Source organism: Patagioenas fasciata, chromosome 1 (assembly GCF_037038585.1).
Source record: "Patagioenas fasciata isolate bPatFas1 chromosome 1, bPatFas1.hap1, whole genome shotgun sequence".
Taxonomy (NCBI): domain Eukaryota; kingdom Metazoa; phylum Chordata; class Aves; order Columbiformes; family Columbidae; genus Patagioenas; species Patagioenas fasciata.
In genome coordinates this window covers 9,085,077-9,227,588 of record NC_092520.1, presented here as the reverse complement: position 1 = coordinate 9,227,588, position 142,512 = coordinate 9,085,077, and the positions used below count along the sequence as shown (strand labels likewise).

General features: G+C 44.3%; 3 protein-coding genes and 1 long non-coding RNA gene across 10 annotated transcripts; 2 read left to right on the top strand and 2 right to left on the bottom strand.

Annotated features, from left to right (window-relative positions):
• Positions 1-12,980: 12,980 nt before the first annotated feature.
• PRCP (prolylcarboxypeptidase) lies at positions 12,981-45,176 on the bottom strand. 4 transcript variants are annotated; one of them, XM_071801814.1, is made up of 10 exons: positions 44,921-45,176; positions 28,645-28,785; positions 27,458-27,559; positions 26,971-27,152; positions 26,084-26,241; positions 24,591-24,763; positions 22,263-22,427; positions 21,428-21,615; positions 14,777-14,861; positions 12,981-14,174 (listed from the first exon to the last, which is right to left on the bottom strand). In XM_071801814.1, the coding sequence occupies exons 1-10, from the start codon at positions 45,041-45,043 to the stop codon at positions 14,142-14,144; spliced, it is 1,350 nt and encodes a 449-aa protein (XP_071657915.1). In that variant the 5' UTR covers positions 45,044-45,176; the 3' UTR covers positions 12,981-14,141. The 4 variants fall into 4 exon arrangements, with proteins under 4 accessions (XP_071657915.1, XP_071657956.1, XP_065688838.1 ...); XM_071801855.1 differs by having other exon boundaries at positions 12,984-13,901; XM_065832766.2 differs by lacking the exons at positions 12,981-14,174; positions 14,777-14,861 and adding an exon at positions 15,347-16,567 and having other exon boundaries at positions 44,921-45,174.
• A 191-nt stretch (positions 45,177-45,367) lies between these two features.
• Positions 45,368-55,052, top strand: DDIAS (DNA damage induced apoptosis suppressor). Of its 2 annotated transcripts, XM_071801714.1 has the most exons (6): positions 45,368-45,586; positions 46,169-46,323; positions 47,908-48,036; positions 49,029-49,190; positions 50,354-50,471; positions 52,254-55,052. In XM_071801714.1, exons 3-6 carry the CDS (start codon positions 47,924-47,926, stop codon positions 54,813-54,815), a joined length of 2,955 nt encoding a protein of 984 aa, XP_071657815.1. In that variant the 5' UTR covers positions 45,368-45,586; positions 46,169-46,323; positions 47,908-47,923; the 3' UTR covers positions 54,816-55,052. The 2 variants fall into 2 exon arrangements, with proteins under 2 accessions (XP_071657815.1, XP_065688859.2); XM_065832787.2 differs by lacking the exon at positions 46,169-46,323.
• Positions 55,053-65,120: 10,068 nt separating this feature from the next.
• Positions 65,121-115,180, bottom strand: RAB30 (RAB30, member RAS oncogene family). 2 transcript variants are annotated; one of them, XM_065832801.2, is made up of 5 exons: positions 114,556-115,180; positions 77,961-78,061; positions 76,363-76,446; positions 71,002-71,185; positions 65,121-68,480 (listed from the first exon to the last, which is right to left on the bottom strand). In XM_065832801.2, exons 2-5 carry the CDS (start codon positions 78,051-78,053, stop codon positions 68,230-68,232), a joined length of 612 nt encoding a protein of 203 aa, XP_065688873.1. In that variant the 5' UTR covers positions 78,054-78,061; positions 114,556-115,180; the 3' UTR covers positions 65,121-68,229. The 2 variants fall into 2 exon arrangements, with proteins under 2 accessions (XP_065688873.1, XP_071657743.1); XM_071801642.1 differs by lacking the exon at positions 114,556-115,180 and adding an exon at positions 111,746-111,853.
• Positions 115,181-115,805: 625 nt separating this feature from the next.
• LOC136098982 (uncharacterized) lies at positions 115,806-136,370 on the top strand. 2 transcript variants are annotated; one of them, XR_011736254.1, is made up of 2 exons: positions 115,806-128,146; positions 130,300-136,370. It is a non-coding gene; the product is annotated as an uncharacterized lncRNA (long non-coding RNA). The 2 variants fall into 2 exon arrangements; XR_011736265.1 differs by lacking the exon at positions 130,300-136,370 and adding an exon at positions 128,228-128,795.
• The last annotated feature ends 6,142 nt before the right edge of the window (positions 136,371-142,512 follow it).

The following is a 142,512-nucleotide window of genomic DNA, read 5'->3' as shown; positions in this document are numbered from 1 at the left end:
CAAGAAATTTCCTCCTTCCCAGTAGGACAATTAACTGCTTCATTTCTGGGTCCGCCAGGACCAAACCTCCCCACTGGCCGTGCGAAACTCAGTCGCTTCCTGCCAAAACACGGCTCTGCTTCGGAAACAAGATGTACTATGGAGATGCTATTGTCCCATTTAAAGCTAACCAGTGCGCCAGGATTGGGGTTTGGGTTTCTTTTTTTGTTTGGTTGGTTGTTTTTTTTTCTTTCAGGGAAATAAAAGCCCATCAGGGAAAATACCTGGTAGGCACTTAGCTTAGGAACATCAGACTGTGTATTCAGAGTGATTTGAAATGGGGTTTCAAACTAGCAATTAGCAATGGGAAAAGAGCAACAGTTTAAAATTATCTCTTCCGGATGGATTTGGAAGGTTACTTCAGGCTAAATAAGAGCAGCAGGAAAGAAGATGAAAGAAAATAACAAAACAAAAAACCCCAAAGAAACCCACACAAATGAATTGAGGGCAGAACCAGCTGCTCAGTGTCAGCACCGGAGAGACGGGAGATGGCACCAGAGCGATGCGGGTGATGGATCGGGCCCCACGAGTCTCCCACCCAAATCCGGTCACTCCCAGCAGATCAGTAGATGGCTCAGGCCACCTCATGGAGAAAAGGAGGCTGAGGGGAGACCTTCTTGTTGTCTACAATGACCTGAAAGGAAGTTGTAGCATGGAGGGGGTTGGTCTCTTGTTCCAAGTAACAAGTGATAGGATGCAAGGAGATGGCCTCAAGTTGTGCCAGGGGAGATTTATATTGGATATTGGGAACAATTTCTTCCTGGAAAGGATTGTCAGGCATTGGAACAGGCTGCCCAGGGCAGTGGTGGAGTCACCATCCCTGGAGGCGTTTAAAAGATGAGTAGATGAGGTTCTTGGGGACATGGTTTAGTGCTAGAGTTAAGTTAATGGTTGGACTCGATAATCTTGAGTGTCTCTTCCAAACAAAACGATTCTGTGATTCTATGACACGCAGCCAGGCCCAGGGGTTCAGCAGGTTCATGGGACCTTGAGCCCCTTGGTGGACCCAAGCAGGGAAGGAAATGGCGCCACTCACCCCAGCGTGGACTTCACCAGCCCATCGCTTTGGGCTTTAGGACATCCTTAACACCAAGCCCATTGCAAGAACATTTCAGTAAGCAGGAGTTGCTCACGCATTCAAAGTTAAACCCATATTTAAGTACTTGGTTAATCTGAAACCCATGAGAGGAAGAGATGGAACCTGAACAAACTAGTGGCTGTGCCTGGCAGTGATGCTCACTCAGCCTGGGCTCACAGGACCAGCGGGCTGCCTTTTGCTGGATTGCTGGTACTGAATTTTGATGTTGATGTCTCATTTTTAACTCCCCCTTGCAGTAATCCTGTGCACATTTGACACAACTTGCAGATCTGTTCAGTTGTAGCTTTCAATACAATTAAAAATAACTTATTTTAGAAAAGTCAAGAGACCTGAGAGCAGAGAGTCTGCATCAGTCTGATATGTGGGCACAGAAGAAAACGTGCCAGCTCCAGAAGAAGAAATGGGAGGCATGGGTTTAACCCAGCAGCCTAGTCTGCTGACTGTACTTTAAAAACACAGTGCATGATTTTTTAGGTGAGTAAACACCTGTTTTGGTCTAAGGGTTTAGACCACCACGTCCTCTCACCAGCCTTGCTGGTTAAAATCCCACTTGTTCAAATCCCACTTGTCGGGGATTTAGGGGTCCCTCATTTAGGTATTTTATTACCTAAAAAGCATTGACCTATTTAAAGTGATGGGAAAGTTCAGAGTCACCTTCTTCCCTCTCATCCGGACTCCCTGCATCCATGATCTTCCACTTGCTGTTACCCAAGAGATGAACCCTGTGGCAGCAAAGCAGGAACATAAAGCACCCAGATGTTCTCATCTGGGCCCAGTGTGGCCCACTCAACCAGCATTTCAGGGAATTTGAGTGAGTCCTGGTTTATTTTTAGCCCTTCAGCTCTTTCTGCTCAAGGGGTTAATAAACAAACAGGTTTTAAACAAGTCGGGCAACAGGAGGAGGAGGAGGAGGGCAGAGGTGTGGGAATGGAGCAGGTCTCTGACCCTCCTGAGGACCTCGCTTAGGACACATCGACTAAAGGAAAATGAGGAAAAGAAACAAGTGAGAACAGACCCGCCAAGTGATGCCGAGCAGCCAGGAAAAAAACCCAAACCAACATTTACCACGCGGAGCTGATTTGCATTTGTATTGGGCACTCGGGGAATACGGATAAAACACTCTTTATTTTTCAGGGGAATTCAGGGAATATCAGCAGCAACATCCATGCACAAGCACAAAAGGGAAAACAGAAGTATTTTGGTGATCCTGTTCTTAGGCAGTGACAGTGATAACAGCAGCATAACACATCTCTCATCCCTTTTTCGTGGGTCCCACCAAGAAAAGCAGCACAGGCACAAAATTACAGTTACTTTTGGCAGTTGCACATGTGGGAGAAATCAAGGAGGGAGGTTGCATGGGGGTGGATGTCAGTAGCAATTTATTGCTCAACTGTGAGCAAGAGGAAGGGCTCAGAGTCTACAACTAACGTCAGAGCGCCCCATACCTTCTGCCAGCAATGCCCGTGGTGCTCTGTGCCCCTACTCTCTGCCTGCTGGGCTCTGGGAGCATAAAAACAAAGCAAAACCAAAAATTGGAAAAGAACACTGGCCCAACATTGAAAAAGGCCACAGAAAGAGGAGTCATTTGTGGCCACTGAAACCTTTCCTATGGTTGAGTTCCTCCAACCTCAGGCTGCAGCTGCGCACTGTGGATGTAGGACACACTCGTCAATCCTGGATCCCCCTGGTTCCCAGCTGGAGATCCCATCTGCGTGTGTTTCATAGAATCAGAGAATGGTTTGGGTCAGAAGGGACCATTAAAGGTCATCTAGTCCAACCCCCTGCCACGTGCAGGAACATCTTCCACTAGGTAAGGCTGCTCAAAACCTTCTCCAACCTGACCCTGAACACTTCCAGTGATGGGGTATCCACCCAGTTTCAGCACAGTCTATCACTGTATTTGCCTTCTTGCTGGACTTCTGGGGGTCTCTGCTCTGGTGGCTTTGCAGGTTCAGGGTCACCTCCCCTGGGCAGATGGACATCTATCAGCTGCTGGACCTCTGCTCTAACTCTGGTGTAGTTAAACAGCTGTCTGAATTCTACCTCAGCTGTGCAAAAGCAGTGAATTGGCCCTGCACGCTTTGTTTTCTGATAGGAAATGTGAGGACGAGCCACAGGCATTGCTCCTCTCCATCTCCACCAGGGAGGTGACAGCCTTCCAGACTGTGCTCTCGTAGCTCTTCATCCAGTAACACCATTATAATTTGATCAACACCAGAGCCAGCAACTCCTGGTACAGCCATAAGGGCTTTCATAGACCCAGAGAGCTCTGCAGATACACCCATGTTCCCTCCTCGCATACCAGGCACACCCAGGGGAGGATGAACTGACCCACCAGTGTGCTGGTCCAGGGCATTGCCTATCACTGGGCAGCTCCACATGGCCAGTTTCTTTTTGCTGCACAATTTTGTGGAGAGTTAGTAATTTTGTGCTTTTAGGGACCAGAGAGAATGACTGAGTAAATCTCATGCCAAAGTGTTGATGCTGCTACTCCCATAACAACCTCAGCCTGGAACCAGAGTGATGCTCCAGGAGGGCTCCATGCAGAGCAGGGCACCCCAGTACAACAGTCTCTTCCCCGTCAGTGGTGGTGACCTATCTGCCTCCCACACACTTGGATCAAATGAGGACATGGCTCTACCGCCTCAGGTAGTGCCTGAGGCAACAGCCCAGCCCTATTACCACATTACGGGAACAGCTCTGAGGCAAAATCTCTTTTGCTATAAACCAACATCTGCTATTTATCCCTGAGATAGGCCAGGAAGCCTCCTCAGATCTTTTAAATGCCCTTGAGGAACATTTACCCCCATGTTTCATAGAATCATAGAACAGTTTGGGTTGGAAGGGACCTTCAAAGCTCATCCAGTGCAACCCCTGCCATGAGCAGGGACATCTTCACCAGATCAGGTTGCTCAGAGCCCCATCCAGCCAGGCCTGGGATGTCTCCAGGGATGGTTCATCCACCACCTCTCTGGGCAACCACCCTCTTCTTAAAAAAATTTCTTCCTCATGTCTGGCTTGAATCTCCCCTCCTTCAGTGTAAAACCATCACCCTTTGTCCTGTCTCAACAGGCCCTGCTAAAAAGTCTGTCCTCATCTTTCTTACGGCCCGTTTTAAGCACTGAAAGGCCACAATAAGTTCTCCCCAGAGGTTCTCTTCCCCAGGCTGAACAACCCCAACTCTCCCAGCCTGTCCTCCCAGCAGAGCTGTTCCAGCCTTTGATCATTTCTGTGGCTCCTCTGGCCCCTCTCCAACAGGTCCATGTCTTTCCTGCACTGAGGGCTCTTCATGAGGAAGAGTCAAAACCAGGGAGGTTTTGCTTATCTGTTTGTTACCAGTAAGTATCAGACCAAAGCAACGTAGTTAGTAGCCCTCTGCTGTCATCTCCCAGCTGGGAAACAATCACAGGTTACATCAGGCTTGATTCACTTGAGGCTTTGCCCATGTAATTCCTTATTGCACCTTTGCAGCAACGCTTAGGCCATGTAGAGCTTCAGTTGTGTGAGGAAGGGTCACAAACCCCAAAGCGGTGATGTCAAATGTGTTAAAATTGCAGCTGTGGCAACACCAGCCTGTTGACACTTGCATCTCCTGGTACCCATGTGCCAAGGTCACACATTGCAAAAGACATTGCCCTCTCCACCCGCTCTCAGGTTTTATACACGTACTCTTCACCCAAGAAGTCTCCATTCATAAAAAGAAGTTTCCAAAGGGAATTTGCTGCCATTTCTAGATGTTTTGGAGGAGAGGAGATGGGAGGAGGAGAGAGGGACTGAGACAGCAGAGGTCTTGCCCCAGGCTTACTCCGCTGATCAAACCCCGGGCTGTGGTGTTACCTTCCTTTGCAGCTGACCCACATCGAGCGCTGTGACTGCCCATTCCCACGCCACGTCAAAGAGAAGGTTTACATTGTTCACTGGATATTAATTTAAATTATTCTGGGGCGCTTGGAAACCACCTCCCCCCCTCCCATTCAGTCTCCATGGGGACTATCGCAGAGGCTGGGAGATATCAATGGGCAGCCACGGACACACCAATCGTCCTCCTCTTCGGCTGCAAACTGCCACGAGCAATTTTCCCTGTCAAAGGGGACACATTCATATTTCACTGAACGACTTGCTAGGACAAGACAGGCAGATTTTTTTTTATTCATTAGAGACCAGTAAAATATCCTATTAATACCATTTTCCATTTGCTCCTTAGGTTCACACGCTGGTGTTGTGGTTCTTTTCTTCGCACCAACATCCTGCTGCTTGTTGATAGTATTAATAATACACCCAGCGGGAGGCTGTGCCCCCCGGGGCCCCGGCTGTCTGAATAATTATTGAATGACATTGGGGTTGTTCTGTAAATTACTTTGTGACCTGGGAATTCAGCAGGTTACTGCTATAACTCAGGCTCCCGCACTTGATTGCACTCACCTCCTGCTGCCCCAACACTATTATTAGTCTAGTTTAAGTAGCAAGTACTGACTTCATCTGTTGGGAGGGAAGGTGGGAGCCGCCGTGCTCCTCCAGTGTGACCTGGGAGGGCTTGGCCTCTTTTAGTGGCACCGCTCATGGTGACTGAGAACAAGGGACAGGTCTTTGCAAGGAAATAACATCCTTCGCTTCTTCTCCTGTCCTCTCTAGCACAAGGTGAGATGTGAAGGGGCAGCTTTGCAGGGCTGGACACATCAGCAGGCTGCTAGCAGGGAGGAGAAGGTCACTCCTTTCTTTCTGGAGGAGGAACATCATTTTTTTCCTCATGTATGCTCACACATACATACACATTTCATGGGGAGGGGATCACCGTTCTCCTCTTGGACCAAAGGAATGGGGCTCCTGATCACCAGAGACAGCCTCAGCCAGGAGGCTAACGGCAGGCAGATGATCTGTGAGATCACCAACAACGCATTAAGGACAGTAAGCTATTGAGCTGCTTCCTATCAAACCAAAGCACATGCAGGTCTGGAGGCAGAGCTCTGGGTGCGTGGGGAAGCACTGTGTTGGAGATAGTGGACTGTGCCACTGGACCGTGCCTGCTGTCACTCCTGAAACCCCACCAGCATCTGCGCAGATGTACTGGAGAACTTCCCTGGGAGTGGTGGGCAGCCCTGGAGCACTGCTGAAGATTAGGACAGTGATATCACATTAAAAGGTTTATACTCCTCCTGAATAAAAACAGTCAAGAACCCTCTGGTCTTATTCTGCTCCAAATTCCTCACTTCTGAAATTGTGATAAAATGCCTGTGATACAGTAACGGTGATCCAATGCGTAGTTCTCTCAGACACATTTTTGTCAGGCATTGGAACAGGCTGCCCAGGGAAGTGGTTGAGTCACCATCCCTGGAGGTGTTTAAAATATGAGGTTCTTGGGGACATGGTTTAGTGCCAGTGTTAGGTTAATGGCTGGACTCAATCTTGAGTGTCTCTTCCAAACAGAATGATTCTGTGGTTCTATGACACGCAGCCAGGCCCAGGGGTTCAGCAGGTTCATGGGACCTTGAGCCCCTTGGTGGACCCAAGCAGGGAAGGAAATGGTGCCACTCACCTCTGCGTGGGCTTCACCAGCCCATCGCTTTGGGTTTTAGGACATCCTTAACACCAAGCCCATTGCAAGAACATTTCAGTAAGCAGGAGTTGCTCACGCACTCAAAGTTAAACCCATATTTAAGTACTTGGTTAATCTGAAACCCACGGGAGGAAGAGATGGAATCTGAACAAACTAGTGGCAGTGATGCTCAGCCTGAGCTCACAGGATTCTATGATTTGATCATATGAACCACTCTCCAAAATAAATCCTGTGCTGCTTTCCAGGAGGCAACCCAGGCAGCTCCTCTTCCCCCACCCCAGTTGTCTGGACAGCGTGTAACAGCTGAAGCTGCTCCACAGTCCCTCGCAGAAAGGACTGGGTGCTGTTTGCATTGCAGCACGGAGGCTGCGATGACTGAACGTCACTTCCAAAGCTCATCCACGTGACAGCAGGTGCTGCAGCAAGGCACAACTACAACGCGGCTGTAGGGCAGGGTTCTGAGGGGCAGAGCGGTGAGGGGTCTTCCTCCCTTGTCCTGGCAGCTGGTCAGATCTCAGCTGCAGAACCCACAGTAGAATTGATGTGGGGATGCAGACAGCAAGAAGGTGGTCAGGAAAGGTGTAATCCTTTCAATGTTGCAAGCACCTTAGAGATCAAGTGCTTTCAAAACTAGTCCAAGCATATCTTCTACACAGATATAAAAAATAAAATGTTCTCAGGTTTCAAGTTCTTTGACATTTCTTACCCTTGCAGATGACATCAAGGTGGAGGGAAGAGTGAACATACTCAAGGAAAGATGGCCATTCAGACAGACTTGCTGAAGGAAACAAGAACCTCATGAAATTCAACGAGAGCAAGCACAAAGTCCTGCCCCTTTGGGAAGGAAGGAGTCATTGCAGCAATGCACAGTGGGCATGGACAGCCTGGGGAACAGCTCCATGGAAAAGGTCCTGGTGGACACCAAGCGAGGCATGAGCCAGCTGTGTGTCCTGGCAGCAGAGACCAACAGCCTCCTGGGCTGTTCTCATCAACAGCTCCAACAGGAGCAGCTCCAACAGGAGCAGAGCCAGGAGATCCAGGGAAGGGATCATCCCCCTCTTGTTGGTGCTTGGTGACCACAAATCAACTGCTGCATCCAATTTTGGGTCTCCCAGCTGAAAACATTGATCAACTGGAGCAAGTCCAGGGGAGGACCGCTGGGATGGTTGGGGCTGGAGCACTTTGCCTGTGAGGAGAGGATCGGGGAGCTGGACTTGTTCGGCCTGGAAAACGGACAACTTTGGGGGCATCTAACAGCAGCTTTGAGTGCCTACAGGGCTCATCAAGAAGGCAAAGTAGCACTTTCATGATGGTGCATGGTTGGAAGACAGAAGACAACACCCATTAACTGAATCAAGAGGTTCACACTAGATGCAAAACTTCTAGGCAATGCAGACAGTAGAGCACATTGCCCAGAGGGGCTGTGCAGGCTCCATCCCTGGAGGTTTCAGGGCGCAACTGGAAACATCACTGAGCATCCTGGTCTGACCCTGCAGGTGACCCAGCTGTGAGCAGGAGGTTGGACCAAAGACCTCCTGAGGTCCCTTCAACCTAAATCATTCTGCATTACTGATCGCCCAGCAGTGTGCTGGGCAGATGCTGTGAGAGTCAGTCTGAAGATGGAGCAGTATTTTCCTGAAGATCGCCATCAGGAACTGAGAGAAGTGAGGCCCTGACAGAAAGAACACATGGACAATGACTTGGAGAGAGGCCTGAGGAGAAGCATGGTGTTGTACTGGTTTCTCTGATACAGGGGGTCTGCTGCTTACAATGGCCGCTGTATGGACTTCACTTGCTGCTTCAGCCAAACCAGCCCACGCCTCCTGAAAGTAATTGTTATGAGGGTCTCTTCGACCCAGGGACAATAGCTGCCATCCACAAACTGTGTTCTTACCTGTAGCCTCAGTTACACGTGTCCCCCACTTGCTCCCCCAAACAATGGCCAATGAAATGAGCATGCCCAGAAGCTCACCAAGGGTACTGAGGTCACCCAATGGACCAGAGAAAGGTCCCTGAATGCTGGACACGTAAGCGTTGGCAAAAGAAAGCATGAATCTTTTGAGCCTGCACAGTACGAGCTTGGGTTGTGAAATCAAGGCGCAGACTGGCCTAAAACAATGGGAGCAAGAGGGGGGTGAAGAAGCATAAGAGATGACTCCAGAATGGACACCGTTGAAGATCTTCCCACCAGAGGATCCCGAACCACGACGGAGGACCGGCCGGACTCTATGGGACCGGAGACCAGAGGGACGCCTCTGAAGCTCTGCTGGTGGTAAATGCAACCTCACTTCCCATCTTTACTTTTACTCTCCCTGCTTCTTTCCCCTTTTCTTTTTCTTACTCTCTCTATCGCGTGCCGCTTTATGGGCAAATTAATAAAGTAACACTGTTTGATTTAATCATAACCCCTTGGCTTTTTGGTTGCCTTAATGTTGCGCTCTGAGATCAAGGTAAACGAACCATCACGAGCCCATCACCGAGTGGACCGTGACAGATGCCAAGGCCTCGTCTGCACAAACTGCTCTCCCTCCATACAGAAAATTCAGAGTTGGATACAACTTGGGGCTGGTTTTCAGGTTGTGCACCAAGTCCTTGAATACCGTCTCTCTCCACAGCAGAGAACCCAGCGCCAACTCCACAGCCTGGGCAGCCAGACGAGCGTGCAGGGCTGGAGCTCCATGCTTGTCCCTGAGAAGAGGATGCACCAATGTTCAGGTACCTGCTGTCCCCGTGCCATTCTGCTGGGCACTGAGGGGAGACTGAAACTGGAAAAGAAAGCGGCTTAAAATCCTTTTCCTCTTTATGTGCTATACCTGTCTGCCTCTGCTATAAAGCCAAATCCACATGCTAAAGAGCCTCAGAGCCAACACTCGCTTTGATAAATACTTGGTCAAGGTGAAGGGTTCTACCTATCTTGCTAACTTTTATGGACATTAAAATTTCCTAATGTTTCTAAGATGTGTGTGTCCAGATAGACATGGGGAAAACAACAATTCCCAAGCACAGATCTATTAGCAGTGAAGGAGTTGAGCAACGCCAGGTTGGTACCAGGCAAGGTTCAGGACCTTCAGAAAAGTCTCCAAAGCCATGGATCCACGTGGAAAGGCCTGTTCAGCCAACACACAAAACCAGGCAGGGTCCTGCCATCCCTGAGACCAAGAGCAGCTTCCACGCAGGCTCAGAAAGGAGAAAGCGCTTCTGTATTTCACGTTGTGGGGACTGTGGTTTTGCAGAAGGGCAAAAGGAGGAGGACCCGCTATTCAGGTCGCAGTCAAAGGGAGCAGAGAGCGCTCGGCCGCCTGCCGGAATTGGCCCCGTATTGGTTACACCCCCAGCTATTTGAGGAAAAACTTGGCCTCTCAAAGCTCTCTGCCTCTCTCCTGCGCCTTTGTATTCTCTAGAAGGTGAAGCGTACGGGTATAAAAAGCTGCAAACAAGTTCCTACCTCTGGAGACTAGGCATTTACTCTAAGAAAGAAAGACCAATTGCTTCCCAGAGCATTGTCCACCCACATTAGAGAAAGGATTAAGCAGATACATTCAGCTATTCTAACAGATTTTCTTTAAACCTTGAATACGCCTCTCACACTCGGTAAGATAATCACATTAGTTTTGTCATTAAAAGATCCCTTTTATAGAAAGTACCTAAACCGCTTAAACCACCCAGAGAGGTCTCATACATTAGAAAACAACAAGACAAACGGAAGGGATTTGCTATTCCCGGTCCCAGTGTTTCGCTGCCCCTACTTTCTAAACTGGGGGATTGAACTAAAAGACTTTGCAAATCACCAGCGGAGAGGAAAGCCCCTGAGAGCTGGGCAGCAGACCTCGCTCCCCACCGTGGAAACACTCGCATATAGCGCTGATACCTTATAGAAAACACAATCTCCAGTATGGAGATGCTCTCATGTTAAATCCAAAGCACCCTGACAGGCAGCTGATTTTCCTGGGCTGAATATCTGGCACCCAAATGCAAGATAAGCAATGGGTGTTGTACCTTATTACTGCCCTGGGGGGCACAAATATATGCGGTAGCCACGCTAAAGGAGCACGTTGATCTTTGCTGCTGTGGGCACTTGCTGTCCCTGCATGTAACTCATGCTATAAAGCAATTTCTTCATTAGGCTTGTATTATTGAAAAGACGCATAGAAGGAAACCGCCCTAAAGCATGTGGATCAATTAGTTTCAGATTTGCTGGTGAAAAGGAATTGGGCTGGAGGGGGGAAAAAAGGCTTCAACTTGGTGCTCCAGGTCTCATCACCTGGAGGCAGTGCTAAAAATCAAGGAATCAAAATAATACAGGAGCACAAGTCTATTCATACCAGTGGGAGCTGCAAGTGGATGCCCAGCATCTCTAAATTCAGAAAAATCAGGATTTATATATTTTTTAACAGTAGAAGAGGAAATTTGACAAGTGCTTAAACACTGTAAATTCATCCCAGATACCATCCTCAGTTCAGCTATTTTGCCATTGCTTCACTGCTCAGGTAACATGAGGTAACGCACATTCTCTGCTAAGCTGCACTGCCCAAACTGACCATTTTAGTTTTTCAACAGCAACAGTCTTAAACAAACTGGATTCATAAAGTCATTTTTGTAAGACCAAGGCTTTGTTTTAAAAACACACAGAGGCAAGATTATAAACAAAATCTAAAGGCTCCAGGAGTCACACCTAAACATCAACACCAATGATACTATCCTAGCAAATGACAGAGATAGAAGCGTAATGGGATTCAAATGGACCCCTCCAAAGGATCGTTTATGAGTTGTTCATATATATATATATATATATATCACATGCACAGTTTCAACTACAGAAAGATCTCTACTTTAAGGAGCAGTAGCATATTTGGGAACAATCAGACAAATGTCTAATTGTCTAAGTAGCTATGTTGCTGTTCCAAGAGCACAAATCTGTCCCCATGGTGGTGTTTTAGAACATTCCTTCAAGCTGGTTAGGGCTCTGAGTGCAAGTAGCATCGGGTCACAAGTCTGAGTAGTTTCAGACATGTTCAACTCAAACTACCATTAAAATCTTTCATTTTTTTCCTCTAAATGGTTTCATGAATGCATATCCCAGTTACAGCACGGCAACGACATTCTGAATTGACAGGGCAAAGCAAAAAATATAGGTTTGGAGTATATGATCCCTTCTGCTCTTTCAACCCCATGTTTGTGGGTTTCAGAGCATCCTCCTGACTGTCAGAAAAACACACAACAATTCCACCATAATCCTAGAAGAAACTAAAATATCTGACTGTCAATGTGCAAAGCCTTTAACATACAGAAAGGTCTTTAGGTCATTCATGATTCTTTCCCACTCCCTAGAGATTCGATTCACAACAGATAAACACCCTTTTTAAGAGTAGAAGTAGAAAAGAAATATCCCCTTATTTAAAGCGTATTGACTTTTGCCTAAAACATATTTGGTGAGCAGACAGTATGGGAGACAAAACTTGATTTTCACTTTGCATACACTTTAGAAACCACATTGCAGGTTCCTGGAGAGGCTTTCATTTCTATAGTCTATATGTATACATAGTCTATATACAATATTTTATGATCTTCAAAGTTAAAATCACCTACAAACACAGGAAGTTACAGAAGCTATTTAGGTCCCTTCCAAGACTCTACAGCCTTAGATTAACTCTTTGGGCTACACAGCCCAGTTAAACCTCCCTTGGCCACATCAGAATGCTATGGATCCATCCACAGAACCTTCATCATCACGGACATGTAAGAAGTGCATGTTTGCTTGGGACTGGAATAAGCCTCCAAAAACAAAATGGATTTTTTGTTCCCCATTAAAACTAGCTTGATTGTATTCAACGTGGTCACCTATGGAGAACCACCAGTTCTTACACGGGCTCATCACCACACAGATAAATCTCTGAAGTGAGAAGCTACCAAACAAGCACAGAGCTCACCCTGTGACCTCTGGACTGCTGTGGGTAACTGAACACGCCGTCTGCACCATCACGAGTTTACCTTCCACCCCAGAGTCAAGCGCAAACAAGACGTTATTTGCAGAACTCCGAATCTGCCAAGGGATAAAAATTTTGTCCTTGCAAAATCCAGTTCTAGAAACTCACACTTCATTATTTTAATGCATTTTCATTGATACAAACTGCAGTTTCACCAGTAAGATTCATGCTTTGGGGAAATCATTGTTTTTGTATTTCCCTCAATGAGTAGGAAACATACATTTTAAAATTCCAATCATTCACGACTGTCACGGAGGCACCCCGAAGTTAGTTTAGGCAGACAACAGGGTCCAAAACAAACTTTTATTTGGTAAAGAAAGTGCAGCAGATTAACCGGTGGAAAACGGGGTTTTAGCTCTCCAATAGTGACATAAATACAGGTTCGAGTATCAGTCGAGGTTATTATTGAGGTGCAGCAAATAATAACAATGGAGATACACAGCGTGCATACACGTGGCTCACCAAAAACAATGCCAGAGCCGTCCCTGACTCTGGGAAAAGTATACACTTACCTGAATCTGGCAAGGAATTATTAAAGAAAATGCACGTGCTTATATTTAAGCACGGAATAAGCACCCCCCCCCAAGTGGCAAGGAATTATTTCGCTCACCTACATGTGGAGATGAGGCAAACAGTGTCCCAGTCCCGGGAGGGCTCTCAGCAGCAGCACTTGACCCACACTCCGAAAGGTCCACACAATGGGCAGCCAAAACATTGGCGAGGGTCCCGTTTATATAGCCTTGTCAGATCTGAGTGTGGGAATTCCAGAAGCTTCTCTGCACCCCCACTCTGGCTGTGGGGTGCCCTGAAGCTTCTAAGCACCCCCACTCTGGCTGTGGGCACCCTCTCCTCCTCCTCTCTCTTAACAATCCTGGCCAATGGGCTCTGCAGTCAAACAAAAGAAGCTGTTACCCAAATTGTTGGAAAGCCTGGGGATGTGTCTGCACCTTCCATATCAAAGGAAGTGTGGGGGGGAAGAGGGGTGTGTGCATCTGCCACAACAACCCATGCCAAGGACACACACAAGCCTGAGATGAAGTATGGCCCATCACCATACACCTGGAAAGAGAAATCAGCCATTGTGTAGATGATGTTCTTCAGGACATGGTTCAGAGGTGGACTCAGCAGTTCTAGGGTAACAGCTGGACTTGATGATCTTAAAGGTCTTTTCCAACCAAAATGAGTTTATGATTTTATGATTTCCCGTGGCCCATTTTGTTCACACCTGCATGAAACACGCAGGAGAACCAACATTCAGACGAGGTAGTCAAAAACCACAGACAGGTCCTTGCTAGTGTACAAAGATGTGTACACAGAGATTTTAAGATGAAGTCTGAATACTAAAGGTGAATAAGATCTGAAGTTTCAACTACTCACGTTGAGGAGGAAAAAAAGTAATCAGAAGTAACAGAAAGTCAGTAACACAAGTTGGTCCAAGCAGTAAGAATTTGATCCAAAATGCACTTCAATCAGTCTCACAGGCAGAAACTGAATGGAACTGTAAGATTATTTAAAAATATAAATTAAAAAACCAAACCAAAACACATGAACAAAACCACACTGAACGATTTTTGGGTTTAAATGTTATTTCTCAAAATTTGAAATTGAAAACTGCATGAGTTTTTTTAAGTTTTATTAAAAGCAATTTTTTTCTGCTTATGAAAGGAGTGGAAAAAGAAAGAAGAGAGGAATGAAAGTTTAAATTACTTATGCTGATTGAAGCTAAAAAGTGTTTTCCGAATGACAAAGAAGCCGCTGTTTCCTGAGACAGTAAGTTAGCTAGCAGGGGAGAGAGGAGGAGACACTATTGGATTAGCAATATACAGTAGCTGGTCATCTGGATCATTTTCAGCCCAACGCATGAATTCCCCCATGTCTTGCTCCATACAACATGGCAACGGTTACCCCAGAATTTGCACTTGGAGCAGCACCCCAAGAAATCAGTGGGAATAGCAGGACCAGGCTCTTGCTTGCTCAGTAAAAACTATTTGTGATCCCCAAAATTTATAGTTATTCTTGCAGATTCCATACCTTGCCCTGCAGTAAACCAGGGCTTTACCAGACATCAATTAACACATAAGAAGTCTCTTAAGTAATTACCTTGCTCAAGAGTGTGAGAGGTCCAGATTGCAGGGTCTGAACGTAAACGCCATGTTTAACACAAGACAAGGGAATGCCAGGGAATCTGTTGGAAAGGAGATGTACAGGAGCATTTTAAAAGATAACGTTTTAGTGCCGGGTTCGCTTTGTTTGCAGAGTATGGGAGGAGACTGGAAACAGAAAAGGCCACCTAGTGTCTTAGAAAAATACTCAACTATCAGGCATATCATCAAAGCTGAGACAACTTTTCAACAGAATTGGGATTTTAGGAGTCTGGGGACAAGAAGCCTTGCCCGAGTCTTTCTGAAATGCAGTTGTCCTTTAAACTGCAAAGAATTCTTTCTGAAGAAGGGCTGCAGTGTGAATGAAGCCAAAGCTGGAAAACGAGGGGACTGCCCCAGCCATTTATTAATGTCAAATATGCTGTCTCATGAATCAGGGCAGTTTCTCTGTGTTGGAAGCCTTACAGAAAGCCCTGTGCACCTGGCTTGTTGAGCTCAGCATCAGGCTTTAGGCTGATCCAAGAGGATAGCTGCATTCTGTGTTTTGAATAGTTCGTCCTGCAAACCATTTTTTTAAAAAAAGGGCTTTTATTGAAGAGCCATCAGCAAACAGATCATGCAGAATTGGAACAATACACAGAATGGGGGAGAGGGAGGAACCCACACAAGGCACAGCCCCAATTATTTGTCACTTCATAAGATCTAGCCAGCACAAGTGTCACATTTGCTCTTCAAGAGAATAGCTTCGAAAGCTTCCTGGTTTGGAAAAGTTAAGTGTTTGTGGGGGACACACATGTATACACACACACAAAACACACCCAGAGTTTTCTTTGGCAACCATCGCAGCGGCAAACATTTCAGAATTAGGACAACCAGCAGAGGAAGAAACAAAACCCTGATGCAGACTGTGCGCGCTCAGCCAGCTACCAGCAGAGTAAGTCTGGGCCCAGCCCTGACCATTCAGTGCAGTGCAGAATGGAAAAGCCACCTGAGGCAGCTTTGATTAATAACCTGCCGGAAAACCATGGAAAAAAAATTTAAAAAAGAGTTCATTCCAAAGGGTAAGGGCTGTTTAGTTTCTTTACAAATGGCACAGCCAGTTTCCCCACCAAACATCACAGTGAGATGTGATTTCTGTCCCCCGTTATTTCCACGTCCCGGCCATGGCAGTCTGCACCAGCTGAGGGTGTCTGAAACTCAGTCCCACTGAAGGCAGCAGGAGTTTCATCATCAACAGCACTGCCATTTAATCCACTGTATATATAACACATACTAGCAGCCAGGACAACCAGCAAGCGCAGTGAGGAAGAAATCAAGCCCAGAACAGCTCTTCATGGGGAAGGACAGCATCTGAGAAGAGGAAAGCAAACCAGAAGAGGTAGCTCAAGCCATGCACTTCAACTAAAGTTTATTATCAGAGAACGCTCTCCATCCCTCTGTGTCTCTCACAGGCACAAGCGCTGGTTAGCACTGCAGCACAGGGGAGGAAACAGGAGTGAAATGCTCAGACAACCGTGCAATAAGGCCTGGCCCCACTGCCAGCAAAGCCAATGGGGGCACAATGGCCACAGCTGTTGCAGCACCACTTCAGTGGCGCCTGGCCATTTTAATCCACTGCTTCATGTAGCAGAGCTCCAAATCTCGAGCTTGCTGCACAGATTTGGGGTCCGAAGGGTTGCGGCCACGTAGGTCCAGGTGATGGGCTCCCTCAGGGATCATGATGGCCACGAGGGAATGGCTGATGTTCCGGGTCACCCCACCTGCAGACCACGGGTCCAAGCCACCGTTGCTGTAAGAAACAGATATCTCATTAGGGTCTGCCTGCCCAGCAGTTGGCAGGGGGCATGCAGCTTATGTCAACATCTCCACCTTGACTTTCAACTGGTTTTGCACATGTGCTGACAGAAACAGACCTCAGCCCTGTCCCAGTGCCTTGTGTCCACCCCTCTGCTGAGACAAGCCTCCTTGACAGACGTATGGAGCTCTTAGTAGCTTAAGGCTATGCTACTGTCATTAATTATCTACTAATTCAGGTAATAACCTATAACAGTGCCACAGCCTCTGGAGATAGATCTGCTGCCACTTGCCATTGTCATAAAAGGTTCAGGCTCCCCTGTATCAAGACAAGTCCAAATTACCAAATTAGAGCACTGTGCCTTCCTTCTTTACTGTGTCCAGTTCTAAGCTCCCCAGTTTAACAAGGACAAGGAATTACTGGAGGAAGATGATGAGGGGTCTGGAGCACCTTTCTTATGAGGAGAGACTGAGAGAGCTGGGTCTGTTCAGCCTGGAGAAGAGAAGCTGAGAGGGGATCTCATAAATGTTTATAAATATCTCAAGGGTGGGTGCCAAGAGGATGGACCAGACTCCTTTCAGTGGTGTTGAATGATAGGATGAGGGGCAATGGGCACAGATTGAAACACAGGAGGTTCCATCTGAATATGAGGAGAAACTTCTTTACTTCAAGGTGCCAGAGCCCTGGACCAGGCTGCCCAGAGAGGCTGTGGAGTCTCCTTCTCTGGAGACATTCAAACCCACCTGGACACATTCCTGTGTGATCTGTCCCTTCCAACCCCAACCATTCTGTGATTCTTCAGTCTGCCATAAACTAATAACAAACTGGACCCTTTAGATCTGAATTCCCAGGAAGTTCTACCTTTTCTTGTTTCAGCTGGGTGCCAACTGGTTTTGTAAAATAAAGCTTTTATCTCTCAAACTGTCTACAATGACTCTTCCTCTGGGACAGGACAATTTAATGCAATTTACTCCCCCTCCTCTCTCACCCCAAGTCAATGAAACGATGCCTTGCACTGTAGATCTGGCTACAAATAACGCCTGGTCCATGGAGCACGCCAACAGCTGAACAGGGATGAGAGTTTTGCATCTCCCACTCCCAGGTTTGGACATGACCCAGAAATCCCTACTACAGCTTATTTTCCATTACTTCAACATGCTTCTGCAAAAAGAAAGCAACTCCCATATACTTATAGAACTACACAAACATGGATCTGTTCCTGACTTACAACACCGGACCTACCCACAAAAGGAAACATTAGAGAAGGACTGCTGTATCTCAGTGTAAATTTCTAGAAGGATCTAAGAAATTAAAACAATCTCGGACATTAAGAGATATGCGGCTAGAAAAAAATATCACAATGGCAGCACCAGAAAACAACAGAAAGAAATAATGAGTGAAAAGGAGTTTTGTAGAAATAACTAAGAATAAAAACCTGATGAGGTCTGAACACTTTTTTTTTTTTTTAAATGAGGAAACAAAGTATCTTGAATCTCTGTAGTTATTCATTTTCAGTGATTCTAAATATGACTTAGGAAAAGAGATATATTTTGTATCCGCCAAACAAAAAGCACACAGAGCTGACCAATAAGCAAAAAGCATCTGGTTTAAAAGGTCACCTGAATCAGCACAGCATTTTGGCAACAGAGGGACGAGTTGCTGAGAGACCCAAGATGCACATGAACTTGCATCTTGTGGTCCCAGTCATGTGGAAACTAAGTGTGCCACAAGAAAATAACCCTGTCTCTGGCTTTTCTGGGAGCTGCTGGCTGCGTCCTCTGTGTCTCCTGCCAAACGATGGCACTGACGTAGTTTGGGAAGCGATGCTTGCTGAGAGGAGGGCTCACTGCAAAATAATCCTAAGTCTTAACAGTTTTACAGAATAAGATAATTCGGTATGAACTGGAATGGATTATTTAAGTGTTAAAACTGAGCATGCATGTAAGTACTCAGTTGCCCATCTTACAGGACAGGACTTCCCAATGCAAACAGAAAGAGGGAAAAAAGGAGGGAGGGAAAAGAGGAAAAAAAGAAGTCAGCCATTCCTTTCCAACAGTGGCCAGGTGAGTATGGCTTCAGAAAAACACCTAATGCAAAATATCAGCACACTAGTCCCATTTTCAATTCATCATATTTCCTTGACAGCATAAAGAGGGATCTGCCTATGCCACAGCAAACAGTTCCTGTCCCTCTCATGTCTTCAGAGTCTGCTTAGCTCCAGCCAGAACAAGGAGGTTTTTCACTCTTAGCAACAGTCTGTGCATCCTTTTTTAACATGCCCACTCTCCACAACTGCCAATTTCCTTTTATTAACTTTTTTCTCTCACCTGTTCTCTTCAGCCAGACATTGTCTCATCTTTTCCACCATTCCCTTATTTTATGCTAACAATCCCCCCTTCTGCACAAGGCTCCAGTATCTCTCAAAACAGCCTGCACCTTCTACCTCTCCCATGCCAGTGCACAACTGGATAGGTGGGTGCCCCATCCAGACTGAAAAATATCAGTTTTCAGACTGTGCACACCAAATTTCATACTGTCTGGCATAACCGGGACTGATTTTCACTACCATAGTGTGTTGATGACAAGACACTACCAACTGCTACAAGTTCTCTGCCACCACAAGCATGAACAGAGTTAAAATGCCACTTCCAGCGCTGTGCAGCACTTCCACACCAAGTTCCAGTAAGAGTACTGGGAGCAGGAATTGCTGGAAGAGAAAAGCAAACAGGGTTCTGGAAACCCCAGGTTCCTCAAAATAGTGTTTTAATAAAGACTTCTTGCCCAGGACAGGCAAGTAAATCTGCCTACAGCCTGAGTAACCACTCACATATTACATGGGAAGACGTAAGGAAGGAATTTCTTATAATGAGGGTGGTGAAACATTGGAACACATTTCTCAGAGAGATGCCCCATCCCTGGAGACATCCCAGGCCAGGCCGGATGGGGCTCTGAGCAACCTGATCTGGGTGAAGATGTCCCTGCTCATGGCTGGGGTGGCACTGGATGAGCTTTGAAGGCCCCTTCCAACCCAAACTGTTCTGTGATTCTACACAACTCCAAGAAGGTACTGAAGAGGCAATGGACATTCTTGGGTCAGTCCCACACAACACATACAGCACAGCAGGGATCTGCTTGCAGAAGGAGATGCAGCAACATCAGTTTAAGCATCCTGGCCAAATCCCACTGCGGCTGGATAAATCCACCCTACAGCAGTTCTCTTTAGATGAACTATCTTCCCTTCCTGCGCTAAACTGTTGTGCAAATTGCCTGACACTTGAAACACGGTGCTTTTCACCCCACAGGGAGCTGTATCCTTTGGTAAACACAGGGATATTTTTGTAAAGCACTCTGCAGTGTTCAAGGATAAAAGGTTCTTATATACATGTACAGTGCTGACAATTTGTTTGAAGAGAAACAACTCAGCTTGAGATCCAAAGCTTTGTATGTACAGCACTACTCCACTCATTTGGTTGCTTTCAAGCTTTTCTCATTTCAAGCTCCTTCAGCTGGCATAAATTCTAGAGCATTTATTTAGATTTGTTTGCTTGTCTCTTGCTTACAAAGCACATTTCTACTGTACAGAGCTGTGAAGCCTTGGAAATAAGCAACACTGCAGAAATTAAGTTAAACCAACAAATGCTATTTTATTAAAATGTTTTCCAAAAAAGAGCGGAATTTCTCACTCTAGAGCAGATATCTTTGGGACACAAACAGCAAGAGACAAACAAGAGGAAAGCAACAGGCCTTTGGAGCTGAACAGACCAGCACTAACAGCCGAAATCCGGAGAGTAATCCCCAATTCAAGTGAGGACTTCCTGCTTTTAAAATACAAACCTATTTACCAAGTCCAACAGACTAATTCTGAGTTTTGTTTAAAGAAGTGATTTTTTTTTAAAGGCCTTGCACAACTTGAACCAGAGCACAGAGGGAAATATCCAAGAGCTGCCTGCAATGGGCAATCAGTATAGCAGGTCAGGATTCTTGAGGGCACAAGCTTCAATGGGTTTATTAAACGCCTATCACATAACAACCTGATGAACAACCAGTACTTAGCTGCTCAAAATATTGTATCACCTCACAACAGAAATACAGCTACATGAACCCCCCTTTAAAGAAAGCAGAGTTTAACCTTCAAAATAAGGAAAGTGAAGGCCCAGAGCAATCAGCACACACTGGTTTTTGCACCAGACTGAAACACTCTCTCACTGTTTGACCACATACAAAGGTGTTTCAGACAAACTTCTGTTGTATTATAGAAGGTATGCCTTGCTAGAATGGGAACATCTCATTGTATTTAGATCTTACATAAGTTTGTTGAAACTTTTCTAATTACCACTAAAAGAAAAAGGCAATTGGCAGCAATAGGAAAGCTTCCCCAAGCTACTTCCCTCTCTTTCCGGTATCAAAGGGGAAAAGGAATGTCACGCCAGCCCCTCCACAAGGCTATCACCCAGAGCAACAAATGTTAGTGACCGAGGCTCTAAGCTTGTTTAGACTTTCCTTTTATGTGGAAGGGACAGTGCTTTGGCTTCAGAAAAGCTAGATGGATTTACCAGTATGGGAAAGCTGGACTTTGGCCACAAGGTAAGAAGGAATCCACATGGGAAGAAAATTACATTTGGCAGAATCCCAACCCCAATTCTTCTTTTAGAGTCACACAGACAGTGACAGAACACTTGGCTGCTTTGGCCACCGCAGATTGACCATTTTACTCTCAAGAGCAACACAAAGCATGTTCATCATGTATTCAGCTGGAGTGTTTGAGACAGATCTTTTGCTACTTAGGGCAGGCTCTCTGCATTGACAACCCAAACTGGTGGAAGGTTCCACTCTAGAAGCTGAAACAAGGCTCACCTGAAGATGATGTTGCTGTGTGAATGGATGTTTTTCCCTCCGTACATAGAAATAATCCAAGAGGGGCGAGGCCTCACTCCCCACAGCTTGTAACACTCTTCTGAACGTGCCTTCAAGTCCCATTTCTGAGGCTCAAACATGTCATTGACACCATCTGTGCACAATGGCATCACCATCTCAGTGCAAGTCTGAAAGAAAGAGCATGGCAACAAGATGCAATCGCAGGAGATTGTTCAACAGCTGATAGTGCAGTATTTAAATAAAAAAAGCTCCAAAAGCATTTGATCAGTAATTACTGTCAAACTATCACAGAATCATTTAGGTTGGAAAAGGCATTTAAGATCATCAAGTCCAACCATTAACCTAACACTGCCAAGTCCAGCACTAAACCACGTCCCTAAGAACCCTGTGCATCTTTTAAACCCCTCCATGGATGGTGACTCCACCACTGCCCTGGGCAGCCTGTTCCAACCCTTTTACACAAATAAATTTTTCCTAATATAAATATAAAACAGCTTTAGCTGAAAGAAATAAGTGTCAACCTATTTGCATGCACAATTGGGATGGATGGCTGGGATGGGGGGATTAGAAGACCAAGATGCTGCTGTTGTACATCATTTTCCAGTCTATATGAAGAGTTGAAACAACTGGCTAATGAAGACACAGTCTAAACCTCCTGGGGAAGCTGTCATACTTTCTTCATGATTACATTTGGCACCAGTACATCAATTACACCTGGCGCAATATACTGACAGCTAAGTGACTTGACAGTTCTTATCAGTTCTTGCTCAAGAAACCTCACCGAGCTGCAACTTAGAATGGACAGAGCACATACCTGATAGTTCCAACCCAAGTGGCCCAGACTCTTTGTTGCAGTCTCAGCCATGTCGAAACATAGGATTTGTCCTGAATAATTGTAGTAAATATTTATTGCCTGGAAAACATTCTGCAGCAGCAATCTGTCGGAGAGACTGGGATCCTTCAAGAACTTGCAGACTTCCTGCAACAAATAAATAAGGAGGACTCTAAATGTATAATAAGTAAAGATGAATTCATGCTGCCTGATAGATATCAATTTCTTTTCAAAGAACAGTCAGATCATTCCCAGAAAGCATCTTTCTACGCAAAGATATACCCTGAGCATTATAATAAAAAGGAGCATTCCATTTGCATAGTGCATGCTGTGAGGAATCTGAAACTTTACATTTCCTGATTAAAACTTTAAAAGCTGTGCAACCTTAATATTTCATTCATCAGGCCTTTCAATCCATTTGCCATTCTTAAAATACATAATACTTAATAAAGAGTATTTAGCTCCTCTGTAATGAAAGATAACATATGCAAATATATAACAAAGAAGATCCAGAAAACCACGCAGGTCTCCTGGCTCCCTTCTTTGACTTCCCAAGTGTCAGGATGCTCCGATCTTATGCCCGGTAGAAACAGTCCCTGAACACTAACCAGCTATCTTGGGTCCCTTAACCTTCAAGCAGCCTTGCCCATGGGATTTCCCCTAGCAATTGCTTGAAAAGGCCAAAGTTTGCCCTGCTGAAGTCCAGGGCTGCGATTCTGCTTGCTATTCTGTTCCTGCCACACAAGATCCTGAACTCCACCATTCCATTTCATGGTCTCTGCAACCAAGGCAGCCCTCAACCTTCACTGCTTCAACCAGACCCTCCTTGTTAGTGAGGATGAGGTCCAGCAGTGCACCTCTCCTAGTTGGCTCCTCCACCATTTGCATCAGAAAGTTATTGTCAAGGCACTGGAGGAACCTCCTGGACTGTGGCTGGCTGGCTGAATGGTCCTTCCAGCAAACACCAGGGAAGTTAAAATACCCCACCACAACCAGGGCCTGGGACTGTGAGGCCACTCTCAGCTGCCTGTAGAGGCCTCATCAACTTCCTCACCCTGATCTGGCGGCCTACAATAGACACCCAGTTCCAAGCAGTTTTTACGGTTTGGCCAGCTCAGCCATCAGTTCCTAACTCCGCAGTTAGAGGTTTGGAAAGCTCACTAATTCACGCAGATACACACTGGAGACAGGGCAGAACAGACGGCTGCAGACAGCCCGGGATCTGAAATTCAGATTGTGTGGGAGAGACAAGAGTTTGATACTCCTGAGGAAGCACTGACAGCCCACAACAGGGAACAAGTTAAGCGATACACATATATCCAGCTACTCAAACATACTTCCCCCCTCTCTTTCTCACCCTGACTCAGATTCGAGCTTCTGTGTCAGAAAAAAAGCATCTGAATGCCTTAATTAACTCAGATTTCATACATCAGCACTGTTCAGACAAGCTGTAGCATTCTCCATCACAGCTTTATACCTCACTCAGAGCAGAGACTGTGGTGAAGGTGAGCACACTCCTGAGGTTATGTAAGATTCATAACGAAGCAGAAATTATTATCAAGGTGTTCATACTGCCTTTGCAGACACCCACAGAGGACAGATGAATGTCCCTCCCCTCCTCCATCAGCCAGCTCTACATAAGGGACAATTTCTATTTTTTATTTAACTACTGTTTAATAGCCCAAAAATATCAATATTTTATCTACCTCACCTGCTGCACACAATAACCCAAAGCCACGTGGAGAAATTCAGCCAGGGTCTTAAAAGAACAAAAAGACACTCCAACAAAAAGGAAATCTTGGAGAATGCACTGGAGATAAATAGTATTACATGAGTGAAGGTTTGCAAGTGTGGAAAGTGGCTCCACTTTGAGAAGTGGCGCTGCAAGGAACACATTCGTGGTGATCCACATTTCTTCTCTCACTAGCTCTTCCACATCAAAAAGGACATAGGGTCAAAACTTTAATTGCAAGCTCTGCCAGCTAAGCCTGGCATCAGAAGCTCTAATCACACATGCTTTTTGTGCAGTATTTCTGCTCCTCGAGAGCAACTCTGCAGGACAGCTGAGGTTTTTCCGTCATCCCCGGCACTTTTCTTCTTCCAGGCTCTTGATGAAACCTGTTAGCCCTACAAGTGGCATTTAGTGAATAAACTGGTTGATGCACAACAACATATTGCCCTGATACTCTTTTTTTCCAGCCATGTTGGTTCTACAGAGCCAAAAATAAAGGAAAAGGTACAAGCAAGGAGAGAAGTAGATAATTAGTTAAACGAAGTGATCAATTCTACAACACATAATTTCTCAATTACCTCTATAGGCCAAGCTGGCAGAGGCTCTAAGAAGTCAGCTTTATAGGGATAGTTCATCATAGCCAAGTTTATCCAGGTATCACTCAGCCCTCTCTTCAATACAGCGACATCCTGAAGATTTTTCAAAGGGCTGCACAAATGAAATGTCTTGGAAAGCCACAGTAAACCTTCATCTTTAACAAAAAAAAAAGAGTTTAATGTATTGTTCCATTAACACATAGGTCAGGTGTGCTGCTAAAACAAAAATACTTTCACTTAGCATAACTGACCTGGTGAAGTTATTCCACATACATACAAGCATAGCAGATCAAATTTTAGCCAGCATCCCTAAGTGAAGGGAAATACAATCTGCATACTTCAGTGTATGGGTACGTCACAGCTAACGTAACATTAACCAGAAAAACAAAGATGTACAAGACACTTGGCATTTTTTTGATCGGAAGTAACGTCAGGGCATTCTTCTTCCAATGAAAGGAGAACTTCAAACCAGCTAACTCATAGTGCAAGGACTATTAATACACAGTTCCCTTGGGAGTCTCCTGGCTTCTTTTTTTTTTCCTCATTATTTTATCTGGTCTAGAACTCATCCAACTCAGCTTCCCTGATTTTAATTAGCTAACTCATCATACCAGATTTTTCCTTTAGGACACTGAACTCAATTAGCAAGATTTTTTTCTCTAATTGCATTCCTTTGCTGTATAGTGACCTCATCTGATACAAAATCATGGAATTGTTTAGGTTGGAAAAGACCTTTAAGATCATCAAGTCCAACCATTAACCTAACACTGCCAAGCCCACCATTAAATCATGTCCCTAAGAACCACATCTACATATCTTTTTAACTCCTCCAGGGATGGTGACTCCACCACTTCCCTGGGCAGCCTGTTCCAATGCCCACCAGCCCTTTCCTTGAATACATCTTTCCTAATATCCAACTAAACTTCCCCTGGTGCAACTTTAGGCCATTTTCTCTCATCCTGTTGCTTGTTACTTGGGAGAAGAGACCAATCTCCACTTCGCTACAACCTCCTTTCAGGTAGTTGTAGACTCATACTCATTTAAGGTTGGAAAACACCCTTCAGTTCATTGAGTACGAGTCTCTAGCACTGAATTGCAGTGATTTTCTATGTCTGATTGTGGCAGTTGGTATTTAAACTACTTTTTTTTAGAGTAATGACTCTATATGGCCTACTTTGTCAGAAATGAAGCCCTGAGGTACTCATCTGGAGTTAGGTCCTGTCACACTATAGGGAATTTAGGACCTGTATTTGGAATCACACCAGGCATGAAACAAAGCTTGTGATCCAACAAAACAGACATTTAAAACATAATGCTAAGCTCATCTGGCAGTTCGCAGCACCAAGAGTATACATATCCAAAAAAAATCAATACATATACAGGTGAAAGCTGCAACATAAACTTGCTGATTTTCTCAAGTCAAAACACAATCCTGAGCATTACAACCCTTTGAAAAGGTATTGGTGAGATCTCACCTGTTGAGGAAAGGCGGTCAATGGCGCTCCAGGAATTCCTGATGCTTTCTGCGCAGCCCGTCCCGCTCCTTTTGAAATCCTTTGTCACTATGCTGAAGAAAGCGCCACACGGAACCAAATCACCAAACTGCCAGATGGGGGCAGAGGCTGCCAGAGCTCTGCAAAGGGACATCAAAAGATTTGTTGGAAAAACACATGTATCCTGAACAGCCCCAAAGTGAACTTCTGTTCTCTGGTCAATACCCTCCCCACAGCCACTCTCTAAGTAGCATTTTTAATTCAGCTTGCACACTGAGGGTAGGCAAAATAACCATAATGTTGCAAAACTATTCCATAGGTCTGCATGTAAAGGCTGTTGAAGGTTGTAAATCTTGGACACTAGTACAAAAGTATAAGTGCATGAAGTAGAAATCGAGACTTGCTTACTTTATTATTTTCATTTTCAACTCACAACCAGGTCTGTCATTGTGCAAACTCAACTAAAGAGAGCCCCTGCCCACAAAAGTCTACTCTGTGGCAAAGGTAGGGGAATTAATATTCTCATTTCCTGGAGGAGAACTAAGGTACTGAAGAGACTGAAGACCTGCCTCAAGTCACCAGAAGTCTGGTGACCCTAAAAAAATCAGGTGCAAAGTCAGTGTTCATAATAATTGTTTTGACAAAACTAACAGATAGCTCTGAAAACATGCACCATCCAGTACCTGCTGACCTATAGTTGTGTTTACTTGGCAAACAGCGCCTCTTCTCAAATTCGAAGCAACTTCATTGCTCCACCCAGTAGTGAAAAGTTCAAGCCAGCTTGAATTATGGTGCTTGTCCCAAAGCTGTAATATAGCACAGAAATAACAGATGCCTGCTCTGTGTTTGAGCAGGACAAGTACACTCACCCAACTACCAGATGGGGGTACTTCATCCTAAACCAGGCTGCAAGCATTCCTCCATAAGACCCTCCTATAGCGATGACAGGACTGTAACGGGCTCCTGCAATGGTCGACTTTAAGTGCTCAATCAGTACCGCAAAGTCTGCCAGAGCTTGTTCTGATGTCAGGTAATTCAGACGCTTGGAGTCCTAAACCAAAGAAAACCGATGATAAACAGCACAAGAATGATTTGCAGCAGCAGCCTTTCTATTCCCCACAGCAGCTGTTGAGTTCTAAATCGGTGCCTGATAACAAATGAAATATTCTTTGCAGGTGTCCCTTGAAATGCTAGAAAAATCTCCAATTATTTCTTTATTTTTAATTCTAGAATTGATAGTTACAAAAATAAGACAGGCTTACTCAGGCTAACAGTCATTGCACTGGAAAGAATTACAATAGGCAGAATTATGTTTGTAGGAAACACATTTAAGGAAGACAAAAAGAAGATACTTACACTATAAGACTCATTCCCAAAGGGCAAAGATTCTCCATAATACCTATGTTCAGCAAATACTACCATGGCGTTAAGTTCTTGAGCCACATCCCACATAAAACCCTGGTTGGAGAAAAACACACGTTTAAGTAAGTTGAATCAATTCTTTTCAAAGTCTCTACTTTTGGTCTAGTGGATTCCAACTCTTTGATTAGAAAGATACCACTATTAAAATACAACTAGAGAGACAGAGTGCAATTCGGTTTTAAAGTATCACTGAAGTAAGAAAACGCACAAAACAGATCTCCACCCAGAGACAGGGACACATACAAAGGAAATATGTATATTTTAATGCTGCAAAATATTAAGCAGTATTGTTTTGGGGAATACACACAGGTAATACTGCCAGAGCTCCTATGGCACAAGCTTAATCCATAGGAAATAAAAAACGCTACAGGAGAGAAGCTTGCCTTTGAACTGTCACAGAAAACACAAAGTTTGTTTTGCAGTGCTCTAGATTATTGCTTATCGCCATACACTTGTTTTCGACTTAATAAATAACTACAACTTGTTATTACTTGTTGGCAGCAGCTTGTTAGCACCAGTTATGGACACAGGCAGCAAACCCCTGCTGACAAAGCGTGTCCGCAGTCCTGGGTTGCTTGGAGCTCAGCACACGCCACCTCCTGTTGTGTCACTGCACTTCATGTCGAGGTGGGTGAAAAATACCCACACCATCCTGCATATGTATCGGTCATGGAAGGGAAAGCTTTCACAGAGAACAAGCATCACCTCTCTTTGATTTCCAGCCTGCTTCATCTCACTTCACACTTTCCTTATAGAGGAAAAACAACCATCACAACCTCCCAGTCTAAAGGACTGGGATAGGTGTAATTTGGTCCGAAATTTTGCATTCTTAGCTTGAGGCACCTCAGTGGTTCCTCTAGAAATTTTCTTCACTACTCCAGGAAGTTAATACCATTGCACCCCTTTGATTTCTATGGGCTTTGAATACAACCCTGAACCTCTTAAAACTTTGTGTTATCGTTCAGCTTCCTCTTCCTCCTATAACAATCAAAACAATCATTGCAAAGTTCTCTTTAAACAATATCCTGACAATGCCTCCTTGTTCTTCCTTATTTTTTCAGCACATCACTACTGGAAAGAAGGATGCTAATTCAAGAATTAAAAGCCTAGTTTTTACATACTGTATTGTTGGAGAACCATGTGACATCCCCTTCATTGCCTGTATAAAATAGTATCGGTCCATTGTTTTTCTTCCAGTGCTGATCTGCTATGAGATACCGCTGCTGGAATGTAAGATTATCATCAAATCCAAAGTGATCAACCTGTAAGAACAAGGAACAACAACAAGTTCAGAAAGCTAAAACTGATCCTGGAGCCCACGGGAAGTGCTGACAGTCACTTCGTAGACGGAAAAATAAAGAAAAGCATAAAAGTTTTACTAAGATAAAAAAAAAATTACATTGAATTCATTTATATTTCTAATACATCCATTTTTTTTCTGCTTTGCAAATGAAGCGGCCAAAATTACAGGTGTGTATGCTGAAGGAGAAATGTTACTCTCAGGCATTACAAGAAAATAAATCCATGACCATTTTACAGTATCATACTTAAGATATTCTAAATATACTTTGGAAATCAGATTAATCTTCTGAGGGGTCAAAAAATATCCAATATAATAACACTGTATCAACAAGTAAAAAGAGCCATTGTCCCACAATGTTTTGAAATGTCTTACTAGCCTTATCATTTAAAATGAACACCAAACCCCCCAAAAACCCAACTCTTCATTCCCTCCCCTTTTGCCGTAAGATTGAAATTTAAAGATTCATGTTAGAAAGTGATGAGGGTTTTTAATTCTTAGAAAATACAAATCCTCTGTAGCTGTTGTGCTATTGCCAGTGTTTTCAGATAGTTTTGTGGTGCTTCTCCTTCTCTCCTTGCAATTTTCCCTAATCCACATACCCTCCCCAGTTCTTTCTGCTGTCCTACAAACACTGCAACCCTACACATAGCACTTCACCCAAACACCACAGTGTTAGCTTTATTCCCCTATTAGAAATTCAGTTTCAATTCCAAAGGTCAGTTTTTCAGCTTTTATTCACACTGCTTTGTATGCACTATTCCCCTTGGCCCTTTCCTCATCCGTACTGGAAAGCATATAAATTGCTTTTAGAAGGTAACTCCCTGGATAGGCGCAATCTTATTCTGGAATACACATGCAGGCTTTTACTACAAAAAAAATAAAACAACAAACCCAAACACAGAACTAGTCCAGAGAGGCTACGCTGCTTAAATACTACATATTCACAAATGACCTGTACATTCCCAATTTTGACTTCCACCAGCACAAAACATCATCTTTCCTTCCACAGCTCCTTGCTGGCAGTACCAGCCTGACATCTGCTGGCTTAACATCTCTCCTCACCCATCTGCCTTCACACCCACAACTCTGCCAAATTGCTCTGATGCTCCTTCCACCTCCCCTGTTTGGAGAACCTCTGCAAGTTAATGCTAAAAAGCAGCACGTCGCACACAAATCCCAGCACTCGCCGCTAATGTAGTGACCCAGCTCATGGCCAATTTCCTCCAGGCAGCTCAGCAAAGCAGAAACCTTGACCTGTGGGATCCAACTACTCCGCATCATTTGCTTTGGGTCAAAGAGAGTGCAGAAGTTATTTAAGACATAAAATACATATATACGACCTACTGCAAAGTGTCTTTTCCAAACTCTCTCAAACTGAAGGGGAACTGCAGGAGCAGCTGAAGGTCCGTGAGTCGTCTTGACAAACAAGGTCTTTGCCCTGATTAAGTAAAACTGCAGGGACTGCTTCCAGACCCAAATTAAACTAATTTATGTTCTAGTTTTGTGCTCAGTTGGACCATTTACTATTCACTCCTAAGCATGTGGTGATGTCCTGCACGTACTTAAGGGCTCTTTCACTGAATTCAAGCGCTGACAACACCTGCTGGGCTCATTTTACGCTGACAACTCACCTGCTCCTTTTTCATTTGCACAGTTATTATCTAGTTTAGTTTCACTTCTTACAACAAGCAGAATCAAGAGTGATTAGATGTAGTGATCAGATGCAGAAAGGCAGAACAAAGTCAGCAACTGAAAAAGAACTTGGTCATAAGACCTTGCGACAACTAAAGGGTAGGATTAGATAGGGCACATTAATAAAAATCACCGTATAGTTGAATAAACTCCAACACTATTAGGAAGTAAAACTAATACATCTTTTGTTCCAGGTCTGTTTGTACAGGGGAAAAGTATCTTTTTGTGTTTAACTTTTCTGGGTAGGCTGCTAGCCAGCGATAGGAAAGAAACTGGCTTGTGTCCTGTCTGCCTTTTATGGAATCATCTAAAATTAAACATTTAGCCTTAAAACTTGACTCTGCATCCTTCCTGCCTGAAGGAAGCACCAACTACAAGACTACACCACAAAAAGTATTCGGCTTCACAGAATCACAGAATGTCAGGGATTGGAAGGGACCTCGAATGATCATCCAGTCCAATCCCCCTGCCGGAGCAGGAACACCCAGATGAGGTTCCACAGGAAGGTGTCCAGGCGGGTTTGAATGTCTGCAGAGAAGGAGACTCCACAACCCCCTGGGCAGCCTGGGCCAGGCTCTGTCACCCTCACTGAGAAGTTTCTTCTCAAATTTAAGTGGAATCTTCTGTGTTCCAGTTTGTACCCATTACCCCTTGTCCTACCATTGTTTGTCTCCAAGAAGAGCCTGGCTCCGTCCTCCTGACACTCACCCTTTACACATCTGTAAACATTAATGAGGCCACCCCTCAGTCTCCTCTTCTTCAAGCTAAAGAGCCCCAGCTCCCCCAGCCTTTCCTCACACGGGAGATGCTCCACTCCCTTCAGCATCTTTGTAGCTCTGCGCTGGACTCTCTCCAGCAGTTCCCTGTCCTTCTGGAACTGAGGGGCCCAGAACTGGACACAATATTCCAGATGAGGTCTCACCAGGGCAGAGTAGAGGGGCAGGAGAACCTCTCTGGACCTACTGACCACCCCCCTTGTAATACACTCGAGGATGCCATTGGCCTTCCTGGCCACAAGGACCCAGTGCTGCCTCATGGTCATCCTGCTGTCCACCAGGACCCCCAGGTCCCTTTCCCCTATGCTGCTCTCTAATAGGTTTTCCTGAACTATGAAAATATGTACCAACATCTTCTCAGGGTAGGCAGCTTAATACGCAACAGACCAAAAACATACCGTGGAGGAGGAAAGGAAACACACACACACAAGGAAAAACGAGAAGAAAATCAGAATAGTTCAATGGATAAGCATCCTTTTGGCACCAGGCTGAGCTTATTCAATGGGCTATTGTGCAGAACAGATGTTCAAGCCCATGTTGCTGTTCCCATTGCACAGGAATGGAACATTAAGGTAGTAATATTCAAATATTAATATTACTGAATTACATAATTTTCCTGAATTATGTCTAATTTTCATTTTAGAGATACGATTTACTATGTTTTCCTTGTGATGTGATCTGCAAGTCTATTCCCATAAAACAAACCCTGCAATCCCAATGCTGCAGTGAGCCTGCCTCGCAACACTGAGGAGAACACACAGAAATATGAGTTTTCTTTTGCCTGTTTTAGTAACGATGTCGATCAAAGTGCAACGATCCTCCATCTCGACTCTGAGCTGAGCTGTTGTTCTTTCCCATTCCTCCCTCAATCTGTAAAAATTTGATAGTGTCACAGAAGCTAAACTGTGCCTGTTCATCGTATTCATAACACATCAAACCATGGACGTGTGTAAGATCCCAGGCAGCACAGACAAGTCCAGACTTCTCCAGAAAAAAAAAAAAAAAATATATATATATATTTATATATATAAAAATCACATATACCTATCACTCAACTGAAGAGCAGAAACTCCTTTATTGCTAGATGGGGCTTCATACCTTGTAGTAATTTGTCTTTGCAAGGGTAAGACATGTAACACGACCATAAAAAAAACCAACCTTAACATTTGTAAAGCAGGTAGAAAGAGAGATGTCACAGCTGTTAGTTATTGCCAAGAAAATCAAAGAAATTCGGAATCCAGAACATCAGAACAGTTTGAAGGTGTTCCAAGGAACGTCTCCTCACAAGAGTAAAAACTGTTTGAAAATATACGAAGTCTGAGGGGAAAAAGCACAAGAATCAATAGAAAATTGTCAAGTGAGAGCTTGGGACACAAAGGGAAAGCTGTAGTTCAAGAACAGCAGATGGAGCTGTCGTGTAGCCAATTCAGCAAATGCTTTCACCATCCTCTGTAGAACAGGTATGCAAGCAAATCATAAACCCCACAAACGGTGTGAACTACACTTTACAATTCAAACCACCCTGAGATTTTTCTTTTAGCTTTTTTCTCAAGTCAGATTTCATTAAAAAGTCAAACCAGAAAGTTTCTTTCCCACACTTAAGCAAAAGGATGAAGACAAAAGCAATGGCTTTTGAAACAAGACCTAACTGGAATAGACCACGACAGCAAAAAAAAAAAGCAGTTTAGTAGACATTTACAATACCTTAACTGTTGGTTAAAAGTAACAATGGTAGAAGGATACTATCATAGATGAGGTTTTTCTAATTACATTTTTCATAATTACAATTATTGCCAGGATGTCAGCAGTAAATATAACACAAGGTCCTGAGCAACCTAACACAACTTTGAATTTGGCCCTGCTTTGAGTGTGATGTTGGACCAGATTCCATGCAGAGTTCCCTTCCAAAACCAAACTATTTAAGCTTCTGTAAACAGGACTACCTAGCAAATTTGGTTAAAATAACACCACAGTCTTCATCAGCAATATAACAGCAATGGAAGTATCATACACATGCAACGCCAGCATAGAATCAGATCTCTGATACTAATGAAATGGAAAATAAAAACAGAAAAAGGAATGTTGAAAGTAATAAGTTATCAAAGTATCATGTGCTTATGTTGAGCTCTCATAGATGACTTATGTGTTTTGTTGGTTTGGAAGTCCATTTAAAATAAAACAAGCCGCTCTGCCACGTATCTCCTCTGAGAAAGAAACCAAAAAGGCACAACAGATGTTGGTTATTGTACAGATGTTAGTCTGCTTCATATACTCCTGGAAGTAGTCAGGAACTATGGCACTGTGTGAAGTACAATGACAAAACACGACATGTGGGCTAAATCCCACTTCCTTCTCAGCAGCATCAAAAGGTCATTAGTGACTTCAGAGAAAGGGCAGCAAACACAAGCCTTTACCGAAAAAAAAAAGACTTACAATTCACAGCGTAGCTTCTAACCAAACGCATTTCATGTCATTCAATTCGGTAAATCAGCAGCTGATGCTTTCACGCTTGTGAGTTTCTGGCAGGATTGCCAGTGTCTGAAGCCTTTCTGTCATGCCTCAAATTTCACTATTCTAAGCAACAGCTTTATTCTCCCAAACTTGGATATTCCATTTGAAATCCAATCAGTTGGTTTACTGGTGAGAAGCCAGGGGGTTTTAAGAGCCGTGCTCCACCCTCCAAGCATTCATGCTGTTGTTTTGAGCGCTCATCCTGTCTGAATTATTTCCTGAGGACAGGAAGATGCAGGATAGTCCAAGGATATCCTCTGGCATGAACAGCAGCATGGGCACCAGCCTCTTTGGGATTTCACCAGCGTGTTTTTATTCCTGGTTTTACTCCAGTCCAGATAGCTGACCCTTTTATTTTCTTTCCTCTTAAAAATCTTCGCTTCCTCTATTTAAGTTGCAAGTTCATGAGGGCAGGGACTGCCTTTTCATCTTTGTACAGCATCATACTCAAGGGGTGCCAAATTTCGTTACAAGTATTACTACATATAACGAAATAGTCAAGCTCATAAAAACCATTGCAGAGTAGAGTACCACTAAAAATATATGTATACTCACACAATGCCTTCATTGCAGAGGAGACAGAACCAGAAATGAAAGCTAAATAAAAATCAGTTTAAAAAAAAAAATGCCTCCCTTCCTAACACTATTCTTGTTGCTTTGTTTCCTGCTATTGCACATTTTTGTGTGCTGGGTCTGAGGCTCCATCTCATTGACATTTGGTAAGATTCTCTGAGTTTGTCCTTGCTCATTTAGTGCAGAAGGGGAAAAAAAAAATCAATATTAGCTTTGCTTTATCTTTTCCATTTTACATGCAAGCAATTAGGTGTTTCCTTGCTTTCTAGGCTGATACTTGTGTAAGGGACAGCAGAGACTGAAGATTAGCACCAGTCTGTTGAAATGCATAATCATTTGATGCCCCGTGGAAGAGCAGGGAGATGTAAACTGCTCCTTCTTGGATCAGGCTACATTAACCCACTAACTTGAATGTTTTATAACAAAATTGGAAGAGATGGACTTCTACATTTCCCATAATTCAGAGGTTTTGTTCATTAGATTCAATTATACTTCGTTTACCTGTTACATTTAACAAAGCATACAGACATAACAATAGGCATGCTGTTTGCCTCTTCCAACTTCTAGTCTACTAGTGGTGGTTGGAGTCAGCTTCCAGCCAAATCAACTACCCAAAAGTAATCTAGGCTTAAAATCCTTGTAACGGAGGGATCTCTTCCTTTGTGATTATGTCCTTGTAAACACAGTGGCCTTTGACACGCTTTGTGTATTTTACTGAAACTTCTTTCATGCTGCAGAAACCATGTCACCTGCTCTCAGGGGGCTGCAACTGTTTAAGGAAATCTACTTTTAGTGCTCGTTTATCACTTTGGTGATTAAAAAGCATGGACAAGGAAAGCCTCAGACAGGAACTCTACCCGTGTCCTTAGTCACACAGTTTGGACAAGACATTTAAAGGAAAGAGACCCAAGAACATCCAAACAGCTACACAGGATATGCTGTAGGAAAGCACTGGGCTACTCAGGTCAGCCCTTGTTAGAAATAGTTTCCAAACAGCACATGATGAAATGTTATTTTTATGGTGGAAACCTAAGCAGCTAAGGAGAATACAAATCGTTTTCAACTTCCACAAGCCATTAGTACTTTTGTGCTGTGATTGAAGCTCCAGATTCTGCCTGCCCTGTAAAAATGAAGTCCATAAACACATGAAGAATTGAATTAACTAGGTATAAAATCCTCCAGCAGCCACAGCAAAGGCACGAGTCCTTGTCAGAGCTCCTCCAGTGGGAAGGACAGTCTGACAGGTCCCACAGGCCTTCCCAACACATTCTGCCCCAGACTGAGGGTTGCAAAGCCCCAGCACAAGGGAAGTGATGGGTGACCAAGGCAGGAGACAGCAAGAATTGCTTTTATCAGCTTGACTGCTGATGCTCCTTAACCACAGTCTCTGTTCCCCTGCCATTCTGCTCTTCTCCAGGCAATGGAGAGGCTTGTGCTGCCGAGAATCAATCAGCTACAGGAATTTATAACAAATTACTATGGTGATAAACACACCAAATGCTCACATCATTGATGCTTCCATTCAAGGCATTATTTCCCTGGTGAAATCCTTCCACGGGACAAGGGATGGGGCAAGGAGTAGGGAACAACCAGGTCAAACCATATTACCCAAAGTGCATTATTTCACAAGGCCGAAATAAGCACAAAGCTGCACTATAGCAGACAAAAATACAGTTATCCTTGTGAAAGGTCTCTCAGACCTGTAACAGGTAAAGGCCTGCATTTTTTTCCATCTGCTTTTCAGATTGAATTACAAATCCATCACATTTGGAGGATTAACTTCAGAGTGGAGCAAAAAAATGGTACATGAACCTTCAACGTGTCCCAGATTAAGCAGTATAAAAATATTCCAGTTTTGTTGAGAAAACCCTAAGGTTTTGAATAGGAATAATTGTTCATACAAAATACTTTACAAGGAAAGTTTGATCTTCCCTGATCAAAATGGTTTTCATTTGAAAGGCTTCCTCAGCTTCTCTGTAAACAAGGATACAGTGGGGGAAAAAAAAGCATTTCACATTCAATAATATATTTGATTTGGTCAAATTAAATATTTAAGATACCTCTAGCTCTCCACCTGAAAGGGCTAGAACTTTCTAACTTGGCAAATATTTTTAAAGGTTCAACTCAATTTGCAACTGTTCTACTTCACAGATTTTCGGAGCTACAAGGTTTATTATTCTCTCAGCCTTAGTTCAACTACTATTACTTGTATTCTATTTTCTCCAGCTAATCCCACAGAAAACAGAGGACCAAGGCAGGGGGAAGGGGTGGGGAAAGAGACAGACAAAGTGAACACTGTCCTGTCATCCACCCAGATACTACTCTAGTTAGATAAATGGCAACAGCATTAAAAGGCACAGAATACCTATAGAAGATCATGCTAGGGATTTTACATACACCACTGTGGATCTTTATTTAATAGCTACTAATTCTGCTGAGCATTTAAGAGAGAGGAGGGAAGGCAATTTCAGAAAACAAATCAACAAACCAGTAATTAGTCATAGTCCTTACGCAACAGCAAAAATACCAGGTAGCAACTGCTTCTCTGGCAAGCTTGCAACATAAGTGAACCCTTCAGAAAAACTGTCTGCTTGTAGAGCTCCAAGACTTGGTAGATGGGATGACAGGGAGAGCAGCAGCATTGAGGGAACACAACAGCCATGGCTCCCTGCAGGTGACAAGTTTTTCTAGGGATTGCTCTACTGCACAACAAAAACATCCAGGTCTCTTTTCACAACCATTACAGAAGTTCTCCAGCAAACATACAGATAAACGATGGGTCTTTATATCAGGGCAGTCAGAGCCCAGAACTGAGCTGGACGGGAGATGCTTTTCTCACAGCAAAGCAAGTTTTCTCATCTAAATGCTCTCAGATATTTACAGGAAAATAATTTTCTATTTGCCTTTTTCCACTTAAAAATAGGAAAGAATATTTTGTTATAAACTACATAACAAACCCTGAGCAACTCCTCAGCCATCGCTAAAAGCCATTTCCCATCACCTTGTAGGACAGGAGCTCCTGATTAGGAGCCAAGGGAACTCTACGTTTCCCCCCAGCAGCAGTGACTGAAAACTGTAGACTTGTAGGTGGCCGCCCACTTATCACTGTGTAGAAAACATTACAGTAAAGCCAGAGCTTCCAGAGCAGAATGTGGTTCTCAACAGTGCTTGTGGAAGATTCGGTTTTCACAGAGCAGGCAGTAAGGAAAAGCAAGCTGCTGCTTAAAAGCATAAATCAAACGCTTGGTTAATGCTAGTTTTGCTTTCGCCCACTTCCTCTACTTCAGCCTGGCCTCAGCCCAAGCCTGTTCAAGTCAAAGGGCCTGACACCCAGCACTTTCTGTTCCCCTTGTCTCAAAAGGAAGCTCCTGAACACAAACTACCATCTAAGGCTACCTCTGACCAGCTTTTTCACACTAAGTGCCTCTGGGGATGCTTTTGGAAAGGATTTTTTTGCTTCACAATACAAGAACACTTACTCCTGTTGGAAGAAGAATAAATTAGCTAGGAATGAATGGAGATGCACCACCAGGCGAGTTGGTACCAGCAGAGGGAGAAGCCAGAGCACAGTATCACAGCTCCATGTGCGCTCACAGCCCACACAAACCAGCCTTTCTGTGAACCCTCTCCTCTTCTGGACAGACACACGTCTTGCTTTACGAACACCTTTTCCAGATAATCTTCATCTAATCACTCTCACTTTAAGCCTGACACAAGGGTAAGCTTGTACACAAACTTTGCATCTGGGCCGTAGGAGCGAATAAAGGAAAAAGTTGGTATGGCAAGCTGAAGATAGGAACAACCACCCAAGAGGTTTAGAAATGTCGTTCTTTGCTCACTAAACACCTTTAGAGAACAGCAACCACAGCACAAGCGACAGCAATAATGTCACTTGGCAGCGGCACTACAACCGTGCTGAATATTACAAAATAGTCCAGGCTCACCGGGGTTGAACTAAAACATAGGAGACAGCAACTGAAAACTTAAAATAAAACCAAAAATTATCACCCCACATCGCAGGCAAGGAGGACAGTATCTACCGACTGCGGTGAAAATAAATGCTATTCCCATTCTTCTCCCCATATTTAATTCTCTGAATTTACATGCCTGGAAAACAAAGAAATGAACCATTTTACAAGTATATCGAAGATGACTGAGTACAGCCTGGTTTTCCCCATTAAATGTCTTACAAGTTTCACTGCTTTAGATATAAAAGTCTAAATTTTCCAGAATGTATGAAATAAAGAAAATTAAGGTATTTATTCAGTTTTTGAAGATTTTAAATGAAATCATTAAGTGTGACCTCTAGTCTCACCAATTTGGCATACGTTACAAGTTACGTGCAGTCTACAACATTTACACTGTTGGCTGGTCTTGATCTCCTCAAAGTCAGATGAAGAAATCAATATAGAACACATTAGCATCAAATTCCATTTTGAACTTAATTTCCCTCCCTATCTCCCCCCTCCCGCCCAGTGCCTTCTCCTCGAAAAAAACAAGAAAACCAGAGCTAAGACTTTGATTCCATTGCTAGGAACTCATGGACAATTGGTACAACTTCAGCGAAGTTAACAGGATTTATCTCATGCACATCTGGCTTGTGAACAGCGTGCTGCTTCGGCCACATGGAGTTTTGTTTGTTGTTTAGTCCTTTAAACTTTGTCTAATCGAGACAGTCTATCAGAAATCTTTCAGAGGCCTATTACAGCTCTTAATGATTAAAGCTAGTGAGATTAAAAATTGCTTATTTTCAGAGAGCGTAGTGATCATTGATGCTTTTTGTAGTCTCTACTACTAACTGCTCCCTTGAAGGAAGAGACTGCGGGTCGTGAGGAAATTAAGTGTTTCCTGCTTAATTTGAGAAGCTGATGTCTGCATTGTGACCTACAGATAAGTAGTGCATAAAAATAAAAATTCACTGACGAGCTTTAACAAGTACTTCCCCGTTTTCCTGTCCACTGAATAAGAGCTATTGTTTCTCCTTACGGGCCTGGTTTATAGCTTACAGCTCCTGTTTTAAATCACACAATGAAATCACAGAGTAAAGAGCTGCCAAGTACTCCTGTACTACTTGATGAGGAAAACATGTATTCCAAGTAATTCACTTCCAAGGCAAACATGAGCATCACTTCTTCTCTAACCACTGACATAACTTTTAATTGGTACCAAGGGGCTCTGTAAAAAGCACTTTGTTTTTTCCTTCATCAGCAGTTAAAAGTGCTATTGTATTATGGTGCCAGAAATGAAAAACAAACCCATCTTACCATTCTTGACATCTGTTACTATTCCAAAACACCAACCTAAGCCACAATAACATGCTGAAAAGTTCCTAACTAGAATTTACAGTGCTACTCTCAGCCTGTCTTAATATCTTAAAAGCAAGTTCTATGCCCATGGCTGAGAATTCCTTCATTAGTATTAAACAGCTTATACAATACAGTTGTATACATGTTTTTAGTGACAGTCATTTACCTACAACAGTGAAAATGTCAAAGACTGGAAAGTGCCAAATTAGATTAAAGCTATCTTGTTCCATAATTGTAAACTTCCTTCTTGTGACAGATGCAACATTCAAGAGCAAAACTGCACCCTTAGTTTGAATTAATCTAAATTTAGCATCTTATTATAATCTAATCCAAATTTATCACCTTAAGATGATAAATTAAGACAGCATTGTCTCCAAAAGGTGATCCAACCTCTTCATCTCATTTTCCTTTACTCTGATCATTCATGCAATGACCTGAGACTGAAGATAATTGGGTTTTGCTGTAGTACATTTTCAGTTAGAGAAGGGAAACTCTGGGATTCACTGGCTTCCTCGAAATTGCCCCTTCCTGTAGAACAAAAAGAACCATGTCTGAAAAAGAAATCTTTGCTTCTCCTCTGCAGCTGTTCCCAAATTCTCTTTTCTAGCTTGAAACCTGCATTCTAACTTTTGCACTTCCAATCAAGGCTTTCATTTTTTATGCCTCAGAACTTCAGTCTGTAACACCAAATATGACATTAACAACACCTGACAGAGCCAGAAGAGATCCATTTGCATTACTTTTCAGAATTCATTAATTTGAAGCTTCAACGTCAGTTCTCTTCATGTACAAACACTATGAAGTGCAGATGTGTTGCGGAGCACAACAACTTGCATATGAATTTACTAAGTTATGGAACACTGACATAGGTATTAAATCTAGGAAGTTATTAAATGCAATCAGAACTCATCTCCTGGAAATGGTGACACAAGTGACATGTATTAGTTCAAGAGACAATCTGATTGAAGGACCAGGCTCAGTAACTTGCTGAACACAAGTTAATTGTACTTGTTACATTGGTTCTTAGGCCGATCCATAGCAGTTCAGAAAGCAAAAGATGTGATTACAAAGTGTGATTGAGATGAAGGATCCACCAGCACATTAAGTCTTGCACAGCCATCAATTATCAAATGGAATGAATAGATACCACATCCACTCTCTTTTCTGAAAAGGACAGTTTATCACTGAGAATCCTTCAACTATCAGAAAATTTAAGGCATCATCCTCCCAGCAGTACAGCACTTAAAGCACCACAAGTTCTTAGGCTATGGTTTTGTAGCACTCATACATATGTTGAAGACAGGAATGCAGAGGTGCAGGACAAGGCTTCCCAAAATCAGAAAGGCTGCCTGACTCCAGAACCTCCCACTACACTGAAAGTTGATTTCTACTCAGACAAAGAGCAATAGCAGCTCTTGGATACCTCACCAAGGCTTTCCAATCAGTTGGAATTGTGGTCACTCACACAGCTGCCCATGAAGAAGCTATTCAGATAATGGTGGTCTTCCTGCAGGTCTGCACATCATTCTCTCTGTAAAGTTTGGGTTTTGATGAATTAATTTAACATACAAATCACAAGCAACCTTTGGTAGCAAGCAAGCTACCAAAGAAGAAGTGAGAGTAGCCTTGCCTACAGAAGCCATGCTGGTACATCAGAAGAGTTGAAAAGGATGCCAACTTCCCCAACATAGATACAATTTGTTGATGTAAAGATGTGGGTGATGGCAGAGTTTCTCCTTCAAGGGCCATCGACTAATCTAGGTCAGCATGAGCTACCTTTATACTGGGGTAATTTCACTTCTGCATTAGAGGAGTAGAGGGCTGAAAGGCATCAGTTACTTTTGAAGGCAGGAAGGGGGAAAAACAAAACAAAACACAAAACATCACACAAACCTCCAAGACAATATAATAAAAGTTGTTGAGGGCATACACAGTGCAGTATGCAAGCTAAGTTCCTAGCTACACTGACACAGGCATTGCTTGACTTATTTCTCAATATTCCAGATTTCAGCCCTGTCAGCAGGGATGTCTGACACTTAAAGCACTAAACAGGAGGAAGTTCGACATAAAGGAGCGTTGAGCTGAACTCTGACCCTCTTATTTCTCCAAATTACCTTTGCTTCTGAGTAAAGGCTAACACTAAACCCTCAAGCAATGCTGTAGATCTATAGGCCTTCGTGCCAAGAGGCTCCATTTAGAGACTGTAATTCCACATTAAAATCCTCAGCTTCTGAAATTCACGTCACCAACGTGCATCATTAATTCATTGTTTGCAGTGCTCATGAGGTATTTTTGGGCAACAGAATTCATGCCAGAAATCTATTTAGACTTTTCAAAGTTTTCTTTTGTGGAAGTATTAAATATTTAAAGACTATTCAAAAGGACTTCTTGCTGAAGTAGGCATAAGAAGTGTTTCCTTTGTGACAGTGTCATATTTTGCCATATTATAAAATAGTGATAAAATCAACATCAAACATTTTTAACTGATGTTGAAAATCAAAGGGATAAACAAGAATCAAAACAGGAACTTTAAGTAAGAAGAAAGACTCAGCAGCACCAAAGCAGATGATTCACACTGTAAGCAACTATAATGTAAATAATTAAACTTCAAGTATCACCACCCCTATTTAATATGTCCATCATGGTATTTATGTTCCACTATAGACTCATAACGTAATTACAAACCCCCAGACAGCAGCACTCAGCACGTGTTTCATAAGGGCTGTAGAGCTTGCCTATCAGTTCTACATGGTGTGCAATCAATAATGACCAGTCTTACACCCTCCGCGTGATTCGACCTCTCGTGCTAACCCTACATCTCTCATATGCCAGGCACCAGCATTCATATCTTTGATGAATACAAAAAATACATGAATATACACACATCTCCCACCATATTCAGCAATACCAGTAAGACTTTGGACAAGGAAAGCAAGGATTTCAAGGCCTGTGAACATGACCCCTCTTTCCCATAGCAGCCACTCTCAGGATGATTTTTATCGAAGTAGAGAATAAGAACATGGGAGATGCTGAAGGGAGCAGGATGTGGCAGCATCTTTACAACAGGATGTCACAGGGACTCTTCCCTCCCTTCTCTCAATATCTACCTGTCTCCCAAAATCTGCAGATCTGGGGTACACGGCAGCTCTGGTGCTTCGCTGGCAACTGGAGGGCACATCGATGTCTCTGTCGATCGCAGAGAGCTACCGGGAGACACCACAGCCCAGAGGGATGAGGACAAAGGTGTGACAGAAGGGTGACAAAGGTTGGTTCAGGCCACAGCACAGAATTAATATCACTGACACTATGGCAGCAATGAGCAACAACCAACGTACCAGAACAATCAGGTGTCATGCTTACGAGTTACAACGCAACCACAGGATTGATATCCTGGCCAACATGGACCACACATGGCAGAAGGCATCTGCAGTATGTTACCAAATATGCTTGAAGGCTCTTAGAGTTAATGGAGGGGCCCAAATCTCAAATCATTGCCCAAGTGATTAAAAAGGATTAGACAGAGATGCTTTCAAGACACAGGATTTATGTGGGGAGACTGCTTGAACAGGAGTGCTCCCAAACCAGTAACAGTCTGCAGAAGAATATAATCTCCATGTATGGATTTGTCACAAAACTGTTCCCATCCCATCTCTCACAGCCTTAATGACAGGGACCTTCACCCTAAAATTATTTCGTAGCTATTCAGGATATACAAGAGTTATCTTTTTCTTCGTGTCTGTTCTCTCCAAAAGTATAATATTCCCATTTTGCCCTTTCCATTTTAAGTTCACCTTCTACAAAGTTGAAACAGTAGACATTCAATCCATGTATCATCCAAGACACCTGTGAATTAAACAGCTTCTCTTTCCCACCATTTCCTATGTAGACCAGGGCATGAAATTCAGTTGCAAGCTACAAGCCTGTTTCGAATCAAACCATTAGAGTATCAGAAAAGCGTCCTCTCTGTGTATTACACCTCTCAGTAAGAGGAACTATTACCTCCCCTAAAAGATCAGGCTCAGCTCAGGCAAGGAGGCAGACGATGCCTTACACATACAAAGAAACTGTTGACTGTTTTTGTGATAACCTAAAAACAAGCAGGGTCTCGAGTCTTCTGCAAGAGGACCACACCAGCACACGTAGCTGACATTGTGGAGCTCTCTGTTCTGTCCATGTGGCTGCAGATTTTGCCAACAAATCATGAAGACAGTTATTGGAGCAGGCAGGAAAAGAAAGTTCTGGTTAGTAACAGAAATCAGTTCTGTATTTAAAACTAACAAATAAAAATCACACAAGTGCTATTCGCAAATACTGTCAGGGTACAACCAAAGTCTCCAGCCGCTTTTTGCCAACATACTGTGGGGGATGTTTTGGAACACAGGCTGTGGTGTTAGGATATGGTGTAGAGATACAGCAGAACAGACCACCCGGCTCTGCTGCCGGTCCCTTTCCAGAGTTGCCACTTCAGTAGGATAAGCAAGACCTGGAACATTTTACCAAAGGGACAGAGCACAGCAACATCCAGAAATCTACAAAAATATACTGCTGTCCAATCCGCAGCTAAAGGAAGAAAATGCCCCTGGAATCCCCGGCTCTGACTGGGACCTGCGGCTCCTCAGAGCAGCTGGGCTGGGCTGGGCTGCGGGGAAACCTCTCAAGTGAGTCGCAAAGATGATGGAGTGGAGCATCTCCTGTGTGAGGAAAGGCTGAGGGAGCTGCGGCTCTTCAGTTTGGAGGAGACTGAGGGGTGACCTCATTAATATTTACAGATATATAAAGGGTGAGTGTCACGAGGATGGAGCCGGGCTCTTCTCGGTGACAACCAACGATAGGACAAGGGGTAATGGGCACAAACTGGAACACAGGAGGTTACACTTGAATACGAAAGGAAACTTCTTCACAGTGAGGGTGACAGAGCCTGGACCAGGCTGCCCAGGGGGGTTGTGGAGTCTCCTTCTCTGCAGACATTCAAACCCACCTGGACGCCTTCCTGTGTAACCTCATCTGGTTGTTCCTGCTCCGGCAGGGGGATTGCACTGGATGAGCTTTTGAGGTCCCTTCCAATCCCCAACATTCTGTGAAGTGACAGAACCGGCACCGGCAGCCCCAGCCGGGGCCTCCCCGGGGATCTCCCCTCGTTCCTCCGGCCCAACACCCTGCTGGGGGTCACCCCCTAAACCGCCCCTGTAACCCCGGGCTCTCCGCTGAGCGGTGCGAGGGAGACGGCGGCTCGTACCTGCTGCTGGAAGTACCGTATGAGGTACGGGACGGTTGGCGTCCGGGCTCCCCGACGGCGGGGCAGGGCGGGCAGGGCGCCGGACGCGCCGAGCAGCAGGAGAAAGAGAAGGAGCCGCGGCATGGCCGGGAAGATCGGAGGCCACCCAGCCTCCACACCGCTTTATAGCTGCCCCGTTCCCCCCGCCCGCGGAGCTGCCCCGGGTCGGCCCCGCGGGAAGCGGCGGGCGGTAGGACCCAGCAGACTAGGCGGAGCCGGCGCCTGCGCCTGGAGCAAACAGCGCTATACGACCCGCCCCGAAAGGAGAGGGGCTATCCCCGCACGTGGGGGACGGGCACTAAGCCGCGGGAATTTTCGATTGGCTGCGGGGGTGAGGGTAGTTTGTGAGCGTCTCTGTCGTTGGCTGTGGTGACTCGGGTAGGCGTTCCCTAGAGACGGCCCTTAGCAACGCGCACTTCCGTTTTCCGGCTTCTCCTCAGAGCCGGGGTCGGAGCGGGGGAACGGCCGCGGTAACCGACCCTCGACGCTTCTCTACTGTGCGGGCCTGAGAGCACCGAGGGGAGGTGACGCTGCCGGCTGCCTGTTCCCTTGCCCGGGTGACAGCGCTTCAGCACGGCCCTTGGGGCCGGGAGACGGAGGCTGTTGAGTCACGGAGAGCTAAAACCGGTAAGAACGGTGATACCTCGGGTTTTCTGGGTGTTGAGCAAAGCTTAAAGCGCCCAGGACGAGTGACGGGGGTGGGGGGAAGCCCTGTGGGGTCTGTTTCCAATTACTTGATTTTTAAACTTTTATGATATGCTGTTTTATTTCTATTTTACTTAAAATTCTAAAGGTCTTTGTTGTTATTTAGGACATAGAAATATATAGTAATACAGAATTCCAGAACCAAAATGAAACATATTTTGTTTAAAATGCTTTCAACTATAACATTCAAGTACGCCACCAAGAAATGAATGAATTTACAGGCTGTTCCCCCAGGTATATTCAGCATCGGTGACTACAAAATCCAACTTTTGGAAGAGTAATTTAACTGCTATTGTAACATATTTAGTTTGCAACTACCACAATTGTTAAAAGCAATGTTGGGAATGTTCCTTTCAGATTATGTTAAGTAATGTACAATTGTCCTTATAGATAATATCCATATACCCCGCGGCCTCGGGGCTGCGCTGGGAGAAGGCGGCTGGTTCAGGGGTGAAAATTATGGTGTTAGATCTGTTAACGACTCTTCCTGCGTGTTTTTTTTAGTTTTTTCCCTTAGGGAGAGTTTGGGGCAGCGGGCTCGCTAGAGGGCACCAGGCACCGATGGAAACATCGGCGGGACCTCAGGGCTGTTGCAGGGCGCCGCTGTTTCGAGGCTGCCGGTGGGGAGCAGCTAGAACACCCTGTGGTTCCCGCGCTGGGTATGTGGGTCCAGCGGTTTGCTTGGTTTATTTAGAAAAAGAAAGTAAACCAGATGTGTTTGTACCATCCTTTTTTTAGCTTGTGTCCAGATAGTGGAGTACTATATTTCTACCAAAGAGAAATAGAGTCTTTTTGCTCTAAAGAGAGCTCTTACCAGAACCTGCATGAAAACATCCGTGCTATACTTTATGTCCCATATTCCAATGGAATACTTGAAGTATTTGCTGTGTGTGGATTTTTTTTTTATTGCATTAAAAACTGCAGATAACATATACTTTGTATACTGTTCTGAGTATAGCATAGTTCTGAGTTGAAAACCATTTGGAATATGAAGCACCTGCTGGTTTCTCCAAGTCCACCTCCTGAGTAATAACAAAATCAAACTTATTTTTATTACTTCTCTTCTGTATATCAGTATGTCTTACTCGCACTATTTACTGATATCTTGTAGTTCAACTAAAGCAAAATAGTTCGATTTTGGCAATTATTGAAGGCATGCACCTTCTAACCTATTAGGTCAAATGAGCCTCTCTTAATACATATTTTGACAGGGGATTTTTCATTTTGATTGTCCCTCTAGTAAAGCTTTTACCTTTTCCTGCCTGTTTTCCTGGCCTTTCTGCCACAGGAAATATTTGGATATCTGGTTGGTTTTTTTTTTTTTTTTTCCTTTTTGCCTCCAAACTGCTCAGAATAATTAATTTAGTCGTTCACATTTTTCTAATACCCATGTTACAGATCTTGTTTCTACCAGAATGCAGAGAATGGGCAAAAGGATAGCCCGGTGACTTCAACTAGTTTCTGGCAAAATGCAAACAAAACATCATTGTCAAGTATTGATTGGCTTTTAACATGTAAAAGCCGTACTTGAGTCTCCTTTATCTCCTTGACGTTCTGCCTCCCTGAGGGAGTTACTGGTTGAAGCTGTGAACTTCAGTTCCTATTCTGAGTTTATTCTGCAGCTTACTTTGAAAAGAGATGTATATTTACCTATTACTGTGACAAAAGTGCTTTTGCAAAAAAAGGATTTATGAGGCCTTCTATAATACAGCTGTACAAGACATTTTGGTAATTTAAATTGGAACTCTATGATTTGAGGTATTTTGCAGTGTTTTTGCCTACATGTTCTTAGCATCTGCTGAGACGGAAAGTTAGCTTTCTAAAATAGGGGGAGTTTCCTAAAAATTGATATTTTGGACAGTATATTGATAACAAAAGGAAGATAATTCTACAGGAAAGTAATACTGGAAAAAAAAATTAAGTAAGTACTTAGTTCAGCATTTATTTGTCAGTTCCATACGTCCCCTTTGTTGAAACCAGTGGTAAATAGTTTGGAGCTTTCTCTTCAGCTGAAAAGGCATGAATATAGTGGTAATTGCAAGCCCTTTTGACATTTTTCTGGGCGTCTTCTCAAAGTCATTGGTATTGAAGTTGTTTGCGGAATTACAGGCGTAGAGTCGTTTGCATTTTTAACCCCATGTTGTGATCTTATTCTGAATTTCAAGCAACCCAACTAAAAGCAGTTGGTATTAACATCTGATTAAATGAGAAGCCTTTGAACCATTTTGACTTACCTGTTTCAGGTGATGCTGTGAGCACATGAATAGTGTGAGAGGACTCTTGGCTGCCTCTGTAATTTCCATCCAGAACTCCTGCTTTATCTATCCTGCCTGTCAAAAATGCTTTTCTAGGCTGATACTGGATTCTAGGAGGTATGTCCTGTTTTGGGGATTATTAACTGTAACTGTTAGAGACCTTGAGAGTCTCTGAGAGTGAGCTGAACGCAAGTTAAAACAAATTCATGAAAATCCAGTCACTGCAGAAATAAGTGCTGATTTCAGATATTTATGTTACTTATCACTATTTAGATTTCTTTGTATTCCAGCAGCAACTTAGAGGTTGTTATGGATTGAGAGTTCTATTGTGTTCAGCGCCATGCGATATCGAAGGACAGTTTAGGAGAATAAATGATGTGTATTAACAGCTTCCAAGAGCTTCCTCTGCAGTCTAGTTCTTCAGTGCTGCTCCTAAGTTGGAAAGCATTGCTTCAGAAGTTCTCCAAATGAAATCCTGTTTTGTTTTTTTTTCTCATTCTATGTATGCAATGAATTAGGTAGTCCTGTGTGACTCTTCCACTTAGATGTGTGTCCAGAAAAGTGCGAGCTTTCCTTTTTAATGCCACTGTTGTGTGGAATCTACAATACAGAGAAGAACAGTGAATCAATGAGCATCAGCACTAAATGGAAGGATCTGACTTTGCAAAGCAAGAATATCTTTGTTTCAGATGCTGAAGTAAAAGATAGCGGTGTTGTTTCCTGATTTTTTAAAATCTGGCTGTTATATTAAAGCTACAGGTTGAAAAATCCCAAACCAGAACAAAAGGCAAAAAATGTGGGTGCAGGGAATTCAAAATTACTCCCAAACAGGTAGTTCAAAACCCACTGTTTCACTCCAACTTCACAACAGGCTAGCATTTAATAAATCAATAAAAGAAGCTGCCAGAGGGATTCTGTCATGATAGACGCCTTGCTGAGCCTATGGTAAGATTGATGCCTCAAGGAGTGAAGAATCTTAGGTTTGTCATGGAGTATTTGATACATTGTAGTAGTAATGCTTACAGCTGCAGATAAGTTCTTACCTCAGCAGTGATTAGCAGAAGTTCACATATTCAGTCTTTTTTTATCCTTATACTGTCTTTTGTCAGGTTTAAGTGTCTAAAATGTGGCCGCACAGGTGAAGCTAAAGATGCAAGCTACAGATATAGATTGTCTCTAAAGATTGCTGACACCAATGATTTGTTTGACATTGTCGTGTTTGGAAGTTGCTTAGATCCATTCTTTGGGGTCACCGCAGAAAATCTGCAGAGGTAAGGAATGTGTGGTTGTTCGGGTTTTTTTCTAACTATATAGCTGCTGCTTTTTCTTCAGCCTGAAAAAAAAATGAGGTGAGCTTGGATGGTAGGGAGATTAGTGGGAAGAAGGTGCTGATGTGCTCCCTTCCAGCATTTCCTTGCTACCTGTCACCTTGAGAAAATGCTGAAGTTTGGTTTCTTCCCGAAATCTTGAAATTTTGTGATAGAGTACTCCTGCCTAAGAGATCCTGCATTTGTCTGTTGAAGGCAGACGCTACCTGCTAAGTGAGCTTCACAGTTTGGTTGGTTGTGCTTCTTCCTTACATCCTTCCTCCTTTGAGATGGTTGAATTTCCTTTGTCTAGTGTCAGATTACTAAGTAAGTTGGCTTTTCCAGAGATTTAGACGTTTTTTTCCTCAATAATTTACAAGAGTAATAAGGTAGAGATAGAGCCTTTATATTTTCATTTTTTAATAACAATTTGGATTTTTTTTTTCCAAAGTGGGCACCTTGTGACTTCAATTCAATATGATGAGATTTTCCTTTAGCAAGGACGGATTTCTAAGACAGCTTGTTGGTCTTCAGAGCCTGACCACCGACATTATGAGCTTCAGACTTTCTAATGTGTGAAGCTTTTAGGATGGAATATTCAGATACATTCACTGCTTCTTTCTCTGGTATTTTCCAATGACTTGCATTGTCACTGGGTCAAAGATGGACACTTTTTAAAACCTATGTTAACAGCATTAATAACGTTCTCATGGCAGACATTCTACACCAGACTGTGGTACTACTGTCAGCTGTGGAAAATATAGAATTATTTGCATGTCTTAATATGGATGCTGCTGTTGCTGTAAAGGTGCAGGCAGAAAGGACACGTGAGCAGTAGCAGCATTTTGGCAGCATCATATAGTCATTGTATTGACACAAAAATCACAGCCACACAGCTAACACCTGAAAGTTGTATATATATTAAACCTATTCAAAGTGGTTGTTTTGTTTACTTCTATTCCACAAATTAAGTGAGGTAAACAATTTAATTTTTAGGTTCATGGCTTCCTGTTCTTATTCTATGTTTAGGTTAAACTACCACAGCGCTTGTCCTACCTGTGCTACGGCTAAAATGTTATATAAGGCTTCCTCTGTTGGTGCAATGCTTCTCTATGTTTTTACACCAGATGTATTCAAGACTTCAATCAGCAGTCAGGAGAAACGAACACAGATGTATCTCCAGGAGCATTAGTTCAAGCAGTGGAAGCCTGTTTCATTGGGAAAAGATTTATATTTGGACTGAAGGTAATTTTTAATCCACATCACTCTCTTATAATGAGTTTTTTCATTAGCTTGTAGCCAGTTGGGGGCATGGACTGAATTACCCAAACATCATCTACAACACCTTTTGGGAATTTGAGATAATTTTGGGCTAGGACATGGGAAGGATTGTGCTCTTCTTCTCCCAGACTCCTGTGTTATTTTTAATGACTCGCATCCAAAAGTCATCTCGAATGGCAGCAGTCAGCTTGACAGCTTGTCAGGGCTGCTTTTCCGAGAGCCTGAGCAGTGCCAGCTCCTGTGCATATCAGTAGCAGCTTGGAGTCTCTAAAAAAACATGTCCAGTTCGAGCAAGAAACAGACCGTCTTTTCAAGCACTGCCCTACCTCTGCCATGCTGCATAGCCTCCTGCTGTCTAACATGTGAGGAGAAACACATCCCCTTGCAGCATTTTGGTATTTCTGGATTTAAGAGCACGTTTAAAAATGTTGATAAAGTACAGCTGTTCAACGTGCGCATCTGTGGCTGTTTTATGTGTTTAACAGGCTTTGAAATATTAGTTCTTAGCAATATTTCCATAGAAACAGTCTTCTAAGTTCTCTTTGAGTGGTGCTTGTGTGAGTCATTCATATTATCAAGTCTCTGAGCTAAATCCTACCTGGCAGGTGCTTTTTGTCTCCCACAGGTACCATGAGGTATCTGAGCTGAGATTTCCTAATGTACAGTATCTTAAATAACGGAAGGTGGACGACTGCATGGATTAACTTTATTTAACTGGAACCATTCTCTAGCTCTTAATGCCTTTACAAATATAAATAATCATACATACCAACAGCCTTATTGCTGCTCCTGAACACACGTTTGAAAACAATTTGTTCAACCTTTGGCTGTAGACATGTCTGTGTAATTATGTTCAGCTGTGCATACAGTTGCACTCTTCCCAGATAAAACCCAGAATCAGCATAACATACTTTAGGACTTACTTAGAAGGGTATTGTCCTTGACTAACACCCTTCAGCCTCAACCTTTGCATGGACTCAGGGAGCAAGAGGGTTACTCAGTTTGAAGACAGCTATATTTGCTTTTTGGCTTCTCTGGCATTGCCAGACCTTAAGGGGAGGTGAAAAAGGATTTAGCCACTTCTCAAAACATTAGATAATTCCCTCTGCTTTTAGTGTAATTTCTCACCTGTAATTTCTGTGTAGAGAGAAGCAGCTTCTACAAAGAATTGCAGCTGAAGCTCCTTTGAAACACTATGCTCCAAATAAATCTGAGAAGCTAAAGGTTGTAGCTTATTTCCCTTTCACCCAGGTAGCACATGGAGAATATCCTGCTGGCTTTGATAGCTGGGCTGCCAAGTCATGTGTCTGGTACCAGAGTGCCTTGCTTCAAGTACTGCCCAGTGCCTCCCAGAGAAAAGCAAAACCTTGGCCTTAGGCAGCTGGCCATTTGCACAGAACTGCACTGGGGGAAGCCCGGAAGCACCTTGTGCCCCAGAGGGTGGAAGGTGTTTTCTGTGAAGCCCTTTCTTACAGTTCTCAGTCATTCTCCCAGCTCCAAAACTCTGCGTAATTGCAGCAAGCAAAGAACCTCTCGCTGTGATGCCCTTTATAGCCCTTGCCAGTGCTTATTTCCCAGGGAGTACTGCTTTGTGTGACAGACTGTTTTGTATTCTCTTCCCCGCAGATCCTGATGAAAAGTGAGACTTAAATTTAAGCCTAACTTGAGACATGCATTATTTTGTTTTATATCACAAAATAAAGCATTGCACTAAGGTTTTTTTTTCTTTAATTTCTTTCCCCCCAGGGTTGTGCAAGGGAAGATGGAGGGCGTTCTGCTGCCAGCAGCATCTTGCAAAACTGTTCCAGAATTAATAGAAGTGCGAAAAACCTTACAGCTTGCCAGATCTTCCTGCCAAACACTGCTGTTGCTGGCTTTACTGTTATCAGCTACTTCCATCGGCTCCTGCAGTTGGCAAAATTCAGGAGCTGTAGTAACAGCTCGTACTTACCTGATACATCTTCAGCTCCAATAGATGAACCTGTCAGTGAGCTCAGCAGCTTGTCCGGCCTGAGCAGAAACTCCTGTTCTGTGAAGTCGAGTGGCAGAGAAAGTTTTTTAAGCTCCTGGCAGCGATCCTTCAGCCTGACTTCATCTGTTGCTTGGGTAACAGCAGAAGACTTTCCCGCTGTGGAAGTGGGAAAGCTGGTGAGTGAGCAGCATGAACAAGAGGGGAGGCCCCTCGCTGTAGAACCATGCAGTGTAAGCCCCAACAATCGAACTCTTTGGGATTCGCGGTTTTGCAGCTCTTCTGCAAAGGAAGGGAATAAAGAGGAGTGTAATGATTTTAGTTCACAGCCTGGTTGGACTGATGGTATCTCTGTAACTGATAAATTAGAGAGAGTCTCTTCTGCAAAACCTGAGTGTTCACATGGAAACAGTTCCAGGTTGTTACAACATCCCTTGGAATTTGGGGTAAAAAGCATTTACACAAAGACTAATAGTGGAGATTATTCTTACCCAGAGAAATCCCACGACTCCCTTTTTCACAAGAGAGATGCCTCAGCTTCTAATCACGTACATGTAGCTGAAGTGTCTCAGACAGACTCTCTGCTTTGGGATGAGCTCCCATTCTCAGAAAGCCTAAATGAATTTTTAGCAAGAATAGAAGATGGCAAGAGTGTTGTAACCTCAGCCAGCCGTGATGCTGGCAAACGTGTTCCTCATGAAAGTAGCGAGCTGGTTGTAAATCTTAACAAATTATATCCCAGGCAGACCTCAGTAGCTGATGATTTGCAGGAAGCAAGTGTCTCAGGGGAGTTCTTGCCGCCAGCAGGGAATGATAGTTGGGAGAACGTATCGTTTGCTTGTCTTTGGTTGAAAACAAATCCTCCAAGTGATGAGGTGTCACAGTATGAGTCTTCCTGTAGTGTTTTGTCTTCAGATGGCAAGGAATGCGGAGCAACTTGTGTTATACCTAACCCTCATCTACCTGTTCTGTCACAGTCCTTGCAACTTACATCAGAGCCTTTGGTTTCTGAGAGCAGGTGTGTGCAGCCCAAAGCAGCAAATATTGACATTTCAAAGTCAGCTTGGTCTTTTCTTAGTCTGCAGCGTGCTGATGAACATGGAGAAGCCTCCTGTTTAGAAAGGAGCAAGGCAGGTGTCAGTGTGCATTCTGTACAGGATAGTTGTTCAGCTGGTGGTGAAAATAAAGAGAATTCTCTTTCTACACCAAACCAAATAACAGATCTTACACTCACAGGGGCGTGGGACTCTGATCCAGCAGCTCCCAACAATACAAGAAGGATATGTAAAAGAGAATTAAAACCATTGACAGACTTGTCAGAAAACACCCTCAAAAGTGTGAGTAGGAGGGAGATGTTGTGGAACGACAGCTTCCCTGAAGGCAGCTACAATGCTTCTGCTGATCTCTTTGATCCAAGTGCAAGACAGGTAGCAAAACCTATAGAATTCTTAAATAAATCATGTGATTCTTTAATACAGGAAGATGCTTTGACAGAAAAGGTCACAGCTCCTGAATTGGTGCTTTACCCTGGAGGTGTTCCCTGTACCCATTCAAAACGGAGCTCATCCCTACATCAGTCCTCTCCTGCTTTTTGTAAGCACAGTACACCAGTAACTTACTCCTTTTGCGATTCAGAATGCAGTTCAGTTAACGCTCCAGACTTTGTTCCTTATTCACAGTCAACTCCTATGAGAAAACCTCTCTGCAAACTGTGGCCTATTGGGGAAAGAAGCTCTTTTGTTACTGTCTTCACCCCTAAAAATCCCACGAAAATCCATTCCAAATGCAAGCGATCCAGGTCTCCCTTTCAGAACACTCTCTTGCAGCAGCTTACCGGCAGGTTAGTGAAACGTGAAAGGCCAAGTAACAGGGAAAACAAAGAAATTAATAGCTCTGTTTCACAGCGATTCCTTTACAGCCAACTGCCGGCCAACTCCGAGGAGTGGGTCCCTCCATCTGCAAACAAAAGGTTGAAGCTGGCTCCATCTTTAACCTTAAAAACAGGTAGCTGGGCTGCTGACTTGCCATCGACCTGTGGGCATACTGGCAGGTACCCTGTTTCTGAAAGCAAAGAGACCAATGAAAATGGTATTTGCTCCAAAAATGAGAGATTAAACCTTGGTAAGGCAGCCAGGGCATCAACAACTCCTGTGTCTGCAGGTGTCACCGAGGCCTGGTGTTTAAACAATACAATCCTAGGAACTTGTTCCCCTTCAGAAGGCAAGAATTGCCTCTCCAGTGCAAATTCTCCCCAGGGAATATTGGAAGGGGCAACTGGCTGGTCTCCTGAGTTGTTCTTCCGAGCACAGAGCCCTTTTTCCAATAAACCAAAGTACTAAAAAGAAATATATTTCTGTGCTATACTCTGTTTAATTATTATTAAGATGTTTGAAAAGGAGCCAGTTGAAGAGCTATTTAAAAACAATTAAATTCTTTATGTACTTACCAGCATGTGTCTTCCTAAGATGAGCTGTGTTTATCTGCAGAGCTTTGTACCACAGAGATGAGAAGAAACAGAATTTGCAGTTATTTTATTGTAAATTAACTTGAGAATGTGCAATAAAAACTTCTGTAAATGTGTGAGTATTTAACTGATGTCACTTTATCAAGTACAGGTAGGTGAAGTGGCACAAGAAGAGCCCCTGGAGTCCGAGTCCCCTCCAGATTCGTACTTGGTAATTTTCTATGGGGAAGGGCCAAGTTTTCATCAAAGAATTTCATATACTATCTGGGAGCCTCATATTTAAGCCCATTTGGGATCCTAGGACACAGTTGAGTTGGGGAAAACACCATTCTGAGAGGTTGGTAGCACCTCCTAGTTTTCCTGTAGGCAAAATCTCTTTTGCTATAAACCAACATCTGCTGTTTATCCCTGAGATAATGGCCAGGAAGCCTCCTCTGATCCTTTAAATGCCCTTGAGGAACATTTCCCCATGTTTCACAAAATCACAGAACAGTTTGGGTTGGAAGGGCCCTTCAAAGCTCATCCAGTGCTACCCCTGCCATGAGCAGGGACATCTTCACCAGATCAGGTTGCTCAGAGCCCTGTCCAGCCTGGCCTGGGATGTCTCCAGGGATGGGGCATCCACCACCTCTCTGGCCAACCTGGGACAGGGTTTCACCACCCTCAGTGTAAAAAATTTCTTCCTCGTGTCCAGCCTGAATCTTCCCTCTTTTAGTCTAAAACCATCACCCTTGTCCTATCACAACAGGCCTTCCTAAAAAGTCTGTCCCACTTGTTCAGAAGAGTTTTGTGTCTCCACGCAAGGAACAAAGTGTGTCAACACTGACAGCTGAAGCACTTCCATATTACAAAGATGCCACCTGTGCCTTAGGAAACCTGAGAGGCAGGAGTTGTTGGAAGAGTACTGTAGGAATGCACCATTTTGTGCTTGTCTTGTTCCTGTGTATTTTACTTCTGTTGTCAGGCAGTGTTGGGACTAGCAGGGCTTCTTGTGTGATTCTGAAAGGTGTCTCTAACCTTACGTTCACTGGGTTTCACCATAGGCACCTCACTGGGGGGGGTGTGTGTGCACACAAACCAGCCTGTCAAGGCAGGACCTGCCTAAGACTGACAGTGGAAACTGTGTTTGGGATGGATGAAAAAGAACCAGACCTCTGGAATTTGAGCTGTAATCTTTGTGTGCCTTCATATCTCTTCTATAAAATAAATCTGTACCTGCTCATTACAACCAGGACACTCAGGGAAGTATAAGGGCAGCTACTGTCTCATCACTGTCTCATCCACTATTTTTAGCATAGAATCATATAATCATATGGTTGGAAAAGACCCTCAAGATCATTAAGTCCAACTATTAACCTGACACTGTCACTAAACCATGTCCCTAAGAAACACATCTATGTGTCTTTTAAACACCTCCAGGTGACTCTGCTACTTCCCTGTGCCGCCTGTTCAACCCTTTCCGTGAAGAATTTTTTTCCTAATATCCAATCTAAGCCTCTGCTGGTGCAACTTGAGGCCATTTCCTCTCATCCTACCACTTGTTACCTGGGAGAAAGAAACCAACCCTCTCCTTTTAGGCAGTTGCAGACAGTGATAAGGTCTCCCCTCAGCCTCCTGTTTTGCAGGCTGAACAGCCCCAGCTGCTTCCCATCACACTTGTGCTCCAGACCCCTCACCAGCTTCGTAGCATGGATCCCCCTTAGAGAATGTACAGGTAAGCCTTTCCAGTTTCTCGGTTCTGCACCTTCTAATCAAATGCATTTCTCATTGAGGGATGGGAGGGAGAAGACTGTTTTAAATCAAACGTTTATTTTGCAGCAGAGCAGGGTATTAATGAGATACAGCCCCTGCTAACGAAGGCACGGGGTGTGCTGAGTCTGCAGGTGTTCTGCAGGCTGAACGAAGAAAAGTTCTTCATGGCTACACAGCAAGTCTGCACAGGTAAATTCGCTTTACAAAGAAGTTTTTTCCATAGCAGTCAGTGTTTTGGTTTTTTTCCTTTGTTTGTTTGTTTTCACTACTTACTTACAGTGGAGGAAATTGAGGCACAGGTTCAAAGACCTGCCCAACATTAAGGGAGTGTGGAACCCAGCTCTGGATCCCACCAAAAGACCTTAACCAGCAAACCATCTTTTCTGCTTGCTGTTCTACTCAGCAAGATACTCAAGCACAACCCAGAAGTTCTTCCTGGTGTTTAAGGGTGCCGCAAAAGTCGGTGGCAAGAGGCTTGAGGTTTCTTCTTGCAGGTCCAAGCCCAGATCTCTGCAGACCCTGGATCCTAAACTTAAACAGAAGGAAAAAAAACAAAACAAAACAAAACAACAACATCCAGGTGTAGCAAAAAGAGGGGTGATGGCGAAGCAGAATTAGACATAACATGAGGACCAAAATAACTTCAAGCATCGTACCTGTGTGTGGAGTCACTTGTTACATGCTGTGCCAGTGATGCCAGCCCAAACCACCATGGTGGAAGATGGCAATGCTGCGCTGTGGGGGATACACAGATGTCTGTGCGGGGCTTCTTGGTACAGCCAGAGGGACGTGACAGTTCTAGAAAAAGCCGTGCAGGCTTTTGAAGCTGTTGATGGCTTCCCCAGCTGAGCCTGAGCCCTGCACCTGACAGCAAATTGAAGCACCAGCACTGCACCAGGCTTGGTCCAGGGTAGTGCAGGGCTTTAGGCTGAGCTCAAGTGAACAAAGCTGTGCTTCTGCCAGCATTTACCAGTGCTATGCCTGCCCAAAGTTTATTGCAAATAAAATCCTACTTGCTGAAACTATGTTAGGGACAAGTGGAGAAGGAGCAAGAAACCCAACATACCTGGAAACCATAAGTCTGCATTTAGAGTTTACATAGAAGAAATAAAGAGAAAGAGAGCGTTACACACGCACAAATCACTGAGCACAGGGACAGCAATATTGAAAGAGTTTTAGGACATCAGTGCTCAAACAAATAAAGCTTGAAACTAGTTGTTTCTACTACAGCCTCCCACATAATAAGAGACTACAGTATCACTGGCTCTTTAAGCACTCCCTTGTGATGAACTGGACAAACACTCACTTTATCATGAGGGTTAGACCAGATCCAAGCGATAGACCAAAGACTTGATGTGGCTGGAATGAAACACTGCCAGAACTTCTACATCACACACGTGACAGCATCTTGACATAAAGTGTTTTGTCCAGCATGAGTGATTTTATTACACGGAAAATTCATCCAGCTACTATGGTAAGTTATAGCTTTGGTGCACACCGATGTGATTATAATTATAAGCTTGTACAAAATGAATAAAGATCAGCATGTTTAATTCTGAAAGTAATAAAGCTCCTGAAAATGCATACTGGGTTTGTGGCTGATTTCCTATGCATAGAAATCCATAAATCAAGACTAGGTTTTAAATTAGATAGGACTGTCTGTACGATACCACTGAAATTAATGCAGGGCAGTCGGATCTTCTGTGCTTTGTGAAACCAAAATGTATGATTGTGTGACAGGCCACTGTCAGCAAGATGACACCTGGGCAGAGCTCCCCAAGTGCTCGGTAGGAAGATGTTGTACATGAGAAGACGGAGGAGAGGCAGCAAGCTGTCTTGCTTTTGCCCCTGTAGTCTGTCAGTCATGCATTTCTTCCCCTGGGCAGTTCGTTCCGTTTTTGCAGGGAGCCTTTTGGCTCCTACAACCCTTTTACCCACAGCAGAGCCTGGCACAGGCTGTGCCCTTGCAGCTGCACTGGCTGAACAAGGAGGTTGCACATCCCACCGGTTCCACGCTCCTTGCAAGGAGGAGCTGCCGCTCTTCACCTGCCCCTTACCTCAGAATCATAGAAGCATTGTGGTTGGAAGAGACCCTCAAGATTTTCGAGTCCAACTCTTAACCCAACACTGGCCCTAAACCATGTCCCTGAGAACCTCATCTACGCATCTTTTAAACACCTCCAGGGATGGTGACTCCACCACTGCCCTGGGTACCCTGTTCCAACGCTTGACAATCCTTGCTGTGAAGTAATTTTTCCTAATATCCAAGCTTGATTTGGCTTCTCCAGCCATCACCCCCACAGGCACCACACTCTGGCCCTCCTGTGCTTCAGTAAATGCTCAATTCCCAAGCTGTCTGAGCTTTAAGGATGTTTTCTTCCCTCCCTTGGTCCAGTACCTACCTAGAAGCAGGGAGGCACATTTTCCCTCTCCAAGTACCTCTCTGTTTTATCACTGACTCAAACTGACAGCTTCCTGGGGAACATGGAGCAGATGGTCCAGTCCTCATGTCAGACATTTACCAAGGAAGGAGCTTCAAGGTCACTGGAAGAGGCAATAAAAGACACATGGTGTCTTCAAGCTTCACAGCTCATTTCTCAGTGCAAGTGTTAGCAGAAGTCGTCTTTGATGTGGAGCAGAGCACAGAGGAGGAAACCTGATCCCCAGAATAAGTCAGAGAACAAATTGTATGTGTTGACCAAAAGACTCAAGGTTTAAAATGGGAGATCTTGTCCAAAAGGATTCTAAGCCCCCAAAAAGACAGGTCACTGGGAAACTCCAGTGGAGTTTTATGAGCATGAAAAGAGCAAGTTGAAGGCTGAAGAACCAGCATTAAAAAAGAAGGGCACTAGGACAAAGAATAATAGACAGTTGAAGCATCCAAGCATCATCTTCATTCAGCACAAACCTAGCATCTTGCTAGGACAAGAGCTGAGCCAGCTACAGGTTTGCAACGATGGTCAGTGAAGATGTCAAAGACCACCCTGTAGTGCACGATGCCGGCAGCTCTCTGCCATTTCAAACCACTATGATCTCTCCTTCAGAATAAAACTTTTCTTCTGCTCCAGTGCAAAGAGGCGTTTATCTCAGAGACAGCACCTCTACTTCTGCTCTTCTGGTGAGGTCCCAATGCGGTGAGAGCCTTGGTACGCTCAACCCAAGCAGAAAATCCTCAGCAGCCGTTCATGTGTTGGTCTGATATTGAATCACGCCAAGTGAATCTGTCTTGTACATATTTTTAAGGCAACTTTGATTTCCAGCTTAAATTAAAAAAACCCAAAACAAATCAAGCACTTTAAACACCAAGTGGAAAGGATTAAACATTTATTTACATACAGATACATATGTAAGCAATTTCTAAGTATAAAAAGGACATTACAAATAAACATGAGGCATCATACATTCATCATCCTGGTCATCCAAATACATTCCTCTCTCAACCGCTCTGTACCACACTTGACAACAGGAACTTAACAAAAAAGCAGACAAGCCAAATGCTTCTGACAGTCAATGATTCACAGTTTGGCGATTTGCTAACACTTATACCCTTCCCAGAGCCAGCACCACCCCAGCAACTCGAGATCAATGGTCTGACCAGCTGTAGTGCATTTTCTTCACTGAAATGGTTGTGCTTGATCAACAAGAAATGCATTCTCTCCTCCTCCTTCTGGCCACGTGTTTAGGAATTGGGGATCTTGCTAAAATTCTGTACATTGTGCTAAATTCACAATTGTTAGGGAAAAGACAGCAGAGCTTTGTGGGTAAAACTGCAACCCAGGAAATTCCTTTAATGCTGTGACTTCCCTGGCATGGATGCTGCAAACAAAATGCTGCTTTTAGTGCTTAAGCAGGTTTTTAAACTACAATTCAAACTACAGTTGATAGTATAAAATGTTTTTTGTTCACGCTGTAGAGAGCATTACGTGCTTCAGCATGGATTTGCTAGTAATCAAAGCTGCAAGTAGTTCAGGTTTTCTTCTGAGGAAAGGAAGATGCCTTTACAACATCTCCAAAAATGATCATAGCATTCAGGAAAGAGGAAACGTTTTAGACTCAAAAACCTAAAGGTAACTCAGAGCACGACAAACTTGTCAGTTAGATAACGTTACAAAGGGAAACAAGCCAGTAAACATTAAATTAAAATGCCTACTCAAAGCATTAATGAATTCAAATGAGAGCTGGGTGAGTCTTTCTGTATAGATCAAAGGCAGTTAAAATAAAATGAAAAAAAATCTCATGATCTGCAAATTCACAGAACAGCCAAATATGTGCAGCAGAACAGAGTGAAGTGGAAATAAAAGAGGAGCAGAACGAGCCTTGTCCCAGATTGACAGCTGAGTGACTGCAGCTGCTCCCATCTCGGGGTTTGTGGATTTTCTGTTGGTTTTGTTTCTTTTTCTTTTGTAAACAGCTGTAGGGAGCGAAATGGATGTGACATATCTGCAGTGCATCTTATTATGCTAAAAACCATGGCGCATTTTGAACTGCTTCTCTAATATCCAGAGATATACTTGTCACTTCAAACCAGCATAGCAACAAGCACCGGGCTTCCTCCATGCTCTCATTAGATAGGTTTTTCTCCTCTGAAACACCAGCTTAAGTTGTTTTTTCCCCGTTTCCGTGCTGACTGTATGTGGAGGCCAGCGGTAAGGCTCCTTCCAACAGTCTGCGAGAGCTGAGGCAACAGCAGCGCCCGAAATCACGGCAGCTCTCCCCGCCATAGACCAAACATTTTATTCTCACTCCATTAAAATGTCAAAACAGCATTTCCCTCTCCTCCGCTTCCTGCTCCATTTAGGCTTGGCTGCTGGGGACACTGTGACTGTTACACTTACTAAAGCTCACGCCAACAGTGCAACCCAGACTCTTGGAGATGCCCACAGCACGACCCTAGTGACAGCTCAGAACAATTCTCCTCCTCCACATGCCCATGCATCTCCCTGGATGGAAAGTGGCATCCACCTGCCCACCAGAGATTTACGCGCACCAAAACACCACCGAATCTTGACACCTGAATCTCTCATATTGGTACTATAAGAAGAGAAGCATCCTCACAGGATGCCCTGCCTGAGAATGGGTTTATCGAATTAGGTTTATGTTCACTGTAAGAAACTCAAGGTGGCACAGAAGATGAGCCAGGGGTGCTCTTCCTTCTACCTAAAGCAGGAGTTGGATCCCGTGGTTCATGCAATGAGGTCCATTTCCAGCCTGAGACCTCCACAGTGCTTGAAACGAGCACTATTGGGAAGGAACAGATTAATGGATAAAAGATACTGGAGGAATCAAGCTTTGAAAAGCTCTGAAGTTTGCATTATGTGACACCAGAGCCTTTGATGACTGTCCATGAAAGCATACGAGTACTTCTAACATCCCCTTCCCCCAGGGAACCATGTACAGCTCAAACTGTGACTGACACAGGTGTTGGACATATCAGATGCCTGTGGACATGGGCTGGACTCCAGAAGATGCTCGGTAAAGACACCACCATGGTGCGCTCACCAGCGTGCGTGGTCTTGGGAACACTAACCCAAGATAAGCAGCAGAGGAAAAGCAAAGGTGCAAATGCAAAGGTGGCATCTGCTTTTGAGTCTAATTGTAGGATTACTCAGAGCTAAAATTGTCTTCTAAGCTTGCTGGAAAAGGATAACTGGTTCAACAAATGTGATCCCATCCATGTGAAAACAGAGACAATCTCTGAGTACAGTACAGCCAGCTCCTGTTTATCCAGACACATGAGCTGAGCTGTTAACCCTAGCTTTACTCTTAAAACCAGTCTAAATTTTCACTGACAACAATTACAGCCTAAATTACACTCACTGCCGTCTCAGCATCTGCTCTGTGTAGGTGATCTTGCCCCAGTTACCCAGTTGACTGTATTTGGAGGTGCAAACATTGGAAATGAGCTTTTTTTGGCTCCCCAAAAGGGAAAAAAATGAAAACCACTCTCAACTCACATGGCATAGTTTTTACTTCTGGTTTAAGTTATGGCTTATGCACATGATGGCAAAGGCTGTGGTGGCATCCATGGGTGATGACAGCCCGCAATCCATCTCAGCCACATATAGTTCAGTACAGCAAAGGAGGCTTTGGGTCAGTTCAGTGAGGTGCTGATGAGCGAAGTAAGGAGCCACAGCATTCCTCTGCCTTTGGGAGCATGATTACCCTGTTGTTTGTTTTCCTAGCCAAGATAAATCCTGAGCTGAGGCAGATGAGAGCTTTGTAACCTTTATGGTACATTTAACTACAGCTCAAGTGGATGATCGCATTTCAAAGATGTGATCGGTTCCAGCTGAGGTTGCTGTGCTTAGGATGCACTAGGGCTTGTAGGAAAGCAAGTGTCTCCCTATCATGCATCATCATCAGAAAACAAGACTGTCCTTCAAACCGATGATCCTTTGCTGTTTGTGAACAGTAACTAGAGCAATTAGTACCCGCAACAACAAGAGGACAGAAAGGTTGGCTTCAGGAGACAAATTCGTTCAGATAAGCAAAGCTTACAAAAAAACTAAGGAAAAAACCATTTTGATATAACATCTTTCACAGGCCTTTCGCTTCTAGAATTGATTAGAGTATTTATTTTGGCTCCAGTGGGTTTTCTGTTAGGCCCTTATGAACATCAACATTGCAAAGAGTTCCCATACTTGCTCAGTAGGAATTCACAAAGTATCCTCTGGAAAGACTTCTTCTAGCTGAATAAGCTCAAAAAGGTCTTTATTGGTAGACGCAACACTTAGACAGATATTGGGGACTTTGATACTGAAAGCAACAGAATGCAGAAGAATTTCAGATGCAACTCATATTGAAAGCATTTCTTATTAAAATCCAGAGCAATCAAAAATCTAAGTCCTTGATGCCTTTTTTTTTTTTTTAAAGAGGATGGGATTACTTTGCATTTTCTGCTCCACACAGCCACGTTTCCCCTTGCACAAAGGGCTACAGCCCTCAGTCTGCCCCACAGCCAGGAGAGGGTTTCTGTGACAGTGTCTCCAGCCATAACCCACCACGACCGCACCACAGGTCCCCAAAGGGCAGCGTATCCTGCACGTTTATACTCAGCCTATTTCAACAACTGGAGAATTTCACCTCTTTTCCAACTTAATTCAGTCTCTGACTACAGAAATCACGCCAGCTCAACATCTCAGCCTGATTTCTGGACAGTTCTTCATGCTGAAAAGAGAAACACGTGGAAAAGCAGCTGAACAAACAGCAGTCCTTAGGGATAACGAGTAAGGCAAAGCCCAGTGGGTTTGACTATAACTAATTGCATCTCTTGTCAGCAAAAGCTCAGGAAAGCCTGTTGTCCCATGTGTGTGCACCCACCGTGCTCCTGCATCACTGATTTCGACTTTCCCTCTTTTCAAATCACTGTCTCCTCTGTCAGCCTCAGTCTGCTGCTGTTATTATTGATGTTGAAGGAATTCAATAGCCATTAACTACTAAACCTAGACTAGCAGGAGCCAACTGTTACCAATATAGCTATTTCCAAAAAGACAAACAGCACCAGCAGGCTGACAGATTTTAAGGGCTGTTTCGTGCATTCTACAGCAAAGAACAAAGTATCTTGCCTGACAATTTGTCATGTGTGGTTTTCATTAAATAACGATCACAAAGCCATTTCGCATTCAGCACAAACACGTATTTGACTGCATGCTCAAACAACTCACCTCCAGATCAAATCAGGACTTTAACGTTAAAAGTAGGAAGAGGCACCCACTGTCCCCCTTCCTTAAAGTTTGTAATTTCACTTTTTCCATCGTAACTTTGTCATGAGCAGCTTTTTTTTCCCTGGTGCTTGCTCCCTTGTGGGCAATACAAATAGGAACAGGAGAAAGTCATGTCTTGTCTCAGCAAACTTGCAGTGTAAATACCCAATGCAAAATAATAGTGAGTGCTTCACAGGCAGCCATCTGAAGCACAGAACAGTTGGTGATTTACCCACGATCAGCTTGATTGAATCAGTGGCTGAACTGGAAAACAGAATTAAAACCATCCAATTTTCAGCAGATTTTATTAATCTTTCTAAACAGGTTTGCTAAATAAAGCAAACATTGGTTGACCATCTAACATTGACTTCTGCTTGGAGCTATTAGTCTCATTATGGGGCTACTATAAAATTAACATTCACCCAGAAATAAGATTACTCCATGGGTGTGAGCATGTCACCCTGAAAACACCTCAAAATGTAGCAACCACACTAAATGCAATGCCTTGTTCTCTTGACAGTAGAGAACATTTCCAGTCAAATTTGGCCCCATTATATCAACTCCACATGGCTTTTGGATACTCAACCCAGCAAACGTCAGAAAGCTTCTACTGACAGTTCTCTCAAAAATCCACTCATCTAGTGAGGTGTTGGCCATAGATGATTGTCAGATAACTGGGATTTGTATTTTTGTAAATCTCTTTTTATTTTTCAAGACTTTCATCACTAAGTTGTCATTAGCAGCTGATAAAGCTGGTTTTTTTTGATCGGGAAGCCTTCAGCTGTAGACCAGACTGCAGAAGAGAAGATCAGCCTTCAATGCTACAAGGAAAGGTGGGTTGTACACACTAGAGGAATACTTCAAGGTGCACAAAAATAACTCCTGCAAAGGAGTTACTACAATAAAATACCAATTCTCCAACAGGTGGTGTGTTAACTGCAGAAAAAGAGGCAAGTTTCAAACTACAGCTTTGGCTTACGAGCAGTCTGGAAGTATCTGGAGCAGTATCTGAAGTATCTGGAGCAGTCAGATACTTCACTGTAACGTCGGCCCAAGCGCAACACTCCACCCTTCTGCAAGTGCAGATCCCTGTTTGGACATGGAGTCCTTACATGGAGAAGATCTGCTAGCAATAAAAAGAACCACCGCTTGGAGGTTGCTAGTAGGCAGTCTCCAAAATAATCACCTACAGGTTAGTAAAACACTGGAAAAAGAGACTAAGACTTCCAGAAAGCTCAAAGTGAACAACCAAGAAAACAGTTATTAGTTTCTGCTATTTGACCAGTTCGGCCTGCTCAGTCATGATAATGTGTTACAGTTCAACCTCCAGAAGTGAAGCAAGGAGCACTTAAATTGCATTTATAGTGGTACTCAGCAGGAATGTAAAGTACCTGCCCAGCTTTGATGCTTTTGGAAGTCAAGGCTGAGGAACCCACAGATGTTTCAGTGAGCAGTTTCCTTCCTCCTCGACTAACTCGATCAACCAGCCCTGCCCTATTTGTTATCAATTATATCCTGACAAATGCAGCATCTGAAGAGTGAGAGCTTTCACAAATTAAATATATGTAATTATTAATTTTTAAACTCAAGTGTTCCCTTACATGTCACACACCGAGTCTCGCTCTAAGCAAGAACCTAAAAGCTGTGCAGAAACAGCTGTCTCAGAGTTGGGTGGTCTCCACAACCTGAGATGAGGCCGCATTTGGCAATTTGGGGAGCTCTCAAGACAGACAGGGCCCTTCAGCACAGGCTGTGCCACATGGCACAGCAGAAGCTACAAATCCGATAGATTTCTACATCCTCTGGATTACTCCATAAGCAGAGACTGAAAAAGATCAGTAGAGGCCAACGCAGATTACATGAACCCAAAATCTCTCACAGCAGCACTTTCCTAAGTGCTACCTAAACGACAAACAAGCCTTGTGCCACAACTTCTACACCTTCATTTTACCACTAGTCATAAAAGAAGGAAGTTACCTAAAAAAACAGCAAGAAAATATTAAAAGTGACGATATGACACAGCGCTTCCCTCTCTCTGACACACAGAGTCAGCTCCTCATTACAGATCAAAGGCACAACATGATACAGCCCAAAGAAGTCTTTTCAGGAAAATGTGTAAAAGCATTTTAAAATGCCTTTTTTTAATTGTTACTCTTTTCAAAAAGTACTTACTGGCAGCTTTTTATGTCAATACAAAAGCTCTGTTATAATTTTCAATAAACGCCAAATAGTACTAAATTGATTATCTCAAAATTACAGCATATCACAGCCATGTAATCGCCAGAAGAGATATATCCAGATTAGCTAAACTGAACTCAAACTTCTAAAAATCATTTTTTCATGTGCGCGTTCACCACATTCCAAATTTGTTTTAACATCAACCTGTAAATTTGCAACGCATTATTCGCATATGGCACTAGAGGTGTAATAACGTCGCAAACTCCATAGTGCTTCCACTTTTCGGGTTTCGTAGAAATTGCCTAAACAGTTACACATACACTGGAGTCTCGGATTAAGAGTACAAAGCATCAATATAATGACTTTACAGCCCTGAACCTACTTTAGCAGAGAGACTAGAAGCCAAGAAAATACCTTCAAGAGCATCGTGGAGAGCAGTTCCACCAGGTGAGCGCTGGATCGGTCAGACACAGAATGACACCCACTTGCAACCCATCACTATTTCCACTTAGCATAAAAGAAACCCAACCCACTCCTCTACAAAACTGCACACCTGCCTTTCAACAAGAGCTGTATCTACAAGCTTTATTTTTAAGCTGGAGACATTGCAGAACTGCTGCTTCAAACCGTGCTCTCTTTGAACCCTTACGCACAATCCGTGTGCACACAAGATCTTGGTCATGTCTGGCGCGCTTTTTCCAACTCAACCAATCACGTTTCCCAAGGGTAATTCTTTTTACATTAGGACATGACTAATTAGAGGAGGGAGAGTTAATTTCTTTATTTATTTCTGGAAAGTCTTTTCATCCTGTGTTGGATATCAAAGAAGCACAGTCCTTTACCCACTCTGTTCAGGCCCAGAAAAAGAGGTAACGAGATTTTTTTTTTTTTAATTTTTTTTTTAATGAACAGTGCTTATTAGTGTTTTTTTCCCTAACCAGTCCAAGTTACACATTCAGAGGACAATAATGTAGTAAGACTACGTTTGGTCTATGGAATATTTGCTGAACTGCTAGCACCAAAAGGAGCAACTGAGCTGTATCCATGTTGTCTTAAGTCTTGAAAACATTGATATATGTAATTTTTTTTTTTAATTCCATGTTCATGAAAGTGCCTGTAGATGAGAGACACAATACTATTTCAAACACCAGAGTCCTCCATGGAGACGCACGGGCAGACACTATACACGTCTTAGGAGCTCACTCTCTGGCAGCCCAGAAGATTGCCAGTGTAGTCCAGGATCAGTGTTCATCATTGTTCCTTTTTGTTTAGTTTTAAAAAGGATCAAACACAATGCTCTGTAAGAGAGATTCTGATCTCTTTAGTACCTTCTTCAAGAGAGGCTGCTCTAGTCTCCCACTGAAGAAAACGCAATAGCTCATGTTCTGCATTACATGAAGTGCTTGGGCAACTCTCCTTCTCCCAACCCGCTCCAGAGACTGCAAGAAAAATGACATTTAAACCGTGTTAGATTCTGCTACGTTGCCATGCAGCTGGAGCCATCAGCCTGCCATGCTTCCAGGTCTGCAACCTGACTCAGGGTGAGTCAGATGGGTCAAGGTGGCAGGAATTCCCTTCAAGGAGATAAATCCCAGAAAAAAAAAAAAGATATTCCTCTTGGCCCATGGCGGAAGGGGTAGTTCACATGCCAGCTCTTTAATTAAAGTTACAGCAAGTCAAGTAGCTGATGCTTTTCCCCTCTCCTGGTAAGGGGGAAGAGACATTGTTCACAAGGGTGTTCTGCCGTGCCTCGCTGATCAACCTGCAGGCCAAGTCCAGGAAGAGTTTTTCCACATTATCTGATTCTTTTGCTGAGGTTTCCAGATAGTACATGTCCTGCGCCTCGGAGAACTCTGCAGCTCTTTGCTGGGAGACTTCCCTCTTATCAGCTAAATCAATCTTATTACCTGCATTGATAAAAGATTTTAGAAGGAAAATTAATTTGACTTCCAAAACCAGAGAAATAGAGGTTGATAAGAGATAAAGAGTTTGGTGGTTTATTTATGTATGGAGTGTGAGTTTGATGTAAAACTCGTAGTGCTTTCTCTCCCTTCCAAATAACAGATATATGTGACCCAGTTCATTTAATATCAGCTCATTTAATGGAACATGCCCTCTGAACATCCAAGTCAGCTTCAATTTAGCACTAGTGCATCTGTTTGCTGCCATCAACCAACATTAAAGGATTTCCATTTTTAATATCTACTGAAAATTCTCCTGTTCTTGCTCTGAGGAGCACTTAAAATGTCAATTACAGCATGTGAGACACTGAACATGATATTTCTCATGTCATTACAAGCTTCAAAAGAAGCCTGGCTGGTTTCCTATTTAAATATTCCTGTAAAGGATTTGGCTGTTGAGGCTGAAGATGGATGGGCTTGGGGGGCACCTGCAGAGCAAAGTGGGGAGAGAAACCAGCCTCTGCCTTCAGAGAGCTCAGTTGGGCAAAGGGTTGATTAAAGCCTCAAGCAAGAGTCTGATATGATTATACCTTATTACTGGCCACTTCACTTCAAACATGATGCTTTTGCCATAAATTAATCTTATAACAAAGATAATGGACCAGGACCTGTGATAACAAGGGCCTATGTTCATGGACTCAGCAGGATCAGGAGGGAACATCTCCTGAGCTCATTTCCACCAGCAATTTTGTGAGAATTAGTGGGAGAAGACTGCACTTCCACTGGCAAGCCATGTCTCACGTCTCCTTCCTTTCTTGACAAAACAGTTTCTTGGACCTGCTGCAAAAACTGAAGTTAACTTCCTAACCAGATTGTCACTCAGAACAAGTGGTTTATGGGTGTCACCATCTTCAAAGCGTGTGTTATGACTGTTATTTATATTTTGTGCTGTAGTTGCTGATAATTCACCTAACATTCACATGCCATACTTCTTATACTCCATGAGCAGGGTTTCTTGAATGGAATCTCTGTAAACCCCACAGCTCACTTGCAATACCACTGGGGCATGTAAAACTCAAAAGATTTCTTTTAAAGACACCTTAACCACATTTTACAATCATCTAGACTTTTGCCTTTAATAGTTTGCTGTTTAAAAGAAAATGTCAATGCTGCAGCATTGGGGCTTTCCCCAAATTATTTTTCCATTGTTCTTTATATGTTCTCGGGCCTTTGAAAGCAAAGTCCTGAGTATCAGATGCTGGAAGCAGAGTATGGAAAAGCACAGGCAGGCAAAATACCCTTTGCCTTGCTTGTAGCAGACAGAGGGCCTGAAGTCTGCTTCAGCTTGAGTTGAAGCTCTGCAGATTAATATAACATTCAGCTGTATATTTTTAGTATCCCTAAAATCCATGCAAAAGTATCCAGTTTTCCAGGTCTGCACCACCTACAAATGCTACCATCCACACAGTCATCATGTCCTGACCTGGTTCCCAGATCCTGACCCACTTGAGATAAGATTGTGGTTGTCCCACAGCTATGGGGTACAGAATCATAGAATCACAGGATGGTTGGGGTTGGAAGGGACCTCTGGAGATCACCCAGTCCAACCCACCTACTAAAGCAGGTTCACCAGAGCAGATCACACAGGAATGTGTCCAGGTGGGTTTGAATGTCTTCAGAGAAGGAGACTCCTCAGCCTCTCTGGGCAGCCTGGTCCAGGGCTCTGGTGCCTCAAAGTCAAGAAGTTTCTCCTCATACCCAGATGGAACCTCCTGTGCTTCAGTCTGTGCCCGTTGCCCCTCATTCTGTCATTGGGCACCACTGAAAGGAGTCTGGTCCATCCTCTTGACACCCACCCTTGAGGTTTTTATAAACATTGATGAGATCCCCTCTCAGCTTCTCTTTTCCAGGCTGAACAGACCCAGCTCTATCAGTCTCTCCTCATACGATGCTCCAGATCACCCAAATCAGCAACCTGCAGGCATCATCAGCTTCAGCAGATCCTCATATACAGGGTGTTTCAAAAAGATGGATCCAATTTGAAATCATGCTGCTTTGAAATTGGGTCCATCCTTTTGAAACACCCTGTATTTGTAGAGATCCAGGTTGGGAGTCACGAGGGACACTGCCCCGTTTTTAGCTCAGTTGGCAGCTGCACCATCAACACTTTAGTCCCACATGGGACCAGCTGGAGGAAAGATCCACCTCCTCATGCAGTAACCATAGACCCGAGACAGGACCATGCGTCAAGAAGCAGCTGTGGTGTCCTGAACATCAGCACCTTAGGGATACTTGCAGAAGGAACGGTCCGAGCACTGAGTGTAAGTCACCAGCTGTATCCTGTGCCCACTCGCAGTTAAAACTGCTTGCGAACAAGATCCCCCACACCAGTTTGAGCATCCTGCCCCACCAGTTCATAGAGACGCCACGTTGTCCCCCTGCTGACACCTCCATCTGCCGCCAAGCCCTCGCCACGCAGAGCTCGCCCCCTTGTCACGCCACCCCACCGGGGGCCACCGTCACTTACCCACTAGCACAGTAATGACTTTATTGCTGGCATACTGCTCAATCTCCCGCAGCCACTCGGGGAGACACCGGAAGGATTCTTCACAGGTGATGTCGTATGTCAAGATTAAGGCGTTAGCGCTGCGATAATAACTCTGCGTGATGGACCGGAATCGCTCTTGTCCTGCCGTGTCCCAGATCTGCAGCTTTTGGTGTAACAACGAAGGGTGGTAAAAGGAAAAAAAATATATATATTAACTTTTTTTCACATCAGCACAGTTGTGACCTGAAAAAAAACCCTCCAGGGTAAAACCAATGCTAGGAAAGCAAATAGCTTTTGTCCCCTTTGGCTTCCCCTCTCCCAGCATTTTTTGTTTCCATTCCTGCACTTGTGGAATGAAATGCAAGGCACAAAGTCAGCTGGCACCACAGCCCACGGCCGCTGGAAGCTGCAGGTCTATGGGCTTTCATGTGGCTTCTACCATCTCCTTCTGCTGTGGACAGAGCTGCTGGCCTGGAATTACAGTGCAAGAGCTGGAGGAAGAAAGTCACTTTTCCTGCCCCTGAAGTCCAACCAACAGCATCATCCATCCCAAGAAGTGTCGTGGTTGAGGAAGCCTCTCCTCTTGCTTCCAAAGCTATAGTTATCCTGAGAAGATGCACTGATGGGTGGAAACCACGGGTCTGAGCAAGGAGCTCAGCTGAAGGCTGACCCAAGGGCTCCAACATGTTTCTTCTCTACAACTTCATCCATCTCACCCAGTTGCTCACTGCCTGCCATCTAGACATGTCAAACTGGTTGACGTGTCCTTAGCTATACCAAAGAGGTCAGGGGTGTTTGCCAGCCATTCGGGTCCAGGCAGACAACAAACTTCTCCCAATAAATACGAAACTCATACTGTTTTTATTATTTGAGCATCTGAGCATCTGAGAGTTTTTGGTGGGTCATCAAAATCTCAGTTCTTCAAAAAGGCATAGAAACAAACGTCCAAAATTAAACCATTTCAGCATAAAAGATTACTTCTCCGCTCCAACTTTTATTTTTTTAAAGCACCGCTCCCTGGAATTAAATACATGAAAGGCTGATTTCCAGACAGAATCCTGTGTACTTTGGAAAGAAAAAGGTAAAGTATTTGAGATTTTTTCCATACATTCAGCATCCTGTAACAGAGAAAACCTTATTCTTGCCCAGTTCCAAAGCCAAACTATGCCAGCTACTCATAATAAATGTGTTAGTCTGAAATGAGAGCTCCCAGTAGCACGTTTCAGATGTGGGTTATGATTTTGAAAAAGTACATTTTTGCAGAGAAAGTACTTTGTGGCTGGCTCACAGCTCTTGGGCACCTTTGTGCTTAATCTCTTGGCACAGTTGCATTTAAATGAGTGAAGCTGGCACCTGCAGTTAACTGACATACAAAACCAGCAGTGAAATCACTTACATGTGAAATTCAGATAACAAATGGGTCCCCATTAAAACAAACCAGCCTCCAAACTCCAGTAGATGGAAAAATATAGAAAATGTTGTAGTTGCTCAGTTGTTTCCTAACTGGCTTCAGCCATGAATCCACCTGTGAGCTGGGAAGGCAGGGAAGAGCCCCTGGCCTCACCACCATGGATAAACTCTGCCTGCATACCAACGCACATCTCACACTTCAGCCCACCAATTACCTCTGCAAATAAAATATTTTACAGCAACCATTTTACTTGTATCACTTTTTTCAGAGGAACCAAAGCACAGTGCCTGAGTCAGCCAACAGAAAACCTAGATGTTTATTTTCCTGGAGCCAGCTGACGCTTCCCGCTCTCCCAACACTTGCATATACATTTAGCTTTATGCATATGAACATTCCCACCGAGTGCAATAGGATCACAGGTCCATATAGCACAGCCCTCTGTTTGCAGCACTGAGGATGTTTAGCTTTGATTAGCCTGAAAATTGACGTGTACTTGACTTGAATTCGTGTAGCCTCTTAGCACATGCGTTGTACGTACTTTTGGTTTTACTAAGAAAGGCCAGGCAGACCAAAAGACCCCTGAACTGCACAGTGCTGTCCCAGCTCATCTCTCAGCGAGCTTTAATTGCTGCCCATATCCAATAGGGCTCACACACAGCTTTTTCATGCTAGCGAGTCCCTTCTCCACTGACTTCCAAATGCAATTCTGAAAGCTGGAAAGTATTTTTCCCCAGAAATCGATCATTTCTTTTCAAATCTGAAAACCTTTTCAGTAAGCAGCTCTGCTCTCTCCTCCTGGATCCCAGCAGATGGGCAGGAGATGCTGCCCGGCACAGGAGCAGAGTCAGGGCTTGGGCACCGTGAAACGAGCCAGCAGTCAGAGAACAGCCTCGTTCGACTGAGATATCATTTTTATTGCTCTGTGCTCTGAGTCATTCCTGCTTTTCTCACTCATTAAATGTTTATTCTCACTAGCACTGCTTACTCAGAAAGTTTCAGCTGCAAGATCACTCCCTGAAAGAAATCTGTTTGCTTTTCAGGCTCCAGAAGGCTCATTCAAATACCCAAATATATCGTGCTAAGCTTCCTCTCAAGCTTGGTCATTGTGGCTGAGCTCTGGCAACTCCAATTGATTCCACTGGTGGGGTCAGGAAAGGTACTTCAATTTAACAACTCATTATTTGCTACGTGAAATATTGCTGGTGTACCACCTACCACTTGCTAAGGCTCTGTGAAACACAAGCCAGCCCCAAGGTGATTAAGAAAGAATGTTGCTTTGGTGGACACTTATGCATTTATGGGATGTTTCCAGGGGTTTACCACACTGTGACAAGCTTGAATTTAGCTTGTAGAGTTTCCCTGAACCATCCTTGCCCCTGAGATAGCCCATGTTGGCATGACTGCTCCCAGCTTTCTCCTAAGGAGTTTGCATCCTCAGTCCAGGCTAGTCTTAAAACAGGATGTCCTGGTTTTGTTAAAAAACAAGTTTCTCTTTTAGTGAATTTTGCCTGTCAGCTAAAGCCTTCGTATTAGCTGCGTTTTCCTGGAGAACCAGACACATGTTTTGGTAAACATAGCAATGGAATGCAAACTTATTGATAAGCATGGATGGACATCTCACAAGAGGGGCAACGAGAAATCGGTGACCAAGAAACCGACCAACTGCGTATAACATTCCATTCACATGAATACTTCATATAAAAGTGGGAGATCACGAGGATTTCGTCCCTTTTCCTTTTTCCCTTCTGTTTATGGCCGACATTAGGAGAGGACCTTGCCAGTCGTCCCTGAGAACAGAGGCCTAGTGAGAGACTGAATCCAGCTCCGGTTGGCTGCAGAGTCCAGTCCAGGACTTTGGGTGCTGGCTCTGCAGTTGCTGAGACTTTCAAGATTGGTTTTGTATATTTTGTATTATTTTCTCTATTCTTATTAGTAGCATTAGTAAAACATCTTTAATTTTTCCAACTCTCTTCTCTCTGTCCTTCTTTCCCTCCCAATCGCCTGAGTGGGAAGAGGGGAGAGGGAAGGGCAAAAGGGGGACGTTGGCGGGGGAGGAGGTTAACAATACATCTGCCAGGGTTTGATTGTCACCCCGCAATCCTAACCCTCGACACAGGATTATGTCATGGGAGCAACGAGCCAAGCGCAGAGAAATCCTTAGGGTGAGTTCACCTGTCCGAAAACCAGATATCAGATATAAGCGATGTTCTTAAGACTCCACCTGTACTTGACAGGGAACCAGATGCTTGGAAAGGAGATGTGTCTGAATTGGATGGGATTGATCTTCCTTGAGATTGCTTTTCTCTCTCCATTGACCAGGACAATCTCAAGACAGCTGGTTTAAGCCAGGTACATATGAAAAAAAAAAAAAATAAGCACTGCACTGAAGGTGGAATTCAAGCCATCTACCAGCTTAGATCCTCTGAGCTGCTCCACTGGCGCTGGTTTTGGCACAAAGCTGCATCTCTGCTGTCTGAGGAGCCTGGACAAGCATCCATGTCCCAGCAAACCCCGATACATCAGATGCCTGCTAATGAGCATCGCAACCACTGACTGAGCCCTGGCACCACAGGGGCTACATGGGATCCTCACTGCACTGTCCCCGCTGCTCTGTCCCACTTGCACAGCGGTGTGCTGAACATTAACTGGCTCTTTATCACAGGAAGATATTCACACTTCTTCACCTCCACCTGCTTAAGCTGGAAGGTCTTCTGGTCAAGGACCATCACCTGCCATAGGTTTGTACAGCTCCACACACAGCAGGGAGGCTTCTGAAGTCTGTCTTAAACTGAGAAACACACCATCCGATTTTATTCTCAAAAAAACACGGCACTCAATTACAGGTAAAAAAAAACCCAACCCAACCAACAACAACAAACACAGAACACCACAAAAAAAAAAAACAAAAAAAAAAACAGGGTTGAAAATCTGCACAAGTCCACATCCCAGCACAAGCTTAAAAATGGGTCTCAATGTCACATCCAGCTGCTGCCACTCTCCCATTTGCTCACCAGTAGGTTTGATGAAGGCAGCAAGGGGAAACAACCCCGGTTATAACCTTGATGCACGTGGATTTAATGTAGGCAGTGCAATTCCAGGAGCAGCACAGAGACCCTAGACACTTTGACATTAGAGGTTCAGATAACCATACTCTTCTCTCACCCCTTGAGCACCACAGCAGCTCTAGCAAAATCTCTACTAATGAACAAAGCAATGGCAGCCAATGTTTCCAGGCACTGGAACCCAACCATGGATCCCATCAAAGCACGAGAATGGTTCCTGGTGCATTTTGAGACCCAGGCAAAGTAGCTCTGCCAAGTGATGCTCAGGCTCAGATTGGGAGTTAAAACAGGACATGGACAGTTTCCCAGCAGCAGTTTGGTTGCAACCACCCTATTTTGGAGAGTGAAAGAATGGATATTGACCTTCTCACTTGATCAAAGCATCGGTATTGTCATCATCTCAACTTCTCCCAAATCCTCAACTCTGCAGAAGTGGAAGGTAAGCCTCCGTTGTGCAGAACCGCACAAGTCCAGAAGCCTGTTCTCCTCCACTGGCCATCTCGGGAGCTCACAGGAGAAGACCTTCACCAAGCATGTCCCAGTGGGAACATGACAGATTTCAGTTTATCAGAAACACTGTAAGTGGAGATTGCACTGAAGCATATCTTCGCGCCTCCTCAACCACCGCCAGGCATAATCTCAGCATCTCCTCGGCAAGGATAGAGTTTTGCAAGTTCTCCCCTTTCCATTTTCTCCCTTAGGGCAGGTTCACTGTTATGATCGTGCTGGTAATTGTGAAGAGGGGTGCAAAGATCATTAGCCCCAGCATTGCCATATAGCCCTGTCCTTCCCCACGTGCCTTCCAGCAAGAAACCTCAGCTACGGTACTGTCCCACAAGTTTATGTTGAAAACCATCAGGCTCCTACCTTTACTTTTTCACCATTTATCTCCACAGTTTTAATCATGAAGTCAACCCCAATTGTGGCTCCTTGACCTGGTGGGAAAAGCCCCTGAAAGAAAAGAGTTCTGTTAAGTAAATTTCTGTAGCTGTCTCTGAGTGCCCACCCTTTTCCATCCCCAAAACTATTTCTCCATCGTCGCCCTCCCCAGACACATTTCCACCATATTTAGAGAGGAAAATGTTACATTTCTGCAGCACGAAGGTGACTATAATTCAACACCACGGTGCTTCCATGCCTACACAGCCCTAATCACGTAGCATATCATTGACTTGAGAGGTGGGAAAACTGGAGAAAAGGAGGATGCATGCAGGGAAAAATAGAGGAGGAAAAGCCCTTCTGCTTCTGTGCAGCTGGAAGAGGCAGCAGAAGGGTAGATGGGGACCCTCCATCCTACTTCCCAACTCCTTGAAAGAGGTGGGAGCACCCATGTGGGATGAGATGCCTTTGCTTCTGCAACCTCACACCTTCCCTCTCCCTTCCACCACACACCATGGCATGGAAAGGCATTTCTGGCAGCTCCCAACACCAGGGGCAGACCCCTGCACAGCATTTTGGGAGCAAAGCACCAAGCCAGCCACTACTGGTGCCACAGCAATGGCAAGGGTTGACATGATGGTTCTTAGGGACATGGTGTAGTGCTAGAGTTAGGTTACGGTTGGACTTGATGATCCTGAGGGTCTCTTCCAACTGAAAAGATTCAATTATTCTAGGGATATTTGATTGCAGAACCATTGGAAAGGAGCAACAGCAAACAAAAAATAAAAAGAGCTTTTTGATTTCTGGTGTTTAGGTCTACAAAGCCATGCTGATTTTGGGGCACATCCATCTTCTACTACAGCTGCACTGTCAAAGCACAAGGAGCAGAAGTGGTCAGACATTTCTGCAGTTAACCCTTTGGAGTTGACTTTGGGGTTGACATGCGCTTGGAGAGTGTTTAACACCACCACAACTTTAAAACTAATGTTAATGGTAAGAAGAAAATTACTGACAACTCCTAGTGCAGAGTGCAACAAAAAACCTACAACTCGTGTTTTAAGGTGTATCATGCAAAGTCTTCTCTTGCCCCAGATCACAGAAGCCTGGTCCTATCCCTGTTACTCTGCCATAAAAAAGGTCTGGTGTTTAACTGGACTGACAGACCAGGACCCTGATTATTTAATTAGTGGCAAATAACAAAGCTTTGTGCAGCAAGGGATGGGGAGAAAGTAGAGAAAGTGGCACATGGAAGCACACCAGAAGATGTGCTGGTCCTTGTAACTGGTCCAGAGCACCTCCAAATTAGGAGGAGTTGTCCCAGTCGCTTCCAGAGGGGACTTTCTATCTTTGGAGAGGGATGAGCCTTCTCCAACACAAGATTCCCCAACAGGGCTCAGTACAGCACTAGACACAGAGATGCTGCTTGTGCTAGTGTGTTGCTATAGGTGATGCATACACCAAGAATGTGGACAACAAATTATTTTAGAGCTGCAATGCCAACAGAGCCCTTGGTGCACAGCTCCACGCTCCTGTCCCAGTGCTGTCCCCACTCCGACATCCCATGTCCCAGCGGTGGCCAACCTTACCTGAGTGAAGCGACGGACTAAGCAGGTCTTCCCCACACCAGCGTTGCCAATTAAAACAATTTTGAAGAGGAAATCATAATCTTCCATACTCATTTACACAGCTGCAAGAGAGACAGAGAGCACAACACAACGTGAACCAAAGGGGTGGGGAAATGCCTTCTCATTCCTGCTGAACTTTATTCCTCCAAATATTCAGAACAAAGGTCTCCTGGCACACATGTGGCTCCTCAGATAAGGGAGAAGAGCCAAGAAGAGCCCTTCCTGCTCCAAGCTGGAGCATCCACGTAGTTCAACATCAGCTGCTGCGAAGCCTCAGCCACGTTTCAGCTTCCATGCTGCCTCACCTGACTGCCTCTGAATCAGAGATGCTGGTTCTCAGGGCTCCAAGCGACACTCCACAAACCTGAGCCACCATTTCCTAGATTTCCTCAAATGTTATTTTACCTTTTAAGTGTGTCAGCTCCAAACGTCAAGGTAGATTTTGCCACATTGTCCAAGGGCATCACATAATTTGTTGCTGTTGGGGCAATAACCAGAAACCCCCCATGAGCTCCTCCAGGTGGGTGCTGGGTACCCACAGAGCACATCTGGGCCACACATGAGGGCCAAACAGACAGGGAAATTTTTCTTTAGTTTTGTAAGGATAGCTTGCTTGAAGTAAAGCTCAAATGGGAAGTGAGAACACACAAGCCTGGGAGGGAATCGAGCACACATCCTCCCCACCATGCCCAACCTCCTTGGCAGGATGCAGACACTGATGTCTCAGCAATGTCACAGGAGATGTGCAGGGTCGCCTACAGGGATGAGGACTTACAGGGCTTCTTTAGGCCACTTGAAGTAGGGGGAGGACAGAACAGATAAATATAGAGTTTGCTGTGGCTGAGCAAGGCGTGAGGGACGAGTACCCACGCTGGCATCTCCAGTGTACCCAAGGGTGCCACCAACACAGTGACCAGAGAAAGGGTCTGCAACCTTCAAGAGAAACAACAACAGGCACAAGAGACTTGGAGATTTTAGGCAGACAGAAAAACCCATAGACAAGGGAGCAGAAGGGCAGTGTCCAAACTCAGCTGTGTCCAGGAGGATCCAGGTATTATACACACCACCAAAGACCTGTCCTCAAGACTTGTCTGGGGTAATGGCACAAGAGCTAAGGAGACAGATTGACAAGCCATGAATTGAGATACCAGGCAAGGTGTTACCTGAGTGTTGGTACCTAACCCACCAGCACCTAGAGATAAGGCACTGGAGGACGAGACAGAGCTAAGATGTGAAATGTAGGAGATAGGCTTATAGTCAAACAGCCTGAGAGTAAAGATTAGACTGCAACAGTTAAACAGTTAAAACAATTAAATTAAACAGTATTCCCCAAAAATAAAACAGTTTCAGAACAAATATGAGGCCTTGGTACTCATTTTAAAAATATTCTTTAAGCTCCAGTGATTGTTTGCTGCTACCCTTATCTACAGTCATGCTGAATAAAGCTATAGCTAAATGAAAAGTTAAATGTATTCACAAGGTGTTAATGTCTACATCTTATTATTTGCAGTCTCTCAGAGAAAGCAAAAGTAACTACAAATAGCGCTACGCCAGAAACTGGTTTCTTGACCAACAGTGTTGCTTCAGCATGCAATCAACTGGTTCATTCGAAAGTGGTCACAGTTGTTGATGACAAGGGGCTTTGTATTTGAATATGGCACATCTTTTGGTCCTTGTGAAAACAAGTCTGAATGTTAAATATTTTCTGACACTTTGGAGTTACTGTTGCTCTTCCCGTTTTCTCTAGGTCAACATACAGTTCATGGCAATACTGTAAAGGTCTAAAATCTCTTTACAGGAAGTAGTCTGGGGGGCGACACAGGTCCCACCAAAATAGCTCTCCCAGTACCACGGAGATCCTGGTAGACCTGAAGGCAAAAGAGGCGAAAGACTGACTCAGCTCCACGTGCCACATGATCCTTGGCCTTTCCAAGCAGTCTAAAAAAAAGGGTAACCACATCAATTAGTGACTAATGATCTGCGTTACGTCAGCAGATGGTTAGCAGGGACACAGCTGAGTCACTACAGGCACATGTCACTTCACCTGGGCCAGTGACACAGCACTCGTGCTGGCTGCTTTGCTGAGCTGCAGCTACGTTCCCCTGCAAAGCACCACCAAACTGCAGCAGCTGGAGCCCTCATCACAAGACCTTACAGCTCCCTCCTCTCTCTCTTCACACATGAAAGAATGGGACCTTAAAAAGCAGCCTCTAAAAATGCCCTTTTCTATTTCCTGGTGTTGTTATTTTGTGTAATTGTTTCATATTTCCATGCCTAGCTTTCCTAGAGTGGACTGGATAACAACAAGAGTATTAAGAATATGTTGACAGAGCTCTTACAAATGAGGTTAAATGCTAATACATGGTTTCAAGCTTTCACACCAGCCAGTGTGAAAGAAAACACAACCGTCCACTAAAAGCTATTTTAAGACTAAGAAGACTTACTCAGCACTGGATAATTATCCCTGGGATGCTTCAAATCCCAGAGGACACTGCTCCCCTCAGAGGGATTTCAGTTCTATTACTCGTACCCTACACAGTCCAATGTTCCAATTTATCTTCTCAGGAAGCTTAAAAATAAACTTCCTTTGCAGATCTTTGAGCTCAGAAACATTAAGTGGCTCAGACATACCCTAGAGTTATGTCTGATCCCCTTCATTAGGCTACAATACTAATCATATGCGATAATGACCCCAAATGGGAACTGGAAGAGCCAAGGCCATAAAAATAAAAACACAAAAACAAACAATGCAAGAACAAGCTTAAATGCCCTAACTGAAAAGACACAAGAAGTGTGGCCACAGGAGGGGAGAAAGCAACAGGCAGAGCAGCAAGGAAGAGAGAAGTAACTTGGGAGGTAGAGTGGGCAGGAGAGCTTGACCATCACTGCCCTGTCATTCAACTGTTCGTCAAAAATATCAGTGTTTCTCCCTCCGACGTGCACACACACACTAACCTACCACACCGTCAGCACTGAACACAGAAACATTGCATCATTTACCATTACGAAATCTCCTCCTGCAAGCCGAGCCTTTCGGCCAAGTGACCTTTGCTGCTGACTCAGGCTCACGCAACCCTCCCTCTCCCCAGGGAGACGTGTCTCAACCTCTGCCCCGCTCGCCACCGTCAGGGAATGTGCATCTCAGCAATACATCACACTTTGAATTATATGCCTTCAAAAAAAAATCAGAATGCAACATTGTTGGTTTTGAGGTTTGATGTTTTATTGTTTGGTTGTTTTTTCTTTTTTCCCCTGATCTCTTGTGTTTGCAGGCCAGGGCTCTGCCTTGCATCCTCCTGCGGTGGTTGAAGGCACCAGGGCTGCAGCTGTCTGTCCCACCCTTTGGCAGAGACCAGACCCTGCAGCAAGGGCAGGGGACGGGATGCTTGTCCACGCCTCAGCTACCCCTCGCCACATTCGTTTAAATCACAAACAGGGCTGGCTACAGCACAGAGACATGCCCTGTCATGAGATGAAACAGGAGCAGAGCCCGAGGCTGGCAGCAGGGCAGAAAATTGGTTTTCACAGCTGTTTTTGCAAGAGGCAGTTTATACAGCTCCCATCCCATCCAGCCCTGGCAGCTCATGACTCCTCTGGGCTGTTCCCACCAGCATCACAGATGATCAGTTCTCATAGAATCATAGAGTAGCCTGGGTTGGAAGGGACCTTCAAAGCTCCTCTGGTGCCACCCCTGCCATGAGCAGGGACATCTTGACCCAGATCAGGTTGCTCAGAGCCCCGTCCAGCCTGGCCTGGGATGTCTCCAGGGATGGGTTATCCACCACCTCTCTGGCCAACCTGGGACAGGGTTTCACCACCCTCATTGTAAAATGTAAAATTTTGCATGGTTTTATTTTGTTTGGGTCGCTGCTCGGCTCTGCTCCATCACACAGTCCCACGCGTGGTCACCTCAGGTAGGAACAAGAAGCCAAGAGGGGTGAATTGAATGCAGCAACCACCCAGAGAGGTGGTCCCTCAGCAGGAATGCAGTAGAAGGACACCAGGAGGCATTTCAGGCTTAGGTGGTTTTCTTCACTTGGACAGGACAATGCAGTAAATGCTTTTGGTATTTTTCGATGATTAAATCCAATTTAACCAAAAGATTGATGAGGTCCACCCAACACAAAAACACAAGGGCCAGTGGCTTTCACCCTTCCTTTCCCCACTTTCAAGCTCATACAAGCAAGCTCCAGCTCCCATGGAGACACCTGAAAAATGAGGTACAGGAGCCATAGGCTGCCTTCCCCACACAGCAAGAGCTGCAGGAAAGGCAGACACACCAGTCTCTCCTGCTTCTCCCAGTGTCTTGATTGCTAGAAATTCTCCCATAGCATTGCCAGCAGGACTTGGTCCTCTGTTTCACCCTGCCATGGGCTCTTCGCTGCCTGCAGATGTGGGACAGCAGCACAGATGATGGAGGAGAAAGACGCAATCCCACCTGCTTCCCCTGGTCACCACGTGCCACAAGGCCAGGAGTTTATTCACAGTAAATACACGTTCTGGGGAATACGTTTTTTGGGTATGTTTTAGTTTATTCCCCAAAATAATGTCTTCTCCCTGCATTTGCTCCATTGACCTTAGTTTTCCCTGATGCACCTAGGTTTATTTGACAGAATTTATCACCATCTGAACCAATATTTTATCTTATTTTTGCACTGTTTTTTCACCCATCGGTTTGAACAGGCACAGAGGGCTCCTCCTCATCTCTGACCTGCTCTGCCCACACCATGGTCAGCCTCTTTGAGTGCCAACTAAGCAGAAGAAATGCAATGCCAAGGTTCAAATACTAGCTGGGAGACATTAATGACTTCAGACTGATCACGTTCTCCTTCAAATGGATTAAACCACTGTTTCAAGCCTGTCCCTCACCAGCTTTTACACCAGCACCAGTCTTTGCACAAAACAACAGGCAAGTAACTGAGGTTTTTAGCTGACAAAGAAATCTCTGGCACTTCTCTCTCAGCTCCTTTGCTTGAGGAATAGGACTTTCCACCTCTAGGCACAATCAGAGCAGGCTCTACAAAGATGATTTTGCCCCAATTGTTTTGGCTCATGAAGCCAAAAGGGGAGTAGGATACTTCAAAAGAGCAAGCCTTCCTCAGTCAACCGCAAGGTGCGCCAACCTGTGCCCGTCTTTTATCCTCCCTGAAGATCACAAGATAACATGTGTTCAGAAAACACAATGGACAGACTTCTTCTGAAGTCAAAAACCTTTCATGTCTAACACAATGTTTTGACGCCTTCATTTTAGAAGAACAAAACAGAAATAACCTGCTTTTTCTAAACTTCAGAGGTACCTCAGTCCTCTTCTGATTTAGAGGTGCAGGACTCACTGAGAAGTCGTTCAAATCTCTTCAGGGGCAAGTGACAACCAGAGCAGGGAGCACATGGCACATAGTGGCATCACCTTCTCTCCCCACCACTCTCATTCATGGCTTTTCATTTCTCGTAGCTTGAAGGATCTGAAGGCTTTGTGGGCATGTCCTGCTCATGAGCTGTGCTTAGGGGACCACTGTCCCCAAATCAGAACAGGTCAATCAGAGCAGACTTAGTGCAGCCAGGTGATGCAGACCCAAGCACGGTTATAGAAGCATAGAATCATTTAGGTTGGAAAAGACCTTTAAGATCATCAAATCCAAACATTAAAATAACACTGTCAAGTCCACCACTAAACCACATCTCTAAGCACCACATCTATGTGTCTTTTAAACCCCTCAAGGGATGGTGACTCCGCCACTGCCCTGGGCAGCCTGTTCCATTGCTTTACAACTCTTTCTGTGAAGAAATTTTTCCTAACATCCAGTTTAAACCTCCCCTAGTGCAACTTGAGGCCATCTCCTCATGTCCTGTTGCTTGTTACTTGGGAGAAGAGACCAACCCCCCTCCATGCTACAACCTCCTTTCAGGCAGTTGCAGACAGTGATAAGGTCTCCCCTCAGCCTCCTTTTCTCCAGGCTGAACAGCCCCAGGTCCCTCAGCCACTCCCATCGCACTTGTGCTCCAGACCCCTCACCAGCTCCGTTCCCTTCTCTGACCTCACTCCAGCACCTCAAGGTCTTTCCTGTAGTGAGGGGCCCAAAACTGAACACAGGATTCGAGGTTTGGCCTCACCAGTGCCCAGTATGGTCACTGCCCTGGTCCTGCTGGCCACACTATTCCTGATACAAGCCAGGATGCTGTTGGTCTTTTTGGCCACCTGGGCACACACTGGCTCATGTTCAGCTGCTGTTGCTCAACACCCCCAGGCCCTTTTCCTCCAGGCACTTTCCAGCCACTCTTCCCCAGCCTGTAGCGCTGCCTGGGGTTGTTGTGACCCAAGTGCAGGACCTGGCACTTGGCCTTGTTAAACCTCATACAACTGGCCTCAGCCCAATGATACAGCTGTTCCAGATCCCTCTGTATGGCCTTCCTACCCTCCAGTAGAGCAACAGTCCCACCCATCTTGGTGTCATCTGCAAACTTACTAAAGGTGCACTCAATTCCGTTGTCCAGGTCATTGATAGAGAGACTAAACAGAACTGGTCCCAATACTGAGCCCTAGGGAACACCACTTGTGACTGGCCACCAACTGGACTTAACTCTTTTTACTCCTTGGACTTAACAACCTTTTGGGTCCAGCCATCCCGACCCAGCAAAGAGCTGGGTAAAAGAGCTATGCACAGCTGCAAAGGCTTCTCCACTTTAAGGATAAAGACTGAAAATATATTAAGCCAGCAATGCTGATAATTTGCACCTCAATTCTATCCCACCTCAAATCCTCACAACCAACTGCTTCAATTAGACACAGAGAAGGATCTGCAGCCTCTTCCACCTGCTGGATCTAACCAGTAGGTCAGGGTGGGTTTTGATGTATTTATACAATTCTAAATGAACAAGTATTTTCTGTTCATCATCATCCAACATCTATAAACAAAAACAAATTTACCCAAACATCTTAAGTTCAAACAGCAGCAGTTATGTATACAGCTATTGCACTGATCGCACATGCCATATGAGCCAGGAAATTCAAAGCTAAGGCTAATATTTCAAGTGGAAAATTATTCCTTGTGGGCCAGAAAATTGCAGGGAACTCAGGTCTGGACGTGCTGCTGCATTACGTAACTCAGGATAAAATATTTTCATTTCCAAAGCAAATGCCAACCCAAGTGGACTCCTGCACTCAGCAAGCATGAGCCCAGCTCATGCCCTTCTGCAAACAAGCAGCCTGGATCTCCTTCTGCTCCCTTGCTCCCTCTTCCTCACTCCTTTCACAAGGTTTAATTTTGCTTCCATTCACACTGGAAGAGAGACACTTTATCCCCCCAAAAGCCTGTATTACCCATTCCTCTGTGCTGCTGGTGTCAAAGCCACAAGCACACAGGTTCCACCCTCTCAGCTTGGTGCGAAATTAAAACTCCAGGGATGTCTTTCCCAAATTCAAGGGAAAAAGATTTATTGCAGGCTCCCAGGACTGCAAAGCCCAGCATTTCCCATCTCCTCCCATCACACTTGCCATTCCAGGCAAGCAATATCCCATTGCCTGGGCACTGGCAACATCCACGTGCCTCTTCATCAGAGGATGGTCCCTCATGTGAAGGGAGAAGGTCCTGAGAGCAGAAACACCACATCTCTAGGTGTGGTTCCCTGGGCAGAAACACAGCAGCTTTTATCCCCCACACACACCTCCATTGTACATGGGGCTTTCAGTGTGTTCACACTACAACTGACAAACTCAGGCTCAGTAAGTCCACCCAGCACTTTCAGGAGGCATCAAGCAACTACACACGCAGTGCAGGGAGGTGTTGGGCTTCCCCACGCACGGCAGCCACATCAACACTGGCTGACCTGCTGCCAGTCATTCCAAAGTCTAGATACATTTAAAAAAAATATCTGGAAAAAGCAGTATATTATTAAAACCTCAGGCCTACCCAAAAAATTTGATTTGGAGAGATTCCTGCTCCTCAACCCTTTGCTCAGACTATTTCTGCTAGAGAAATCAAGCAAGTTCAGTAGGTGCAAGTTCTCATATACCACATGTATGTTTCATCTCACCAAAAGATTTCTATAAAACACAGAAAAGCCAAAGCTGAGAGGTTTTGCATCAATGACTGCACAGAGCACACAGCGCTTCCCTTTACTTCTTTTGCCACCACAGACAATTTGCACCTTTCCAGACTACTTTGATCTGACCACAGCTCATACATCACTTGGCCTGCAGGAGCTTGTGCAAGAAAGTGCTACAGAGGAATCCACTGACATGCAATTACAGGTGCTTCACCATAAAACAAGCAGGTAAATCCAGCACCAACACTATGCCAAGTAAGAGGTTGGAGCAGCAGCTCTGCTTTACCAGGCAGAAGGAGCTCGGGGCAGTGGGATCCTCAACTGTGATGTCCATGCTCAACATGAGCGGGCTCACAGCTGGACACCAGGTCTCTTTACCTCCAGAGATAACCTATTGCACACTGTCCTCTCCATTTGCCTGGTTTGCATAATGCTGGAGCTTGCAGATCTCATATTTAGGAGTGATATTTGGAGCTTCACATACTGCTGGTATCCCCCAATGGTGAAAAGGCTTTGTGTCCATGCTGTCCACTGACAGGTGAAGTCTTCTGGGGAGCTTTGCTTGTTCTGGTGTCAAAAGCAGCATTAACACATCATTAATCATGTTTTGCTGTATGGGGGAATGATGGGTGGTGTTTGGGTTGGACACATCCTTGAGGATCTCAGTGCTACCAAAGGCTCTTCAGGAGAGGCCAAGAAAGTCACAGCTTCTGTGGTCCAGTGTCCTCATTCAACTTTCCCACCTTCTGGAAGGAGGGGGAGAATCAGTGACATTTGTAACACACTTTGGTGTCAGGAACAGCCAGGGAAGTGCAAAATATCACATGCAGACAGCAAGTTATAGTCCATCAAATGTATTTGAGGATTGAACTGTTAAGCAATGATGATTCTCCTCACACAGATAAATGAACTAATCCAATTTCTGCATTACTTAGGACAAATGAGAAACACACACAGAGCACTTGCAAAATAACAGATAGTAAATTAATTTCTTTAGGATAAAAAAAACCCCTGCTGACATGTACATCCATAATGCCACAGCAGCAGCTGACCAAACTACACACAAGCAGCAGCACGCCCAGGATGCGCACCACCCCAGAAAAACTGTTCCTTTAGAATCAGAGAATGTCCTGAGTTGGAAGGGACACACAAGGATCATGGAGTCCAGCTCCTGTCCCTGCACAGGACAACCCCACAGTTCACACCGTGTGTCTGAGGACATTGTCCAGTCTCTTCTTGAACACTGTCAGGCTTGGGGCCGTGACACCTCCCTGGGGAGCCTGTTCCAGTGTCCAGCACCCTCTGGGTGAAGAACCTTTTCCTAATGTCCAGCCTAAACCTCCCCTGGCACATCTTCCTGTCATTCCCTCGGGTTCTGTCACTGGTCACCAGGGTGAAGAACTCAGCCCTGCCCCTCCTCCTCCCCTTGTGAGGAAGCTGTAGCCACCATGAGCTCTCCCCTCAGTCTCCTCCAGGCTGAACAAACCCAGTGACTTTGGTTTCCAAGCAGAACAACCCCATTTACTGGCAGAAGCTGGGTTCTGACTGCAAAGAAGTCACTGCCACCCTAACACATGCTTTTATAAACATCTTCCAAGACATGCCTGGACATGGAGAAGCAATAATGCATGCTCAAAACAACACAACAGTCTGTTAGTGTTGGCCACATTAGAGCAAATCTGGGACCACCAAGCTGTACGCTATGCAGCAACACATTTTTGCATGGAAGCAGTTAAAGACTCGGCCAGCGCAGCAGACAGGCTGACTTCCAAGTGTGGAAAACTGCATTGCCAGAAATCCAGCCAAAAATGCTGGTTTATCCACTAAAAAACAACAGCTTCTTCCCAAAGGAAAACAACACAAAATGACTTTTTTTTTTTCTCTAAACTACAGCCAAGCATTAACTGGAACATGCCTCGCATGGAAAAGCCCAGAAAGCTTCCTAAGCACAGCTCTCTACAACAAGAAATAAAGCTTCTGCACCTAGACCTGACCCCCTGAAATGGGAAAACTCATCAGCATCTCAGGTGAGAACTGCTTTGCCTTTAGAAATCAGGTGCAGGATCAGGCAGAACCTCAGGTGTCTCCCATGAGCCTGGTGAGGGTTTTGGGGACAGCAGCACTACAAGCAGAGAGGCAAAGCTGGAGGAGGAATGGTTCATCCTCACTGCAGAAAAAAGTTATGTGTGCATCAAGCAAGTAAGAGGCAAAGAAATCTCCTAATGCATTAGGTTTACTGGGCTAGCATGGGTTTGGGTGGCATCAGTCATACGTGGAGATGTTTTGACACTGGGTGACAAGGCTCTGATAAAACACTTGCAAGATGAGACAGCTTGACACCAATGTTTTTGACAAGATACCAGAAAAGCTGTCACAACTACAGGATTTCAATAAAATATTTACAACACCATGACTCAAGTGAGGTTGCAAATAGAGAAGTATTGTAAGTGTAAGTATGTCATTAACCAATGACATTAGTCCCATAAATGTATTGTGAAATATGAATATGTACATTGGATAGTTTGTCTTATAAAACTATGTCCAAGAAATTTTTATTTGAGTTTAAACTACAATGACATGTCTCACTGCTGTTAACCATATTGTTTTGATTATGCCATAAACTGTCGTATGAACTAACTAAAAATTTTCTCTAACAAGGTTTTGTTTTGTAAGAACACTTTTTAATTAAGAAAATAAGCAGGTATTTCCACCTCTTGATTTCTGCTCAAGTTAGTTTTGTGATTAACTGGGATTTACATCACTTCTCCATCAAACCCAGTAGAAGTAACAATTAATTAAGCCTCATCTAATCTCACTTTCACATGGCTGAGATCAGTGTCCGGAGGGCTGTGCTTGGTACCCTGTGGCTTGGTCTGCGGGGTCAACAGCACCGTGTGCAATGCTCTGGTACTGGGCCAGCCCAACAGACACATCCTGCAGTAGCAATCTGAAAGCTGAAAACTAACTGCTATATTAAGATGAGAGTTTGCTCTTTGTTCAGGACAGGCAACAGGATCCACAAAAACAAAACAAAAACATTTTTGGCTCTTTCCTCTATGGCTTGTGACAGATATATCAGACTTAACAGGTAACCTTCCCAAAATACAATAATAAATTAGCAATACCAGCAGTAAAGGGAACTGATAATAAGCAAGATAAAAACCCTAGACTGGTTTGGGTTAGAAGGGACCTTTTAAAGATCGTATAGTCCAACCCCCCCTCCAATGGGCAGGAGCATCTTCAACCAGATCAGGTTTTTCAGAGCCTCAATCCAACCTCCCGTTGAACACCTTCAGTGATGCAGCATCCACAACTTCTCTGGGAAACCTGTTCCAGCGTCTCACCACCTCACCATAAAACAAACACACCGCAGTGTCTTGCACACTGTTTTGCACACTGTTTCTGACAAGCTATTTCAACATCCACTGAGTTGATTTTACTAATATCCAGACAGCTACACCCTCTGAGGAGCAGACACAGGACCTACCACTCCTCCATACCAGATTCAGTCTGCACCCCATATCACCACATCTCCAAAGAGGAGACGCATGCATTCCCGCTACAGCTACGTGCACTTGCAAGATCAAAGCCAAAACCACAAAACCCAAGACACTACAGTTGTAAGAACTACACCTGCACTGCAGAAGCTGGGGGAAAAATAATAAAATCTCTGAAGCATTAGGATAGACAAGGTTTCAGTGAGACAATCTTGATCCCTAACTAGCACCTCTCATGCATTTTATGTTGCAGCCTGAAGGGCAGTGAAGGAGCCTTCCAAGGCAATTGCTTGAAGAAGCTTTCTCCAGGAAGGACCACAAAATTATTAGGGCCATTAATCGCACAGTGCAGGTAACTCGCCTTCAATCAGCTATTTGCGTCTGGATTTTGTGGGGCAGCATCCTCCTGGTGACTCGAGAGAGAGCCTGACATCCCCAGGCAAAACCTTCAGTGTCTTCTATTTCAATATCACAGCCTGCTACTACAGAGTAGGACTGCTAAGAGAAAAGGGTTTGTTTGTTTTTTTTGACTTACATGAGGAAATAAATAAACGATCCTGTGTTGCAGCTGGAGGCCCCTTTATCGCAACCACACGTGCAACATCAGCCACATGGGAGCTGTGCATCACACCCCTGTGCCACCACAATATGAAAGGTGGCAATTTGCAATGGCACTTTGGTATTTAGGGAAGAATTATGCATTTTAAAGGAAGGTTTCTCCACCAGAAATGATAGCTTTTTGGAACTTGAAGTGATGGGGAAATAAAACAGAGTTAAGTGTTACAGGCTCCTGTTAAGATGGCAGAGGCAACACAATAGCATTTAAATCCTCAGAAGGAAGGAGATGAAGATGCTGGAGAAGATGAGGGCAGCTCAGGGAAGCTCATTTCCCAGGTCCCCGCTTCCTTGAAAGACAGGCTCAAAAACCAGCGGGGCCCCTCTGCCACTAAGGTCAAGTTTGGGGTGATGGGTCTAGGCTGGTCCTAGGCTCATTATTGCCCCAGTGCTCCCCAGTTCATCACCTCCTCTTATTTCCAGATGGGAAGCACATTATAGCTGTAACATCACACATGCTCATGCATCCAAGCACATATGCTTCTGTTTCATAACAAAACTGCACCACCAGTACTAGCACTGTCCCTTCTAAAAAGTTTTCCTCTCTAAAAATGCTCTTATTTGATGGAAACCCCTCAGCTGGTATCAGCCAGCCCATCTGGCAAGTGGCTGAGCTGATAGGGAATATTCTTTGCATTTCTGCAAAGAAACACTATGGTACAGATTTAACTGCACGTATCTGCCAGAAAAACAGATGTTTCACAAAAAAAAACTGTTCAGAGGGGGAAGAAAGTGGAAAGAATAGAGACTTGGATGTAGCTCCAGGGCTGGTTTAAGCTGATGTAAGCCCTGCTGCCTTCAAAGGGAAGGGTCCCAGCCCTGCCCACACTCAGCACCCTGCCTGCTGCAGGAGGGACCCAGGCTCAGTGGGAAAACAATTTGGGGGTGGGATAGTAGAACAGATTTTCACAGCCCTGCTCCCAGAATTTCACTTGAGTAAAAAGTATATTTCATGTAACTAGTACATCTCTAATGGTAATTTCCTATCATGGATTTTTATAAGGATATTGCAGGTCTCCTCATAGAATAAGGAACAATATTCATATTTTAGTTAAATTTTACTTCACACACTAACATGTAGCTGGTTTTCAGTTCCCCTTATTACTTTCAGGTGGTTACAGTACTTTTCATTTGTTCTAAATCATTGCAAAAATACAGTTACAGATCACTGGCTGCTATCTGCAGTTAAAACCTCATTTCAGCTTTGGGCCAGCTGCCATTCAAGAGACTGCATGGGTTAAATTTGAACCCAAAATCCCAAAAAGCAAAAAAGCAGCTCTTCAGTGGAAGCTTTCTGTTCTCGATCTCCTACCACTGCAGGGACATTACTCAAACAGCTTACCTAAAAGCCTGAAATCCGAAAACATAATTTAAAAACTGCGTTCCAGCAGCAGGGACTTTTAGATTTATTATTTAGAGCTGATGCAGCAAGTGGTACCTTGAGAACTAAAGCAGGCGAGGCCCACAAAACCAAATGACGCATGTGCACGCACAGAGACATTAAAAGATCGCGTTGGTCACAGCATTTCTGCAGCCCAGATAAATCACATCTTCACCTCTGCACACCTCTGCTCCCAGCTCAGCTGTTCCCCATCTCCAGCTACACAGGTTAATAAACTATTGCAGAGATTTGCAGACAGAGATTTGCATTTGGAGAGAAAGTGAAGGCACAACCGCAGCTTCTGCAGCACCAACGTTCATTCTTTTGATGTTGCCAATAGTCAACAGCCCTATGACATAGCCAAGATCTCCTGAAGCTGGTACTTCTGCTCAAAAATATATTCCTACCACAAACATGACCTCTCCAGGCTTTTCTAATATAGACATCACTGTGTTGTATACAATACTACATAAAAATACTGCTACTACTGATCTCCTGGCAGCAGCCTAATGAGGTTTTGACCTCTTTGGGACTAGTTTCAGGAAGCAGAAAGTAATTTCCCTTGGATGACTTAAACAGTAGTCGGTCCTCTGGATGCACTGATGCCACCATGACATGTGCAGCCTGGGCAGTGTTGTCACCGCCCAGCAAGGGACCTTCACACTCACTGCCACATGGTCATGGGGACACAGCTTGGCACGTCAGCACCATGTTTGTGACCATTTATTTTTATTCCTTAGCAACAGAGCAGCTCTTGGGCTTGGGTTTGCTGGGTTTTTGTGTGTGTGTTGAATCTATATTTGGCACCCTGGGGAAATTCCTGAGCAGAAGATAGCAATTTTTAAAAGAGAGGATAAATGCTGGCGCTCAAGCTTTGCTGCCAGTAACAACACCCCCAGGCTTTTGGTTCCTGTGAAGTGCTCAGACTTGAAGCCAACAGGACTCCTCACATGGACCAGGCATCAAGAGTCACGTCGATCACACTTCCTGCCTTTGCAAAACCTTGCCCTGGCGTAAGAATAGGAAAAGATTTATTGCCTCATAAAGTCTCCAAGCCATTTGTATCCTGTGTAAACCAACATCTCCAAGGCTCTGAACCTCATCACTGTTCAGCAGCACTGGTGGGTCCGGCGATGGTTTTCGTCCTGTGGGAGCCAGGACCCCTCAGTAATCGCACAGTCTCAAAGGGGAAAACAAAACAACAGCCACCAAAACAGAAACAAAACATACTTCAGTACAATACAGTAATTCTCAACTAAGACACCATTCTTACCATAAATCATGAAAATATCAATATCCCCCAGCTCTCTAGAGCTGCCAAGCAAACATGCGAATTAAATCCTACCAAATCTACATGAGAAAAACAAATAACACCTGATGTTTCCCAACTCCAGTAGCAACATGGCCTCTAAAAAAAAAAAAAAGATTTAATCATAGAGAAATCACATGGCTCAGCAGTTTCACTGGTTGTCATGGCAAATGAAAATCCCAGACTCCCTGACTTGTGTGTTTTAGAGGAAAGACGACAACAAAAAGTGCCTTTTTTTTTTAATGACTAGAAAGGAATGTTTTCCTAATAATCACTGGTGAACCCACTGCACACTATATATAAACAGCTGCTCCTTCCCAGGGAAAATGTTTGCTGTTTCTTACTGAGCGACTCTGAGGGATCCAGGCAGTTCAGGCCCAGCAGACATCCAGGCGCGGGTAATGAGAATCATGTGCTTTTAGATGTGTGGCTTCTTGCCTGCCAAAGGGAGCCAGAACTCCAATAGCTGGAGGGGGTCTCAGCTCCAGGCTCTGCCACCGGCTCTGGGGGCTGCGGGCACAGCCTGGGGACCCTGGCAGCGGCACCAGTGCCCTCCCCTGCTCCAAATACAGCATCACTGTGGTGCTTCTTGCCACATGTCTGCTAACAGGAGTGCCTTCCTGCATTCTCAAAGCAAGCTGAAAACCACAGGTATTTGTGTGAGCTTCAATCTGCCAGACAGGTAACAGCAGCAAAGACACCCCGGCATTTGCTCCCACAAACACAATCCAGAGGAGCCACAGAAATGATCAGAGGCTGGAACAGCTCTGCTATGAGGACAGGCTGGGAGAGTTGGGGTTGTTCAGCCTGGAGAAGAGAAGCTCCGGGGAGACCTTATTGTGGCCTTTCAGTGCTTAAAAGGGGCCAATGAGAAAGATGGAGACAGAATTTTCAGCAGGGCTTGTTGTGACAGGACAAGGGGTGATGGTTTTAAACTAAAAGAGGGGGAGATTCAGGCCAGACATGAGGAAGAAATTTTTTACACTGAGGGTGGTGAAACCTTGTCCCAGGTTGGCCAGAGAGGTGGTGGATGAATCATCCCTGGAGACATCCCAGGCCAGGCTGGACGGGGCTCTGAGCAACCTGATCTGGTGAAGATGTCCCTGCTCATGGTAGGGGTGGGACTGGGTGAGCTTTGAAGGTCCCTTCCAACCCAAACTGTTCTATGGCTCTATGATCCAAAACACCTTGCACATTGCCTGCACGACCAGAATCACACATCTTAGAGATTTTCTGAATATAGGTGGGAGATGATTTGGCTGCAACTTCAGAAGCAGGTCCCCAGAGAGCCCGCTCCTTCCAGCCACGCTGCCTTTTGGTTTTGGCTGCGTGCTAGAAGTCTGGAAAGTTGAGGATATCCACATGACAGATTTCCATCACTCATTACACTACCAGGTCTTCTTTGGTGGGTCTTGTCTACAACCCTTCCCCCTCCTGCATATCCTTCTCCCAGGCTCCAACACAAGGCCTTTTGTCCAGAAGGAACAACAGGACCCTAAAGAATAATGTTTATTACAGAATGCTGTAACTGATGCTCCTCTTCGAGTTGTTTTTTTCTGCCACCTCCATCTGCCATGACTGCACCAGGGGGACCAGAAGTTGCACAACCACACACAAGCGGCTTGCTGGAAAGCAGCCCCTTCTCTAATGAAAACCACAAGCTCCTTCCTTTATATCCCCCAAAAGGCAGCTGTGTACTGAAAACAGGCCATTTTACTCCAATGCTGGCTGTGTACACACACCGAGGGCTGTATCCGACTGAAGTCACAGGCATCAGCGCACGTTTGTGCTGCAGAACCTTCATTGCTCCACAAACCAAACCAGACCGTGCTCCTCCCCAGACTTCGTCCACAAAGCTGAGCCACAATCAGGGGTACCCATGCAAATCAGCTAAAGGCAACAAGGTATAAGAAGCATAACTTGTTTGGCTCCTTTATTTTTTGGATATGAGGCAGAAAGGAGAAGATTCAGCACCGTCCTCCTCCCTGGCCAGGCTGTGCCTGCAGGACTGTGGGTGAGACACCCACCTTCTCATTTACAGCCTGCACAGACCAAAAGGAGGTCACTTTGTATTGAGCATGAGATAAATAGATTTCCAAACAACTTTTCAGCTCAAACACTGTGAATTGTATCACAAGCCTCATATGTTAACCATTCCCAAACTCCAGAACTGAAACGTTGAAGCTGCTGAAGTTACTGAAAACGCAATTACAACCCAGGAGACAAGGAGACTCAGCACTTTCATCCAGATAATAAGCACAGAAAACAGGATGTCCCCATACAGGACTCCAGCCAAAGTTCCCCACAGCCCACCGACCCCTCAGCATCCCTCCCCTGCAAGGGCTGCTGACTTGCAGGCTCAGCCCTCAGCACTTTGGGGTCCAGAGCATTTCTGGGTTTCTGTGCATGCGGGTGGATGCAGGGAGGGATGGGCAAAGGAGAAAGCACAGCCCAAATGGGAATCTGGACACAGTCTGAGAAAGAAAAGGAAAACAGAAAGAAAATCAAAATCGAGCAAGATAATTCTCTTCAAGGTGTTACACCAGAGCGGGCTGACACTGTTGGACACCACGCAGTTTTAATCCTTTAAATTGCAGGGATATGACAGAGCAAATGTTTTTCATCCTGACTAGGAGACTTTTCCTGAGGCTAATGCCAGCTAGTTACACTCAGGTGTTCAACATCTTGACACACAGGCCTGAAAGAAGAGAGTTTTGGCTACAAGAAAGACCATGTTATGAGTGTCTTCAATACATATTGGGTTTGACATTCTTTCTTTAGGCTATGGCTTGGAGATGGCATGAGACAGACTGTGCTTATGGGGGTACAGAATATCTCACATTTGTTCATTCCCTGTAGTTCCCCAGTTTTACACAAAATTATTTAGACTGCCACCATTTGTGCTTTAACAAAACAGGTAGTCTACCCCATAACACTGCTTGCGATTCAAAACTCAACATGACGCATTTTCATCTAGTAAAATGCGGATTTCCCGCTTAGTGTTTCATTTTGCCATTTACTTCAGATGCAAGCACAGCTTTACTGCCCCATCAAATATAATATAAAGCAATGCACGAACACTAGCTCCTATTGCACAGCAAATTGGCGTTAGTTACAAACAGATTTCATGCCTAAGAGGGCACATTTAAAGTAAAGAACAGACTTCTCTAGAAGTTCTATATTTATTTGTAGTCCTTTCTGTATGTATTTCTGTACTACATACAACCGAAATCAGCAGTGGGATATCCAGGACTGTACCACAAGTCAGAAAATAAACATGATTTTTGTGTGTGTGCATTCTTAATCTCCCAGCAGGGGGATAAAAGGTAAAGATAAGGACTACAAGTCAGAATATGGGTAGACTTTTTGGTTCTGCTGATGACGGCTTGCAAGACAGGTCCCTACACGGTATTCTGGACGTTATTCTTCCCCATGTGACAGTTATTATATGCATTGCCCTGAAGTGGCACTGCAAGACCAAACCCCCATCCTGCCAAGCCCTGTGCAAGGGGCTTTTGTAGAAGCATTAAGATTTAACTCCGCAAGCAGATGTACAAAGTCACTGGTTTTCTCTCTGAAAACAGAGGGTTTGCAACAACTTGCGTAATTTTATCACAGTGAGCTAACTCCAGCCAAGAACAAGCAAATTCCAGCTTTGAACCACCTTTTTGAATTCCTCTGGTCTCCAATCTATTTTGTTTCTCTCCAAGGGAAGAGAAATCTTCACTGCTAATGTGCGTTACTGCTGCCTTTTAGCGTAAGCTCCTCGGCATCTCTGCAATAGTCACATGCAGAAGAACTTAAATTGAGCCAACTTGAACTGGATATACGTACAATAAAAAAGCAAAAGAAGCTGCTGTGGTGGTAAAGAATCCACTCAGGGTAATAAGACTTCCAAAACTGGCTTCATCTGAACTGAGGTATTTGCTTAGCTGGCACTACCCTGAATTGCTACAGATGATAGTGAAAGGAAACGTCATAGTTGTAAAAACCGCAGAATCACGGAATTGTAGAATAGTTTGGGTTGGAAGTGACCTTTAAAGGAAAAAAGTGGTGGAAATAAAATGTGAACCAATTTTGGTTTAGGCTTGTAAAGGAAGAAATAGAAGTTAAAGGGTGAAAATACAGAGGAAACAGGAAACGCAGAAGGATATGGGATGAATCTGGGATAAAGATGTCTTTGCAGATGCTGCTGGAGCACCCAGGCACGATTCCAGCCAGCAGCACTGCAGAGAGGAGCAGCCGTGCCCAGCACAGTGAAACAAGAGCAGGAGAAATGCAGCCCAGAGGGGACGATGGAAAGAACAAACTGGAAAAAAAAAAAATCTATTCCTAACCCTGCAAAGACACCTGCCAGCTACTTACAGGGACAAACTCAAAAGCTTCGGGGTTATTTCTACCAAAAGTTAGCGAACAGTCTGTTTTTAAAATCACAAAGGAGACGTGTTCTGGTGAGACTCTGAGTTGGATCTGGGAACCTAAATTCAAACACTGAACACAAGTCGAGCTCGAGTGCAAATCTCAGTGCCCACCCCAACCACAGTCAGTACAGCCATAGCTAACACATCCGCCTGTAATAAAACATGTTTGTAAGTCACAAATAGGCTTTCAGTTCACTGTCAAAAGCACAAAACAACCCAGGACAATCAGGGAAGATTAAGTGTCAAGTACCCCATTTGTGATGCGATACAAGGGGACAGGTTTGAGTATTGTTTTGGCATAGAAATGTAGGCTGGCTGGTGGCAAAGACAAGTGCTCCACATCAAAAGAAAAAAGCCTTTGTAGCCATTGGAGTGAAGAAGTTCAAGTCCAGCGGAGAAATCCAAGTTTTTCCTGTGGGCTTCTAATCCATTGCTTTGAATCACAGCTATTTCTGCTGCTCTGCAGTAGCTTCACATACTGCCCAGGGTTACAGCTGGCAGCTCCAAATTCTCACTCAAATTGGTTTGAGTCTTTTTTCTTGGCAACTAATAAGCTCTCTTCCCATCCCACAAAATCAGGTAAGCACTTAGACTTCCCAGATATGAGTTGCAGGGAATGAGGATCACACATAAAACACCACATTTGCAGTTCTTGGCACATTTATTACACTTAAACCGTGATGAAGACAACGTGTGCTCTTTGGAGCAGGTCTGTGTCCTCTCACGTCTGCTCCAAAGCCAGCAAAATTAGGCCCAAGCATGGTTACAAACTTCATCCCCTTCACCTTCAACACAAATGCAATATTGGACAGATCCAGATCTGGTTGTAAAGATCACGTTGGGATTAGGAAGCCACAATTAAAAATATAATACTGTATCAAGTTAAATTCTGAATTCATCATGCCATTACAACAATCAACAATTCAAACATGAAAATAACCATCAGTTGTGTTAAGAGCACATGTGCAGCATTACAGATGCTGTATGTGTGGCTTCTCTCTTTTGTCCACTTCTCAGACTGTTCTTCTTGCTTTTGTTATTTGCTACTTGTTGGTACATTGATGTGTATTATACAAGCTTTCTTTATACCAGGCTATAGGGAAGGCTGTATAGACTCCAGCAACATAAATACAAGTTCTGCGTTGAAAGAATATATTACAATTTTTTTTGTCTATCATTTTGAGAGAGGCCTGTGGCATTTTTAAAAGGTCAGAGTTACAACTCAAAAGCTTAACTCAACATTTAACTATTGCATGGGGGGAGTGTCCAAACACATTTTTCATCACACACATAGCCACACATACATCCTTTGAGTTTCAAAGGGAGAACAAGTCGTGCTCAAACAGTACATCCATTTGACTCTTTCCTCATCATTAAGAGTAACTTCAAATCTCCATGGTGATAACAATTAAATTTGAGCCAGGCTGATGACCTCACTGTACTCTGTACTACACAAAAATCACTTAATCAGCATTTTTCCCATCTCTGGCTGCTCTTTACTTTTTCCCATCTTGCCTGTGTGTAACAGGTCAAGTGATTTGCCCAAGGTCAGAAATTTGGGAGTAGCCCCCATGTAGCCACACCTAAGCCTCAAGCTCTCCTCGTTGGACTATTTTAACTCTACAGCCTCCTTTCCCCCAACTCTGCTTTGATGTTTTTTTACTACTCATGATCTCTCCTTTTCATTCTCTAGTCTTTGTATCTGTTTTCCAATGCCCTGGTACCCATGCTCTCTACACAAATTTTTGTCTTTGCTAAGAAAGGTGTAATAGAGCTGGTATTTTTCTCTCAGAACTATTTCTGGGCTGTATTCAGGAAATTCCCCCTTTTAACTAAAAAGTCTTGGATAAAAATCACAGCTACCAAAAAATTGAGGAGAGAATTCTTTCTTCTAGCTGCTTCTCCTACCCACTCCAAGGTGCTGGAGGACAGGTCACCCATGATGGCACAGCTCTCCCTTGGAGGTCTTCATAGTTTCTCCATGCAGACAGGCCACAGTCCACCGCTCCGCAAATACCCGAATTTTCCCCTGGCCGCTAATGCCCTAGTGCCACCTCCATCCCTGGACTGTAGTAATGCTTTCTACACTAACTGAATGTTCTGCAGGCAGCAATTGAACTGATAAAGCTGTGAACGGCAAGAAAATACTGTTTTTCCTTGCACTGCAGGTTGGAAGACTCCTGGACAGCAAAAGCAGCTCTGAAGCTCCAGGAGCTGATGATACTTACCAAGAAAGTTTCCAAGCTTAAAACAGACATCATCAACCTCTTAAACCCCCTCTTCTCTTTCCTCCAGAGAACAGCTCTTCCCTTCCCAACCAAACCTCACCAACCAGCAGCTTCACCATTCACACAGGTTATTCATGTGAAGAACTGGCATAACCTCTGTTGGCAATAGAGCTCTTTCCTGCAGAAGTACATCACTAAATCCTTCAAAAATTAAGTCAGTCCCTTCAGGATTAGTCCAACCCAGTATCCCCTTGCAACTCAGTCACTGTAACAATCCTTCTCTGGCCTTAACAGATCTCATCTTGGATCACTGGCATGCCCATAAATAAAATCCTGTTAAAGGACAATTTTCCCAGTTTTCCTGATTTGCATCTTCAGGGTTTCCCATTGTTCTTCCTTCCTAACTCCTTGGTATTACTTTTTGCATTTATTTTACAGCCTACCCTACATCCCACTAATTATCCTCATCACAAAAGCAGCCATGTCAACCATGTTCTCCCTTGTGCATGGTGACATCTCCCTGCAAACACCCACCGAGCTGTCTCCTGGCCAAAAATACTGCTGTTGCCTGGCTTTTCTCTGCCTGTTTGTGACCATGACCTGTTGTCACCCACCAGAAAGTGCTGAGCTCTGCCAGCTGGAAACTGTGTTTCATGTTTGCACATTTATTCAAGATGCGATGATGGGCCATGGATGTTGTAGCAACACACAGAAACAAGAAGCAGAAGAAAGGATGCTGCTTGGTGGACCAACCTTAATATAAAGCTGCAAGTCTCCCCTCTTGAGGCTAACACAACTGTCCCTAAGTGGAAATATCAAGTGTTACTCTCATGCCACTCATTTTCCTCTGGGTCTGATCCACAGAGAATGGCAATCCCTCCCAGCTCCACCGGCCTGAGACACTGATGGTGACTTGAAAGCCCATGGCTCAGGTTCCTCGCAAACAGTAGGAGAGCAGGAAATTATGGGGAAGGATTTGAAGTGTCACGAGATGTGTTTTCAATATTTACATGGATTTCTGTGACTGTTCAGAGAGAGCCTTTTCTATACAAAAGCAGAAGTGTGATGGAAAGTATCTTGACTTGCCTGGGAACGGCCAAAATAGCCATTATGAATGTGTCCTTTGCAAGAGGTTAAAACGACCTTAACCACACACTGAGGCACACAGGGGAACCACTTCAGGGTTAGGATAAAGTGACAGATGTTCCCTTTTAAAAAACAGAAGTTACAGGGTAAAATGTCAGAGCCTTGGACAAAACCCTCAGATGCCAAACAAGCTTCACAAAACAGCCTGTACGTCTGTCCTTCAGCTCCTGAGAACATCCCACACCTCCGGCAACATCCACCTCTCGCACATGAGAAATCCAGTTAGTTTAAGTGTACAACTTCTTCCAGTGTATCCCTATATATCACAACACATAGTTAGATTAATTTAGCACATCTGCCTTTTAGAAAGGGCACACAAATTACAAGTCCTTCCTTCCTGGGGGGAGATAGATGCTAATTACAGGAAGGTGTTCTCCATAACAATTCTCTTCCTAAATCACACCAATTGCCTTGTCCATTTCAAAGGTGCATTTGCAATATCAGAAGAAAAACACTCTTATTATTAGCAATGTCTGAACCACTAGACTTCAAAGTTGCTTGCATACTGGACATGCTATTTTTTTCTGCATAGTACTGCTTGAATTCTGTTAACACCTTCTCTAAGTGCCATTTACATGCAAATGAAACCTTCACACTCCTTCCTGTGGTCCTACCTGAGATGGTACACAATTAAAGTCATAAGTGGCAGTAATGAAAGGATCAAAACAAGACAGGTTGGTTACACATGTCACAGTAATGCTTGCAAATTGGCATCTCCTCTAATGACCATGGTATTTCCAGGAGGAATCTATCACAGCAATATAGATAAATGAGACCCTAAATCTGAAAAATGTACTGAATTAAACATTAATGCAGTCATTGACTGTTATCAATATGTATACTTAGTGGAGGATGAGGCCTAGCAAAATACTGAATTTATGTTTTTTTAAAACATCTAGAAAAAACAGGATCCTCGACACAGGAGCTTTAAAGTAGTTCCAGCAACAACGCAACATACCAAAAATATAAATTCATCCACCAGGCTATAATTATACTTTGTGTTTTGTTTTTATTATAGATTGGTGTAAGCAAATAGCCAGGCAGGAAGCCAAGCCTCAAGCAGTGCTCTATTGACTGCTGAGGTCTCCATTGGCCCAGAGTGCTTCAAACAAATACTGGTTTGCCCAGACCAAGCCTAAAGATGATACAATGCAACCTGTTCTTCACACCATAGAATCATAGCAAGTCCTGAGTTGGAAGGGACCCACAAGGATCATGGAGTCCAACTCCTGTCCCTACACAGGACAACCCCACAGTTCACACCGTGTGTCTGAGGTCATTGTCCAGTCTCTTCTTGAACACTGTCAGGCTTGGGGCCGTGACACCTCCCTGGGGAGCCTGTTCCAGTGTCCAGCACCCTCTGGGTGAAGAACCTTTTCCTCATGTCCAACCTAAACCTCCCCTGGCACATCTTCCTGCCATTCCCTCGGGTTCTGTCACTGGTCACCAGAGAGAAGAGCTCAGCCCTGCCCCTCCTCCTCCCCTTGTGAGGAAGCTGTAGCCGCCATGAGCTCTCCCCTCAGTCTCCTCCAGGCTGAACAAACCCAGTGACTTTGGCCGCTCCTCATACAGCTTCCTCTCCAAACCCTTCACCAACTTTGTAGCCCTTTTCTGGACACTCACCAGTAGCTTTATATCTTTTTCATCTTGTGTCACCCAGCCCTGCACACAGTGCTCCAGGTGAGGCCGCTCCAGTGCAGAGCAGAGCGGGACAATCCCCTCCCTGCCCAGCTGGCCATGCTGTGCTGGATGCTCCCAGGACACGGGTCCCTCTTGGCTGCCAGGGACACTGTTGGCTCATGTTCTACTTGCCATCAGCCAAAACCCCCAGACCACTTTCTGCAGAGCTAGATCCCTCTCTGCAAGGCAAGCTGTCGATTAACATTACCAAACAAGCATCTGAATTCAACAGTCTCCCCTCTCAAAGCTTTTTGTAAGGAAAACAAGTTTTTGCAATCATCTAGCCTGGCCAACAGGCTCGAAAGTTACTGAAGAAAAGACTGTTTCAGCAAAAGTATAAATTACAATACAATTTCTAAATTTTTTGTGACCAACAGGCAGCTGGGATGAGCCCCAAATCACCATCCATGCTATAACTAAGTTGGGCTGACCCCTTTTTTGCTTGGCTGCAGCTGTCTGGTTGCTCAGGACACTAATGCCCGTCCACCAAAAGCACACATAGCAGCCATGCATTTCTTCTCCAGATGTTCCTGTTGTAGCTCCAATTGGAGCTACTTATTTGTGTTACCCAGTTTCTGGACCTCTCTGTCTTTTTAGTGGTTCTGAGCCCTTGAAGCTTCAACGCTTGGCCACCAGAGTTGAAAGAGCTCAAAACCTTTCCAAACATGTTCCTACACAGGACTCAAAAGCTAAGGAACCTCTTAATAAATGACTTGACAACATGAGCCTTGGGTCTAGTCTGTTAAAGCAGTAATGTGTTATAGAGGTCCAGCAGATTACACCCCACACAGTGGCACTGTTTTATCCTATCTGCCTTCGAGGAGCTAACTAAGATGTCCAACCTAGTTGTATACAAGGTCTTGACCTCCTTATCAAACTGTGAGACAAGCATCTGAGAGCACTTCTGAATCTGCCATCTGGGACCTATAACAACATTATTCAATTTTAGATAACCCAACTTAGGTGCCTGCAATTCAGGGGAAAAGCCAAGGCTCCATCATTCGGTGAACAAACCAAGATGAACACAACAAATCCTTAGCCAACATCTTCGCAAAACTATTTACACTTTCAGAAAAGATTTAGGGTTAATGGGACTTCGGTTTGAGAGTAAGTTATCTGGGTTATCCTTCAAAGTCTTTTGGATGTACAGAGTGAACTCCAAGTGACTGTAACTTTTGCCTCCATAAGAGGAGAGCACTACAGGGACAGTCATACTAGGCTGACAAAACATTGAATTACTGTGATACAACAATGGGATTTCAATGAAGACATCCAGAAACGCACATGTTCTGCAAAAAAAAGCAAGCCCTGAGAGCAATCAGGGCTCGTCCTGCTCAACTGAAATTGAACCAATATCTCAGCACTGTGGGACTGCACCAGAAATGCCATGTTTGACATGAGCCACTTGATCTCCAAGAATCACTGCTCATATCAAAGCTAAAAAACACAATTCAGGTAGCGTCATTTTGTCTTTCTATGGCCCTGCCTGTGCTGTGTCCACCGTTTGCAGCATTAATTCTCTTTTTTTTGCCGTCCTCTCGCGTACGGCTGCCAGCTGCATTGCACTATCCATCACACAGCACCTCACTGATAGCTGGTGGCTGCTAAGGCAATATTTACACTACGGTTTGCATTACAGTTTATAAAATGCTTTGGAGCTCTTCCAAAGGAAAAGCCCCACGTAAATTGAAGTTATTATTGTCATCTACTAGCTAAGTACAGTTACGAATTTGCTAGCGTTCGCCGTGGAGACTGCGGATGTTTGAAATACTGATCAACATGCAGCAGAGGGGCTGAGTAATAAACTTCATTAACATTGCCCGCAACACTTTTCTTCAGCAGCATACAATAAATCACTGATGAATATTCAAGGCATCCCTCTGAGGTTGTCTCCATTTTACAGATGGAGGCAACCAAGAGACAAAGTTTAGGAGTGACTTGCCTATATACACAAAACAGATGCATAATTCAATTGTCTTGCCTTCAAAGTCCAAAGTACATTTTTCTAGACAAAACTGCAAATTATATAGGTGGATTTGCAGCGAAATTAAGGAGACTGTCACTCCCCAAAATCACTAATGGCTGTTCCCTCCTCCCCAGGTTACGGCACTGGTTACTGATCTCACAGTAACAACTACAGATTGCAGAGAACTGCAGATTCGCACTGTACAAAGTAGGGACTAACAGATAAAAGCCCTATCCCAAAGACCTTATAACGGATAATAAAATCTAATCTATACATAAAATATAGGAACAGTCAAAAAGAGATGAACTACTCAAAAACCACATCAGAGGTAGAACTGGGAATGGACCAGTCGCCCAGAGTGCGAGAGACACGTAACTAAATCCATTAACTGACCATCACCCAACATTGCAGGGGAGATATTTTTAAAACCTTCTTTAGTATCTTCACAAAGTGATGTCATCAAGCAAAACAAGGAATATTGTGAAAGATGTGTTAACAAAATGGAAGGATTTTTATGTAGTTTCACACATTTCCCAGCAGGGAGTTTGACATTGAAGGAGGATGGCCTGGTTACTAACGGCTACTCTCCGAATTGGTGTAACGCACTCACCACCACTGATGACTGACAGCTGCAGGAAACAAACAACAATTCACTCCAGGTTTTTATACCCTGTGGCAACAGCTTTTGTAAAACTGCAGAACTTAATGAGATACTTTAATATTTATTTCACAATCAGCCTCCTTTATTCTAAAAGAATTAGCCTCAGCCCACAACGAATGTTTTCCTTGGTTATTTCATTGTGCAAGTCAATACCCAATTTATTTTAAATTTCTTCAGTTCCGAATTTCTAACTAGGAGGGATTTGTTTTCAAGATGCTGGGTTTAGTTATTACTGAATACCAGCTAAGCACCTGCATGGCTGCAAAGTGAATCAGCCTGCAACACTGTCCCAAAAAACTTAACCTAGCAAAAAATAATAACTTTAAGATTGGTTTCAACCAAGAAGTTTCCCAATCCTGCGGTTAGAGACAACACTGATATAAATAGGATGTCCCTTGACAAAAGACCAAAGGTTTATGTTGAACAAGGCAAAGAGTAATGATTGAAGCACAAATGTCTCTGGCCGTGCAGCAGCTTGAGAAGGAGCTTTAAAAATACACATCTGCAGTAGAAAGTTCATTAATGGTCCATAATAACCATGTATGATGGCACAGGACGGTGGAATCTCAAGCATCTCCAGGACAGTGATACTCAACATGAGCCAACAGACACCTCTCACAGGCCGTGCATTTGAGGACACTGCAGTGTCAGTGCTTCTTGGTGACATACAGGGACCAACCACCTGCACAGCTCACTGTAAGTGCACCAAGACACAGTTTTCCTTAAGAACTGTGACAACAGAACTGCTACTTTATATATATATATATATATATATTTATAGTAGAAGGAAGAACTCTACATTAACTACCATAGTTTCCAAGGTTTACAAACATAACGGAAATACTGAGAAATACTTCAGGATCACAACATGGACTTATTTAAGTTTGTTTTCCAGCTTTGGGGGAAGGCAAAACAAGCTTCAGAATTTGGGGTTAGTGGCTGCTAAAGAGACACAGTTTGTTTCTGCATCGAACATCCGCAACATCCCTGCAAGCGATGGGCAGCACATGGCAACACCGAGCAGCACAGCACAACACAGAGGAGACCTTGTTCCTACAGACACCACAAAGCAGTTTCCAGCCAAGCCAAACACTCACACCTCCCTCTCCGAAACAGGTCAAGCAGAAACCTGGTAGCCCGGAGTTAAGAGCTCAACTCTAGGTTCCTCTTTGCCTGCTGAAATTAAAGAGTTAACAGAAACCTGGGTTTATTTAGGAGTTTTCTATGCGTGCACACACACACACATCCATCTATCTGAGCAAAATGCTACTACCATATTTTAGAAACATGAATACCGCTGGCTTGAAGAAAATGGGCACAGTTCCCTTTTTAGAAGGAACGAATTGTTCAGAACAAGGACAAATGCAATAGAGAAATCAGGCACCGACTTTGCTTCTGATGTTTCAAGTTTCTGGTACAGGCAGCTCAGATACAGCCTCTGCATGATTTTTTTTAATAGATCCAACACTATTCAAAAATCACCCCGTAAGTACCTAATGTTCTCAAGAGCAAATATTTACAGTGGAGACCTTTACGTTATCAGATACACAAGAAATGAGAGGGTGCCATGATCTTCTGTTGGCTACAGACAGGAGGCAGCTATTGCCCACAGGGATGGGGTAAATGCAGCGGTACAGATATCTGCTTCACTTGGGCAGGTTTTAGGCAGAAAACATGGAATTAGCTGCAAATTGTGTTAAAACAATCCCTTTAGGGTGAAAGCACTTTTCTGTTGTTATGCCACAGAAACAGGGATTACAGACAAGAGGAGCAGAGCCCAAACCCACCGTCATGCAGGTTGAACACCTCTGGTCAACCAGGACATGGAACCTGATGCTGGGAACTGATGTTCTGATCCTCAGCAGCCCAGAGACATTCGGAAATCCCACACCCGCCCTTAGGCTCCTGCCAAAGCTACAGATTACTCCAGTCTTTGCTGAGGTTTTGATTAAATTCATTACCACAGGTTTATCCGAGTTAATACTTTTTCTCCACAGGACACGCTGCACCATGAACTTCAGGGGAGATACAGGAATAAAAAGGCTAATATTATTTCTCTTAATCTTCTTCCCAATACTCAAAAATGAACTGATACCCCTACAGCAATTTCAGGCTACCTGACTCTCACCTCCAAAGATTACTCACCTCAGGGTGGAATAATCCGATGTCTCCAGAGGACTAACAGGGATACCAAATGAGTAAGGAAAGCTCTTTCAACCCTACATTTATTTTTCAGGTATTTGAGTTAATAGCTATAAAGCAAGCACACAAAGAAGAAGGATTATTTTTTCAAGTGGCAGTCATCTCCTCTCTCAGTTAATCAAGTTCAGTAGCCATTATAATAAAGCTTGAATTTCCAGTGTTGGAGAAGAGGAATTTAAAACTCCCTCTGCCATCCAAAAACAACAGGAAAATAAGACCACACAGCATGGACACCCCTTAGGGGACTTTTTGAGGTCGCTAACAATGATTCAGGTTGTCTAAGAAATAAATTTATATACAAGTTTATCTTACTCTGTTTTCAAGAAAGGATGTTATTTTAAGTAAATATTCCCATGCTGCAGCCACAACTGTCATGAAAACACATGTGTTAGACCCTGGAAGGGTAAGAGATGGCACCACGGAGAACTTCTCACTAATTAGACATGAAAGTGGCTTCCTTTAAAAACTTGTTAGATAAAAAGCCTTGACTGATCTATTTTCCATTACTCTGAGTTCAGGCAATGAAATTTAAATCACAGGGAAGTGCTAATGACTATTTTTCCAAGCCAGCTTTTCATTATTGAAAGCATCCTTTGCAATGTCGCAAGCTCCAAATCTGGGGAGGGGGGGTTAGAAACATGATTTGTTTTCTAATCCTGGCAATCTCTTTCACTACTTCTTTGATGGCCCATAAATCTGAAAGTCGGCATTTACCTCTCAACTCGAGGTGTTGATCTTCATCCTGAACATGGACCTGGGATTTTTCCAGAGCACAGATTTTTCTCAATCTCCCACCACTTTTGTATCCATGGATGAAAACAGGTATTTGGAGCAAAATTGACCATTGGAAAGACAAGGGGGTTTGACAAGGTCCCATGCATTAAGTTTCATCTGCCGCAGGGCAGAGCGTAGCTGCGCTGGTTTGCTAATCAGATGCACGCTCTTCTTTGCACCCAACATCTTTAGTCACCTGTTCCCTATTGGTATCATGTCTTCTTCAGAAAAGAGTCTCTATTTACGCTCATTCGCAGCATTCCCTGAATTCATTTGTAGTCATGGAGTATCCAAAGCTCTCAAAGGTTATTGATGAACCTCACTAGACAAGAAAAGTGGTGGGGAAAGGGGAGGTGGGGTGGCTGCTGTGGAGCAAGAAGAGGCTTAGGCAGATGGAAAACAAGCGGGAGAAAGTGGAGGGGAACAAGTGCATCAGCAGTTTCCCTCAAGCTGGTCCTGTCTCAGTAGTCACAGCCCAGGTGAAACATCCTGTACAACCCCACACAGCTTTGTTGGAGAGACAGGGCTGGAAGGAATGTCCTGTGAGGAGCAGCTGAGGACCTTGGGCTTGTCTAGTTTGGAGAAAAGGAGGCTGAGGGACAACCTCATATCTCTCAACAGCTTCCTCGGGAGGAGACATAGGGAGGGAGGTGCTGAGCTCTTCTCCCCAGTACCTAGTGACAGGACACATGGGAATCATCCAAAGCTGCACCAGGGGAGGTTTAGACTGGACATTAGGAAACATTTTTTTTACCAAGAGGGTGATCAGACACTGGAACAGGCTTCCTAGAGAGGTGGTCGATGTCCCAAGCCTGTCAGTGTTTAACAAGCATTTGGACAACGCCCTTAATAACATGCTCGAGCATTGTGTCAGCCCTGCGTTGGTCAGACAGTTGTAGTAGATGATCATCGTAGGTCCCTTCCAACTGAAATATTCTATTCTAACCACTTGATTGCTCTGGAGAGGGATCTCATGCTTCCATGGCCATGCTTCCGGGGCAGGGGTATGTAAGGAGCTTGGTCCAAAACACTTCAGAAAGCACAGGCAACTGATTGTCTGTGAGGCTCTCACACCTCACAGTAGCGATCAGATTCATTTTCTTCACTGTTCCCAGCAGATCAGCCTCAAGGCTCAGCACCACGTGTGGCACCACAGGTCCACGGAGATTCCCCTTTGCAAATAATAGGTTGGATTCATACCAAGAAATACTCCCACTTTAAATGCAAACATGCTGCCCTTTCTCTGACCTTTTGCTTAATCAATAAAGCAGCATTTAGTTTTCAGTAACTTCATCGCAGAGGAGAAGCAGCACGGTGCAGCAGCAGGTTGGGCTGTATGAAGTCCCTCTCTCCACGGAGAGCATCTCTAGCAGTACGGAGTTACCCAAGCACAGCTTGACTTTTGTACACTTTGGCACCTCCAATACCTTTTGTTTTTTCCCCCCCTTTCAAACTGACCCTGTAGGATACAGTCTTTTGAGAAACCATGTGCAAGCTCATCTGTTTTCATGCCAGCACAGCCTTTCCTCCCTTCTTCTTCTCTCTTTCCTCACTCATTACTCTTTTCAAGGTCTAAAAGAAAACACTATTCAGATACTCAAAGGTTACAGTTAACTTTTAGTTCAGCAATACATAAAAGAAACCATTTCTGCTAAAAGGAAAGAAAAATAAACAGGGTATCCTGTGATCTTTAAAAAGACAGCAGCAGACTTCCGTGAGGGTCTATCTAGATCGAGCAAAGCAAGACCTTACTGAAGGTTTTTCTCCTCTGTTTGTACAACTATTCCCTAATTATCTCAGGAAACTAATAGCTAGGTTAGTTTAAACAGGTGGTTTAAATTTTGCCTGAAGTATATCAGAGTGCACCTCTGCATACAGAAAGAAGTGCAGTGTAGTGAGAGCAGTAACTCCAGGCAAGGTGAGATGACAAATAGCAATTAAGTCTCAAGCTGTTCACAACCTGAATATCTCTCCCCAGCTCAATGCAACAAAGCTCTCTAATGATTTTTTTTTTATCTACGCAGGGTGAAATCAAATGACATTACACCGCAAATCTCACTAATACCTTATGCAGGGCCAATGTTTAATAGCACAGATTAGTTATGAAACTGCTGTAACAGCAGCAGCATCTAATGTGGTCTTGAGTCTGTTTAAACGCTGTGTCCAGCTCTGGTGATCCCAACATAAGAGAGACATAGACTTGTGGGAGAGGGGCCAGAGGAGCCACAGAAATGATCAGAGGCTGGAACAGCTCTGCTGAGAGGACAGGCTGAGAGAGCTGGGGTTGTTCAGCCTGGAGAAGAGAAGGCTCCAAGGAGACCTTATTGTGGCCTTTCTGTACCTAAAGGGGACCTACAAGAAAGCTGGAGAGAGACTTTTTACAAGGGCTTGTAAGAATAGGACAAGGGGTAATTGCTTTCAACTGAAGGAGGGGAGATTTAGATGAGATAGAAAGAAGAAATTCTTCCCCATGAGGGTGGTGAGGCACTGGAACAGGCTGTCCAGAGAAGCTGTGGATGCCCCATCCCTGGAAGTGTTCAAGGCCAGGTTGGATGGGGCTCTGAGCAACCTGGTCTAGTGGAAGGTGTCCCTGCCCATGGCAGGGAGGTGGAAACTAGTAGATCTTTAAGGTTCCCTCCAACCCAAACCATTCTATGATTCTAATGATTTTAAGGGACAAGTTAATCCTCATTCTGCCCTAGTTATTTCAAGATGTTAGTACCTGAGGAATATTCGACTCAACCTCCCCAGTTGAAATTCATTATTTAAGCATAGGCCAACAAAGAGGCACCAGGATTATATGACAAACATGGCAGGTCAGTTGTTCCCTGCTGTAAGAGAGTCATTAAAAATAAAATGAGGATTTAGTTAGTTATTGACAGAACCACTGAGGGGGCAGGAAGCTAAGTGACTTGCTGCAAAATGAAATTACAGCAACTAGAGAGTCAATCAAAACATTGACTTAGGTCATCTCATCTGTCCTCCAGCTAAAGCAGGGCTGTTGCTGAGCATCTCTGCCTCAAGGGTTGATGGTTTGGGGTTCAGAAACCATTTTATTGTCTCCTAAACCTCCTGTTCTGAAGTCTTGCAAGCATTCATGTGAGCTTCCTGGCTTAAACAGCCTGATCACTGCGAGGTATGGCCACCCTGTGCCACCTTCTGCTCTCCTGCCATGCTAGCTGCACAACTGCAACCAATCTCTCCGGCTCTCACGTTGCCTGGGTGGATTTTTTGGCAATAGGCAGGAACTAGTTCCTAGCACATTTCTCACTCCTCTTTCTGTACTTGCCAAAAGCAAAGCTTGCACTGAAACTGTCGGTCCTGCCCTTAACAGAAAAAAAAAAAAAAAGCCAACACGTTTTAAAATTAGAAAAAGAGTGTTTCTAATTCTCAGTTATTATAATTTATTGTTTGGCTATATTTTATGTAAAAATAAGAAAATGCCAGCAACCCTATACCCCTCCCTCCCCCCACGCCCCCCACAAAAGACCCCAAAACAGTTCCAGATACACCTGCCTGGTGCCTGGGACACGCCACAAAATTTAGAGCAACCATCTCAATTTACTGATTGATGGATGTCAGTTTGGCTATCACAGCAAGGACCGAAAGAGAGCAGCTCCAGAGCTAAAACCAGGAGCTCTGCAGCTTGTGTTAGATCCTCAGCGCTCCAGGCTCAGGCCACAAGCAACATCTACTGCCTGCAGGTAGGCTTGGGAAGAGGAGCACCCAGCCTAGATAGCAAACAGAGAAAAGCTCTTTCACAGGAAGGCGACAGAGGTTCAGTTTGCTCGCAGACACCTTCCTCCCACTCCTCAATTCTCACCTTCCCTTCCCATGCCTGTTTGGGAAGCAACTGCTCAGTTGTCCCTGGAGAGCCTTCTTCATCCATCCTCCTCTCCATGCAGAAACTGCAGTTCTCACTAGAGCCCATCTCCAGGCTACAAAAATCACTGTCCTCACATAGCACAGCTCTGGAGCAGAGAAGAAAGTGAAGCTAATGAAGCAGCAAGTCTGTCCCAGATCTGGCTCTTCCCAGTTCCCCTCATTTCACCAGTCTTTGGGTCCCCATCAAACACAAGGTTGGGAGACACTCAAGCATCTCAGAGCAGCTTGAACCTCTTTCTACAACAGTTCTGGAGCAGGTGATTTAAAACAGTGCAGGGCATGCAAGTGATGCTGATAAACCCAATTTACAAAAATGTTATTTCTGGCTTTACTAAGAAGCCAATCAATGGCATCAAACTCAATTTGATAAAGAACAGGACTAATATGCAAGAAAACTGTACAGAGTATGACCGCAAGACCATCTAGCCCTAAATCCCCTTTCAAACACTGGACATTAAGGGGAAAAATAAAAGACCAGAACAAATCTTTAGTGCTGCCTTCCTGGAATGGTCTTCCTGCTTCCAGCATCTCAGGGGCTTCCTGAACCACAGTAAATGCACCCATTGCATTTAGGTCTTTGCATGATCAGGACTCACATTACTCAGGAGGAAGGGCCCCTTAGCTCATCTGTGCTTTTTCACAGCAATCACTCATCTATTGAAGGATTTGCAGCTTTTGGTCCATCTTTATGCATCTCTATTTCTGTTGCTGTAAGGCAATTTTGCGACTTATTAACAGTGTAGATTTTTAACATGTTTAATCCACTCCTTGCAGTAGTATAATATAGCTTGAAAACACTAGCACACAAGACAACATCAGCACAAGTCTGTCTAAATTCAATAAACTTGATCATTTGAAAAAATAATAAAACAAGCATAAATACCAACACATACTTGTAAAAATATATACACATATAAAAGATGAAAGCAGAATTAAAAAGAGGAACATCACAAAAATGTCATTACTTTTAAACTAAAACACCCCTGGCCATGGATTCCTGCTTGTTCTCCACAACTTCTGCATCAATATTTCCCAGAACAATTCCCAGGCTACGCTTTCAAATTATCACTTCATTTCCAGTGCCCTCTCCATAGCTAACAAAATCACTGCTATAAAACTCCTCCTTTTACAGCCAAGATGGGAAACCCTCTATTAGATCACCAGTTCCCTCCCTTGTAAAATTGAGGAAAATACCATTCCAGGAAATAAAAATGTTAAAAAAAGACCAACCAAACAAAGGCAACTCCTGCATACAGTGTTGTTTTTCCCCTTCGAGTCAGTAACAAAAAGGAAGGAAGGAAAAAAAATCAGATAAAATAAATCCAAGGAGGAGGTGTGGATGCAGCATGTTTATCCCACTTGGAGAGGGGAGGCTGCAAAACACCCTGCATTGCATACGGACACCCCAACCACTGCCTGGGTGTTTACAAACACTTTGATCAAACCAAACAGGGAGTCTCATTGTCCCCACTGCACTCATGTCACCCGGCCCCCAGCACGGCGATTCCAGGGAGAGTCTGCCAGAGGACACACAGTGCCAGTTACACAAGAGAAGCGCAGAAGCAAATATGCAGTACAGGAAAAAAAATGTATAAAAATATCAGCTCAGTTGCACACTCTTCCTGCTCTCAGAACAGCCTCCATGCCTGGCTTTGCAGTGGATTAACTTTAAAGGGCACTGAAAGATGCTGACAGATTTGAGGCAAGCAGGACCCCTCTGTGTACATGCATTTCCCTGCCACCAGCACAAAATTAGACACCTGGGGTCCACGAGTAATTGCAGCACTAATGTAGGTATAGAAGGGGAAAAAACATCCTGATGTTACACAGTAAAGAAAAAAATCAGATGTCTTGCACTCATATCACAGCACTGTTCAAGCAAAGATCTGAACCACATCTTGGAAACAGCAAGGAACAGAGAGACAAATAAAAAAAGCCACACCAAAAGCTCTGCTGAACCACAAAGTTTTTACAAAGTTTAAAATATTTGCACTTCTTGTATTTATAATAAAAGGGGAAAAGACAAGAAGGATCCTTAGGAAGCTGAAACAAACCATCAGGCAGGTCCAGCCGACAATTTTTAAGACACATACTCATGACACGACTTGGAAAAGAAACCTGGACCAAGTGCACGCAGCTGGAATGGAGAGCCAGCCTGACTCCAATCCTCCCCCATTTCCCCGAAAGAGGGGAGGAACCAGAGTGTCAAAAGACAGACGTACCACACCACCCAAAAAAAACATCCTAAACCAGACCTTGCTTATTGGACTTTTTAAAAGATCGTTATTTCTTTCTGTTCCCAGGAACACCGGGTCTCACGGGCGCTCAGCAGCGCTTCATAACAGCCACTAAAAATCCCTTTTAATTTTGACGGTTATACAGCGCAGAAGACAAACGGGACGGGGTTCTCCCCCGCCCGGTGTCCGCCGTCCCGGACCGCGCTATTTCGGAGCGCCCCGAGCATCCCGAAGTTGCGGGAGTCTCTCGGAGGCTGCGGGACGCACCGACCCCCGGGCCCGAAGAGTGGGGAGGGGTACGCATCTCCGCGGTATTTCTCTGATTTTGGGGTTTGGGTTCCCCCCCATCTCTTTTTCAGCAATGCCAGGGAAAGGCAACACAGCCCCGCTCGGCAACGCTTCTCCCCGCTAGAGAATGTACAGTGCGGGGAAGCGCATCGGCCGTGCGGTGGGGGGAGGTAAAAAGGGGAAGGAAAAACACACAAAAAAAGAAAAGGAGCGCAGAACTCACCTGGTTTGGGATTTTTCCTCCCTCTCCACGACCATAAAACGAGGCGGGAGCCAGGAGCCGGTCACCGGCGGCGGGAGAAGGCTGGCAGCCCCGGGCCGCCCCACAACAGGGACAGCGGGGCTGGGTGCGGTGCAGCTCCCGCACACTCAGGGGTAGGTGCTGGGCCGTCCCTGGCGTGGTGTAGCCCCCCGGGATAGGTGCAAGACAGCCCGCTCCCTCAGGGGTGGGTACCGGTAATCGCTCCGGTGCAGGGCAGCTCCCCGGGATGGGTACAGCGGGGCTGAACACAAGGCAGCGCCGCTCAGGGATGAGTGCTGAGCCCTCCTCCCCGTGCAGCGCAGCCCCCCGGGACGGGTGCTGAGCCACCCTGGGGGGAGAACAAACCCCCCCGGGATGGGTGCAGCGGGGCTCGGCGCAAGGCAGCGCTCTTCAGGAATGGGTGCAGGGCCGCCCCCGGTGCAGGGCAGCCCCTCAGGCTGGTATAGGGGCAGGGCCGCCCCGGGCCGGTGCTAGAGGGCGGGAGCAGAAGCGGGCCCCCCCGCCGTGGCCGGCAGCGGCAGCGGGAGGCGGCACCGGAGCACAATGAACAGCGACGCGCCCCCGCGGCCGCCCGCTGGGCAATGACATCACCTCTCTCGCCCGCCGGGGCGGAGCCAGCAACCGCACTGCTGCCTCCCCATTGGCTGGCGCCCGGCGGCCGCAGGGGCTTCTGGGGCTTGTAGTTTTCTGAGAACCAGCCGCGCGGCGCAGCGCGGGGTGGGAACTCGATTTCCCGGCAGGCTCCGCGCTGTGCGGAGCGGGGAGATGGAGGGGGTGGGGAAGGAGGTGTCGGTGTCCGCCATGTTGATGGCGTGGGACGCTTTTAGCTCGGGAGGAGCGGCTGGGGAGCCGGGTTAAGATGTCGGAAAAAGGGGGGGTGGGAGCGAAGTGTTGGTTCAGAAGGCAGAAAGAGCTTGTGTGAGGGGATGAGAGAGCTGGGAGATGCTGAGGAGTGGCTGTGGCGGGTTCTGGAGGGCCCTGAAAGGCCCCGAAGGACATGGCGTAGCGGCGGGTTGTCCCTTGGTGCCCGCCGGCTCTTGGTAGGGGAGCGCCCGTCTGTGGTGGGGGCGAGGTGGGAGAGGGAATTGGGGGCTGGTAGTGGGGCCGAGCGGCGGGCGGGACGCGGGAGCGGAGTCGTTGGGGCGGGTGCGGGGGGAACAGGGTGAGTGGGGCCGCGGGTGAGGGCGGCAGGTCGGGGCTGGTTCGGGGGGGAAGGTGGGAACGTGTGGGCCCCGGTGGCCTGGGGGTCGTGCTGCTGGGGAAGAGGGGCTCGGTGCGGGGCTGAGAGTGCCGGGGGCAGCAGCCCGGCCCTGGGGTGAAGGACGGGCTTGTGTGTTTATAAATATGTAAAGGGTGAGTGTGAAGAGGATGGAGCCAGACTCTTCTTGGTGACAACCAGTGATAGGACAAGGGGAAATGGGTGCAAACTGGAACACAGGAGGTTCCACTTAAATATGAGAAGAAACTTCTTCTCAGTGAGGGTGACAGAGCCTGGCCCAGGCTGCCCAGGGGGGTTGTGGAGTCTCCTACTCTGCAGACATTCAAACCCACCTGGACACCTTCCTGTGGAACCTCAGCTGGGTGTTCCTGCTCCGGCAGGGGCGTTAGACTGGATGAGCTTTCCAGGTCCCTTCCAGTCACTGATATTCTGTGATTCTGTGTGGAGAGCGGAGCTAGGCTCTGGGCCTGGCCTCAGTGTGGGGGGCACTCAGCTGGGCTGTGACTTTGTCACACCCTGGGTGACACCCTGGGCTTGCTGATTTGCGGCTCTTTTAAGGGTTGTTGCTTCTGTCTGATAACTGCACTAATAATGTTTGGCTGACATTACGTGGTTTAGTGTGGCCAGTCAGAGGAGCTTTGCTCCCTCCTAAATGTACCTGCTCTCTGTGCGTCCATTGGAAAAGCTGAGAGAATGGATGAGATGGTGTCAGACCTCAGCCTGGTATGAGAGCAGTCAAACTAACTTAACCTCTCTGTTTTCTTACCTGTGCTTGCTGTCTGATGTTTTCATAGTTTAGCCAGCAGACCAGGTGCTGTCTGAGGTTAATCGCACCCTCTGGCTGGCTTGTAGGAGGTAGGCTAGATTCTGAGCTGTGGATTGTAGACTTTCCTGTACCAAATGCTATCGCGGCTTGTGCTGGTCTCTGCTTCAGGGAATGGGAAATGATCTGTTCACCAAAGGGGAGATTAATTAAATCTCTTCTAGGCTTAAGAGGACTGTAGTTTCCTGAAATAACATGTGGAAGAGCTTTGCTCAAAACTGGGAGGGAGGACACTGAAATTATTGCATGATTTTAGAAATAACACCTTTTCTAGTTACAGCTGATTCCTGTGAAATAAAGTGCTTTATTGCTTCAAGAAGATAACTCCGTTGAAAACAGTTTTGAAGAGCTTCACAGGCTCACTGGAAGTCTTGGCTAAAGTCTAGTAGTGGTATAGCTCAGGAAAAGCAGAGTTGTGAGTTTTTATTTCATAGTTTGGCTCCTCCTGGAGGTAAGTACAATGCATTTACTAAGGATATTGCCTCACAGTAAGTGCAGGGGTGTAGTAATGTGTTTACCTCCGTATATGTTTAAATGATGGAGAAAGGATGTTATGAGATATTCTGTGATGCAGTTACTTAGTGTGAATCCTGCAGCCTTTCAAGATTTGTTGATATTACAGCAACGTGTGGTGTTATTCTGTCTCTTTAAATCCAGCTCCTTATAGCTAAAGAATCTGAACCAGTTACTTACCTTTCTGTGAAATGCCCGGTGTCCTGGGACAGGAGGTGCTTCTCTCCACGCCCAGCTTGTCCAGTGTTGCCATATTCATCACCGAAGGAGTGGAGGGAACATAATGCTCTGTTGCTGCTGCAACTTTCAGTAATAGTTGTGTACATCTGAAGAATTCTGAGTTACAAGTACAGTCCCTTGTATTTCTTTTCTACTTCTTATTCTTTATGCAGATACCTTTAGATTAGATATTCTGTGGGCAAGAGGGGCAGTGGTGTGATTATTTCTGTCACAGTGGTTGCCCACTGTAGACTACAAGCCTGTGCTTAGACCTTTGTAATTATGTTAAGTATTTCAGTGGGATAATTGGCCGGGGGGCTCGCTTTTTCTGTAACTGGTAGAAGACATGTATGTAAAATCTTTCTCCAAGGTAAGTCTACTGACCTTAATGATGGTATTTTTGTTATTTAAACTGGTTTAGAAACAACTGGTTTCACCTGCATCAATTCCCTTTCTTCTTCCTCTTCCCCCTTGTGTCAGTGGTGCTGCTCTGGGGAGGACAAGGATGCATCCTGCTTCACAAATAATTTTATTTTATTGTTCATACCATGTTTCTTTACCTGAAGATATAGATGCCACTGATGTCTCAGCTGAGAGTTGCTATAGCAGATGAAAATGTAGAAAAAAGGAACTGACTTCGTAAACTACCCAGTTGAATGCCTGATGCAAGACACAAGTAGAATAGTTTTCTGTCTGTGCAGTTCACTTTAATCCGTTTGGGAGTGTCTGATACTTGTCAGTGTCTGGATTATACTTACTGATGACAACTTGTCTGAGGTGTTCATTTTGAAGTTTGTGTTGTACGTCTCAAACTTGGATACTCTGCGCACTTGAAAGAGCTCATGTCCAAGTCCGTTCTGACCCAACAGGTCTTAATTGCAAGATCCACAGGAAGCTTACAGTCCTATTGCAGAAACAAGTGTTGTCTCAGCATTTCATGTGGAAAGACGTAAGGTGACAATAGAATTGAAAGCCTACCTTTGGCATTTCTTAAATACATGGGTACATTCTGGTATAACACTTAATGAAAACATCTTCCAGTGTCTCTGTGGCCCTTAGCCTGTGGAGCTGATGTTTGTCTATAGTCGGACTACTATGGCTGACATCCTACACTGCAGAAGCTGTGTTTTGTCTTTGTTACTAAAGTGATTTTGGTGACAGTGGACTCAGGTAAGCAGCCACCCACTGTGCTGAAGATCAGAAGCGGTTGGAACACCCTGCAAGAGGGATGTGGAGGGTGAGGATAAGTAGGAATGTGTGATGCCTTTGCTCAAAGAACAAACGGCTTAATCTAAGTTTGTATGTAGAAACCAGGCTTCATATTTCAGCTTTCATTCTGACACATTCTTGCTTCTACTGAAAACTTCAAGGATTTTGATGCTATACATGGAGCTATACTGGGTAGTGTACCAAAAACAGCTCTGCAGTCCGCTTGAGAAATATACAAGTTTACACGATTGAGTGTACGAATACAATTTTTAAGGTGGCTGATGTTCTGTCATGGTGTCAGTGCAGCATGGAGAACTGGCAAGGTGTTGGGGTTGTCTCAGTTCTTGCAAGTTGATTACCAGCCCTTATACAATTCCTGATATGCTAATTCATCAGATGAAAAGATTTTTAATGTGCGTTCAGAAAGTAGAATATGGTTTCTAAGGGTGGTTGACATGATCTATGCTACTCTTGGCAAATAAGTTTTGTTTTAAAATCCTGTTTCTTAATTATCCCAGCAGTTAATAACTAACATCCCTTAGTTGTCCACAGTCCCCTTGGAAGAAGGGGGAGAGTTCAAGTGGCACTGACCAACTGCTTACTTCAAAGCCTGTGGGGGAAGGGTGTAAACTCTTTAACATCGAAGGTACTGCTCGGATTCTGGAGGCTGAAGAAACTGCTATGACGGTTTTTTGTATGTAATTGTCTCACGTGGAGCTATTTCCCAAAGAGTGTCCAGGGCTGCAAGGTGAAAGGTGAGTGAATTTAGTTGGGTAAAATAGGTAAGTATTTCCATAGTGTGTTATCGTTTCTAAGTATCTTAATGATGACAATACAGAAAAACACATTGTCTACTTTGTTCTTGAGCAGGGAAAGCTTGCAAAAAAAAAACAGGTAAGAGTGGAAGGCTTCTGTGCTTTAAGTGTTCTTAGTGAGATCATGGGGATGCAGCTGTTAAACCCATTTCTGGAAGAACTTCCTGTTCCTGTATAGCCTAAAAAGTTTATTCTTCCCTGAGAATAATTCTAGTGACTGATTATAAAGTGCTAACTTTTTTCAGTCTTTCAGCCCAAGAAGAGTGCTCTTAGGAGCAGTCAAGAACCTCTTCAGGTAGCAGGGACGTGTTCTTCGACCGGAGCACGGCAGCGGTTCAGTAGCAGTTACACAGCAGGAGGGGGTGTGCAGGCTGCTGCAGATCCCTTGGGTTTGTAAGAGCTGGTATCTGAAAGAACTCATTTGAGAAGAGAAAAACTCAAGTTTCTTCCACAACTTCAAGGGAGTTACAAGGAGAGCTCATCTAACACTGAAATGGGAAATTGCTTTTATTGTAGATGCTGGAGAAGGGGACCGGAATAGTGCTGATCAGGGCACTGTGATGGGCCTTGGAAAAACTGCAGGTGGTTAGAGTGTAAGAGACTCCAGTTGTGGGGAGCTCTTTTTGGAAAGGCACACTACAGCAGTGGGGGAAATGTGCTGAACAGCGATCTGCAGCTGGTTCTTGGTATGAGTCAATGTATCTGATAAGGTGGGATGGCTTAAGATAGCCATTGAAAAGCATGCAGTTGCAGGCAGACCATGCCTCTTGAAAGCATATATGCAGCTTTGGAGTTCATGACCACCTAAACAGCTTCAGTTTTCATCAAATAAGAGTATTTCCTGAATTTGAAATCGCGTTGCTTGGTCCACTGAACTCTTGCAGAGCTAGGTGACTGACTGGCCACAGGGCTGCGCTGAACAAGAGTGTTGGGCACCCATGTGTTGCTGGAGGCTCTGGCACGCAAATATGGCTGGGATGGGCTTCAGGGCTGAGTGTAAATCCTTCGGTTGCCCAGGTTCTAGTTTTCCTAGCCACAGTGGGCGCTTCCACATGAAACAAGGAAATGTGAGCTATGCTGTTGTGTGTGTGCACTGCCCTCTTCAGCACAAAACCTGATCAAACCCTTCATTAAATAAGGTAGGTAAGGGCATTACGATGGGCTTACACTAGGTGTGGACCTCGGTGGGATGCTGCTAATCCTGGAAAGGTCTTTTGTTGTGAACTGAATTGGTAACTGGTGCTGTTCTATGGATGTGCCTGGCTGTACCAAAGAAGTTGTATGTGAGCTGATAAATCCTCATGTTACTAACTTACTCCTCTGATTAAAAAAGATGGGAGGAGAGGCAGCAGGGAATTGTTTTTGAATGGTGACATAAATTCTGAAATTATAAGCCCACTAGAAACATGTTTGTGGAAAGAACGCGTTTTGGGAGATGATGAATGCTGTGACAAAGGCAATTTGAGCAGTCTGCTGACACTCTTGCTTGTCCCTGTTTGTGTTTTGAGGTTTGTAGGGAAAACTGTTTGACATTGGGAGTCTGCGAAGGCCATAGCCCCAGGAAAAAAATTAACAACTGGAATTTTGTGTCAAACTATGCACAATGATTTTTTAAGAAAGTCCTGCAACTGAATGGTTATGCTGGAGTCCCTGATGATGCACACCAGTGTTCTCGGGTTCTCTGGCTAGTTGTATGCAGTGACACAGAATTGTGTGTTGCTTCCTATGTCACTCAGGTTAAAATAGAAGTATTGGCAATGTGCGTACTTAAGTGATAGTATTGCCATCAGATCATTGCTTCACACACACCATTTCCTTTTGGGTAAGTTAACGCTGCATTGCGAAAAAGCACACAGCACCGTGGAGGGTGTCAAGTAATAGCACCTCCTGTGCCAGAATTCTCTGGATTTGTTCCTTTTCCTTTCCTTGGTCTCTGCTGTTTACCCAGCTTTTAGCCATTCTGCACGTTATCATTGGTTGTTTCTTTTTTGCCGCCTTATTAGGCTTTTTATGGGTGGGTTTTTTGGTGTGTATTGCAGTTTGATGTGCTGCATTTTGTTGGGTTTTAGTTTCTTTTTCTCTGCAAATACCTCTTCCTGCAAAACAGTGGAACAACAGTAAGTATCTCAGGTTCCTGGCCAAGTTTCCACTTGCATGGTTTCACTTGCTCCATTCTGTCAAGTTATTTACATGCAGTGTCCTAAGAATACAGTCAGTGCTGGTGAGCAGCTAACCATCACCTCCTGGCCCCAGTCCACGTAGGTCAGGTTTACATAAGCCTGGTTCTTCACCAGGAATTCAGTGGCCGCTCTGGCAGCCCTCGGTTTCCTGTTGCACAACTTCATGGGCAAGGTAGCGTTACGCTGCTCTTGCAGAGGCTTTAAAATGGACACAGTAGGATCAATCGTATTACTGAGTTACATGACCCAGAATCTCTTCAGAACTTTGCTCTTCTGCATACACAAGACCTGGGGTTCTCATGGTGAGGAGTTCACATTTTTCATGGTGGGTCTGATGTGATCCAGGTGGGGTTTTTCAACATGGATGTATAATGCTGACTAAGCCACCCTGCTGAAAGCAGAGCTGTTGTCTCCCAGCGTCTGCATTCTTCCATATCAGGGCTGGTTTGTATCCAGTAGAGAGTCTCTTTGGGCATGCTTTCCCAGGAGGCATGTTACCTTGTCTTGCTGCTTTGAGCTCTCCAAAAATGGGCTTGCAAAGGCTTTGGTGGCGTTGCTGGTTTAAGGGGTTTGGTGTTACCTTTTCCCGTTCGCCCTCCCATGCCAACACAATTCTCTAGAGAGCAGCACCGTGAGTTATCAGTGTCTTAATAAGTGCATTACACCCTTCCATGTGCTTTTCTGTGGTTCAGGGTGGAAGTAGATGAGGTCTGTAGTTGTGCGGCTTTCTAAAACCAGGGTCAGGTTAGTGAACTGGTTTAGAGCATTTGCAACACGGCACTAAAAATAGCTGACCTGGTGCACAGCAGAAGTTGGGAGTCGTTCAGCTTGTTGCTGTAGCCTCTTGACCCATTAAATGGTGTGTCTGGGAATGTATTTCATTTTGTGGGGGAGGAGCAGCAACCTGTCCCCTGTGCACATGGATGCTTTTGTTAACTCTGTTTTCTGTTCCAGGTCTCATGACCCAGCTAAATGTTTTGATGTGTGCAACCTCCTGACCGGGCAGCAGCAGCTGGAGCAGCCCTGATGTCTATAGGCAGCACTGGCAATGGCCAGATATAGTCTTGACAAATCCCAGTGGGAGAAGAGAGCTGGAGAATGATGTGGAGCAGTCTACACCTACATTTTTATAACTTCCAGAGAGTACAGATTTGTTACGTTGCAATGGAACTGGATTCTTATTGGAGAGTTGTATGTTATCTCTGCACACTTTGCCAAATATTCCTTCTGTATTTAATGGCAGAGTACATCTGCGGAGAGAGAATTAGGCACTAAAACGTTTCACATATAGATAAAAAGCCTAAACTCAGCTTTCCACATTGGCATTTTTGCAGTGCTCCTGATACAAGCGAAGCCAGCTTTGCCACTCTAAATTCCCTTAGAGCATAAATATGATTTACTGCCTCTGTCCTGATAATGGTGAGCGTTGTCCTCTGATGAGGATGACATGGTGGCAGCTGTTTCGCAGTGACGTGCAGCAGCCTCCCTGTACTTGCTCTGCTTTAGTGAATGTCAACTAAAATAGTAATTGTGTCCCTTAAGAGTTAGGTCATTGCTGTTGTTAACCTTCCTGGAAAAACAAATCAGAGGCAGCGGCAGATGCAATCCTCACGTGAATGCACAGCCAAGGAGGTGCTGTGTCCCACTGGGGATGAAGGACAGTCGTGCTTTACCAACCTGTATCAGTGAGGTCTGTTTAACCTCCTAAAATTCCTACCCACTGACAGCTGCTCTTGTCTCCAGGTTCAGTTGTAACTGGAGCAGCTGCTGTCCCAGTGCTACCTCCTGGAAATGAGTGAGGGAATAACTTATTTTAGTAGGTGCTCCAATGAAAACAAATGGATTTGCTTACTCTTAATATATTTAATTTGTAAATTAATCATTATAAATATTTTAATAGTGCAAATATATTTAGAAATACATACTTGGAAATAGGTGCATATATGTATATAAATATTAATTTACATATATTGCCAATATTGATAAATAATAATTTATAAATTAACATGTTCTAAAATGTAAATTAATGAGCATGGGGAATCATGGAGAAATAGAGGAGCTCTGCGTTGCCAACAGACTCTTGGGATGGAGTAGCTGTTTCCTCTTGAGGACAGTTTGAGCCTGAAAGTCTGGTCCCCAACTAACACAGTTTGTGTGAATCATCTTGTTCTGTTAAAATGTCTAATCATGTCATGTCTTTTAAACTCTCACCCTTGAGAAGGTTCTTTGGCTGCAGATTAACCTTGTCCTGAGTACTGAGGCATGTGACATGCGTGGCCATGGCAGCAGGTATGTATGGGGTCTCACAAGTTTCTGTCCGCACGTCAGCGTTTGGCTCTCCGGGGTTGATAACATTGCTGCCATTCATTCTGAGCGGCGTGGCAGCCTCCTTCACGTAGGTTTGACGGTATCGCAAATATCCCAACCTTTTGCTGTAGTCTGTTCTCTTATCTGATACCAATTTAGGTACGAATCATGGCAGCCAAGATCAAGGGTTTGGAATATGCGCCAGTTGTGCTTTCTGGTATGGGTGGAGCTGCCTCTTGGGTACAGTGGAGCTGTCACTTAGATTTCTCCCGAAGGAAATGTGGATTTTCTCTCTGCTGTGGCAATGTGTTACGTGCTCGACCTTCTGGCAGCGTTCACCTCTGTGGGGTGCAATGTGGTGACTCCAGAAGTCTTCACCCGATTTACTGTTCAGTGACGCAGCAGGGAGTGCAAGGCCTTACTTTGCTCCTGTCCACCGCCTGGAAATTGCATTTGGCTTTGGTCACTATTTTGTTTCTAGCTGATACACAGGTGTTAACAGAGGCTTTGTGCCAACACATAGACTTGCCAAACTTCGGGATTTTTTTTCCTTTCTACAGTATCTCCCTGTCACTCATATGTAGCACTTCGCACTCTGTGTTCAATCTGTAGGTTATACCTTGGTGTGTGTGAGAAACCTCCGGATAATTCCTCACTTGCACAGTTGTGTGGGGCTGCTGATTCCAGTGGCTGCAGAATTACAGCTATTGCATCCCATCATTATAAAGAAGAAAGTAAGTTTGGAGGAAGGAGTCCTCCTTCACATGTTGTCTATTGGGATGTCCCAAACAGCTCCAGAGCTGCTGTGGAGCTGTGACCAGGCACTGCCATTCATGCACCCCCTACCCTGGGTGGTGGGAGCCAGCATCCCACGATGGAGGTGAGGGGACACCAGTTTTAAGCGGCACCGGCGCCGTCGTCCACCTTTGTGGCTTTGTGGTCACTGTGGTTTCTTTGCTCCACCCCCCCGCACCTCAAGCTCATTCCTGTTCTTGTTTGAAAATGGCTGCTTGAATGTGGCCTTTTAGCACAAGCAGTTTGTAGATTAAAGGAGGCCTGGATGTGTTTTGGCTGACTGTGGAAAAAAAGCTGCAGGTCCTTTCGCAGATTGTATCAAAAGGGACATTAATGTGGACAAGGTTCAAGAAATACCTTTGTAGAGTCTTCTGTGACCTCTGCTAAATTTGACAAAGCACTTGGTCTTTTCTTCAGTGGAAACATGGTCAGATACTCTTCCATGGTCCTATCATGGCAATCTTGCAATGGGGTTTTGAAATCCTTTGCTCAGTAAGAAAGCCCTGATGAACTTTAAATGTGGAGGTGGATCTGCACTTTTTCCAGGAGTCCTTCAGAGCGGGTGTTGATAGGAGGAAGACATGTTATACATTTCTACTTTTTTGTTAGATATTTCAGCTAAATAAGTCCTAGAGAATCCCTATATATTCCACATAACTTAATTACATTTCTCCATTTTGCACAAATATGATTTATTTATATGCCTGTACATAAAAGCACATTTCTTAGCAGGCTTTTCTCTCATGTTTTATAGTACAGCTGCATATAGCCTCATTGGATAAGTCAGGAATATCTGAATAACAAATGTAATGTTGGGTTATAAAACACAGGAGTTACGGAGCTCAAACTTTGGAGGACCTGGATCTTCTGGTACATTCAGTGGGCAAATCATTTACACCTCAGCACCGTGTTTTGCACTGGAGGGTGTTTGTGTGAATATCTTGCTGCTGTTTATCTGCCTTGGCATCTCTTATCTGGGGGGAGGATAATCTTATGGTTCCCGTTAAATCTTTTTTGGGGGAGGAAGGGCTGGAATGACACTTAAAAGGTAGATGAGAAATTCTCTCTGTGTGCAGAGTGTCATATTTTTTTAACCTCTGCATCTTAAAAATTTTAAGTAGCACCTTCTATTACCTAAACTGATGGCACCTGAGGACAAATGGATCTCTGCACCCAGTTGCCTCAAATACCTTACAGACAGGAGCCGTTTTGCATATCTCCAGTGAAGATGCAGAATCACAGTATTGCTGGGAACCAACCAGTCCCCACTAAAACACAACAGTGCAAAAACTGGTCAGCAGGCTGGGCAAACCCAGCCCCTCTTAGAATGTTACACCTACACCATTCTGTCTAAAAACTATTATCTCTCAGCAAGCTAGTTGGAAACATTTTAAAGAGGAGAATCAAATACTTAGCAGTACCTCTGTAGGGTTCCCCCCATTTTTATGCACTGATAAATGTATTACTCCTCCAACTTTAATTAAGATATTGGAAGCCATCTGTAGATAAAATGCAACTTTTTGGTGTTTGAAACAGTTTTAACTAATCCATTTTCATAACCAGTTTGTGGCATCACTGGATAAATTCACATTTCTGAGTCCGAGACATGAAGTGGCTTTGTGTTGTCTCTTTAGAAAACAGTAAAAATCGCAAAGGGAACCCTGATTTTCAAAACAGGAACATCAGATTTGTGTTTCATTTGAAATGAGTGTATCACATGCTCATCCAGTCAGTGCTCATGTAGGGTTTGTGGTTTAGTAGCCCATCTGTTTTGCCTGCAGAGCAGCACAGAGAACACTGATGGTGTTAGCAGTTGTAAATCACTGTCTTCATCACTGACCCCCCGAGGGATGTGGTGGCATTTAAACCTGGGCTGGATGCAGCTGCCAGGGGAGCCAGGGAAGGGCAGAGCTGTTTGTGGTCCCCCCCGTGTCCTGCTCACACCTTGGGCTGGAGCCTTCAATGTATCTGAATAGGGAGCTGCAAAGTGCATGTGTGAGGTGTTGGTCTGTGGGAGCTGTGAAAGCATAGAGTTCTGGTCCACTCTGCTTGTGGGTGTCTGTCAGCAGAGGGTGGCTCTAAGACCCTCCATATGTCACTTCAATATTTAAACACTTCACAGACTGAGTATTGAGAATGATGGCCCTAGTGCTTCCTTTATTTCCTAATCCTCCAGTTGTCTGGGTAGTAATTATAAGAAATTAACAAAGATTTTTCATTTGAGCTTTCCCTCAGTGTTTGTTTTGCTTTGACATTATTATTCTAGATGACAATAACCAATTTAGGAAGACAGGTTTGAGATACCAGTCCTGTTGATTGGGAACCACTTTAGTCCAGGACCAGAGTATTTGAAAGAGACAGCTCTCTGAATAAATTGGCAGTGTTCTAGCATTTATTAGGGATTGAAATTTAAGATACTAGTAGTGAATGGACTTCCTTTCACCAAATATCAGATGCCTAACAGGTGCGCAGTTTGTGCTGAGACTTTCCTTATGCTCTGTGCAGGGGACCACACACATCCCAAGGTTGATTTCAATACCTCTTCCCTTAATATAAAAATCTAAGTTTGCAGAACACAAGCTAGCAGGAGCCTGACCCCAAACATTTGCACATGTATAATTATTCTCATGTGGGGTCCCACTACGTGCAACAGTTTACGATTAGTTAATGATGTAATTCTTATGCAGGAACGGGCTCAATTCTCATGTTGTGTTACACTGAGACTAATTTGTCCCGTGAGATTTCTGTTCCTTTCTGTTGGCTGCAGAGGGAGCAGAGGTTAGACTGGCTTAAAGTTAGACTTCCAACCTACACACTTAGCTAAGCTACATCTCACCCGCTGTGTCTACAGGCTGGTCTTGCTAATACTAGGCAATAAACTACCTCATCTTTAGAGGTCTGTAGACACTTAATAGATTTTATGCCATTGGATGTGAAATCAGATCCATAAAGTGTGGCAGTGAGTTACATAATTAGTAGATAGTAATTAACTTGTCTGAAATAAGTGGAATTCCACATGGGAGCAGTTGCACAAGTATAAGTAGTTCAGGCTGTTGTTGACTGGAAATCTGTGAGGAAGCTGTATATAATAAAAAATAGTGGTGATAAATTATCATGTTCTAATATACAGTGATTTATATTCTGCATTGGATGTTGAGAATTTTCCTATGCATACTTAAGCATTTTTTAAAGATTTGAACAAGAATTCAATAATCCCTGTCGTTGATTTCAGTTTACCACTCAGAACCCATGTTTTCAAAACTGAATTAGTATATAAAGTTCCTCAATTTTCAAAAAAGCTGAGTACCAGCAGTCTTCATTTTGAACTATTTCAGAAATACAGCACGGATATGAGACCTTAGTATCTGTGTATTAGAGCAGACAGCATTCCTCTCTGCAGAAACAGCCAACATAGTGACCAACTCAAGCTGAAGATTGAAGCAGCACCTTCCGGAATGTCTACAAACAACAGGTAACCTCTGGCTTTCCCTTCCGCAAACCGCAGACAACACCAAACACACATGAATAGGATTCGCATCCTCCTCTTCTGCAGGGATCAGACCTTTTGAACCAGTTTCCAGAGAATGGTGCTTGATGCATTTGATGTATTTGAATGCAGAGAAATGCCATGAGAATGATTAGAGGAACAGGGTCAGCAGGATGAGACCAAGTTGTTGCAGACACGGGGATGTATTCATGACACCAGCAGGTGCCGTGGCACTTGTGGAACAGTTCCCAGTCCACACCAGACTGTACAGAGCTATCTGCACTCGTGCTCTGCTTCAGGTTAATGATATGGAAAATCTTGTGTGTGATTCTTTGCTGTAATGACCTGTTAGTAACCATTTGGGCTTTCAAGGGATGGAAATGACACATGATTTATGAAACAACCTCTTCCTGTTTGCAATGATTCAGTGAAATACTGAGTCATGTCTACATCTTCCTTGTACAGACTCTTTGTTGTTTGCTACCTAGGATCTGGATCAATGGTGCTGGACAACAGTTTTTACTTGAACTAGTCTTAGTTTTATCAGTTTTGGATGAATTACTGCTTTTTCCTAGGGAAAAGGTTTGAGCTACATTGCTGCTAATTTGAATGACAATATATTGCTAAAAAACAAGCTGGATTTAGTTTGGGTTAAATTAATGAATTAATTATTTGGGGGACTAATTACTTGCATTTACTGTGTGCCAAGTCACCTAACTCTCCTCCCATGGTGTAATGAGTCCAGGGGCCCAAGAAGTTCTGGTTTCAGATGGGAAGTAGATATTGCAGTGTTTTGCCAGATTGTACTTCACCACCTTTTGGAGCGAGCCCCTAATGCCACGGAAATGTCAGCAGTAGGACACCTGACCCTTCAAGGGCTGAAGTGGAGTCAGTGTCTGAAAACAGAACCTAAATTCTTTCATCAGGTTTGCGCAGTTGGGTATTTTTTCTCTACAGAACTTAGCAGAGGCTTGGGGAAAGGAGGTTGGATGGTCTTATTCATGGTGGCTTAGTTTAGTTTAACTTTGAAAACACAGTGACTGAAGAGGTGTGTATTCAGTGGCTACATTGGAGGGCAATGAAACTGGTAGGGGTCTGGAGCACAAGTGTGATGGCAGCGGTTGAGGGAACTGGGGCTGTTCAGCCTGAAGAAAAGGAAGCTGAGGGGAGACCTTATTGTGGTCTACAACTGCCTGAAAGGAGGTTGTAGCATGGAGGGTGTTGGTCTCTTCTCCCAAGTAGCAAGTGATAGGACATGAGGAAATGGCCTCAAGTTGTGCCAGAGGAGCTTCAGATTGGATATTAGGAAAAATTTCTTCCCAGAAAGGGTTGTCAGGCATTGGAACAGGCTGCCCAGGGCAGTGGTGGAGTCACCATCCCTGGAGGGGTTTAAAAGGCATTTAGACAAGGTTCTTAGGGGCATGGTTTAGTGCTAGAGTTAGGTTATGATTGGACTCAATCTTGAGGGTCTCTTCCAACCTAAATGATTCTATGATTCTGCAGAGTCGGATGGGTGTACTGACAAATAGCTGCAGACCATGCAGCTCTGTTAATTCCTTTCTGCCAATGAGATGTTCCTGCTCATCTCTTGGACAGTGTCGTTAGTTGTTGGTCTTGGTCATAACTGGACCCAGCTGATGGAGTGTAAACTCATATACCAGTTGTATAGCCACCAGGCCATCCTAGAACCAAGTCTTTTTTAGTTATTATACCACAGAAAAAAGAGGAAAGAAGAGTGAGTAAGCAAAATTACGTCAGTGGGGTAAAAGAGCCAACAGTTTTCTGTATTTGAAATGCAGTGCCTTTGGATTATGGCAATTTACAATTGCTTCATGAAGACACAGAATTTTGCAAAATCTTTGACAAGGAAAATGCAGGTGCAACATGATGGTTTTTTCTTGTGGAACATTTTAATGGCTATGCCCAGCTTTCCCAGTGGGATCTTACTTTCTTAGAGCAGAGATTTGTCACCACTTACTTGATTTGGATGAACTTTCTGCCAGAATCAAGGGAGGAATTGACAGGGCAGACTTTAGCAACAAGGAAATTGTGACACGTTTGAAGAACACACGAGCTCAGCTGCTGCTGTTTCAAAAGGCAGCTGCTTGTCAGCAAAACAAGCTCTTTTTTTCCTGCAGGTGTCTTGTCTCTGCCTTGCAGCGATGTTGAGAAGATGTTTCATCTTGTGAGAAGGCAGAGGAACAAGATCTACTGTAGTAAGAACATCTATTCAGTTGAACTGAAGCGTTAACCCCAGTGGGGACTGCAATGAGTAGACAACTTTTGCAGTTATGAGTGGGTCTGTTTTCCAACCGAACCAACACACAGCTTTTAAGACAAAGGCAGGAAGCACATATTGGTACAAGAGCACATGAAAAAATCACTCGCTGCCCTTTTGCGGGTCATGGGTGGCTTGGGGCAGATATGTCCGCCTTCCAAGACAAGTCAACAGTGCAAAACTTGACCGTATGAAAAATACTCTTTTTTTTTTTTTTTTAAATACACAAAGTTCAGTCTTAAAGCAGTGAAGATGCTAAAACAGCACACAGAGCGATTATATCTTTCAGAAATCTGACTGAACACAAGTAGCCAAGGGTCTGAGAACTGATATAAAGCTGTGATACCTCTTCTCCATCCTCCCTGGAACTCTACAACCAGAACCCATAGCACACCATGTCTTTCCAAGCCTGAATATTCACTTGTACATGGAGAAGAACATGGGAGGCTCTTTAAAGGCCCCTTGATAACTGGAACAAGAAAACTTTGTTTAGCTATGAGTGGAATGTCCTCTTATAAAATGCCAAATAGCCTTGTATTCTTTAGGTCAAAAGCTAATAAGACAAGCTGTGACCTCTTCTTATTTCTATTCCTTTACAATAAAAATCTGGAGTGCTTTAAAAATGCTGAGAACGTGACAGCAGTTGACAAGAAAGGAAGGGATGTATGGAGATACTGTGCTGAAGAAATTCTAATTATTTTTATAAAACAAAGTTTTATGCTGATGTAGGTCTGGCATTTGCAATTTCAGCCAGAAGCCAGGGCTAAGTTTTCTCAGCCAAGCCCCTTACACGCTCTGCCTTTCACCCGTATGGAAGGACATCTAATTTGGTAAAATCCCACAGTGACTTTAAGGGGAGAGATCCTAAGAAATGAGACAGCTGCTTGAACTTTTTAACTTTTTCTCAGTGAAAGTTTTATTTTTAGTGTCTGTGTAGTGTGCTGGTTCTGTTATTTTTATTACTGGATCTGTGCATCCATGGATCCCCAAGTGTCCAGGTTTGGTTCCGGTTAGATGTGGGTACATGATCACACAACCACATTTGCATTGAGTTAAGTACTCATGGTATGGAGTTCATATGAATTTTATAACATCTGGTAGCTGATACATGATATAAAGTGGCAATGGCACAGAGAGAGCAGTAGCTGTGATCGCATTAAGTGTGTCAGAATGAAATTAGACTAACAAAACTTTTAAAGACATTTTAGCTGACAGCATGAGTGAAAGCTGGATCTGCAGCTTGGATAGTGGGTTATTATATGTCTGGTCTGACACTAAGGACCCTAATGTTGGATTTATTGTGCCATTAAGCCACAATCAGAGAGGAGGAGGAGGGTGAACTGTATCTTTTACAGCTGCTAAAAATGGAAAGCACTTTGTCACTGGTATGTTCTTCTCAGTGAAAAAGCCAGTGATATTTGAAAACTGCTCTTGGAGATGATTCAACCATCTACACGTTTAATCTTCAAAATATTCTGTGTTACTGCATAGGGGTGGGGAAGAACAACGTAAAACTGCTAACATTAACAGGGAGATTTAGAGAAGATGTGACACAGGCATTTGTGTAACTGTACTTTGTTGAGCTGAGCACAGGTACAGTTCTTGTCTACTTGGATCATTTAACTGGCTTAGGACCAAAATATATGCTTAATATTCAACAGCCACCTATGCCCAGTAATGACAGTGCCCTCCAGTGATGTCTTACTAGGTCAATAAAATATTAGCTAGATAGTAGCTGGGTTTTTCTGGTTAAAACTAGAGTTTCATTAAATTCTAAGATAAGGCAAAAAAAATATTACTTCTTCCAGTCTTTAATCTGGTTATCTGCCATGATAACTTCGTGACTGGATAATTTGAATCTGCTAATTTATTGGTTTAACTGAAACTGCAGCCTAGATCACATAAAATATAGAGCTTTGCTTTGTTTTCAATCAGCTGGGTGAAACAATTAGTGTATTAGGTAAGTAATGCACTTTGTGAGATTCCTGTTTGTGCATTCACCCTTCCTATGCAACCCATACGTGGGACATGACATTTGTTTACTTCACCAGACCACAAGCTGGGTCACAAACTCTGAAGCTCTGGTGTGGAATCCCCGGCCTCTTAAGTGACCACCTACATCCCTTACATTACACAGGCTGTAACATCCCTGATAAAATGGCTGTGATAGATACTGGTCTTGTAATAATGAGAATGTAGATGTTTATAAATTATAAATATGCAATATGGATCTGCTAGCTTGCCTTTAGTCACCTCCATTAAGTCAACACGAGACAGAAAATGGCCAAATATTTTCACCTGTTGGAGCATCTCACCACCTGCTGCAGCACGAAACAACCCCAGCCACCCGGCCTGCTGGGGTAGTGCCTTTTCTCTCCATTTTTACTATATATCGTGTTCCCTGGAACACGGTATGTAGTAAAATGCACAAGGTGGTGTTTTGGCTCGGGGGAGAAGGCTGCCTCTGGCTTGTCTGGGATGCTGCAGCTGTGGTTGGACCCCTAGAAGGGGACAAGATGCTTTTCTTTGGTACAGTTAAGCGTGATGAATTGGGTGAAATATTTTAAGAGCAGGATGGGATAGAAAGAAGCTTTTGAAAGACAGGACCTTCCCTACAAGGAGTTAATTTAGAAACCACCTGTTTTGCCTCACTTGAAGTGTTCTCTCTCTTTTAGAAAAACGCCCATTCCTTTATGTTTTAACGAAATCTAATTACTGACATCAAGAGCTTTGTGTTTTGGGACGGTTGTTGCAAGGGAGAACTGGGGGCAGGTCCACCTCAAAGATCTGCTGCCTCTACTAGAGAGCTAATGTCATCATATCTGTTTGTTACCACCAACATTAATTTGCCTGCCTTCAGGCGTCTTGCAGGATTATAATGCGAATTCATTAATTAATTGCCAAAAGTGCCGTTCTTCTGCCCTGTGCTTAGTGCATTGATTTGCACACTTACAAGGCAGGAGTAAACTGCAGAACGCAGTGATTTGAACTGAAACCATCGCTAAACTTTGGCCTGGAGGCATCAAGTTGCTTTCCTGATCATTGCCATTACACATGCTGAGTACAGAGGTGAAGAGCAATGGAAGGGCAAGGGAAAAGAGAAAGACTCATAAAGCACCTTAGCAGAACTAACTGCATTAATCAGTCTGATTTTTGCCCTTTTAAATGCTGCTGTGTTTGCAACATGAGGCCCTTTATAACAGAAGAACAAAGCATATTTGCTGCCCCTCTACTTATTTACATGCTAGTATGTAATTTTTACGGTGTTTCACGTGGTGTGGGTGAGACAAATAGGAACCTGTGTACATCCTTATTTCTGTGATGGAAGCAGCGAGGGGGGAAAGGGGAAAAGGAGAAGCCAGAATTTCTGCTAATAGGAAGAGAAAGCAGATATATTCTGAAAAGATTTTATGAGCAAACTACTACTGTGCCTGCTTCCTGCTGAGTTCAGCTGCAGCTCACCAGCTCATCAGAATGTACATACTCTGCTTATTTGCTGCATTAACTTGGTGACTGTATAATTTGGCTTGGCTCATTTATTGTCTTAACTGAAATTATAGCCTAAATCCTATAAAATATAGAGCATATACATATATATGGATTATCGAGGGTTAGTTTTATTATGGGGCTAGATGCTATCTCCTTTTACAGCACTGAGTGGTTAATTAGACACAAATACATGACTTTCACCCTCTGTCTAAATACATTTAAAATTATGCCAGGCTGCCCAAACAAGGTGTTGTCTCATATAAACCAAACTCAAAGCAAGAACTGATCCTGACCAAGTTAGTAACCTGTCCTGATTCCTGTTTCCCTTGGCACATCTCCAAGTCCTGATTCTCACCGTATGTCCCAGGACACCAGCTGCTCCCAACCTCAGTTCCTTAATTCCTTACAGATTGATTGTGACCAGCAATATTTACTGTATTTTTTTGATAAAGTGCTGCAAACAGACGGGGATACTGGGTAGCTGTATGTTCCTGCTGCATGCAGATAAACTGTAGTTGAAGTTTTTTCCCTGCTAGCAATTCAGGCAAAGCGCTTGGGAATTAGCCCAGGACTTTTATGATGGTTTGAAGACGAATATTGTATTTCTTTAAACGTTGCTGCTTGGGTCAGCCAGTGGATTGTTTTACTGTAGTGTCTTTGGAGTCCTTAAAAAGATTTCACTTTGGCTTGGCGTTACTGGGGCTCAGCTGGGAAGGCAAGGGCTTTAGGCTGTGTCAGTTCAGGGACGAAGTCCTTGTGCTTTTATTGTTCTGTCTTGTGGCCTTGCAGAGTGTCAGGCACAGATCAGGGCCCTTCTCTCGAGGCCACATTCTCTGTCCCCTCCACGTCCCTTCCACCAATATGACACCATTGCAGGGATGCGATGAGCGGGGCCTACTCAGACCACGGATGAAGGAAGGGCCGGTTCACCTGGTCCTTGTGCAGGAGCCCTCAGGCAGGGCCTGTGAGGAGGCCATGGCTTCATCCTCATCCCACCCACCCTCAGGCACATTCCACCTCCTCAAAACCTTTGCAGCACAGCCGGGGTAGCTTTCCTCTTCATATATTGAAATAATTACTCTGCTACAAGCAAAATAGGACTTTTGTTTCCCTAGAACTCTGAAGGGTGATGTGTATGCAGCTATAAAGCTTTGGGGATCCTCGGGCGATGGATGCAGGCAGGGCATTCTGACTTGGGAGTCCTCAAGAGCAGCACAAAAGGTGTATAATCATGTCTTTCTGGCCCTGTGCAAGATGAATTTATGTGTCATAATATTAAATGGACTAACTAGGTCACTTGGCTTCTTTTTAATTATTTTAATCTTTTTACAAGATACAAAACAGGCTTAAGTCAAAAACTGTTCCTTAATGTAAAGGGTTGGAGGGGGTGGTTTAGTTTGGCTGTTTGGTGATGGTGACAGCTCTCCCCTCGGCTTTGCAGAGCGCTGATACTCGTCTGCTGAGCAGGTTTACACCTCCTTCCTCAACATCCATAAAGATTCGTGGGAGACAATTACAATCATAGCAGTAGGAAGAGTCAGACTGTAGTTAAACCTTCCAGCCCACACAGTAACAGGAAAATCCTGTTTGAGGAATCGGGGAAGAGCCTCCTCTGCATAACACAAGATGATGTGCTGATAATGCTGCAATCCCCCCACCCTCTATGCAGTTACTCCATTGTAAGTGACCACAGAGTTCAGTCCACTGTGGGCCTTTATTTTTTTAGATATTCTTTTACAACAAAGGGCTGTCCAGGGTGGGATAAGAAGAGATGGGTTTCTTGGAAGCATTTATGCAGTTGAACTATTTTATTTAATGACCACACAAGCTAAGGTCACTGCAAAAGATGATTGTTTTCTGAGCCATGCACGAGTTTTCTTTTCCAGACTGAAAATTAGAGGAGAGATGTGTTGGTAGAGAGGTGCAGAGCAGTGCAAGCCATCCAGGAAAAGCCCCTGTGCAAGGTCCCGTAAACGTTAATGTTGGTGGAACGCAGCTGTGTGAAGCAGGTAAAACACCATCCTGAGACCAGATCTGCTCTGTTCAAGAGAAACGCTGGAAACCCTTCGCAGTACAGTACACACAAAAAGTTTCTTCACCACAATAAGAAGCTGTGGTTGGTCTAGTAGTGTAAGCTGAACCTCAAAACTGACACTTCCAGGCAAGTGAGAACAGATTTTAACCAAAAATCAAAACATTTTTCCCAGAAAAATGCCCTGAGGAGCAGTATCAAATTCATTTCTTGGAGCTTTCTTAATCTAAGTGAAGAGCTGCAGGGGAACACCACCCGCCTTATCTACTGATTGGGGAAAACTACTTTGCATCTCACAGTCAAGCCATGCGTTTTCTGATGGACAGTGTGCTTTTGTTTAAGAAAATCCGAAGCTTTGCTTCTAATTAAACCCAACACAAATAAATATATTTTTAAAAATTCTTTGCAAATCTTTGCCAACATTTCATTTTTTTTCCACAGTGGGTAACAAAGACATTAGCAACTGGCAACATAAATTGAAAAAAACTTACCAAACCAATAGGAATCATTCTATGGGCAAGAAGCCACTCAGGGAAAAAAAAAAAACAGTGAAGGTGTCCCCTTCAGTAGCACTTTTGTCTCATATAACAGTCCCATAAGCAAAGCAGCTGAAACTTCCATGGGCTTGGTGCAAAACTGGTTGTGTAACTGTGCTCAGGAAATATTTACCAGTGATTCACGGGCAGAATAGAGCGGTGCCCCTGCAGTGGTCCATCTGCTTCCACAAAGACGTAAGGGAACAGCTCTTCATTTTTAGAGCTTGCTGTTCACATTGCCTTTTTCTTTTTAATGGTTTTTTACAGTATCAGTGCAAAGATCAGATGATTCTCTGGTAGTCAGATCCTCGCTCACTGCGAACATGCAGTTGTGCAGGCTGTACATTCATTATGTAAATCACTTGCAGCATTTCTCGTGGGTTAATGTGAGGCGTGTGACTTCAATGCCAGCAGTAAGGAGCGGGATCTGATGGGTTTGCTCTTTGGAACTAACGAACAAATGAAAGACCAGCCATCTTGATTTCCTTCAGTTTGGAGCAGATGAAAAATCACTTGCAAGCATCTAGAAAATAACCAGGAGAGGAGTAGCAGCTACCATGGATTAGTGAGGTAGAAATTATATCAGGTAGAAATTGCAATCAAATTTATTTCCATGGTAGGCTAAAAAACCTAAGAAATAAACAAAAATCAGTAGATATTGGGATACATGGACATCAGTGAAATTTTTGTCTCGTGGTACATTCTCATAAACAAACCAGCTGAAACTGGTCAGTACAAACCTGGTTTCACAAATTTTCAATGCACAAAGGTGGCTGCAGGGGGCTGTCCTGGTGTGTTTGATGTTTTCACTAACAATGCAGATTATGGAATAGAAAATACATGATGAAATTTGCTGATAGTGCAAAACCGTGAAGGCCACAGTTATAATGGAGATGGGGTTCAAAATCAAAACAAACCTGACAACCAGACTGACGTTTCGAGGATTAAAACTCAATGGGGACCAGCACGATGTTGTACATGGGCATGAATGATTAGGCACACGGATACAAGCTGAGCAGGCGCTGGTTTTCCTAAACGTTGGTTTCCCAAAGGGATCTGGGAAGTAAAGCAGATCACAACATGCCTTCCATCACCCGTCATGCCCTGCAGCTGCTTTCTGCGTCAGAAATGAAATAGGACTTCACTCTGACGTGGATCCTTGTGCCATCGCTGTTTGGAGCGGAGGTCACAACCAGGAGTCTTGAGCTTTCCAGTCTCTTTATAGTTTACTTCACAGAGTTGGCAGGCTGCAAACATTTCTAAAGAGGGATCTAGGAAAAGCACCTACATTCTCCCACACCAACTTCAAAACATTTACTAAGATGGTGCAATGCACAGAGGTGCCAAAATAGAGAATATCCCGCAGACAGCTGCAGCTGCGATCAGGACAGGGAGGCAGGAGGGGCTGTAATTCAGGTGGCAGCTCCCAGCACAATGACCTGGCACCCACCGGCTCCAGCAGATGCAGCTGACTGCTGCAAAAGATAAATAACCTCTAAGCACTAAAGGACTTCTTCATTTTTACATGAATTACGTACCATCCAGTGTGCTTCTTATCAGCCCACACTGCAACGTAATAAAAACATCAGTCCATGACTTGAGCAGTGGCCAAGGTAGCTGCAATCACGTTAAAAACAACCTAAATACTATTTGACTGCATGGAATTTATTCACAAAGCTCTTGAGCGATTGGCTTGCTAAAGACAGATGAGAACTTGACTTGCCCAAACACTGCTGCAGACTATCCCATGTATCCCATATTCTTGGGCGTCCCACACTCATTGACCTCCCTCCCATATTCATTGAAAATAGTTGGGAAAGGGGATGTTGTTGTTGCAGGAGGAAGAGTTGAACCCCCAGATCCGAACAGCAGAAGCCTGGCTGAGAGGGGGTTGGATTCAACGCTGGGCTGATAGTTTGCATAGATGGGAAAAGTCAGAGTGAGAGCAGTTTACAACTCATACAGAGGGAATCCTCATGAATTTGTGTATAGAAGAGGCATTTTAATAGTTATACAGCTTAACATCAAGTTTTAACGAGCAGTTCCAGCACCATGAGCCAACAGAGCCCAGATCTCCCGAGTCCTTCTCCGCTATGGTTACCAGTGATGTCTGTGCCCACGGGTGAGGATGGCCAGGCAAATCTGAAACGCTGGGGCCTCTCTTCCAGGTTAGTTCCACAGTGTTACGTGATGCGTGCTTTATCAGCCAGAGAGGCAGCTGCCTCCTTGGCGGCTGTGCTGCAGCAAGGGACAACTCCTGGAGCGTGATGCGATGTGATAGGAGTGGGTTTAGTTAAACAAAGAGTCTCTCCCGTTATCTTTCTGAAAAAGCAGTTTACAGAAGGGCTTGCTGGTGCTGCCCATCTCTAAAAAAAACTAGGCTCTGAAGCAAAACGTTGTGAAAATATAATATACTTTAACTCTCTGGGTATGGGTTCCAGCTAATCAGAGCTGCTTTCCTTTGAGCCACCAGCCTGCTTGTCGGGAAGGCACGGAGAGCAGGCCAGCCAATGTGTAAATTATTTACGTTCCTGCTGAAAGCATGTGTTTTGTCACTAGAGCCTTGCTTGACTGAATGGATCCACAGAGACAGTTTCTGTAGCAACCCAGAACCTTGCCCAGCAAAATGTTGCCCAGAGATAACACAGAACAGTAATGAGTATCTGCCTGGGAAGCTGAAGATGACACAGAAGTACCACAGTAAAATAGATCTGGGTTTTGAGTCCTTCGATCTCCCAAGATCCACCAAGATGTCATTTCAGAAGCTGAGTTAGGAGCACGTCAATTCTGGTACCGGTAACAACCTGGCTGTGACAACGTGGGGTTTTGAAAGATCACACGAGCTCTTGTGGGAACTCAGCAAGTCCTTTGCACCAGGAACACGAGCTGCTGCGGTCAGGCCCTTCCTGGGAGTTCAGCTGGTTCGAGTCAGCGTAAATAAAGACGTGGTTCCCGAGAGCCTCCTGTCACATTTTTGTGTGTTATATCCACATATTGCGTTTGATAATGTCCAAAATAGGTCAGAGATCTGTTTTATATGCCACAGTATTTAGCGTAGACTGACAAAGGCAGGAATATGTAGATTCCACAGTTTCTTCCCTCTCTACCCTTAGCCTTTGATCCCGGCTCATTGCTGTTTGTGGTCTGTCTGCCTTCTTGTAAAGATGAACCCGTCACAATGAAAATGTTACGGAAATTACAAGCTGTCAGGACTATCTTGCAAAGCTTTGAAGGGCAATATAGGTTAGTACATTTGTTTAGACGTACTAAACGTATTTTTCAGTATGTTAGTATTTGGATTTTTCCTAATAACGTAGCAAATTATTTTTTCCTAAATATATTCAGTTTGTCTTAAGAATTTCTGAACCTGTGAAACCCAAACCATATTAGAAAAGCTACAATACGCAGCACTTCATAAGTACAGAAATGTTAGTAGATGGTTCCTTCATTATGCATCTCCATCTCTGTTCACCACCAGGCACTGGAAGAGTAAACTGCAATTTTTTGTGCTTTTTCCAAGCCTGTAACTCCACTGTTTCCTACATTTTGACTTTACAAACAAAACCAGGCTCTCTGCATTTGGAGTAACCCAGGTGCTTAGGTCTAAACAGGAGATAATCCAGTTATAAAAAGCTTACGGTTATTCAGTCAGAGGCCACCAAGGTGCGACTCTAAATGTGAGTAAAAGTGAGGGAAACTGCAGGAGACCTCCTTAACCTAGACCAGGAGCAATCTGACTGGCAGATGACAGAGGCCTGGTTTATATTTACAAGTTTCACTCATTTAGCGACACCAGGACTAAACCAACATTTATTAATCAATACAGCTTTGCTGGCGAAAACCTGCAGATGTCGTTTCAACAGCAGAACATCCTTTGGAGATCTGATGTGTGCAATACATGGTTATTAAAGGAGTTTAAAGCAGATCCCGTCTCTAGGAGACTTCACCAGCTCTTCGGTAGCTGCGTTGGCAAACTTTCCAGCGGAGGCTGTTCCACAAACCGGCGGCTGAGGAGCGTGAGGCCGATGCCAACGGAGCTGCTTGGGAGGCAGGAGGAGAGTGGGAAGATTTCCACCCTTCGGGAGGAACCAGAGAAACACCGTCTGCTTCCTTCAGTCGGTCTCGGCTGGAGAACAAAGGCCTTCAGCTCGTAGCAGAGGGGTAATTTACATCTCATTAAACCAATATCTAAAAATCTATGCTGTGTTTGTTTCCTTAGCATCACTGTTCTTCTTTCCTAAACATGTCAAAAAAACATGCATTTTATTTTATTTCATTTTTTACTTTTCCGGAATGAAAAGCAGCAAGCACATTTCTGGGTGCCCAGAAATCCTTTTTTTCCCTATCCTTGCCTAACTATAAAACACTTGAAAGCAATTTTATTAAAATTCACAAGAAAATTCACCTCAAGCATTAACACAACTACAAGTATTTTCAAGCGCAACTACAGATGTTTTAAAATGTAATAAATTCTTGAAAGACTTCTTTCTTCAATATATTTTCTCACGTAGCACTATAATTTCACAACTATCCAGCAAAACTTGTTTAATTATCAGTTGCTGGTGATCCTCGAGCCAAGTGTGCTACAAGAGTTCTAGTCTAGAGGCTTTTCAGTGGATTTTATGCCAGCAAAACCCATTTCCCTGAAGATAAGACACAGTCTTATACAATTTTTGCTCCAAAAGATGCTTACTTTTTTACATGTATAGCTGCCTGAGCACTATTTAAATTGGCTTTTTAAATTAACTGTAAGTAGGGCTTATTTTTGGAGTAGGGCTTATATTTTGAGCATCTTTAAAAATACTGAAAAATCATGCTAGGGCTTATTTTCGGGGTAGGTCTTATTTTCAGGGAAACAGGGTAACTGCATCTGTAAAACAAACAAACAAACAGAAACAAAGCTTTAACTGAGAGTTACATGAACTGGGATAAGAAGATGTGGGATGTAGCTCTACCAAAAGTATGTCTAATGAATTATTTCAGCAAAGCTATGCTTTTAGATAGGACATGGTTTCAAGAACACACATATGAAGTGTGCTTTTGCAGACAGAGATAAATCCACAGCCTGCATATATTGCTGGTACGACATAATTCCCGCAATAATAAACGACTTTTCATTAGAGAGCCCAAGGACGGACTCAATGGGCATTTCTGTGCCACACTTAATGAGCTGTTTTGAGAACTGCTTAGAAAACAGAGCGTTCCCACAGCTCATCTGAGGGCCTCACGGGCAACTTCTCCCCAGCAGCCTGTAGACCTTGCTGAGGAACCTCTGGCTTCACACAGAGACCAGTGAAGATGAGCCAGTAACATAGGAAAATACTGGATGTGCTCAGGCACGTAGGGTGTGCTCGCTCTCGGGGCGCCGGGTGTGTTCTGGAGGGCAGCAAATAATAAGTAAACAGCAAATCTGGTTTTGAGGGTGGCCTCGGACCACACGGCATCCTCATCAAGGCAGTGTTGCTCGTGTTATTGGTTTTGCTCCTGTAATTAGCACGAACGAGCATTCTAACTTATAAATATAGTAATTTGAGGAGGAATTAGGTTTCCCCACCTTCACATTTTTTCCCCTAGGAGCAGCATGATATGTACTGTTTTTGCCAAATCAACTGGCTTTACATGATGGCTCGATTCCTGGTACATAATTAATATTCTTCACAGCATGCTTTCGAATAGCTGGCTAATATTTACACCGAAGAAAAGGCTTTCAGGCCCATCTTTGGTGGGCCGGAGACAGGAACTTTAGTTTCATTTTCTTATCTGGCGGTGGCACTGTGTGGGCCAAGTGGTGTGTACAAAGTCCAGCATCGAGAGGCTGGCAGGAACAAACACCAATGCACGGTTCCGTGGGCAAATAAAAGATGCTGTTGAGTTTCCTGACCCTCATTCCCTGTTTGGAAGGTCACGTGTTTTGGTTTTGTTTTTTTTTTCCAGAAAGAAAATTAAAATATGAGCACAGAAAAAACATTTTTAACCACAGGACCCAGTAGTTTTTACCAGGAAATCGCCCAGTCTC

Excerpts from the sequence above, each read along its gene's own strand:
- PRCP (XM_065832766.2), bottom strand. The coding sequence starts at position 45,043 with ATGCCGCGGCTCCTTCTCTTTCTCCTGCTGCTCGGCGCGTCCGGCGCC. Across the intron at positions 26,242-26,970 it reads TACCCCCATCTGGTAGTTGG|AGCTCTGGCAGCCTCTGCCC; the intron begins GTGAGTGTACTT and ends GTCCCTTTGCAG. Across the intron at positions 22,428-24,590 it reads TGCCAGCTTGGCCTATAGAG|GAAGTCTGCAAGTTCTTGAA; the intron begins GTAATTGAGAAA and ends TATTTGTTGCAG.
- DDIAS (XM_065832787.2), top strand. The coding sequence starts at position 47,924 with ATGAATAGTGTGAGAGGACTCTTGGCTGCCTCTGTAATTTCCATCCAG. Across the intron at positions 48,037-49,028 it reads CTGATACTGGATTCTAGGAG|GTTTAAGTGTCTAAAATGTG; the intron begins GTATGTCCTGTT and ends GTCTTTTGTCAG. Across the intron at positions 49,191-50,353 it reads ACCGCAGAAAATCTGCAGAG|ATGTATTCAAGACTTCAATC; the intron begins GTAAGGAATGTG and ends TTTTTACACCAG.
- RAB30 (XM_065832801.2), bottom strand. The coding sequence starts at position 78,053 with ATGAGTATGGAAGATTATGATTTCCTCTTCAAAATTGTTTTAATTGGC. Across the intron at positions 76,447-77,960 it reads TAGTCCGTCGCTTCACTCAG|GGGCTTTTCCCACCAGGTCA; the intron begins GTAAGGTTGGCC and ends CTTTTCTTTCAG. Across the intron at positions 71,186-76,362 it reads TAAATGGTGAAAAAGTAAAG|CTGCAGATCTGGGACACGGC; the intron begins GTAGGAGCCTGA and ends TTACACCAAAAG.